This window comes from Notamacropus eugenii, chromosome 1 (assembly GCF_028372415.1).
Source record: "Notamacropus eugenii isolate mMacEug1 chromosome 1, mMacEug1.pri_v2, whole genome shotgun sequence".
Lineage (NCBI taxonomy): Eukaryota > Metazoa > Chordata > Mammalia > Diprotodontia > Macropodidae > Notamacropus > Notamacropus eugenii.
This window is the reverse complement of record NC_092872.1, coordinates 86,017,899-86,162,077: the sequence shown is the minus strand read 5'-3', so window position 1 is coordinate 86,162,077 and position 144,179 is coordinate 86,017,899. Positions and strand designations below refer to the sequence as shown.

The window sequence follows — 144,179 nt, the reverse complement described above, 5'->3', positions numbered from 1 at the left end:
CTCTAGAATTGTTGGATCAGTTTGCAACTCTACCAACAATACATGTGTCCCAATTTTCCCACATTCCCTTCAACATTTGACATTTTCCTTTTCTGTCATATTAACTAAGTTAATAGATGTGAAGTGGTTCTTCAAAATTATATTAATTTACATTTCTCTAATCAATAGTGATTTAGAGCATTTTTTCGTATCACTATAGATGGCTTTGATTTCTTGGTCTGAAAACTGCTTATATCCTTTGACCATTTATCAATTGTATTCTTCTAGATTTAACTCAGTTTTCTATAGAGTTGAGAAATCAGTTTTTTAATCAGAAACATTGGTTGTAAAAAATCCCCACCCCCAGTTTTCTGCTTTCCTTCTAATTTTGGCTGAGTTCCTTTTGTTTATGCAAACCCTTTTTAATTTAATCTAAGTAAAATTATCCATTTTGCATGCTGTAATGCATTTTATCTCTTATGAGGTAATACATTTTCCCCTTGTCTAGACATCTGACAGGTAAACTATTGTGTGCTCCCCTAATTTGCTTCTAGTATCATTTTTTATGTCTATATCATGTAACAATTTTATCTTGTTATGTAGTGTGAGATACTGGTCTATTCCTAGCTTCTGCCAAACTGCTTTCTAGTTTTCCCACCAGTTTTTGTCAAATGGTGAGTTCTTGTCCCCAAAGTCTGGATTTTGGGGATTATCAAACACTAAATTACCATGGTCATTTACTACTGAGTATTGTGTATGTAATCTATTTCATTGACCAATCATACTATTTCTTAGACAGTACCAGATTATTTTGATGATTACCCCTTTATAACACAGTTTAAGATCTGGTATAATGGCTCTGAATTGAAGAGAATGAGAACTTGTATATCAAATTAATGAGTGTTGATCCCTTTGAAGTAGTTCTCTTCAAAGTTTTATTGCTTACTCAAAGATGATGTCCTGGCTCAAATTATTTTTGAGAATTTCTTCACTGGAATTGTCTTCAGAGTCTTCAATGTACTGTGCTGTTTACAGACAGAGATAGCATGCCTCCATCTTTAGAAACTGATTTTGATTTTTGGGATCAGTTCAAAAGTCATTCTGAAACAAGCCTGATGAATAAGATGGGTCACCAACATGTACTGTTTGGAAGGAGGAAGGGGGAATATTTATCATTAACAAGATACTTTCTTGTGTGACATAGAACCTGTCTCTAACAGCAATTCCCAAAGGGCAAGATGCATTTGGATACGTAATTCTGGTTGTTTATTTCAATTAGTCAGTCACTAAACATTTTTTAAGCACCTACTATGTGACAGGCACTGGCCTTAGTGCTAGGAATGCAAAAAGAGCCAAAAGATAATACACTCCCTCCAGGAACTCGTGATTTAATTGAGGGATATAAACAAATATGTGCCAACAAGCTATATAGGGAACAAATAGGAAATAATTAAGAGAGAAAAGGTACTAGAGCTGAGGCTTTGAGGAAGACTTACATCAGAAGACAGAATTTTATTTAGGAATTAAAAGAAACCAAGGAAGGTAGTAAGTTGAAATGAGGAGGGAGAGCAATCCAGGTATGGGAAACAGTAAAGAGAAATGCCCAGAAATAGTGTCTTATTCTCAGAATAATAAGACCATTGTCACTAAAGAGTACATGTCCTAGAATAAGGTGTTGGAAGGAAGACTTGAGAGGCAGCAGTTTATTGTTGTTCAATAAACCAATCATTTTGTATTTGATTCTAGAAGCAATAGGGAACTACTGGAATTTGTTGAGTAGGAGAGGTGACATATTCAGATCTGCACTTTAGGGAATCTGCTCTGGTGGCTGAGGATGAATTGGAGAAAGGAGAAATTTGAGGCAGACATATGTATCTATAGTTTATTGCATAGTTCAAACATGAAGTGATAAGAGCCTATACCAGAGTGGTGAGTAGTGTAAGAGGAAACAAGGGAGAATAATTGAGACATATTACAGAGTTGAAATCAACAAGCCTCGCAATAAATTGGATATGGGCGGAGGAGGGAGAGATGTTGGAGAGTGGGATGAGGATGACACTTAAGCTGTGATCTTGAGGGACTGGAAGGATGGTGTTGCCCCTCACAGTAAAAGGAAAAGTAGGAGGAGCACAGAGGGTTTAGGGAAAACAAAGATAATGAGTTAGGTTTGGGATATAATGGCTTTAAGATATCTACTGAACACCCTGTTCAAAATGTCTGAAAAGCAATTAGAAATGTGAAAATGGATGACATGTGAGAAGTTAGAGAAGGATAGGCAAACTGGAGAATCATCAGCATAGAGATGGTAATTAAATCCATGAGAACTGATAAGATCACCTAGTGAAGTAGTTAGAGAGAGAAAAGAAGAAGACTGATGTCAGTTGTGTGGTCTGAATTAGAATTCAGAAAAGGAGACTGAGGAGTGGTCAGTTAGATAGAGAACAGTGTACAGTGGAGTAGAAGGTGACCAACAGTGGCAAAGACTGCAGAGAAATCAAGGAGAATGATGATTGGGAAAAGGCCCCTGGATTTGACCATTAGATCATTGATAATTTTGGAAGGAGCAGTTCTGGTAGTATGGTAAGACTGGAAGCAACATTGCAATGGATTAAGAAAAGAGGTTAAGGAGAGAAAGTGGAGGCACCCATATTGTAGATATCCTTTTAAAGGAGCTTAGCCACAAAGGACAGAAGAGATATAATATGATAATAGTGATGAAAGGATTCAGTGAGGCTATTTGAGAGGACTGGGGGAGTCCAGCATATGTTTATAGGCAGTAAGGAATGGGTCAGTAGACAGTGATATGGTAGAGATAAAAGGAGAACAATCTGTTGGAGAAAAAGAGATGGAATGAGATCTCTTGATCAGGTAGAGAATTTAGCTTTGTCAAGGAGTATAGTTACTCATCACATGAGACAGGAGTGAAAGAGATAGTGGCAAAAGGCAAATGACATAAGATGAGGAAGAGGAGAGCTCCTACAAAAATCCTCATTTTTTTCCTATAAAACATGAGGCAAGGTTCTCAGTTGAGATGGTGAAGGGAGGGAGAGCCATGGTAGGTTTGAGGAGGGATGGAGATTTGGAAGAGTCGCTGTGGAGAATGGGATAGTAAATTGATAAGGGAAATATGGTAGATTGGTGAGCAGCACTGAGATCCCAACTGAGGTTACGTAACACAACTTTGTAGTAGATTCAAACAGATTCAAAAAGTAGATTTTCTTTGCCTTCATTCAGTAGCACATGCACAGGGGGTAAAAGCATCTGATGACAAGAGTGATCCAAGGTTTAGACTTGGTGGGGCACAATTTGCAAAATGATAAGGGGCTTAGAAACATAAGAGAAAAGGACAGTATAGAGTTGATTTGGTTCATTAAGGAGTTAAGATGGGCAAAAGAAAAGAGAGTGCAGGAAAGAGGTCAGGGAGGTAATTGAGATGTCGAGGGACTGGAGATTATGTACTAGTGAAAAGAAGAATTTGGGAAGGGAAGGCAAAGAAAAATTATGGTGAGATGAGGTGGTTTGGGATTCTTGAATGTGTAAGTGGTATTACATTTGGGAGTGATGGTAAGATCAAGTGTATTAATATCTTTGCATGTGGCTAAGGTAGGCTAAGGTCATGGGAAGGGATTAGGTTGAAGAACTGAGTGATTAGGATGCTTGAGGGAGAATCAGTTTGTATGTTGGAGTCCCATACTTGGGGAGGAGAAAAAATATGTGAGCCATGTATTGGACTCATTGAGAAAGGAGGACAGACCTGGAGGTCTGTAGCCAAGAGCTACCAGTAACTTTATTGATGTTTAGAGATATGAACCTCAAAGGAACAGATTGCTGAGTGATGGAGGTAGGGAGAGAAACTGGGAGTGGCAATGGGGAGCAAGGAATATTCCAATTCCTCTGTCTCGACCAGTTATAGTTTAAGAAAATAACAAAGGAGAGTAGAATGAGATGAATCAGTGTTCCAGATCTCATCTAGAGGCTGTGCACCATAGTGGAAAGATCAGTGGACATGGCATTATTAGGAAGATCTGAGCTTAGATCCTAACCTCAATATTTACTGGCTATGGAACTGTGGGTTCCATATACTGTATTCTTGCCTTATAATGACACCTTGTAGTCAAAAATTTCATGAACATCTGTGGAGCTCTGGTTGATATATCTATGATCTCAGTTATGGTAGTATTCTCTATTATTATCATGATGTTGAATTTCTGTGTTGTTTCTCCTGCTAAAATTTAAGATACTCAAGCACAGGGACTAGCTTTCATTTCCTTAATATCTTCTCTCCCTAATGCTTTGTGGGAAGAGATGTTGAATCTGAAGCTGTAGCAGGCAAATGTTTCTATGCTCATGTATGTAAATTGCCTGACAAACCGTAATCACTGAAGTTTGGCTGAAGGTATTCAATAGCTTACATTAGAGCACTTTTAAGGTTTGCCAAGCAGTTTATGTATATAAGCATCAGCCATGCTTGCATGTTGTAATTTCAGGACTCAACATCTCCTTTAACCTAGAAAAAAGAGGGCTCGATTTGGGAAGAGGCCATGATAGCTGTTTTCAGATAGTTCAAGGGTCATCCTGGAGATGAGGAATTATACATATTTGTTTGGAATCCGAAAGCAGAACTAAGAGCAATGGGAAGAAATTACAAAGAAGCAAATGTAATCTGGGTATCAGGAACATCTTCTTAACTTCCAACAGTAGAAAGGGCTTCTTCAAGAGGTGGTGGCTTCCCCTTCTTTGGCAGCAGAGACTGGACAATTACTTGCCCAGTATGTTATAGTGGGGATTCCTTTCATGCTTGGCTGTCACAGATTGAATTTGAAATTCCTTCTACTTCTAAAACTCTACAATTCTACGATTCTTCTAGGTATCTCTATTATTTTTTTCATTACAAATATAGGTGCCAATAGGGTACTCCTAAGTAATAATTCCCCAATAACCTCCTACCTTTCCATTTTTCCTACCATGTATAGTGAAGGGGATGCTATATACCTAATTAGCTATGAAGTCACTTCCCAGTTTAGGTACCTGATGATGAACAAAAATAAACCAAACAATCCCCCAAAACACAACACAAACACACATGCCAATGAGTTATCTATACTTGGATCTTTTTCATACCTCTTGATAATGGCATGTAACTAAATATTCAGGGACCAAATTTTTTTCAAAGACACTAATGCCATATGCAGAATTAGAATTTGGGATCTAAATCTGAAGATTTGTTATTAAGGCTTCCATGATTTTTATGTCAATATGATAGGGAAGACAGGATTCTTCAAGGTGAGAAAGTATGCAATAGTTCCTGGTGTAGAATGTGGGAGTTTCCCCAGGGATGCTCTTACCAGGCCACATTTATAGAGAATAGTTTAATTAAGTTAGAAGAAAAGAGAAACTTTTTTCATAAAATGTTCAATTTTTAAAAAATCAGTCATGGAATCAGAGATATTAAACTACTCTGCTCCCTGAAATAAAGGTTGAATACTTGTTTCTCAGTAGCCAGGCTCCAGATACTTCTTAAACATGTAGTAGTACACACAGAATAAGGGAACATTGTACCAGCACTTCTGTCAGACGTTGAAGCTAGCCAGGAGACTTATGCCCCTCAAGTTGAATGATTGAAGCTGGTACATTATTGATCAGATCAATCTATTTGTTTTGGTGAGTGTTATATGAGTTTTTCTCCTCCTGGGCCTTCACTGAGGTATGTATTGTAAGTGCCTTCCTTGGAGTATTTAGGGGGTGTTTGTGTATAGGATCCAGGACCATGGCTTATGCTGCTTTAGAACCTAAACATGAAATACATAAGGACAAAGGAGAGTAGAATGAGATGAGTCAGGGTTCCAGATCTCATCTAGAGGCTGTGCACCATAGTGGAAAGATCAGTGGACATGGCATTATTAGGAAGATCTGAGCTTAGATCCTAACCTCAACATTTACTGGTTATGGAACTGGGGGTAAATTTCTTAGCTTCTACTTCTAATTGCTAAATTGGGGATAATTGTAGGACCTACTTCACAGGAATGTGCAAAGGATCAAATGAGATAGTAGCTGTATACAGCACTTCAATTTTTGCAAAGCTGTTTACATATATCTCATTTAATCCTCACAACAATTTTGCAGAGTAGAAGCTGCTATTATTCTCATTTTACAGTGAAGGAAACTCAGGTTGAAAGAGGTGAAGTGACTTGTCCAGGATCACTCAGCTAGTAAGTGTCCGAGGCCAGATTTGAACACAAGTCTTTTTGACTCTAAGTACCGGGCTGTATGCAGCCACCTAGCTGCTTGTATATAAAGTGCTTTTCCAACCTTAAGAATAAGAGTAACAATATTAACTTCTGACATTTAGCTATCTACATAATGTTTTGTTTGACTTGAGACTTCATTTACATAAGCAAAGGACTGCTGGAACTTCCCTGAAGGTTTGCAAAAGAGCTAATTGTTAAATTTTCAGTGTGAACATATACGTCTCAGAAATTAACAAAGCTGTATATTAGGGCTTGATTTATTGTTTTGCTGATTATCTAGACTTAAGAAAGTGATTGAACTATCCATCAACTGGAGAATGACTGAACAAGCTATGTATGGTATATGATTATGATGGAATATTATTGTGCAATGAGAAATGACAAGCATGATGATTTCAGAAAAACCTGGGAAGACTCATGTGAACTGATGCAAACTGAGCAAAACCAGGAGAACACTGTATGTAGCAGCAACAATGTTGTATCATGAAGAACTGTGAATGACTTAGCTCTTCTCAGCAATGCAATGATCCAAGACAATCCCAAAGGACTCATGATGAAACATGCTATCCACTTCCAGAGAAAGAATTGATATTGTCTAAATACAATCTGAAGCATACTATTTTCACTTTCTCTCTTTTGTTGTTGTTAGTCAAGTCTTCTTGTATAAAATGAATAATATGGAAATGTTTTACATGATTGCTCATGTATTACCTGTATCAAGCTGCTTACTGTCTCAGGGAAGGATAGAATTTGAAATTCAAAACTTTTCAAAAAATGTTTTAAATTACTTTAATGTGTAATTAGGGGAAATAAAATATTATTTCAAAAAGAATAGAAAATGATGGAGAAAATTTTAATATCACAGATTAAATTTTAAAGTTTGTTGCACGTGTGCGTGTGTGTGTGTATATGTGTGTGTGTATGTTTGAAGAGTCAGTTGTTAAACATTTACCAGCACACCCCTGGGCATAGGAAACTCCCAGTGAGAATTCTTAGCAACTGTGAAAGTAGCCATGTTCATGGTAAAGTTAAGTGATTTGTTAAAGGACACAAACTTAGTATGTGTCAAGGGTGGGAATTAAACTCAAGATTTCCTGGCTGGCTTTCCATAGACTTGCCATATTTCTTAAGATGATATTTAATCTAGTATTTTAAAATTTGCAAGGCACATTACAGATATTATCACCTATAGACATGAAAGCACTATACAAAGTCTACTATTATTTTTTTTTCCCCAGCTGAGCTTCTCTAGGCATCTAGAACAGCACTTCTTGAACTATGGGTTGAGAGTGGAAAAAAAGTTTAAGAAGGCCTGATCTAGAGGGCACTAGAGAAGAGGTACCCAGGATCAGCTTCTCATCTATGACATCTTATCTGCATTGATATGAAATAAGAAGCCTTTGGTGTAGTATCTAGCTGCTGTTTCAAGTTGTCCTCTGTATCCCAAGAATTATGAGTAAGTTTCATCTTGAAGTTAGCTTCATTCCATAGACACAGAATTGGATACATGGTTAATGAAGCACAAGCAAATTTATAGGAATCCACTTGACCTGCAAGAGATCATCTTGACTATATGATGAAAGGCTTAGTCCTCTCTAGTCTGGCTTTGATTTCATTTTCAGAGCTAAATCTCCAAAGCTGATAAATCCAGACATTTCAGAAACTGGAAGAAGGAAAGGTAAACTCTAGTTTCTCTTATAGCAACAAAAAGATATCTTCCTGCCCCTAACTATATGAGTGACTTTGCCCAAGTCCCTTTTCTTCTCCAGTCGTCAATTTCCTCAACTGTAAAATGAGGAAGGTTCCCTTCCAGCCCTAACATTCTGTAATCTTAATCACTACATATGCTGACCAGTGAGACCCCAAATGCACATCCTCTCCTTTGGTGAATATGGTAGAATTAGAAGATGCATATCTGAGCAGACTGTGATTTTAGCCTTTTTTTTAAGCTAAACCCTTCACACACAAAAAAAAGATTCTCTCTCTCTTTCAGCCATGATTATCATTTGCCTTTCTTTTGCACAATATGTATACACTAATTTGTATTAGAAAGATATAAAACAACTTCATTATCAATTTTATAAATGAATCAATAACCTATTATATATGAGCATATATATATATTTATGTGTTCAAATACATGTGATACAATTGATATGGATCATAATGCATCTGTAACTACCTCTTTTATGGAACTCTTGTCAATGCTGTCCAAAAAATCTGCCACAAGGGGCTATCTTATATACTGGGAGCCTTCCTTAATATGCCCTGACATCTCAAGGGGTTCTTTCATTAGTGAAACAATGGACTGTCCATCCATTATTCCTGTTCTGTTTGATCATGCTTTCTTCTTTTTTTCTTATACAAATGATTCGATAATATCCTTTATTTATCCTTTATAATGCCTTATTTACGGTATGATGCAACCTATACACATATTTGTATACCTCTTCATTACTCTCTGAGTGAAATGCCTTTTCTTTTATATACATGTACATATACAGACATATACATATCCACATATTATAACTATGTATGTAAGGATAGATACTTAAAATGTCATATATGTAAGTATATCTATAGATAGATAAATAGATAGATATACACATATCTACAAGCACGCATGAATATAGTCCAAAATCTCTGGTAATTCTCCTAAATGAAAACACTGGAACTTGCAAATATTTTGATATTTCTATCACATTTTTACTTATGCAAAAACACTTTTTACTAATAACATCAGGAGAATAAGTCATTGCTGTAGATAAAAATAGAAAGGGAATGCTGTCCTTGCTTGTCACTGCAATGATCAGTTTATGTCAATCCTAAAACCTTGTCACACCCATTACATGAGAGAAAGCTTTATGCAGGCTTTTGAGAAATTATTTCCTTCTCCTTCATTTGGGGATCCTGAAGCAGAGTTTCATTGATAGTGAGAATTTCATGAGGGTTCATTTTTTGTTTGCATGGAACATGCCCAGTAGGTACTCAAATGCAACTAAAACGACTCTGAATTTAGATGTTTGACTTGAATCTTACTGAGTCCCAGAGCATGCAGGGCATGCAAGAGGAGTGATTGCTTTTGTGTTTTAAGAGTGCAGTTACCCATCATAAAGTTGGATCATAGCAGTGATCCTATCCAGTTTTGGCAGATTTTGAACAGACCAGATGTCCATATAGCACTGGGTTATTTAATGTATCTGTGAGCAGTTTACAAAATGGAAATGCCTCTATTTTTGCAAACACCAAGTGGACAAATGCCAAGTGCTTTTGCCATTAACATGAAAGTGTACATGGGTACCAAGTGTGCATAAAGGATCTTTTCAATTCTATCAAGTACAAATCATTCCATTCTACACTGCATTTCATATCCACTTAATTGTATTTCCACATTTCAAAAACCAAACTTGTTTGCTATGTTAAATCACTTCCACTGAAGGGCTCTGAGGTAGGCAGTGACTATTGTCTGCTTCCTAGAGACAATAGTTTCAGTGCCTTCCAGGCCTCAACATAGTCTGGCAGAATAATAGACCCCACAGAGCAAGCAGCCAAATTACTTTTCTTATCCATAAAACATAAACACACACACACACACACACACACACACATCTCACATCTAAAATATTCTTGTTCTGGGCAACATAATTTAGGAAAGATATGGATAAACTGGAGAGGGGACAACATGGATGGTGAATGGCTTTGATTTTATACAAAGTAAAGGAGTGGTTGAAAGAAACTGTGATGTCTAGTCTAGGGAAGAGAAGACAAAAGGTGTGGGGGGGGGGTAGAGGAAGAGGCAGTCACTTAATAGCTTGTGTTTATCCTTCTTTCTCAAAGAGGACCATGACATCTGGGAGATGATGACATGACTTTCAGTTGACTTAGATTTGAGTGAGGGAGGACTGTGCAAGGTCACCAGCTTCACTTTCTCCTCCAGAGCCATCTGGGTCCAGTGGTCTGATACTCATCAGGACAACTGGAGATGGCCCAGGATGCAATGGGAGACCTTGACCCTAAAGCTAAGGTCTTTTAAGGTTCTCACTTTGAGTGAAGCAGTGCCCATTAAGTGAATAGGCCTCTTTAAGTACCTCTTTACAGACTGACTACCAAACTGAAGTTCTACAGAGCCTTTGTGCTGACCTCATTGTTATATGCCTGTGAAATATGGACAGTCTGCCAGTGCCATGCCAGGAAACTGAATTGCTTCCATTTGAATTGTCTTAGGAAGATTCTGAAGATCACCTGGTAGGATAAGGTACCAGACACTGAGTTCCTTATTTAAAATAAACTGCCAAGCATTCAAACTATACTTCAGAGAGCACAACTCCAATGGACTGTCCACGTTGTTTGAATGCAAAATGTATGCTTGTCAAAAAGACTATTTTATGGAGAATTTGTAGGCCATCACATGGTGGTCAGAAGAAGTGATACAAGGACACTCTCAATGTCTCTCTCAAAAACCTTGGAATTGATTGTGTGACATAGGAGATACTGGCACAGGACCGCTCAGCATGGCGTGCCCACATCAGAGAAGATACTGTGTTCTATGAGCCAAGCTGAATTGAAATAGTTCAAAGGGAACATAGGATGTGCAAATTTAGAGTATCCACCCCAAATGTTCACATGAACTATCTATGTGCAATCTATGGTAGAGCATTGTGACCTTGTATTGGTCTGATCAACCACAGTTCAACACATTGAGACTTGACTTTATCATAATGATGTCATTTTGGTCCTCTTTGAGAATGAAGGACAACAACTAACCAAGCAGTTACTCATTGAAAAGTAATCTTCATGTCAAGTCAATTGAAGTTTGATGGTAGGAAAACTATCCTAAAAATTAGAACTATTTCAAAATGCAATGGGCTACCATGGGTGGTAGTTGAGTCTCTCTCATTGAAGGTACTTAAGAAAAAGATGGATGACAATTTAGGAAGGTGTTCACTTTCAACTATGAAATTCTGTTATTTGGTGAAATTGAAGGAAAGCATTCATTTTGTTGAGACTTCAAAACTAAATAATTTCATTCAACCCCTCAAAATAGACAATATCCTATTCTAATGTTATACTGTCACTCAGTGCAATTAAATGTCTTTGCAACTCTGGTCTGCTTAGGAAATTGTACTGGATTATATTTTTAAAATAGAATATAGTTACCCATTGGAAAGCTTCCCTTCCATATGTTTCATCATATCAGATTGAACCATAAACTGAATACAAGTTTCATCTTGATACTATTAAATACTATATCAAGATCAATCAAACAGCAACTGTTTGAAAGTTCTCATAAAAAAGACAGATACATAAATAACAATAGTCAAACAGGCCAAGTAAAATGACTTTACTTCAATCACCTGCGAAGAACAAGTACACAATATACTCTAAAGAAGACCAAGACAGAAAGAGGTTCAAAACAGAGGAAATAATTCATACAAACACTCATTTTGGTGGCAAAACATACAAGCAAAATGGGTGCCCATTGATTAGGGAATGTCTGAAGAAAAACATATGCCGTACAATATAACGAAATATTATTATTATGCAGTAAGTAATTATGGATATGAGGGACTCGAAGATTGATATGAATTGACACAGATTGAAATACACAAAGATAACTATAGTCATCATAACTACAACAATCTAAGTGGGGGAAAAAGAGAGAGATATCAGACTCTGAGCAATAGACAAACCTATGAAAGTCCTCAAGATATTTTTTAAATGAATAATTTTCCCCCTCCATGGCAGAAATGGAAGGGACTACTTAGGACAGAATATTGTATATTTTGTGTAATAAAATTTCTCTGTTACTTGTTTTAGCTTAATTGACTTTCTTTGTGACAAGAAAGAGTTTAGTTCAGAGATTAGGACTGACCATGATATGAAGACGATAAAATATCTATAAAAGAAACTGGTATGTTATACATTGGGTTTATCTTTCCACCTATATCCACATTTTCAGGGATTCCAAAGAATGTTGTGGGTTTTGAATGTCCTATGTGAAGTGCCATTAAGAACTTCATCAACCTTTGATTCAAATTCTCCTGGGGTACCAGCTGGATTCCAGGTTTTATTGAGATACATACAAAAAGACAGATCCCAGCACTTACACATCTCCAAATGTTCTTCCCAGTCTATAAAGCAATCCAGAAGCTCAAGATCTAGCACAGGTCATCATTCTCCATTAAATTTTCCTCATGCAGTACATACAAGGTAGAGCTCCTGGAATTCCTTTTGTGAAAGTCCCCAAAAGTTCGTATTAGGCATGGTATAGTTTTGGCATTTTGTTTGCTTGTTTTCCCTCTGGGAACCTTGTAGAGTCTTGGAAAATTCACGTTCTCTGTACGTCTGGTTTGTCCTTGCTTCCTTCTACAGACCCTATCACCAGCTACCTCTGACTCAGGGATGTTGCTTTGATGCCAGTGAGAATTCCAAATACTCTTATCTTCCAAAGTTCACAGAGTCATCCTTTTCCAGCAAAGGCAATGTGAAGAGTAGGATACAAAGACTTTCTCCTATCACTGCACACTCCACCCTTTCAACCAAGAGATTTTTTTCTTAGTCTTTTTCTTCAAAAAAAGAAAAAAATCAACCAGGCTGGACTAGTTCCTCCTTTGTGCTACCAGGCACTTGAATCTTTGAAATGAACTAATTAGATGGTTTTATTCTAGTTGTACAGGGAGTGACCAAGCTTCCTTAAATCATATGAATATACCTTCTGAATAGGGTTTTTTTTTAAATGGACCAGTGTGATTGATTTATTGAATACATAGAGCACCCCCCTCCCCTTACCTCAACTACTCCATTTTTTTTTTATTTCTCTCACCTCTGAACTCCAACAGCAGAGCTGGTACAGTATAATTTACTATATTTATATTCTATACTACTGCTAGCTTTGACTTCATGTGCACCATCTCCTCAAAAAGCTTTGAGGTCCTTAGAGGCAAGACTATGTTTTATACCTCGCTGTATCTTCTGAAGACTGAGAATAGTACTGGGCATATGGTAATTGCTTAGTAAATATTTTTGATTGATTAAGCATATATTACCTGCAGGAGTATATGTTGCTATGGTAAGACTAACTCAGTTGCCGTTCCTTTACCAGAAAAGTGAAGAGAAAATGATTTTTTTGTTTATTTTGAGAAAAGACTCCTTAAAAATATTTTCTATTTAAAGCAACTAAACTAGGACACAGCATCAGATTATAGGGTTAAAGGAAACTCCTACATTAAAAGGGTCCCAACATCATAATTAATTATTGTTAGCTCATTATTTTCTGACTACCTGTATATTCCCCTCAATTTTCAAGAGATCTAGAAAAGGAGGCACTGATTACTCATGTAACTAAAAGTACAAAACAGACTTCTATTAGTGGGGCAGGATCTTCTTAATCTCAGGTTAGCTTTTCCCTCAAGAAAGGGTTGGACCTCAAACTATCACTGAAGACTTTCTGTTGTAGCTTAGAGACTGTACTGTGGATGGTACAATTTTACCTTTAGGTTTTGAGAGAGAGCTGATGATCAGGTTCAGAGATGTGTGAGCAAGGGGAAAGTACATTTTCTTGGATTCTCTTATGTGTTAGATAATTAAATTCTCTCTCTCTCTCTCTCTCTCTGTCTCTCTCTTCCTCTCTCTCTCACTCTCTATCTGTCTGTCTGTCTCTCTCTCTCTAACATCCTACATAACTCTTGGTCTGTTTTTTCCCAGGCCACTGGCCTTTGCTCACATCTCTTTCTTGCTCTCTGTGACCAGTTCCGTGGCTCAATCATGCGACTCAATTTATCTCTTCTTTCTTTCTCATTCTTTTTGCCTTCATGTTTGAGGTTTAGAGCTGGCAGATTACATGACCTTAAGTCATCCCAAACAAGGCTTCTGACAGGTACAGATTTGTAATTGAATTTCATCTTCTTGGCAGAAATGTGTGTCTGTATCTTTAGGGCTATTGTTTGGAGTTATATTTTCAATTTATAAATATAAATGAATTGTGTATGGTTTCTATGTACTTAATACTGCTTTGGGTGGGGAGGGGGAAGTCTCAATCATTTGGGGAATATTCCCTGTGGATTACTTGTCCTAGGAGGACAAGTATTTCAAGTATTAGCTTCCCAGCATGAAAACATCAACTAGCAAACACTCGGATTGGGTAGCTGAGCCTCTAGCACTTCCATTTTAAAAGAGGATGGCAACTATGTGGACAAGGATTGAGACTGTGGTAACCAAGGCAGGGAATGCAAAAAGATGGAGAGACATGGTGATAGAAGACAATGGTACAGATTTTCTCTTTGGTTTCTAAGTCAAAAGTGCTCTCTATATTGCAGCACCAAAAAAGTCAACAGCATTCCCCAGATGTACAATGCTTCAAGAAGTCAATGCTTTTTAGGTTGTGGTACCAGAATTGAGTGGGAAGTGATCAAGCAGAGCAGCCATTAAATGCTGAGAAAGATTGCCGACTAATTAAATTCCATGTATTTACCCTGCTATCCTTTTTAATTAATTCCGTTCTTGTTTAAAATTCATGAGTTATTGGTATAATCTGGCCCAGAGATGAACTGGAATGGGGGCTCAAACTGTGATCTGAATAGATACTGACCTGAAGCAGTACCATGAACCTAAAAATTACCAGGTGGCTGCAGAAATATGGGGACCTGAAGGAAGCCTCATAGGGAGTTCTTTTTGATTGACTCACTTGTTTGTAAAGGGGGGAAAATGCCCACAAAGTTAATACTATTGTTCTTCTTGAGTAAGGTTATGATTCCCATATTGACATTTAGCCTCTCCGTTGGTCAAATGTAGAGGATCTCTGGAACTACATGATGGAAAAAGGAGTCAAAGTGAACCCCAAATCTCTTCTCCCTGTAGTATCTGTAATAGAATAACTCTGACTAGAATGTTTTAGTGAATACTCATCCTGGGAGAAGTTCAATTTCTACTTCTTTGAAAAGATTTTGCAACTTATCCTCTAAGATGCAAATGTGATGTGAGAGCCTAGTTTTAAAAAAAAAAAATGGACCAAGAGAAGAGATACATTAAGACCTTTTGGTTGTGGTTTCCTTCCTCATTCCCCCAGTCCTGGGTTTTGCCTTTAGTGTAAATGACAGTTTCACATGACAAGGTTGTTTTATTTTATTTTAAATACCATACAACGTCAGATTTTCGGCAGCCCACGTCTCTATAAATGTGATGCCCAAGAATGGATTGGGGGAGTATGGGGGGAGAAGGTGGGAAGCAAAGGCTCTTCCTGTGCCTTGCATGGAGGTGTGCAAAGAGGATGATTAGCCTGAGATTTTTAAACTTTCATACGTAGGAGACGGCCTCTACTAATGAGAGTTTTAGGGAATTTCTCAAATCTAAAGTGAAGGATGTCAAGAGTAGAACATGACCTTGGGGCTTCCTGTACATGTTAACTAATATTCCAAAGAGGTTTCAGAAAACCCTCTGAAGTCAACTGCTGCCAGAGGATGGAGGGGAGAACAGGTGAGGCTCCAGGGACTGAAAATGGAGAACTAATGACTATTACTATAAATAGATATGTACTGCGTGTTGGGGTAGAATATTCTGAGCATTCAGCTACGAAGAGGTAACTGGGATCTCACATTCTGAAGTTGGGCCAATGGTCTGTGAGCCAGGATTTTCTTTTTTTTTTATTTTTGAGGCAACAGAGGAACTGGAAAACATCATTCTACAGCCAGAGGTTTTTTTCAGTGTATGGACTTGAAATGTCTACCATTTTGCAGAACAAGTAAAATAAGCAACCTGTCCTGATGTACCTTCCCAGGACAGATTTGTAGTGTGTCAAACCTGGAAGGGAGCTCTGAGATCTAAGCTACTTTTTTTTTTGCATGTGAATTTTACATAAAAACTAAATGTCCCAAAAGTTCAGAAGGGACTGACCTAAGGTTACAGGGCAAAAGAAAGAGGTGAGGAGATGGGAGTATGGAGTAAGTATTTATACAGTCCTACTAAATGCCAGGCTTTACGCTGAGTGCTTATTGCTTTTTTGTTGTTGTTGCTTTAATATTAGCTCATTGGATTCTCACAATCTTGTGAGGTGGATGCTATTATCATCCCCAGTTTACAGTTGAGGAACTGAGGCAGAGGTTAAACAAATTGCTTGTATAGAAGCAGAGATGGGCCTCTAATCCAGCCACCATATGCAGAGTCACATGGAATCAAAGGATCATCAATTTATTATAACTGAAAGGAACCTTGGTTGCCATCTGTTCTCACTGGGTCCCATAGAAGTTAACAGACTTGCCTGAAGTCATATAGCAATGTGGTAACGGGGTTAGGCTTCCAACCCAGAACTCCTGCCTCATAAGTCAATTTCAGTGTTCTTTCTATTTATTATATGAACTTTTTGTCTGATGTGGAATTGGGTTACTCTGGTGCCTATAAACAAAGTATTGTCCCATGGACTTTTCATTTAATATCCAATTCTGAGGACTTATCCTCTTTAAAGACCATGCCCAGCTTACGTATAGAGGGTCTTGCTGCACTGCTGGTTTCTTTGGTATTTGCTTCGCATATGGACTGACTCTTACCATGGTATACAGAAAGGAAATACATATCAAAAGCCCTGCTCTCAAGCCTGACTCTAGAAATATTTATCACATGACTTTGGGTCAGGTAAAAAGCCTCTTTGCAGAGGTTCCTTATCTGCGAAAGGGGAATGATAATGGTTGCTCCATCTACTTACTACCCATGGCCATTATGAGGGTGATATGTGATCATGTAACTGAAAGGGCTTCATAAAGTATAAGCGCTATGTGAATGAAGGCATCATTCTGGTTCTTACTACCATTAAAAAACAAAATAAAGTCCCTTAAATGGTTTTGAAACCTTGAGAGATTTAAGGCAACTCTAATCATCAAAAAACACAGCTGGAAAGAGAAGAGATATACATTCACTCCCATCTCATATTTGAAGTATGTTTTTTAACGGTGTAACATATTAATTTCTATTTTCCTTTTCTCTTTTGGCTTGTTTCTGGATTTTGCTTTGTTTTCAGTTGTGCCTCTTACAAAGACAAAATCGTCTTGAATTAGCAACTACCATTCTAGCAATGGCATAGCCATGGAGAAAGCCAAATGGAAGGAAACAAAGCAGTCCTGACAGAATTTTAGAACACCAGCATCCAGTAAAGTTTACTAGCCTTTGACAGTGATGGGAGAAGAGATTGGAGGACAGTGAAAGAGTCAGTCTGGGAGGGGTTTTCCTCTACTTCAATTTTAGCAACTGATAAGAAATATAGAATTACAAGTTTAGAAATGAAAGGACCCTCACGGTTGTACACTCAAAGGATCATAGGAATAAGATTTAGATTTGAAAAAACCCTTAGAGATTATCTAATTCACTCTTTCTTTTTTATATATAAGGAAACAGAGGCACAGACAAGTGAAATGATTTGTCCAAGATCACAAATGTACTAAGTGTAAGGAGTGGGATTCAATCCCAGATCCTCTCATTCCAAAGCCAACACTCTTTTCCACTGGATCACATTGCCTCCCCAAGGTGACCTAGTTATCAAATACCAGAGCTAAGACTGGAACCCATGTCCTCTGATTCCAAATCCAAAATTCTTTCTAATTGATTGAGACTTCTCAGCTATCTAACCCTCTGTATGACTTTAATCAGGTCATTGGTAATTGGCTGATTTTTTTTTTTATCCCACATTACACCTTCAGAGTCATTTATTTCTGGCAGGAATACCTTATGCAATAAAATCCAGCCATGACTTTCTATGCATCTCCTCCCCATGGTCTTTTCATCCTCTTTCTCCTTGCCAAACAACTCTATGAAAATAACCCAGCCTTCAGCTTCATTAACCACAAGCATAATTTTTTCCCATAATGATAAAATTTCATAACTATAAACTCTGCTATATTTCACTTTCCTGGAGAAGAGGAGGAGCTGTTGAAGCAGCTACATTTTGGTGGTGATGATACAGTAACTTTCAACACTTTCCATCATTCATCTCAAGGTACGATACTGTGATTCAGCCCAGAAGACTGCAATCTGAAGTGTTTGTTTAAGGCACTTCTGCCATAAATGTGGAACTCAGTAATTATTTTATTGGGCTGAAGGAGTGTTGCAGAAATTCAAGACTGTCTCTTGAAAGGGTCATCTGTGCTGTTGCTGCTTATTCAGATGGTGTCTAGCAATATTTCACCATTTCTGTGTATGGTGGAAAGAGCCACATAGAATGAGTATTTCTAAGCGTTAGGAAGGCTTTTGTCATATTTTTTGTTATGTGGAATGGCTGAGAAATTCTGATTAACTGAATGTTTTGAGTAAAAGAGACTTACATTCATTTTCAGCAACATATAAGGAGCACTTCCTATGTGTAGAGCTCTGTATAGTTATATGCACACATATGCAACATATACAGGCATATATACATACATATATATACACATATGCAAATCATTTTAACACACATTCATACATGCGAATTTTTTTGATATAAAACACATTGTTTATGGATATATGCATGCATATATACACACATACATATATGACTGCATATAACATGGCTGATATATGTGTATATAACATGTTTGACAAAAATCAAACTTTTTTTGAGGGGGTAGGCAAAGTAGTCAGGATTAAGTGACTTGCCCAAGGTCACACAGTCAGTAAGTAAGTGTCAAGTGTCTGAGAACAGATTTGGACTAGGGTCCTCCTGACTCCAAGGCCAGTGTTTTGTTCACTGCATCACCTAGCTGCCTCTTAAAGACAATTTTAAAAGAATTAAGTAAAACTTGAACTTCTTAAAAGAGGGATTTTCTCCCATTTTATCACTTTATTCTCCATGAATTAGCACATTGCTCTGTACAAAGTACATACTAGACAAATGCTTATTGAATTGTGAGACTATGAGTACATGTATTTATAGAACCACAAAATCAGAGAGTCAGAAGGGACTTCAATGGCTATCTATTCCAACCTATTCCTGAAAGGACTCTCTACCATAACATACCCAGGAAGTTGTAGATCAGTCTCTTCTTAAAGATCTCCTCTTCAAGGGAACCTAGCATCTCTTGAGGAAGCCCATCCCATTTTTTATTCTAATTGTTAGGAAGTTTTTCCTTATATTAAACCTAAATTTACATCTTTGCCCTTTAACCCACTTCTCCTGGTTCAGCCCTCTGAGACTAAAACAAATATGGCTCATCCCTTCTCAACAAGATAACTTTTCAAATATGTACTAGGAACAAAACTATAATCCCCCACCCCATCCTAAATCTTTATTTCTTCAGGTTAATTTATACCCAGCTTTCCATCTGCTTCAAGGCCTTTCACTATACTGATTGTGTTTCTCTATAGACTCTATACAATATAACTCTATAACTTCTTAATATCTTTCTTGAACCACAGTTCTCAGGATCAAATGTTAATATTCAAGATAAGATCTGATAGCAGAAATTATTTAACATGTCTATTGCACATTAAAGCTCACAAACATTTCCTCCCCTTCCTCCAAAATAAACAAAAACCAATCACATGAAGTAGATAGTAAAGTAATACAAAGATGGGTGATTGAGTATCATGTGACAGAAACAGTAGATAAGTGTTGAGGGAGTGGAGAATTCAGACAGTGGCATAATGTATAATGAGGCTGGAAAGGTAGGTTGGAGCCAGGTTGCGATGGACTTTATAGGCTAAACAGAGAAGTTTATATTTGCTCTCAGATGCAGTAGGGAGTCATTGGAGTTTAATCAGTAGGGGGTGACCCAGTCAGGCCTGCGCTTAAGGAAAATCATTTTGGCATGTCTTCTTTAGAGGACACATTGTCTTTGAAGTTTGAGGAAGGAGATCAGTTTGAAGGACATTGCAACTGAAGTGATGAGGATAACTTTGGATGCTATTTCAATTGAGTAATGAGGTCAGAATTAGATTGCAAAGGTTTGAGTAGGAAAGGAGAAGTGAGGAAGTATAGGCAACAAGTGTAGATAGATTTTTCTAGGGCTTTGACTGAGAGAGGACATTTTTTGTTTGTTTGTTTTTTTAAAGAAATGAGAGATTTGGCCATGATTGAAAACAGTGTTCAAGGAGTTGACTACCTTACTGGGTGCATATGTTTTATACAGAAATATACATGAATGAATAAATACATTAATGAAAAAGCAAATATACTTAGTATATGTCAAACTGCATTAAGTACTGTACATACAAATGTAAAATCAAAAACAATCTCTGTCCTCTTATATCCTAATAGAGTATGCTGATCCTATTGATACTGTACTCATTGGCATGAGTATATAATTGCTATTGGTCCAGAAAGTTACAGGGACAGAAAAGAGGGTCAAGGGGTGTAGATCCTCCTACATCTTGTAGGAACAATGGTCAAGTTGACCATGACTCCAGAACTAAAGGGGGAAAGGTACCATGCAGATGCAAGTAGTTTGGATAAAGTATCAGAAAGAAGGCCAATGAGTAGGGAGTGAAGTGTGTAGTAGGCTAGGGTTTGCCTGAAATAGTAGGCTGTGTTACCTAGACAGTCATCAATCTTGAGATTGGGGCCTAAAGTCAGAAGTTCTAGAGATAAAGGGGTTAAAACCTGCAGGGTATGTTTTTTGGTCCAGGCAATAAGGCAGTTGCCAAGGCTGGCAATAAAATGGGCAGGGAATAGAACATGATCTCAGTAGCATGGGAAAGGGACTGATATGGCTAAAAAGTAGTCTTAGAGAGTATTTCTGGTTGAGGAGCATAGGTAATCAAAGAAGGCTATAGGGAAAGGAAAATATTTGAGTTGGACCTTTTCAGAACTGGTCAGATTTCTACTGGCAGAAAAATGGGTGGATGGCATTCTAGGCATGGAGAATAACAGATTAGCCAGATTCCTTGATTCCATCCAATTAAGCAAATATTTATTGAGTGCCAACTATGTGCAAAGGCACTGAATAAACAGAATAGCTCGTTCCACCAAACATGTTGGGCAATGATGAAAATAATTCCTGGGAATCCAAAATAATTTCTCTTCCAAGTTTATCTTGCCATACTTTTAACAACACTGACAAAATCCTACTCAGTGTTATCTTTGGACAGAAACTGAGTATGTCTTCTTTCTTGGACTAAGAAGCAGATTCCTTTAGCATAGCTTGATTTCTGCACTGACCCTCCAACTGCATGGGAAACTTAGATAAGGACAGTATAGAATACTTCAGATAGCAGCTATGGGGATTTCATGTACACATTATGGGTTATTATGTTATTTGAATTGTAGGGAATGACTCAAGTGAATATTGGTATTTGTACAATCTTATTTCCTTTGTATATAGTGATTCTAGTTAATGGGGGCATTTGTGCAATCTTTCTATTTTCCATGGCTTCCCAAGAGAAGAGCAGTAGTGAATCCAATAAAGCAGGCAATAACCCCATATTAATAATGTATGCAATGCTATATATGTCTATTTATAAGGTGCAGAATTGTACTCCAAATGCATTCCTTCTATCCCTCCTCAGACGAATGTGAATGGCCCAAACCATGTTATACGTGATTTCTCTTCCAAACTGACAACATTTTAGTAATAGCTGACACAGAGCACCTTTAAGAGATGCTTCTTCGTTCCTAGGACATTCAGAGATAAGTTCATGAGTTGCATACACAATTGTCACTTCTAACTGTGGTGATTATTTATCCTGCAAACAAGGAAGTGAAGGAGACTGAGAAATGTGCTACCCTCTACATTACCTTGTGTAAGATGGGAAGGAGTCTTCTCTTGGAAATGTTTTCTATTATTGACATCAATTAGGTCAGGTAGTATGATGAGGTGAAAAGGTCACAGTATCCGGATATGAGGGAACAGGGCTGAAAGGTTCTGCTGATGTCATGGAATCCAAGTCACAGAATTTGAGAACTGAAAGGGACTTCAGCAGTCACCTAGTCCAACCCAGAACTGAAATGAATCCTCATTATATCTAACCATGATTGTTCCACTCTGCTTCTCCAAGGACAGGGAACCCACAACCTTTCAAGAAAACCTATTCCATTTTTAGATAGCTCAAAATGTTATGATGTGTTTCCTGCCACTGAAGCTAAATTTGTCACCTGGTTAATTCACACTTGGCTCCTGGATCTGTGCTCTGGGGCCAACCAGAACAAATCTAATCCCTACAAGCTGCTGTGACCTTGGTCAAATCTCTTGCCAGTCCCATACTCAGTAAACTACAGTGGCTCCCTATCTTCTCCAGGATCAAATACAAAATCCTTTGTTGCTCAAAGCTTTAGATAACCTACCCTCTCACCACCATGTCCCCAGTCTTCTTACACCTTTCTCTTTACCATGTACTCTCTGATTCAATGACCCTGACCTTGCTGTTCCATGAACAAGACAGCTCTCTTAGCTCTAGGCATTTTCTATGGCAGTCCCTCATGCCTTGAGTGCTCTCCCTTCTTAGCTCCACCTACTAGCTTCCTTGACTTCTTTCAAGCCACAACTAAAATCTAACTTTTTTGCAGAGGTTCCCATACTTATTTGGCCAACTGCCCCTAGAAATCTATTTTCTTCAACCCTTCAAGGGCTTTTTTTTACATTTGTGTCATTTCAAAAAAATTTAATTTTTTTAAGTGATGCATCTTACATTTAATAATTTATTATAATTTTGTGAAGTTTTTCCTGAATTGAAATTTTGATGATGCAATATTGTGTCATGTAACCATATAGTATCATATTTTAAGCAAATTATTACACACATATATTCCTGTTGATGTACACTAGACCTCCCAACAATGTGGGACATGCTCACCTGCCAACACTTGCTTGTTAAGACATGTTGGCAGACTTGACCACTGATCAGTTATAACTTGTATTTTGTGTGTTTATTTGGAAAATAATGCAATCACTGACTTTCAATACCCCCCAATTGCACCTGAGGGTACTACCACCCCCCATCATTTGAGCACTCTCACAGGGGGTGGTATTGTCTACTTTGAGAACTTTTGCATTTCCTAATCCCTCTTACTTCTAGTACCTCCTTCTGTTAATTTTTTTCTCTTTATCCTATAAAATACTTATGTATGTATGCATGTATATATATTATATATATACACATGTATCTCCTATAAGATATATATATACATACATACACACACACAAGCACACATCTTCTTATAAGATAGGTAAACACACACATATACCTCATAAGCTCTCTCTCTCTGTCTCTCTCTATCTCTGTCTCTCTGTCTCTCTCTCTCTGTCTCTCTGTCTCTCTCTCTACACACAGACACACACACATACACACACACACACACACACATATTATCTTTATGTTTTGTTTATACTGATTGTCTTTTCCATTAGAATGGGAGTCCCTGAAGAGCAGAGATAGTCTTTTGTATTTCTTTGTATCCCTAGCAATTAGTACTATGCCTGGAATATAGTACATGCTTAATAAAATCTTTTAAACCACAGAGCATAGGGAGGGGGGCAGGAAACATAAACTTCATTTTACTTGTGAAAGTGTTCTCAGCATCATCATCTGCAGAAAATCTTAAGGAGAGTTTCTGCTCTGCAGGACATCACACCAAGCCCTTTCTCTGTAAACAACATGAAATTTTGGTCAATGGCACCTTAGGAAAGTCACTCTATTATCAGCAACCCCTAACAAAAGGGCAATCTTTATATTGTTAAAAGTTTGTATTTTTCCATGTTTTACATGAGAATGATCAAATACTTTATATGTACACACATGCAAAATGCATACACAGAGTCACCGAGATATACCCAAGGTCATTCATGGACCATAAAGAGACCACAGTGTATGGTCTGATTCAGGGGAATTCATTGGAGATCTTTTTTATTTATTTTCCCATTTATATAGAAGGTTTGCTTTATTTCCAGAAGGAGGCATCATCACCACCACCATCGTCACTGTTTCCCAGAACAAATTTCTCCTGGCCCTAGAGCCATCAATAGGACTTTAAGGGTTTCCTTTAGCCCTTTCCTTCTTTGGGGGGCATGCTGTTGTCCTTTGCTCTGGAGGGGTGGAAGGCCCAAGTGGGAAGGAGAGGACTCAACATCCTTCTTTATGGGCTCAGTGACATGGCTGGGCTTGATCACCACGCAGGGAGTGGTCAGATTCTGGACAGTCCCCTGCATGTTCCATATGGTGCCCACTGGCATCTTGATGGTCTCTTCAAACTGATATTGGTGGATGAACAGAAATAGAAGCACATTCAGCTGGTGAGCTGCTGCCTAGAAGATCCACTTCTTGCTGATGACTCCATTCGTCAAGCACTCGTCTTTCCTTGGAGCACCCTTAAGGGCTTGGATGAGAAACCAGTGTCTCTTCCTGGCACTGATCACCTAGCCCAGACCACCCCACCATCTCCAGCCTGGCAAGCTCAGGTCAATATCTTTTGTTTTGCTTGCTTTCTCAGCTTTGAGTTTCTCCTTCTGAAAGTTGGTGATGACGTTGTCCCCAGCAAAGGCCTCCTTCATTATCTGCTTTTGGGTTACCTGTTCTTTACAGTCCACCTTACCTACAATGGTGGGGACTGATAAAGAGGAGTTTGCCTTGTGGGTCTTCAGAGTCATGATGGCATGCAGATTGATCACGATCTGTTCCATCCCAGGAGGACTCCTTTGCTCAGCTTGACTACCCTTCTGCTGTTGCCTTTCCACTCCAGGACAAAGCTCTTTCTGTTCCTGGCTAACTTCTTCCATGCCCAGAGTCTCTAGGTCCTCCAAGGTCTATACTCTCTCTGGCCTCTCATCTAGCAAGGACTGCTCCTCCTTTGAATGTTTGGCTTGCTGCAGGCAGGTGGAGCTGAGTTCACACACTGTTCTCCATCTTGACTTATCTTCCTGGCCTTCTAGTTTATATCCTTAGAGAAAGTCCTCAGTTCAGTGAACAACTCATCTTCCATCCTCCCAGGTGCTTTTATTCTGTGTCCCTGCTTCTGTAACCTTTTCTGAAGGGACCACTTCTCTTCCACTTCCTGCCACAAAGTATCCTCCTTGACCCCAGTCTTTTCTTCCCCCTCAGGCTTAGGTTCTCATCAAAGCCTTCTTAACCCACCTCCTCAGCACCCCTTCTTCCCCAAAGAAGGAAACTCAACTGATTGCTGATACCTAAAATTCCAGTCTTAGACTCATAGTTGGAAGGAATCTGAGAAGTAGTCAATAAGCCTCTTCATTTTACATATAAGGAAACTCAGGGACAGAGAAATTAATGCCTTGTCCAGCCAGAGTCACATAGCTAACAAGAACTGAAGATAAGATTTAAACCCAGACCTTCCACATTACAAGTCTAATGCCCATACCACATTTGAATTGAACCTCTTGGTAAGAACTTTAATTAGATTAAGGCTTTGGTCTCTGTTAACATACAAGTTGTCCTGGGGAGGGTAAACAAAAAATTGTATAGGATAAGGTTAGTATTATAGATCTAGAGGTTAAAGGGAGGTCAGAGTCCATTTTATAGGTGAAGAAACTGAGATCCAAGGAGGTTTGGGGACTTGACCAACGTTACAATAGTTGAACACTCTAACCCAGGCTCTCTGGCACCAAATGATACCCTATTCCTGGTACTACCCCATGATTCTGCCCCAAAATAGTTCTTCCATCTATGAGACTAGTGTTCTCTCCACTCCACCAGGCTGCCTCTCATACACTTGGCACAGACAGCATCCTAATTTGGTCCTACCTTAGGCAGCTTTATTTGAGGTGGCTTAATGTCACAGACACTCTTGTTCTGAGCCATGGTTAGGCTGCCTATTCTGCTCTGAAGTATTATCATCTCTGTATAGGGAGGTTAAACACAGGAGTTATTTTCCTGTCATATCAAAAGGCTTCTTTCACGACCTGTCAGCTCAACTGAACACATCATTTCCCCACCACAGAAGCCAATTTGGCTCATACAGATAAAGCTGGTGCATCTCCACCTGATCCATGCCCTACCTCTGCACAGCTCTGATAGCCTACATGGCCACCTCCCACTTGATTCCTTGCAGCCTGCTTGACTTATGTTAAAAGACAGAGCTTACGGTTTTCCAGGCTATTGTTCAAACTAAGAGTCATATAAAACATGAGGATGCCTTTTTCCTCAAGCTCCCTCTATGTGATAATGCTGCTTTCATATCAGGAGGCTCCTTACAAATTAGGAACACTCTCTTGCTGAGTCGCCAGGCTCTGTATTCTGAATTTGAAGTAGAATGGGACGTTTTACATCATCATGCATTGTCAGTAAGTAAGCCTGGGTCTAGATGAGGGTGAGAAAGATTTTTATTTCTCTCTCTCTCTGTCTCTCTCCCTCTCTTTTTTCTTCCTTCCTTTCTCCCTCTCCCTCTCTCTTTTTTCCTAGAAAAGTGAGCATTTTACACATCTTAAAGAAGAATTTTGTTTCCTTTTATGGGAAATTGTTTTTAGGCACGTTAAGTCCCTTGCATATTACAGGTGTTTATAAATGTTGGCTTGAACTGAATTAATGAGATTAAGGGAAAATACATAAAATGAGCCAATTATAAATGAACATCTCTCCTGTTTTCTTGACCTTGTTCTTCCCTCCCTCTGTTTGTCTTGGAATGTCCTTCCATCTGGAATGCTTGGGCCTTCCCTGATCACTTTGACTATAGTGATCTATATTTTTGTGCAACAGCCCTCTCCCTTGAAGTCCTAAAGTCCATTTGTTTGGACCATTCATTAACCACTCTTTACTGCTCTTCATATAAAGTTAGTCATGTTCTTATTATCCAAGTAGATGTAATCTATTTTAGAATGATAACTGCTACTGGACATGGCACATGTCTGTAATCTTTGTTGCTGAGAAGGCTGAGATTGATGGATAGCTTGAACTTGGGAGTTTTGGGCTATAATAGGGCTAAAGTTAATCGAATATCTACACTATTTCTAGCATCAATATAGTAAACGCTCTAGAGCAGAAGGCTATCTGGTGCTCTATGGAGAAGTGAACTACTTCAGGTTAGAATTGGAGCAGAGGGGATGGAGCCAAGGCAGCAGAGTAACAGCATGGATTTTCTAGAGTGCTGCCCCCAAGCCCAGCCAAATACCTGTAAAAAATGGATCTAAACAAATTCTGGAGCTGCAGAACCCACAGAATGTTGGAGTGAAGCAAATCTTCAGCCCAAGGCAGCTTGGAAGGTCACTGGGAAGTGTCTACCATGCCACACAGGGGTCAGGGTGCAGTCTAGCATGGGCAGCACCTGCATAGACAGGACCTGAGCAGGTCTTAGGGAGACTGAATCACTCACATCTGTGGCAGTTTCCAGACTTCCGGAACCCAAAACACCAAGGACAAATTGGAAGGTCAGTGCAAATATCTATGGGGCCAGTGTGGGAGAGTGGAGTGGTCTGACCCCAGCTCCAGGGCAACAGGATGAAGGGGCTGGTGGAACTCGCAGTTGCCACAGCAGTACTAGGGGCAGAGACAGCTGCTGTTTCTGGAGCTCTAGACCCACAGACTGTAGGGGAATCAAATGGCTGACAGTACACCTCCCACTCCCAGTGAAAGCAGAGATCTACCTTGACAAAGAGCTCAAAAGTCGAGTGAATTGCTGGGGAAATGAACAAAAACTGAAAAAAGAATTAGACTATAGAATGTTACTTTGGTGACAAAGAAGACCAAAACATGCAAATAGAAGACAACAAAGTCATATGCATTGGTCTCAGGCCATGGAAGAGCTTAAAAAGGATTTTAAAAATCATGTAAGAGAAGTAGAGCAAAAACTGGGAAATGAGAGTGATGTAAGAAAATTATGAAAAATGAGACAACTGCTTGCCAAAAGAGACCCCAAAAAATGCTGAAGAAAATAACACTGTAAAAAATAGACTAACCCAAATGACAAAAGAGATCCAAAAAGCCAAGGAAGAGAAGAATACTCTAAAAAGCAGAATTGGACAGATGGAAAAGGAGATCCAAAAGCTCACTGAAGAAAATAATTCTTTAAAGATTAGAATGAAGCAGATGGAAGCTAATGACTTCATGAAAAATCAAGAAATTTATAAAACAAAACCAAGTTTTGAAAAAATAGCAGACAATGTGAAATATCTCACTGGAAAAACAACTGACCTAGAAAATAGATACAGGAGAGACGATTTTAAAATTATGGGACTACCTGAAAGCCATGATCAAAAGAAGAGCCTAGACATCATCTTTCAAGAAATTATCAAGGAAAACTATCCTAATATTCTAGAACTAGAAAGTAAAATAAATACTGAAAGAATCCACTGATTGCCTCCTGAAAGAGATACCAAAAGGAAAACTCCTAGGAGTTCCCAGGTCAAGGAGAAAATATTGCAAGCAGCTAGAAAGAAACAATTCGAGTATTGTGGAAATACAATCAGGATAACACAAGACCTAGCAGCTTCTACATTAAGGGATTGAAGGGAGTGGAATATGATATTCCAGAAGTCAAAAGAACTAGGATTAAAACCAAGAATCACCTACCCAGCAAAACTGAGTATAATACTTCAGGGGATAAAATGGTAATTCAGTGGAATAGAGGACTTTCAAGCATTCTTGATGAAAACACCAGAGCTGAATAGAAAAATTGACTTTCAAACACAAGAATCTAGAGAAGTATGAAAAGGTAAACAGGAAAGAGAAATCATAAGGCACTTACTAAAGTTGTACAGTTTACATTCCTATATGGAAAGATAACAGTTATAACTCTTGAGACTTTTCTCAGTATTTGGGTAGTTGAAGGGATTATATGCATATAGACAGAGGGCACAAGGTGAGTTGAAGAGGAAGGGATGCTATCCTTTCTTATATAATAAAATAAAAATAAAAATTAATAAAAATAAAAATAAAATTAAGAGGTGAGAGAAGAGTATATTGGGAGGAGAAAGGGAAAAATAGAATGGGGCAAATTATCTCTCACATAAAAGAGAAAAGGAAAAACTTTTTCAATGGAAGAGAAGAGAGGGGAGGAGAGAGAAGGAAAAAGTGAAGCTTACTCTTATCACATTTGGCTTAAGGAGGGAATAATATGTATACTCAATTTGCTTTAAAACTCTTACACTACAGGAAAGCAGGGGAGAAGGGGATAAGCAGGGGGTTGGGGTATGATAGAAGGGAAGGCTAATGGGAGGAAGGTATAATTAGAAGCAAATACTTTTGAGGAGGCACAGGGTCCAAAGAGAGAATAGAATAAATGGGGGATAGAATCAGATGGAGAGAAATATAGTTAGTCTTCCATAATATGACTTTTATGGAAGTCTTTTGCATAACTACACATGTATAACATATATCGAATTGCTTGCCTTCTCAGTGGGGATGGGTGGGGAGGGAGGAAAGGAGAAAAGTTGGAACACAAAGTTTTAAAAACAAATGTTTAAAATTGTTTTTACATGCAATTAGGAAAAAAAGAAATACAAGCAATGGAATATAGAAATCTATCCTGTCCCCCAATAAAATAGAGGGGATGGAGATAAGACAAGGGAGGAATGTGATAGAAGGGAGGGCAGGTGGGGGGAAGGGGTAATCAGAATGCATGCTGTCTTGGGGAAGATGGAGGGGAGAGATGGGGAGAAAATTCAGAACTCAAAATCTTGTGGTAATGAATGTTGAAAACTAAAATACATAAATTATAATTTTTTTAAAAGGTGGAACAGATCAAAGCTTCTTTCCATATGACCGGTGGGATCAGGATTGTGAATGTCTCTGTACTTCTCCCAGGGTAAGTTCCCCTACGAGAGAGAGAGAGAAAGAGAGAGAGAGAGAGAGAGAGAGAGAGAGAGAGAGAGAGAGAGAGAAGCAATTCTATCTAGTTTATCTTTGTATTCTATCACCTTCAATTCCAAGGGAGATAGTCAAATTCCTGAAAGGTACTCAAAACAGTGCCTGCACAGAGCAGGGGTGTTTATTAATTATTTTACTGTGTTTACTAATTGATGTCTTTATTCTATAACAAAGGTTCATGCTCTCAGCAAGTCTTTATTAAGTGCCTATTATATTTCAGGTTCTGTGCTATGTAATAGAGAATCAAACACTAAAATAAAGCTGTCCCTGCCTATAAGAAGTGCACATTTACTGGTGGGGAGGGATGGGGTAGAAAGAATATACACACATTCAAAGACATAAATATAGTGCATACAAAGTAGATCTACAATCATTTTCAAAGCATGGAATACTAGCTCTGGGGTGGAACCTTAGAAGCCAAAGAGTTCAAACCTTTCATTCTTAATGGTTATTTTTTGGGCCCTCCTGGCTGGTAGCGAATGTAAATAGTAAATGTTTCTCTTTCGGCCAGCAATCCTGAGGATCTTCCCTTCCCAGTTTAATTTTTTTTATTAAAGGGGCCGTCCTTTGACATTCCACCTCAGAAACTTGCTCCCTGTGTGGTTGCGTCTGTGGTCTGTCCTTCATTCTTGAAGAGGACCATGACATCAGGGTGTTGATGACATGACTTGCAGTTTACTTTGGTTTGAATGAAGGAGGGCTGTGCTCCTCCAGAGCCATCTGGATACAGTGGTCAGATATAGATGAGGATGACTGGGCATGGCCCAGGATTATCAGTGTTAACCTGAAAAAACTTTAACTTAAAAGGGCCAAGGTGGAATTTGAACTCAGATCTTACTGAATGAGTTAGTATAGGATGTGCCACTTAAACTGAGCTTTAAAGGGAATTAGGGATTCCATGAGAGCGTGATGAGAAAGGAGGGATGTCAGGCATGGGTGAAAGCCTGTGCAAAGAAAAGGAGATGGACAGCGAAATACTGCAATACTAGGAACAGGGGAGTGGCCGCTATACCTAGAACTTTATGATCATGAAAGCGAAGGCAATCAATGTGGAAAGGTAAAGCACAGATGATATTTCTCAAGGTTGGAAGGTCCATGAAAAGCATCTAGTACAATGCCCTTATTTTACAGATGAGGAAACTGAGGTAGAGGAAGGAAACAGAAGAATTTGTATTTCATCCTGGAGAAAAGAGGGATCCATGCTTTAACAATATCAATTTGGCTCAAAGAAAGGCCATGCATAGCTTCTAATAATAAATAGTTGGCATTTTGACATATTTAAAGTATTTTATATATACATTACCTCATTTGACACTCATGATAACCCTGTGGAATAAGCATTTCAGGTATTAGTCTTCATTTTAAAAATGAAGCAATTGACATTTAGTGAGATTGAGTGACTTGCCTATAGTCACACAACCATTATGCATCACGGGTAGGATTTGAACCCAATCTTTCTTGATTCCAAATCCACAGCTGATTCCCATTCACCATGCTAGTCCAAAACATAGCCCCACTGCCTTGATTGGAAAAAGAGCTGGATTCCCTTTTCTATATTTCAGGTAAGGCTGTGAATGTCCAGTGCAAAGCAATTTAATTCAACAAACACCTATGGAGAGCCCACTACATTTAAGGTACATTCATTCACTAAACATACCCCTCAGCAGCACTGAGAGCCATTGCCATCTGCCACCAAGGCAGTCATCAGAATGTGGAAGAGAGCAGGTTTGAAAGGACTTTTGACAGCTAACTATACATGCTAATGCATACATGAGTAGAATACATACAAACTGTATCATAGAGTAGCTGCATATTTTAAATATCCGAAGTAATTTAATCCATAACACTACGTCAAAGGTTCTAAGAATACTTGTCAGCCTCTAACGTTGCACTAGAAATGTAACTCTTGAAAAACACACATACACACACACACAATAATCCCCCACTCCCCTCACCCCCCAGTAGAATTAGGTATGGCATTCATTACTTTTAATTGGTTCCTAAGATGAAAACATAAGAAAATAAAACTACAACAGTTCAGTGATGGTACCAACACTTTGAGTTTCCCTCTTTCAAATATTGAAGGCGAGAGGGACACGTATGACTACGATTAGTGCTTTAGGTTTTTCAATGTGCCCTTAGGTAAGCCTCTGGGCCCATGAGCCCAGAGTAGAAAACAGCATTTAAGTACCTAGTGTCTAGTTCTAAAATGGCCCATCCTCCCCCCATTATCAAGCTGATGCCTGACTAAACAGATGGGTCTGGCAAACTACACAATAAGTCACACACACTGAGAGAAAAAGCACTGTGAACTGCCTTTATCACTTAGACACCCAGCAGATTCTCTTCACTGGCACTCAAAAAGACCTATGAATTTGTGACTCAATTTACAATAAAAACAAAATTCTCTTCTCCCTTCCTAGAACTTAACCTGCCCCAGAGCCACCTGGATTATAGCTATAAATGTCTTCCCTTCAGCTCAGCCACTATAAGGCTGAGTGCTTAGTGTCGGTGGGGCTCACAGTGCCTTTAAATCTCTCCAGTCCTACCTTCCTAATCAAAAAGACCAAATGCTCCCCATTCTCTCTGGCTATTAGTTGTGGGCTGTAGGTCTTGGGTAGAACAGAGAGAGAACTGGTAGTGAGACTGAAGGATATCAGAAGACTTTGGGGTGCTCTTCTAGACAATTGTGAAACTGGAGAAGCTGGCCTGTGATACCTATGCTTATTTTCTGTCAGTTCTTTTCACTTCTTGCTCTCACCTTAATGATACCCCATTACCTACAGTCCCTTAATTTTTGGTACTCAGGTATTACACTCACAATGATCTGAAATTAATTTATACTACAGTGTGACAATGCATTGATCCTTATGGTGGAGTGAATATGTATTTTTTAAAAAATGAGCTTGTAGGAATATCGATTCCTTAGGATCTAGTCCAGCTCATCCATTTTATAGATTCTGAATCTGAGGCTTAGAGAGTTTTAGTAACTTATTCATAGTCACAGAGCTAGAAATATCAGGAGCATGATCTGAACCCAAATCTTCTGGATTCTAAGCCTAGAATTCTGTTCACTCTTTTCAAAGGAGTTTAAGCTAAAGGAATTAATCTTTAATGGTGGAATTTCAGGCACTATGGCACCCAGGCAGGGGAGTTATTTCTGATCAAAGGTCCTTTCCTGGTGCTCTTAAATACTTATGTTTATAGTCTACTGCTTGTGAGACCCATCTCATCTGTGCAAAGCAAAAAAAAATGTATATGAACACTCCCTAGAACATACAATAAATGTCCAATACAAATTTCCCTATAAACACCCATATTACTCATCCAAACACACACACACACACACACACACATATGAGACTCTCACTCGGAAACATCCTAAACTTGGAAACCTTAAGAAAGGAAAAAAGCATGACATACTGGACCAATTGCGTATTCAGAAAGTGTGTTGTAGCAGCTGAGTCATCAGCACAGAGTACATTGAATTCTCACAGCATGTTAAGGACCACTGTGACCCCTACAAGTTTGCCAGCTCAGGTCCCTGAGGAGGATACATGGAGCTCAGACAGCCAATCCATCAGAAGCAGTTAGAAATCCAGCCTTCTCAAACTTGAAGGCCTTGTGTGTTTTTTCTCAATATCAAGGTGCCAGCATTGCTACAGCTTAGGGGATAAATAGTTGAATTCTGAGGAGAACCTGAGATCTTATGGGAAAAGAGTCCAGAAGCATGATCAGTCTCCAGGGATTTTTTTTTCCTGATAAGCTCTTAAATGTTGGAGAGTCTTTAGAGGCCTTCAATTTCCCCACCCCCAAAGCAAAGTCAATCAAACTTAGCACTTGCCTCTTAGCCAAGGTCATTCCTCAGCAAAAAAAAGATGAAGTTGGTCTTCAGGATATGGAATCTTCAGTCTCCTCCTTCTCTTCCCCTCCTCTCTGGTGCCTCATTCTGCCACCCCACAGGAATCTAGTGCTCCCCTACCTAGGGCGATAAATAGGATGGGACAACTAGGGCTTTGCCCCAGGGCACCAAATTTCAAGCACACTGACAGTATTTGAAATTCTTTAGCAACTGGAATCTAGTTTAGTGTCTAGTTAGCAAGAAAAATTAGTGAAAATGAGCTACCAGATGGCAGACTGGGGTGATTTCCTATTCCTATATACTAACTTGATCCCTCTTCTGCCACCCTCTCCCCAAACTGAGAGCATGATTGTTGTCACTCATCCCAGGTATTTTTTCTGATAATTGGCATAGGGACAAAAATGGTTAGTTGTAGCTCTGTTTCCACCTCTTTCTCCCCCACCCCACCCCCTCCACTCTGTTAAAACCCATTTTCTGGCAATTATGTCAAGTCACATAGACCTTCCATTTTAAATGTAGTAAGCTCTTGCACTTCCTACAATTTTCTGGAAAAAAATGCTTTCTATACATGGCTTCCTTTGATCCTCTGCCTGCAAGGCAGATTGAGCAAGTGTCATTTGTTCCCATTCTTACAGACAGGGAAAATAAGGCTTAGTGCCATTAGAAGGTCCATCCAAGGTCACACATTTTTAGTAAGTGGCAAAGACAGCATTTGACCCAAATCATCCCTTTCCAAGTTCGATGATCTTTTCACAGCTTTGTCCCCTGTCAAAGGATATGAAATGATTGATATGACCAAGATGACCTCTAAGTTCCCTTCTGGCTATAAAATCCATGATCCTACAGGCCTACAAACTTTAGGCACTTACTAGCATATTTGAATTGGCAGAGCTGTCTGCATATGTGAGGCCAGGAACCCAGAGTCAAACTACCAAAATAAAACCAGCCCAACCCCCTTGAGATCTGCCAGGAGGAGGATTCACCAGGGGTGCTGAATTTTGCATTGTGTTTCTGGAAGCTTATCACTGAAAGGATGCTCAGGGTCACCTCTATTTTGCCGATTTGTCACAAAGCCCAAAATTTAATCACAAGATGCTGGGAGAAAGCAAAGCAATATTCCCTTCTCCAAGAGGGTGTTGTGATTTGCTTTTTGACAGTCCAAACTTCTGCTTGTCTCTGTCTCTCTTTGTGTCTCTCTGTCTCTGTCTCTTTATCTCTGTCTCTCTATCTCTGTCTCTATCTCTGCCTCTCTGTGTGTGTTCATAGTTTCTAGACAAGCCATTGTCCTTCCCAAACCTGCTGCTGTTGCCTTACGTGAGGTAAGGTATCTTTCCAGTAACTAACCAATCCACACCAGTGCCTTGGATGGGCATAGGAGATAGGACAACAGACTCCACACATCTCAGTTGGAAATGGAAATGTGGTTACCCCCTTGGAATAGTTTAATCATACCCTTTCTGGAGTTGTAGGGATTTCTCTCCTGCTTTTGACAACTCCCGCAGTGTGGCCAGACTGTATGCCTATCCCACCTATAGACTTAGCTTCCACCTTAGCTCTAAATAATAATGGAACCTTGAACTACCTAACTTTGCATATTCATTATGTCTCTGTTATCCCACTTGATCCTTGCCACAAATCTGAGAGAGGTAAGTCGGGTTGGGAAAAGTAGAGGTGCAACAATTCGATTCCCCAAGCACTTTTTAATTGCTTGGGCAACATTAATATGTTGGGCACTTTTCTAGTCCTGACTAGGGATACTGAGACAAAAATAAAACATTTTCTGCTCTCAAAGTGCTTGCATTCTCCAGAGGGTTAGTATTGCTATTTTTCTTGTAAAACAGAGAGGCTAAGTGATTTATCCAGGGTCACACAGGGAGTAAATATCAAAGGCAGTGCCTGAATTCATGTTCTGTGACTCTAGTCAGAACCCTTTCTACCGAACCATACCTAGAGACAGGAGAGGATCTTTGTTTTTCTATGTTTACTAAGATCATAATAGTGTATTTAACACACACATGCACGTGCACACACACTCTCCTTTCATGCTGTAAGGTCCCATCATTTCATCTATAGAGGTGTACCTTTCAGCTGTGTAAACTGGAACGACTTCAGGTGATAGCAATCAGCCTTCATCCTGTTCTAAAGCTGGGGATTAAAAAAAAAATTCTCATCTGGTGGTAAGCCTCTCTGAATCATTTAGGCTCCTCCCCAGGTGACAGACTTGCAGCTGGCCACAGGCATCTTGATTCAAAGCCTTTCCAGATTAGTAGGACACATCAGAACTTCAGCTCCTCTGGCATGGCCTTTAAGAAGTCCAGGTTACTTCCATCCCATCTTGAAGTGCTGGAGCAGGATTTTAATGGAGTGACCAAAATGGGAACTTGTTTTGTCTGACTATACATATTTGCTGTAAATATTTTGTTTGATTACACATATTTATTGCAAAATTCTTTCTTTTCCTAGTGGTTGAGGGGAAAGTTGGGTGGTTGTAGATGGGAGATTAAAAACATGCTAGGTGGCACAGTGCTGAGAGTGGTATGCTTGGAGTCAGCAAGAGTTGAGTTCAAATTCTACCTTATGCTGTTACTGGCTGCGTGAGTTTGGGCCAGTTACCTAACTCCTCTTTGCCTCGGCTTTCTCATTTGTAAAATGATGATAACATTGCCTAATTCCCAGGGTTATTATAAGAACAAGAGGAGATAATAACTGTAAAGTACTTTGCAAACTTCAAAGTGCTATAAAATGCTATTATTATTAATTATTTTTTAAAAAATTACTTTTAACAAAATCAATTTAGAGAAGGGATGCATATGCATGTATATACATGTGTAGATATACATTTTACATAATGTGTGCATATGCATACATGTATATATGTATGAAACATGAACATCAAGATGAGGGAGACCAGAATGATAATTCTGAAGTCTCATCAAGTGAAAAATAGCCCAGGCATTTGTGGATATATTGAATTTGCAGAAGACTTCACCCTAATTCAAAAAGCATTGATTAAGTGCCTACTATGTACCAGATACCATGCTAATGTAGGGTTACAAAGACAGAATGGAATGGCCTTTGTCCTCAAGGGGCCTACATTCTACTGGAGGGGAAACAACATTTACCTAGATACCTAGTATGTGTGTGTACACACACACACACACACACACACACACACACACATATATATATACATACATTTACATATACATACATATATACATACACACATATACATATACACACATACATACACATATAAATACACACAAAATAAACCTGAAATAATTTCTGGTGGAACATTAATAACAAGGGAAATCAAATGGCCTCTTGTGGGGAGTTGCCACTTGACTTCTGCCTTTAAGGGACATAGGGCTCCTAAGAGGCAGCAATAAAGAGAGAGATCATTCTAGGAGTGGAAGACAAGCCTATGTAATCCAATGAACACTTACTTAGTGTCTAGTATGTGCCAGACACTATGCCAGATACTAATGAAATGACAGTCCCTACCCTCCAGGAAGTTACAGTCTAAAGAGGGAGACAACACACAGAGAAAGAGTCAGGAAGGTGACAAGGTAGGAGAAGGGGAATAGGAAAGGGGACAGGACTCCAGAGGTACTGGGCATGAGGGCATCTTGTCTGGTGCAGATGAAACCAGGCAGGGCAATAGATACAAAATGAAGTGATCTGAGAGTCTGGTTTCTCCTCTCCACAAAGGAGGGCATTAGGATATAGTAGGTCCTCTGACCTCCAGCCTCTAACGAGAGGGGACAGGAGGTTGAGGAAAGTGTTGTCAATAAAGGCTTGAGTCAACAACATGGCGGTGAGTTTAGAAGTGATGAACTTATCCTGGGAGGGGCATCTTACTCCATGGAGTTGAAACCAGGAGAGCAGAAAGACCTGAAGTTAGGAAGGGTAAGGGAATAAGCATTTATATAGCACATACTATGTGCTAGGCTTTATGCAAAATGCTTTGCATCACTATTTCATTTGATCCTTACAAATGCCCTGGGAGGTGGGTGTTATTATTTTCCTCATTTTAGAGCTGAGAAAACTGAGGAAAATAGGGATTAAGAGACTTGTTTAGGGTCACACAGCTAGTAAGTATTTGAACTTGGATCTTCTTGACTCTGGCCCAGTGCTCTATCTATGGTGCTACCCAGCTAACTGCTAGGTGGGAGATGAACTATTGCATATGAAGCCTACCTCAGGCAGGCCAGGTTTGAGTAGAATGTGGAAATTATCAGGGGGAGTGATGTTTAATCCTCCAGGGAAGATAGGCTGAAATGAGATAGTATAGAATTCTAAATGCCAGAGGAAATGGTGTTTCATTCTAGAGGCAAGTTGGAACCAATGAAGACTCTTGAGGATGGGTCCATTTGAGATAGGATAGGAGAATGGAGAGCGTAAAGGACATAATCCAGAGCAAGGGATATAAATCCTTAGTGATAAATCAACAAAGACTCTGAGAAAGGGAATCCTTCATGGAGGAGGTACTGTTAAGTTTGGTTTTGAAGGAGGAGAAGGATTGAATATGTAGGAAGAAAGCAGATATAAAATCAACTTGGACATGGAAAATAAAGGCCAGAGTGAGTCAGAGAGGACAAGCCCAGAAAGATTCTAAGAAGTAGCATTTTATGTGAGACCAGAAAGCTTGTAACACTATGCTTAGTTCATACCCAGAGACTGAGGCAGTCAGATGATGAGTCTGGTTGGGATACTGCCAGCTTCATGACTAACTCCCAGAAAAATGCAGAGTATTCATATTGAGAGATCCAAGACCTGTTAGACTAGAAAGGGAGGGGGACTCTTTGGAAATAATCACAGACTCTCAGGAATCAAGGGACCTGTGAATGGATGCTCTCCTTACCAGGGTCATCCTAATAGGTTAAGTGGAATAGAATAGTAAATCACACTAATAGTTTATTGTAATGACTATGCAAAGCACTTCCCAGGTTACCTCATTTGATCCTCACTAGAACATTTAAGAGGTAGGAATTGAGGAGTCTTCTTGTACAAAATGACTTACATGGAAATGTTTTACATGATCTGATTGCTTACTGTCTCAGGGAGAAGGGGAAAAGAGAGGGAGGAATTGATTTTGGAACCCAAAATTTTGAAAAAATGTGAACAAATTGTTTTAACATGTAATTGGGTGAAAAATAAAATATTATCTATTAAAAAAAGAGATAGGAATTATTATGTCCATTTCACAAGTGAAGAAACAGAGACCCGGAAAGATTAAGAGACTTGCTTCATAGTCACCGTTTTTCTCTGTCCTTTGTTCTCAAAGAAGACCCATGGTATCCTGACTTCATAGTTCAGACCTATGAGAGATGAGATTTGGACTCAGTTCTCCCCTGCTTTCAAGTTCAGTGTTCTTTCCACTCTACTCTTATTCAGTTGTTTCAGTAATTTTCAACTCTTCATAACCCCATTTAGGATTTTCTTGGCAAATATCCTGCTGTAGTGCTTTGCCGTTTCCTTTTCCAGCTCAATTTACAGATAAGAAAACTGAGGCAAACATGAGTAAGTGACTTGCCCAGGATCACGTAGCTAATAAATGTCTGAGCTAGCATTTTAACTCATGAGGATGAGTATTCTTGACTTCGGGCCGTGGGCTCTATCCACTTTGTCACTTAGCTCTTCTTTCTACTACACTATCCTCCTGTATTTGTGGAAGATTTCATACTGTTATATAATATTTTTCCTTGAGAGTAGTGCCCTGTGCCAATGAAATAGCAAATCTAGACCATAATATGAAATAAATTGAGATTATCAGGTCCTTTACTGAGAGAACTGTTTTGATCAGGGCAGAGACTTGTAGAAGAACAGATAAAGCTGGGTTAGAAAGAAATGGCTATCAAGCTATGGAATGGCATAAGAAGGGGAGATTAAGGGTGCTGTAAATTAATTTGGATGCCAATATCAAATAGTGGGAAGAATAAGGCAGAATTGTAATCAGAGAACTTTTGTTTGAATCAGGCTCTGGCATTTATTACTGTGTGACCTAAGCTCTCTGGTCCTCAACTTCCTCATCTGGAAAATGACAAACTTGGATTCAATGATATCTGGTATCTCTGTCATCCTTTGAATGTGTTTCTTGGGACTTGTTCTAGACCTTATCTCCAAGAACCTCCTCTTCCCTGTCACCATCATCCTAAGAGAAGAAGGACCATAGCCAGGCAGATGTGGAGGCATCTCCAGAACTTGGTGCTTGTTCTTAGGTAGTGATGGAGGGATGGAGTGGGACATGATGCCATGGTAGGAATATGGTATGTGACTGCTAAGGGAAATCAGCTGGTCAATGATGTTCCCATCTCTAATTTATTTCCTATAATCTCATTACTCAGATACCTAAATCTATGCATTCTAACCTTGGGGATAGGTGGGGGAAGGGGAGAAAGGGAGGAGGGTGAATAGTGTCCCATAAGTCACATCTACTTTGAGAAGTGCTATTATTACCTTATATTACCTAATAGACATCTATAAACTTATGAATGGGGGCATTTTAATCACATGTTGAATTAATTATGAGTTAAATAGAAAGTTCGTGTTTGGTATAATGAGTTGGTGATGGATTTGGAGTCAGAAGACGTGGGCTCAAATCTCAGCTCTATTACTTACTACCTACATCACCTTGGGCAAGTCTCTTGACATCTCTGAGTTTCAGATTCTCATCTGTAAAGTAAAGGAGTAGTTAGATTTATTGTCATTCAGTCAGTCATTTTAGTCATGTCAGACTCTTCATGACCCCATTTGGGACTTTCTTGGGAAAGATAGTGGAGTGGTTTGCCATTTTCTTCTCCACAAAGTTAGACTAGGTGATCTCTAACTGCCCTTCTGGTATTAAATCTATGTTTCAGAGTTTGTTATTGAAAACCTTTGTAAAATGCCTGATCCTATTTTTCTTCTCATTGTAAGGAAAGTCCAGTGATTATAATGAACTCTTTCTTTCACAGTTCAGGATCTTATCTGATCATTGTCCTGAACATGACTAGACTATTTGTTAGAGCTCTTCCTAATAGGCTTGGACATAAGTGAGGAGAGGCAGAGGCAGAGGGAGAGATAAGGCTCTTGGATGATAGGTAGTCCTCCTTTTCCCAATATTTTTTTAAGCTCTAAGGAAACTTTGGGCTTAAACTCAGAGGGCATCAGGTTGTGACCCTGAAGGAGCCCTATATGAGCCACCCAAAAGAGGTAAGACAAGAAAATGAAATGTAGAAAGAAGGACCTTGGTGGATGGTGGCTTTTGACAAGACTGGTACTAGAATAGCATCCCAGCCAGGATCCGTATACTGAATGCAGCCATTATCAGTTGATCCAAAGGTTGTCCAGTAACTCCCTAGACCACAGTGGCAAAATCTAAGGAACTACAGCCTGAGTTCTAGAACTGGTCAATGACCATATAATATTCAGGACTCAGGCAACTGGTGGGGAGGCCTTGAAGACTTCCCTCCAAGCTTACTTGGGAGGTTCCATCTATCCTTTGATTCAGCCTGTTTTGGCTTTTGTTTTCTTTCCTTAATGGAGAACTAGAAAAACGGGAAAACAGGTCCAATGTTCCCACCTACCTTCCTTCTTCTGTCTGTCTTCTGACTGTGGCCATTTAAAAATCTTTTTCTATTTCTCTCAATAATATTTTTGTTTAAGTGTTTCTCAGTATGTGTGTGACAATGTATTAAAATTTAGATGAACCCTAGAATCAGTGCCAATTCTACTCACTTGAACACTAGCAGTGAGACTGGGAAAGGAGAGAAGACAAAACTCAGAATAGATTTAAAGTTTTATAGAGATTTTAAGATTCTATAAGTTTTATAAAAGTAAATTGCGTTCTTGGTCTGTACAGCATGTTGGCTTCTATTCCAAAAAACATTTAATTGAAAATATCATGTAATAGAGGAAGAAAGGGAAAAATATTTGGGGCCAGATTCCTTTCAAATTTCTCTTAAAATGAAGACTTACAAGAATCCTCAGGCTATAAGAGGGCAAAATGTAGGTAAGCTTACTTTCACTTTATTTTTTAAAATCATTTTAATATACATTATTATTTTTTTGTTTTTACATTGCCTAAGATTTACCCTCAGATTGGTCCCTTCTTAAGAAAAACCATCCTTTAAAATCAATTTTTTTCAAGAAGATAAATCAACAAAACTGATCAATACATTAAAGAAATTTGCATGTGGGTGTTTGTGTTCTATATCTATGAACCTTCCCCCCCCCCTCCACGTCTATGAATAAGTAGAGGTGGGTATCTTCTCAAACCAATTCTTTGGGATCAAGCTTGTTCTTTGTAGTTTTGTAATATTCATTTTCAATTATTTTGGGGTAGCTGTTCTTTCAATTACATTGTTATAGACATCGTGTACGTTGTTTTCCTGGCTCTGCTTACTTCAGTTTGCCTCACTTCATGTAAATCTTTCCAGGATTCTCTGTATTTATCATTTCTTAATGCACACAAAATATTAGTAATTTATTACATTCGTGTGTCAGAATTTGTTTAGCTATTCCCCAATCAATGAGCACTTACTTTGCTTCCAGGTCTTATCTACCACGAAATGTATAGCTATAAGTATTTTATAATATAAAGAATCTTTCTTTTTATCAGTGACCTGCTTAGGTCATATGTACAAATGGGATGGCAAATTTTTACCAACCAGAAGAAAAAGCAAAAACAACACACTTTTAAATTTAATCTTTATTAAATTTCTCCACCACTTTCTCAAGTCCAGATAATCAATAAAAGGTTAAATCAAGCCTGGATTTGTAGCATTTGTCAATTTCCAGGTAAGTTAGAGCTGACTCCAACATACTTCAGGACTTCACAGGGGTATCTCTGAGTTAAAGGGTATGAATATTTTATTCATTTATTTGCACAATTCCAAATTGCTTTCCAGAATAGTTGTACTAATTCACAGCTCCACCAACAATGCAATAGTGTACTTTCATTTTCAAATCATCTGTCATCATTCTTGTTGTACATAGTTTGAAAAGGAAAATCATTTCTCTAAAGGAGGAGGGTCTGAAAGAAAGCCATCCCCCCACCCCCATTCTGGCCAAGAAGAAAAGGGGAGTCAGTTTTACAATGGGATTCAGTAACTCCAGTGCTTCAGGGAATGACTGATCACCTCCCCTGCCTGGTTCATTAATGATGCCAGATGATTATCCACATTTCTCCATTATCCAGTACAAGAAATGGAGTGGAAAGAGTATAAAAAATTGGGATGAATACTCTAGAAGGTAGTTTTTTGAATAAAATATTTTTCTCTTCTATTTCCTTGTCATCAGCTTTTCCCCTACAGCTGAGCGCAGTCAAACAATCCAGTTAATAGAAAATTCTCATCCATTGAATCAACTGAGTATAATCTGATTTAACTCCTGCTTCTTCTCAGGGAAAGGTTCCTCACACCCTTTTGATGGGGGCAGCAATATCATCACCTATAATTTGGCTTCTCATTCAGCTTATATTTTGGAACCTAATCTCAAGATAGTTGCCACTGGAGGTATGTCTTCTGAAAAAAATGAGATAGAAGGAGGAAATAACTCTAAACTTTGCTTACTCCCATTCTCTGCCTCTCCAGTATTCTGAAGCAGCAGAAACTGTGAATATATTTATTCTCCTGTAGTACTCATGGTCCAATGAGCAGCGATTCTTCTCTTGTCCTTCTCTTCTCTTCTCTCTCTCTCTCTCTTTCTCTTTCTCTCTCTCTTTCTCTGTCTCTCTCTGTCTCTCTCCCTCTCTCTTTCTCATTCTCTCTCTCTCTCTCTTTCTCTTTCTCTCTCTCTTTCTCTGTCTTTCTCTGTCTCTCTCTCTTTCTCTCTCTCCAACTGTCCCTTCCTCCCTCCCTTCCTCCTTCTCTCATAAGCTAGCACGCTTAAGGTTGCATCTAAATATACTAAATTATCATCAAGCAAATGGGTGGCAGTGAACCTAGGCCTGTCAAGTCAACTGGAGCAAATTGGTGTTGTGCTGGAGCAAACTGAAGACCTAACAAGCAATCCCAGGAAGTTTGAGGACAGCTGAAGCAGATCCGTGGTTTATATTTCCAGAGACAGTTAATGTCAGTGTCACTGGGCTCAGCACAGGCAACATATACCCTCCACTTCAACTCTACACTAGTTGACATTTTCCTTCCTTTAAAATTGGCAGCCCGAGCTGGGGAAAACCGAAATTTAACCTCCAGAGAATATGCCACATGACATTTGTGGTCCTTACATGTTCAGCTTAAGACTTTGAAAGCTAATTTAGCCATGTGCCTCTTCCATAAGTGACTCAACTGGCAACACCTGAACTTCTGTCACTTGTTAGCGGCCATGGATTCAGTCTGTCTCTTGGGGCTTCATTCCTTAATAACCGTTATCTTAAGCCCCAGAGGATAGCACTAATGAGTATTTGAAAATGCCAGAAACTTGGCACTAAGCACTGATTTTTTTTAACTAAATAACACCCATCAGTGTAATGGTCACTCACCAAGGGGTACCAGGGATGTATTATGCATGACTTTCTGCCTCGTTTTCATCTCTCTCCTGAATTCCTTGCATTTTAAGAGTAAGCAATTAAGGAGCTTCCATGCCAAATCTTAATTAATTTAAGGTTCTGCTTCCAAAACTTTGGAATAAAATATCATTGGAACAATTCAAGGGAAAAAAATATCACTGCACCATGAAGGTAACAATAGTGTCAGAATTAATGCTGGAGATATGCCTTAAAGTTAGCGAAATATGAATCATCGTTTCCCTTTTTTCCTTTAAACTGTGCCCTCCAGTAAATGGCATAGCATTATCAGCTCCAGAAACTTAGTTGTGAGGAACTTGAATCAACTGTAATGAATCTTAAACTTCACCAATCTCATTTTATTGATTGTTCAGTCAAATTTCCCTTTTCCTGACATTAACATCAGCAGTCAAGTCAGTCAAACTAAGATGGAGAGAGTAATTGATACTCCCGTCTTCCCTTTCACGCATAGTCAAAAATTAAATGAGTTGATATGCGGCTGTCTCACCAATAGTGCCTGAGTCAGTCACTCACAAGGAATAACCAGCTATCTCAGGTCTTTGATTTCATTTTCAAAGTTCATTCAGACTTTGTATTCTTAAATCAGCAAAGTGAAGGCAGAAATGTGTTGGCCTCAAACCATTTTCTTGCAGAGTTGATGACTTGGTGTTCATGTTTCCTACCATCAAATTTCTCCACTTGTCAGAGAATATCCTACTGCTATCAGGGTTGGGGAGGAGGGAGGGTAACTTTTCCATTTCAAACTGGTTTTCTCTCCATTTGTCAAACCTTTCTTGACAGTATTGCAAATCTAAATCCTGCACTTTTAATCCAGAATGCAGTAAGGGTCCTTTTTTTCATTGCTAACCGCAAAGTGAATGGATCTCTAGTGGAAATAATCTTCCTCCTAGTCTCTTTGTTTCTGTTTTGTAATAGATATACTAGTCTAACAAAGATGATGCACTCCCCCCCCAAAAAAGAACTACTTACGATCATCTGCCTCAACAGTCCCTGCTTGACATGTTTTGAGTACAATCAAAATCAGATTATTGTCAACATCCATTGTCCTAGTAGGTCTAATTGTTTATTTATTTTTTCAAATTTTTTTTAAAATTTCAAATGTTTATTAATTTTTAGTTTTCAACATTCATTTCCACAAAATTTTGACTTCCAACTTTTCTCCCCATCTCTCCCCTCCCTCTACCCCATAATATCTTGCATTCTGATTATCCCTTTCCTTCCATATGCTCTCTCTTCTATCACACTCCTCCCTTCCCTTATCCCAACTTATCTCTTTTCTTGTAGGGCAAGATAGATTCCTCTACCCCATTATCTGTATTTCTTATTTCCCAGTTGCATGCAAAAAACATTTCTCAGCATTTTTTCCTAATACTTTGAACTCCAACTTCTCTCCCTTCCTCCCTCCCTACCTATACCCACTGAGAAGGCAAGGAACTCAATATAGGTTATATATGTGTAGTTTTGCAAAAGACATCCATGATAATCATGTTGTATAAGTAACTGTATTTCCCTCCATCCTATCCTGCCCCCCATTTATTCTATTCTCTCTTTTGACCTTGTCCCTCGCCATGAGTGTTTACTTTTAATTACTCCCTTGTCCCATTGGCCCTCCCTTCTATCATCCTCCTCACCCTACTTGTCTCCTTTTCCCCTACTTTCTTGTGGTGTAAGAGATTTTCATACCAAATTGAATGTGTTATTCCCTCCTTAAGCCAAATATGAAGAGAGTAAGATTCACCTTTTCCCTCTCACCTCCTCCCTTTTCTCTTCCATTAAATAAGCTTATTCTTGCCTCTTTTATGAGAGATAATCTGCCCCATTCTATTTCTCCCTTTCTTTGACCAATATATTCCCCTTTTACCCCTTAATTTTTATTTTTTTAGGTATCATCCCTTCTCAATCAACTGACCCTGTGCTATCTGTATGTATGTATGTATATATATATATATATATGTGTGTGTGTGTGTGTGTGCATGTGTGTGTGTGTGTGTAATCCTTCCGACTACCCAAATACTGAGAAAAGTCTCAAGAGTTACAAATATTGTCTTTACATGTAGGAATGTAAACAGTTCACATTTAGAAAGTCCTTTATGACTTCTCTTTCCTGTTTGCCTTTGCATGCTTCTCTTGATTCTTGTGTTTGAAAGTCAAATTTTCTCTTCAGTTCTGGTCTTTTCATCAAGAATGCTTGAAAGTCCTCTATTTCATTGAAAGACCAATTTTTCCTCTGAAGTATTATACTCAGTGTTGGTTTTAATCCTCGTTCCTTTAACTTCTGGAATATCATATTCTGAGTCCTTTGATCACTTAATGTAGAAGCTGCTAGATCTTGTCTTATCCTGATTGTATTTCCACAATACCTGAATTGTTTCTTTCTAGCTGCTTGCAATATTTTCTCCTTGACCTGAGAACTCTGGAATTTGGCTACAATATGCCCAAGAGTTTCTCTTTTTGGATCTCTTTCAGCAAGTGATCAGTGGATTCTTTCAATGTTTATTTTACTTTCTGGTTCTAGAATGTCAGGGCAGTTTTCCTTCATAATCTCATGAAAGATGATGTCTAGGCTCTTTTTTGGATCATGGTTTTCAGTTAGTCCCATAATTTTTAAATTGTCTCTCCTGGATCTATTTTTCTGGTCAGTTGTTTTTCTATTGAGATATTTCACATTATCTTCTACTTTTTCATTCTTTTGGTTTTGTTTTGTAATTTCTTGGTTTCTCATAAAGTCATTAGCTTCCATTTGCTCCATTCTAATTTTCAAAGAACTATTTTCTTCAGTGAGCTTTTGAGCCTCCTTTTCCATTTGGCTAATTCTGCTCTTTAAAGCATTCTTCTCATCATTGGCTTTTTGGGTCTCTTTTGCCATTTGAGTTAGTCTGCTTTTTAAAGTGTTAATTTCTTTAGCATTTTTTGGGTCTCCTTTAGCAAGCTGTTGACTTACTCTTCATGGTTTTCTTGCATCACTCTCATTTCTCTTCCCAACTTTTCCTCCACCTCTCTTACTTGATTTTCAAAATCGTTTTTGAGTTCTTCCATGACCTGAGACCATTCCATATTTATTTTGGAGGATTTGCCTGCAGAAGCCTTGACTTTTAGACCTAAATTGTTCCTCCTCATCTGAAAGGATGGAAGAAAATACCTGCTCACCAAGAAATTAACCTTCTATTGTCTTATTCTTTTCCCCTTTTTGGGGCATTTTCCTAGTCAGTTACTTGACTTTTGAGTTCTTTATTTGGGCCAACCTCAGGGCTAAGGTTCAGATCAGTGGCTCAATTCCCCCAGGGGCTTTAGGTGAAGATCTCCCAGTGCTGCCATTTCAGACTGCACTTCTTCCCTCTCCTGGATGAAGGAGCCCTCCCACTGACCTTTGAAGATGTTTGTGTGTTGAATAATCTGAGAACTAGTGGTACCAGTGTCTCCCTGAAGTCTGTTCAGGGTTCTGTCCCTGCCATATCGGGCTATGCTCCATACATCCTGGTCTGTGCTGCATGCATTCCATGCCTCCTGGGCTGTGCTGTGTTAATTATTTATTTTACAAAAGAAAAATTTAAAACTTTATTTCTTATACTTACCAAAGTCATGGAAAGAGGAGATGATGAAAATAGGGGTTGGTGTCTACTCCAGTTTGACTATAATATAAAATAAATGAAGTCAGTAATAAGAGATAAAAGAAGAAAGCTTGAAGCAGGGTTTGACAAAGTCGTAAATGTTAATATGACTTATCCATATGATATTTTGAGTTTTTCCACCATGTTCTAGGAGCCATATCATTGGGAAACCTTAGCCTCCTGCAAGATCAAATGATCTCATGCCTCATCATTACCCTCTGCTCCTCTGATTAAAGAATAAAGGCAGGAACTCCAAAACTTCCAGTTAAGGAGGAGGCTCAGGACATTTCTTACCTACCTGCACCACTTTGGGACTTTTCTGGCTTCTCCATTTTGTCCCTCATCCATATTAGGTACTGCCCAGAAATCTGCATTTCAGTTTTCCTTTGTGTATTGTCTTTTCTCATTAGATGATGAGCTCCTGGAAGGCAAGGATTATCTTTCTTTTTTGTATTTGTATTCCCAACATTTACCACAATGCTCGACACATAGTAGGTGATTAATAAATGTTTTAGACAATAAACAGTATCTGAAGTTTTCATTTTATCCTTTAGGCAATGGGTTTTTGAGTAGAAGAATGACAGAATAATAGTTGTACATTAAGAATGATAATGGTTAATGATACGATGGATTGATTGGAGAAGGGATAGAGTGAAGGCAATAATACCAGGAAGATTGTTTTCCAGATATTGTCATCATCATCATCATCATTTGTAGACAAAAACAAGATGGACTTGTGAACTATGATGATTGTAGTGCTGTAGTGGAAGCAAGTGACTGTGTGTGAGTGTGTGTGTGTGTGTGTGTGTGTGTGTGTTGTGGAGAGAGAACTGAAAAGATTTCTTAATTGAGTGTATGTGTTTGCATATATGTAGGGGGGTGAAATAAGGGAGAAAGAAGGTGACTCCAAGTTTTCAACCCATAGATAAGGATTGTAAATACACAGAAATAAAGAACATCCCTGAAGAAAAGAAGGAAAAGGTGTCCACTACCTGTATGACCTTGGCCAAGTCATTTAACCTATCTTATCTTTAGTCTGAAACTGGCTAATGCTACAAACAGTGGGTTTGTGCCCTAATAGCCTAGCCTATGGAAACATATCATATCAACATTATATATGGAAATACAAGCCATGTCTATCACTCTTTATCTCTATCTCCTTATTGTTTCTCTTTTTCTATGACTAGCACATTTATAGATCACTTTATGATTTCTTATCCTCCAATATCTGTCATCCAGATATATCAGATGTCATTCTCAAGTCCTCATTCTCTCTCATCTCTCATAACCAAACTGCCTTGAAGTTCTATGAATTTTATCTTAGTAATATTTCTCATATATGCTCCCTTCTTTTGTCTATAGAGACAAAAGTTTGAGTCTGCCACCACCTTGTACAGGCCCATATCACCTCAAACCTAAATTATTGCAATATCCTTCTGATCTATTACTATTCTCAAGTTTCTCCCTACTTTAGAGCATCCTCCATTCATGTGTCAAAGTAATTTTCCTAAAGAACAGTTCTGATCAAGTCATTTGACTGTATTATCCCCCATTCAATAAATTCTAGTGACTCTGTATTACCTCTACGATCAAATAAAAATCCTCTGACTTTTAAAGCCATTTAGACTTTGTCCCATTCCTACATTTCCCATCTTATTATATCTTAATCCATTCCACAATCCAGTGACAATGGCCTCTTTGCTGTTCCTCACGTAGGTTACTCTGTCTCCCAAACTTGTGCATTTTCACCAATTTTGCCCAATGACTATAATTTTCTCCCTACTCATCTCTATCTCCTAGGTTCCCTGGCTTCTTAAATTTTAACCTCTTCAAGAAGGCTTTCCCAATTCACCTTAATGCTAAAGCCTTTCCTTTAAGATTAAATAAAATTATTCCTTCAGTATCTTGTTTGTACATAGTTTTTTATGTGTTATTTCCCCCATCAATCTGTGAACATCATGAGAGAAGGGAGTTTGTTTTCTCTCAAGAATTCATAGAGTTGTTTGTCTCATCAGACAAACATTGACATTGACATTCATAGATGTCTGGACTCATTTAACAAATTTGGAGTCCACATTTCCTCCTGTTATTAATATGTTCCCCATTAATTTATCTACTTATTCTCAAGGCCTTTGACTTTTCTTCCTCCTGAGATCTTTGGTAATTCTGATATTTTTTTCTATACATCCCCTTTGTTCATTTTTTGACTACTTCTGTGATGTGACTACTTTTCTTCTAAGGGTTGAGCTTCAAAGCTATATCAGTCTCCTATCATGCTGGTCAATTCACATTTCACTGGCCTCACTCTGCTTTAAGTGACTTCTGGCACTACAGAACTGGCCCCAGTGCCATGGTGAACCCTTTCCCTTGGGTTTAGTGGAGTGCCAGACTAGTTCCCTCTGTTCCTCAGAAATCTGGCTAAGTACCATTGCAACATAGCACTGCCACATTGCCATTCTAGCCAGGACAAGCTTCTACCTTTCAGTTGTCCTGTCACAGGGAGGATGGGATGGGAGGAAGGAGGGAAGAGATTAGTTTTGTTGGAAACATGTGAGTCAGCAGATGTAGCTCTTCCAGAGCCTAGTGCCTGGTGGTGGAGAGGGTGCTGAGTGGTTTGGGGATTAGTCTTCAGGGGTTAGGGATTAGCCTTCTCAATTTTCAATTCATCAGCTTTTCATGTTGTTAGGTTACTTGGCACCTTAGATGGTGGACACAATTGATATTGTGTGTGTATGTGTTTGTGTGCACGTGTGTGTGTGTGTGTGTGTGTGTGTGTGTGTGTGTGTAATTCCTATTTTGGAGAGGTTTGAGAGGTTGTGAAGATCAGAGACAGTATCTAGTATTTCATTTCTGGGTCACATGACCCAGAATTCTCTGCATTTCAAGTTGGCTTTTACACTAGTTACTTTTGATTTACTCCTTTTTCTTTCTCTTTCTTTTGCATTTTTTGTTTCAATAAATGTTTTCCTTAGTTGAAAGGAGTTGATATGTAAACAAATGATATCAATTTAAAAATAAAATAAAATGATACAAGATAACACCACCATCTCCAAGATCATCATATCCTTTACCAAAAGGAACTCTCCCATCATTTCTCCACAGTTAAAAAGAAAAATCCCTAATTAGAGGAGAAACCAAGTTATATATTCCAAAACCCTTGACTCAGATTCCCATAGTCCTCTAACAATTATAATAACTTTCATTTTTTTTTACAAAGTTTACAAGGTGAATCAAGATGCATATTTCACTGTTCAGGAAGAATTCATATGGTTGAGAGGATGGAAAATCTGCCCAGTTGGGTCTACAGATGACCTGGAAATGCATAACTCGGTGATTACTTTTGTCCCAGTTGGGTTTTTTAGCTCTCCTACTCACTACCTGGGGGTGATCTTAGATAAATTACTTAATCTCATGGAAAGTTTGTAGGAAAAAAAGTAGTTGAGTTGGATTAAATGATCTCTAAAATCTCTTTTCATTCTTTACATGAAAGAGCAAATAATATAACCAGGACCTGAACTCATGTCTTCCAGCTATAAATCCAATGTTCTCTGTGCTACTTCAGAGTTCCTTAATGAATACAGCATAGGCACAAAAGGGTGATGGATGGATTCACTATTGGCACATGCCCCCAAATGGTCAAAGATAGAGAACCAAAATACAGAATGAGAACATATGCATAGCAACATTATTTGTAGTAGCAAATGAAACCAAAACTGGAAAGAAAATGAGTCCTTATTTAGTGGAGAAATGGCTGTTCCTATTGTGGTATATGATATGACTATAATAAATTATTGCTGGTAACATAAGAAATAAGGATTATGAGGAATTCAGGGAAACATGAGAAGGTTTGCATTAAGTGATGCAAAGTGAAGAAAACAGAACAAAGGTGAAAAATGCATATTTACAACAACGATCTAGAGGACAGAAGTAATGATGAAGAGGACGATGATGATGATATACAGTGTGTTAAGATTTATAAAATGCTTTGCAAATATTTCGTTTTGTCTTCACAATAACCTCAGTATGTAGGCATTATCATCTCTCTTTTATAGGAATTGAGGCAGAGAGGTTAAGTGATTTGCCCAAGGTCACAAAGTTGCTAAGTCTCTGAAGCTAGATTTAAATGTAGATCTTCCTGACTCCAGGTCAAGTGCTCGCTCCATCCTCTGCATCACCAAGCTAATAACTGAACTCTCATGAATTATAATGAACAACTTTAGTTCCAGTGAATTGTCAATGAAATACTCCTTCTTCCTCTTAATAGAGTAGAAGACTGTTATGGATGTGGAATACAGTATATGCTGTCAAAAAATTGTCACTGCTTTGGATGGTTTTGGGGAGAATCTTAAAAAGGGTTAAGAATCTAACTAGGGGTTAGTGAATTTTTAAAAGTATTTTAGTAACTGTATTTCTCTGTAATTGTTTGTCTTTGGAATTCTATGTGTCTCATTTTATTCATTAAAAAATTATTCTGTGAAGGGAGCCATAGGTTTCAGTAGACTATACGATATGATACGATATAGTCTCGTAGACTAGACTATATGATACAAAGGGAGAAGAAAATAAGCATTAATATAGTACTTACTATGTGCCAAGCACTGTGCTAAGTGTTTTTTACAATCTTGCAGTCACCCTGTAAGGTAGGTGCTGTTATTACATCCACTATATAGTCGAGGAAACTAAGGCAAAAAGAGGGTGAGTGATCACCCAGGGGCTCACAGTTAGTAAGTATCTGAGGCTAGATTTGAACTAAGATCTTCCTGAAAACAGGCCACCAAAGTATCCACTGTGCCACCAGCTGCTTTCATAAGATAATTTTCATATAATAATTTTTGTATATTTGTTCTTTGAAAGGAATAGCAAATTGTGCATAGCAGATTTACAGTTTCGTGTGCAATCACCTTTTTTATTTTACTGTTATGTTAATACATATTTCATTACATAAATTAAAAATAAAATGTAAAAAACCTTACATTCAGCCTAAAACATGAAGTTTACATTGTTTCAGTGTTCATAGTATACAATTATTATAGAATTAAACTCTTGCATCACAATAATAAAAGAAGTAAAGCCTTGGCTTAGATGTTTTCATATAGCACAAGGGAGGATTTGATGTGGTTGGATGTGGAGTTAAGAAGAAATGACTGGTATTTTTATACCAGTACAGCAGTCTTTACAGTCACAAAAGACCATCTCAGAACCTGCCCACCCCTACTCCAATCTGTTACTTAAAGAGCAAAGGTTTTCCTACCCAGACAACTTCATTAGAGAAAATGGCCACCTTAGTGGAAAATGTCTCAGGTTTCAGAAGAAGCTCTGTGTGTTTCATGCAGTCTTCATAATGAAGGCACTAGACTAGAGATGCCAGAAGCCAGAAGAGAAAAACAATTGAGGCCAAATAGAAATGATGACAAGGTGGGATGGCCTTGATATCAAACTCTCACTCCAAGAAAAGCTACTCCCAGGCTTGCTATAAGAGCTGATAGGGAAGGAAAAACAAATTCAGTCTGATGAGGTTAATGTACAACTGCAGGCAGTTCTGAAGACAGAAGCTTCTGGGAAGTAGCTGATTTAAGAGCCTGGATTTCTTTAATCCACTTTTCATCAATGTGCATTTGTTCTGGATGGATAAGAGGATGTTCAAACCCCCCCAAACTATAATTTAAACAAATAAAAGCCTCTCCAAAGGACTAGCGCTTTTGTGAAAGTTTGGAACTCCAAAATAGGTGTTTTCTCCTCCTCCTCCTTTTTATTCATAAAGACTAAAGGCAAGAACCCCAGTTGGCAATACCTTATTTTAAGCTCAATCCATCAGCAATTCCAGGAATTAATAATGTATTGATATCACGTGATAGTAGTAGCATAAAATTATCTATAAATGTTTAATAAATATTTTGTAATGCTTTGGGAACACATGTTATAAATGATAAATAAATAACAATGCATTCCTTATGAAATATTTATCTGCATTGTGGTTATTGTTATGCAATAACTGTTCAAGAAGCCATTACTAACAAAGTGAATGCAGTTATCCGAGTTATAGATATGTTTAGTAAGTCATTTATAATAAAAAGCGTGACACTTAAAATAAAGGCATGGGAAGCAGTTGTTGACAAATTATAACTGTCGAACACACCATTCACACTAAGCTATAGTCAGATCTAAATGATGGGCAATCATTTAATAAACTTTCCTATTGAAATGTATGGCCTGGTTGGTGCTAACACATTGTAAATTATTGGTAAGCTACTTACGTATTAATCAGCACTATCAGTAACATTGCCAGAACATTAACTCTCCAAAATAGTCAGAGGGAAATCTTGAGAAATGTTTGTGTTGATTTTAATGAGCTAGTTGGCTCATGTGGCCTAATGGTTATCTACAGAGGAATTTTTGCATACAGATGATGTAGGAGGTCTCTTATGCATTGTAATAAGAAGGCCACTATACAAACAAACCCTAGCCCTACACACAGACCCCAGAAAAAATAAAATGTTACCAGTCAGTGTCTGAAATCTCACCCTTAGAGTCATCCCTTTGGATTAGGATGTTGTATCCATAAGGCTGCTATAGAAGTATATATTACTTGGAAAGGGTAAAACTTGAATATGTTGGCAATCTAACTCATTTGCAAGTGTTAGTTGATCTGATTAATTAGTTATTGTCTGGTAAAAACAAAGAAAAATATTCCTTTTATAGACTAGTACCATGAATTACATTAAATAAGGATTATTGTAAGCTTTCAAGAGAGGAGAAACCTAAGTCTTATGGAACATTCTGCCCAAAGTTACCCAGCTAAAAATCTGCCCAATCTGGTCTACATATGACCTGGAAATGCATAGCTGCACTATTTCTTCTCTCCCAGTTGTTTTTTTCCTTTTGTACCTTAGATGAGAAGTGTTGGAGATTGAATGGACTAGGTGGTGAATTTGTGAGTTTCAACAGATCAGAAGAGTTTCTAGATGTCTGGGAACTGGAGTCCATGCCAAAATTTATATCCAGCAATCTAGCTCAGCAATGAATTGATGCCACTGTCAGGATTCTGGGTCCTACAAGCAAGGGAGAAATTCTGTCAGCTACGTTGCATTTGGAAATGAATTTGCAACACATACTTTAAAATTTTGCCTCTTCTCCCTAGGTACTGAAGTGGTAAAGGGAGAAACGCGGCCTTAGTTGGAGGCAGAAATATTGGTACTTCTGTTCTTACCATATCTTCTCAGTAAATATCTTTATTTAAAAGTTAATTGAATAACTGCTTTAATGACACTGGAGTTCTAATCATTAGTGATTGCTATTGGAGAGAATACTCTGAAATGAGGGTCTCCAGCATTAGAGAAGACACCCAAATATCTCCAAGGCACTTATAGGAGCAAGAGGTGAAGACATAGCTAGCTATCCTTGACTCTAAGATAATTACTAGTAGTTTAAGAAGGAGCTGGGACAAGGAACCTCAGAGTGGAAAAAGGCTACTGCAGAGATGATGGAGTAGGGTAAAGAAAATCCAGAGAATCAGGTACTCTCAGAGGAGAGTGGGTCTGAAGTAGATCATAGGGTCATAGATTTGGGTTTGGGAGGGACCTTTGGACTCAATACCACCATCATACAAAAGAGGAAATGGAGAAATTTAGCGATATGTTGAAAGTCACCCAGGTAAAAATTGGCAGTTTGGGGCTTCAAATCCAGTTCGCTTTGATTTCAGATCTAGCACTGCATCATGCTGGGGTGTAGTGGAGGACACTGGACTGCCAGGAAGCAAAATCTAAAGAGATGTGTAGACACAAACTTAATGATCTTTATAAGTGAGCCAGGTCTAGGGAGTCTTCCCTACATGCAGTGATTCAGCTAGGCAGCATAGTCAGGTCAACCAGCATTTATAAAATACTCACTATGCACTAGGTATAGTGCCAGATGCTGAGGTTAGGAAAAAAAGGCAAAAATAGCCCCTACCATCAAGGAGTTTACATTCTAATGGGAGAGTAAATGTCCAAACAATTGTTTGTTCTTCTTTTCAAAGAAGACTGATGATATCTTGGGTGATGTCTTGATTCTTGATATGAATTAGATTTAAGTGAAGTCTTCAGTCTTACTCTTGTTCAGAGGCAAGTCAAAAGTCAGGACAACTAAGATGAACTAGGATTCAGTAGATGACCTTGAAGTCTTTGATGTCTAACCAAACTCTGAGAGTTCCACAATGCCTGCTTCAACCACCTTCATGACCCTTGCAATAAGTTCCTATTTACTTACACTAGTGGAGAAAGTCTTCACATGTTGGGGTAGCCATCCCCCTAACTCACTGAAGGGTTTCAGACCTTTAGGTTACCCTGAACCTGTTTTAGCCTGTCTACCAAGATGGTTTTACCAGGGTGTGGCTACTGCACATACTGTAGCTTCTTGGAGCCATAGATGAGAGTTGGGTGAAGGTGGACACCAAAGGTAGATGAGCAGCCTTGAAAAGGGCTCAGCAAGCTCTCATACCAGAGGTGCTAGTCTTCCTAAACACCTATACACCCTAAATACAAACAATTACGTGCCTATGAGTTATATACAGGCTAATTTTGACGTAATATCAGACAGAAAATAAGTACTAGACCTGAGAGAGACTGCAAAAGGTTTCATATACAAGATGAAATTTTAGCTGAGACTTGAAAGAAAGCAGGAAGGCAAGGAGATAGAGATATGGAAGAAAAATTGACATGGGGATAGTCAGTGAAAATGCAGAGTCAGGAGAGGGAGTATCATGTATGAGGGACAGTAAGAAATTCAGTGGTACTGAAATGTAGGATACATGGAGGAGAAATAGGGTATAAGAAGACATGAAAGATAGGAAGGGATCAAGTTATAAAGGGCTTTAAAAGTCTAATAGAGGATTTATATTTGATCTTGAAGGTATTAGGAAGCCACTAGAGTTTATTGAGTACAGAAGTAACATGGTAAGACTTGTACTTCAAGAAGATCACTTTGATGGTTAAGTGGAGAATGGATTCAAGTACAATGAGACTTGAGACAGAGACCAATCAGCAGGCTATTGCAATAGCAAAGTCATGAGGCCCTGAACCAGAGTGGTAGTAGTATGTATGTGTGGGGTAGGGAAGATGGCAGAAGGGTGAGAAATGTTGTGAAGGTTGAATCTGCAAGACTTGTAAACAGATAGGATGTAGGAGGTGAGAATGAGTAGGCAAGGGTAACACTTAGGTTATGAACCTTAGTAAATAAGGATATAGTTCTGCCCTTAACAGCAATAAGGAAATATGGAAGAGGGAAGATATTTTTTTTGAGGGGGGGAGAAAATAATGAAATCACTTTTAGATATGTTGAGTGTAAGATGTCTTCAGGAATCCAATTTTAGATGCCCAGTAGGCAGTTTGACATACAAGAATAGACATCAGAAGAGATATTAGGGCTGGATAAACAGATCTGAGGATTATCAGAATAGAGATAATAATTGAATCCCTGGAAGCTGATGGGATCATCAAGCAAAAAGTATAGAGGGAGAAAAGAAGAGGGATTGGTGCTATTGCTTCCTATGCTATATAATTAAATCAGTTTCTTTCTCCAGTCAAACAGGTTGGTTACTAGTTCTACCCACTCTCTTTTACACTCCCATTCTTGTTTTCCCCTTATTTTTTAGAATAATATTACTTATTTTGTTTGTTATATCAAATTATAGTCTTTAATCTAGTCTTTCTCTCATGATGTATGGTGATGTGGCTGTAAACCTGCATTCCTAAATCTTATAACAGTAGAATACACACTCTAACCATTCCTATGAATCTGGAAAAGCATCATTTGTGGGTTTTGTGACAGACTACTTCTTTTGGAGTGGATATACCTAGTGGAGGTCAGACAGGTTGGTCATCAGACACTTGTCCACCAAATGGTGATTCTTGAGGGCTACTCATTAAACCACTGAAAAGGCATGGTAAGGTTTTGATACAATAAAATGAACTGAATGGTCTGCACTTAACTCATTGCTAGGCCTATGGTCAGTAACTTACTACTATTATTAAACTGAGATCTACATGGGTTGAAGGATCACCTACACTAGAGGTGTCAAACATGTCAAACATTCCCAAATGCTGCCCAAATCATATTGATATGTCATTGAGAAATATTTAACAAAATAGATAAAAATACAATAAAACATAGATAATATTATATTTTAAAATTGTTACTGTGCAACCATAGGGATCCTTATGTACAGTTCAGTAGCCTCTATGTCTATTTGAGTTTGATGTCACTGACCTATAGTGATGCAATTATTTCTCTGAAGTAGCAAACCATGAAATATCATAAATATATGTTATATAGGTAGGCTCTCTAAGTAATTAGTGAAACCAGAATTGAAGGTCTGAAGAAAAATCATAATAACACTCTTATGAGAACAATTCAGCAAACAGATACTTCTATTTCTTTTTTCACCACATCTTCAAAGATTCTCAAACAGTAATTCATGCTCTCAAACCTCAGTAGGGAGAAAGAATAACATCATGGTAATATATTTAGAAAAATGGGCATACAAGGATTCTTCTTTCTCCTGCAACCCCTCCCCAAATGATCCCTTCTCAAAGATCTGCAGAAAATATAATTGGTACAAAAATATTTTATCTGGAATTTTACTACACAATCTCTCTCTGCCTCCTGATTAAAACATAGTGCCTACATCTACATGAGACTAAATTTTGGGCACACAACCAGCCCTTGTATTTTGAGAGAGATGGCATGAAATAAGGAAATTTTCTAGAATCTCCAATCTCTTCCGAGTCTAATCTATTTTGTACATATGTCATTTTTCAGTATTTTTATCATCTTTCCAATTTTTTTTACCCCCGAACTTTACATGCCTCATGTTGCTTATTGCATCAAGAATAAATTCTTCTGACTAACTTTGAAGATCCTTCATAAGTATAAAACTTTACCGTCACTATTTCCCAATATATTCCAGTTTTAGCATCTCATAAGCATGTCATGCTTATACTCATTTTCTAGTCTTTATTCTTGTGGCTTACCTTATCTGAAAAAATCTTCCGCCATCACATATCCAAATCTTTTCAATCCTTTGAAACCCATTTTGAATCACATTCTTCCATGATCTTAAGCTACATTAACTACGAATTAAAACTTTTGTGCAAACAAAGTTATGGCAGCTATAATGAAAAGAAAATCTGAAAACTAAAGGGAATGGAATAGAAATGGAAATTATTTCAAACAAAGATCTTATTTCCAAGATATACATGGTATTGATTTTATAGAATAACGATATATATTTATATATATAGGCATATACGTATGCAACTATATCTATCTTCCAAGCCATATTGATCTGTTTTCTATGAAATCTTAAAGCATTGATAACCTGTATTATAAAAATTATCATTTAATGAGATGTTATTTTACATTGTCCTCAGATTATTTCATATCAGGCTCATCTACCCATCTTGTCTGTAAGTTACTGGAAGTCAAGAACTACCTTATATTCTCTATGTCCCCTGAAGATCCTGGCAAAATTCTGGAAATGTCATGCTTTAATAATATAAAGACATACTGAAGAAAGTGATATTTTGAGCCCAGAGAAAAGTAAAGTCAGAAAAATAGATTTTGTTATTGTTGTTTCTAGAACTGGAAGGTACCTCAGAGACCATCTGGTACAACTCATCCATTTTGCAGATGACAAAACTGAACTCAAGATGTCATGGATTGTTTAGAGGTTATAACTTGCTTAAAGTCACATAAATATAACTTGCACCAAATTAAAAATTAATATTTTACTAGGAAGAGTATATCAACCCTATTCCCCAAGAACAATATTATAAAAGTTCTTTTCTCTATCTATACCTTAAAAAATGCAGCACTCCATTAGCTGCATAATGTAAAATGACCTAAGTTTGTTAATGCTGGTCATCTCCTGGCTAACACTGATGTTGGCTTCAAGTGGAAAAAGACGTATTTGTTCCAAATGCTAAACCAAATTAGTAAGTTATCCAGGAAGTCATTTAGAACTTAGAATTTCTTTGTAATCCTTTATGCCATAAAACTGCATAGCCCACTATTATTCTGTGAATCAGAAAGTTAAATGAGTGATGAAAGGGAAGAGTAAAGTGGTAAGGGATGAGGGGTATAAATATAGGGTAGAAGGATTTGTTGCAGATATTATTTGATATAATTATAAAATTTTTCACTGTCATAAAAAAAGAAATTAAGAGAATAAGGAGGCAAAAGAAGGCAAAATTATCTCTATTGGTAGATGACATGATGGTCTATTTTTACAATCCCAAAGATTGAATGAAAATATTAGTTGAAAGAATTAATAACTTCAGTAAAGTAGGAGAATATGAAATAAACCTACAAAATTTTAAGCCTTCATGTGTATCACTAACAACGCTCACTAGGAAGAAATTGAAAAAAGAAATTGAAATACAATTGAAATACAAAATGACAAAAAATGTATAAAATTTTGGGAGTTATCCTTCTTAGATATACTCATTACTCACCTGAATATAGATATAGAACACTTCTTATACAGGAAGATAAATAATTGGAAAGACCACTGGTGCTCATGACTTGACCAAACTAATATATAAAATTTTTAAATATTACTTAAATTTGCTTACAGATTTAGTGCAATAGTAACCAATCTATTGTTGTTGTTGTGTTTGTCCTTCAATCTCAAAGAGGACCATGACATCAAGATGATGATATGACTTGCAGCTGACTTTGATTTGAGTGAGAGAGGGCTGTGCAAGGTCACTAGCCTCACTTTCCCTCCTTAGCCATCTGGGTCCAGTGGCTTGATATTCATCAGGACTGCTGGAGATGGCCCAGGATGCAATGTAAGACCCTACTTTGAGTGAGATACACCCATTCAATGAATAGGCTTCTTTATGTAGCTACTCAAGGGATGGCTCCTTTAATCAAAAGGACAAGAAAATCAAACTGGGAGGGGAAGATGCTCAGGGTTCCTGGGTAAAAGAAAAACAATTACTATTTAGTAATTAATTGCTAAACCAATCTATTATGGAGTTTCTTTATAGAATGACAAAAATAATAACAACGTTCATTTTGGAGATCAAAAGGTCAAGAATTCCTTGGGAAATAACAAAACACAAGTAGAAATGAAAGGAGTCAAAAAGGACCAGACCTCAAATGATATTATGAAACGTTAGTCATTAACAGTGTCTCTGACACTGTTTAATTATTTTAAGTTGATTTATGAAAGATTATGTAAACAAAACTCAGAAGCAATCAAACACAAGACACTAGGTTTTATCAAGACAGAATCCAAACTACTGGGTAATGCCCACCTAGTCAGCAAAAACTACTGAGACAACTGAAAAAGAGATTTGGCAGAAGTTATGTTTATGCCAGAATATCTTATACCATATTAAATATTGAGATACCAATGTAGGTATAACCTAAATAAATATAAATGTTCACAACATTGTAAACAAACAATAGAGGGGAATGCAAAGAGGTACCTTCCACAACTATGATTAGGAGAGAAATTCTTAGTCAAACAAGGGATAAGGGTTATTACAACAATAAAATAAAAAGCTACGTAAACTATGATTAAAAAGCTTTTGTGCAAACAAAGTTATTGCAGCTATAATGAAAAGAAAAGCTAAAAATTAAAGGGAATGGAATAGAGACAGAAATTATTTCCAACAAAGATCTTATTTCCAAGATATGCATGGTATTGATTTTATAGAAAAAAGACATATATATACACATATGCATATATGTGTGCAACCATCTCTCTCTCTCTCTCTCTCTCTCTCTCTCTCTCTCTCTCTGTCTGTCTATCTGTCTATCTATCTATCTCACCAAGATCCATTCTCCAATAGGTAAGTCAAAGAAGGTGAACAGGAAGCTTTCAAAAAAAAAAAAGAAAGAAAGAAAACATTCAATAGCCAAATGAAACATGCTCCAAATCACTAATGACACTAGACATACAAATGTCAAAATTCTAGGGTTTTACCTCATTATACACATCATAATGGCAAAAAAAAAAAATGCCAAAAGGCATAAATAGCAATTGTTGGAAGGGCTGTGAAAAGACAAACACCCTAATGTACTGTTGGTAGAACTGTGAACTGGTCCAATAACTCTGGAAAGCAATTTAGAACTATACTTGAAGAGCCACTAAACACTACATTTCATTTAACCCAGCAATAATATTATTAGACCTATTCCCTAGGAGGTCAAAGGCAGAAGGAAAGGCTTATGTAGGAAAATAGTAATGATAGCACTTACAGCAAAGAATTGAAAGCATAGAGGGTGTTCATTGGTTGAGGAATAACTGAATAAATTGTAGTGTATGAATTCAATGAAATACAATTTAACAACAAGAAGAAACAAATATTAAGGATTCAGAGAAAATTAGAAAGGCTTGTATAAGCTAATATTAATAGTAGGTATAGAATATAGTATACAGAAACAACACAATAATTGACACAATAACTGCAATAAGGTGAAGAAAAATAATAGTGAAAGCCATCAGAAACCTGATCAAAGCAGTGTCCAATTTTAAGGTCAGAGGAGGGACTTTGAAATACTCTTCCCTCCTCTTAGCAAAACAAATGGGCTTTTCGTACACAATGAGGCATACGCCATAGGATATGACTAATATATTGACTTTCTTTGCTTATCTAGACTTCTGTGTTGGATAGGAAGGTTCTATTTGGGATGGGAAGGATATTAGGAAGTTATAACTATTCTTTTTAAGGCATCAATAAAATAAATTTTTAAAAGACAAAAGTATGATAGAAAGCAAAACAGGAGATTGCAGGACTGCAGAGAAATTGAAAACTATAGGAAGCAGTAATTAAGCAATCTATAAAGCTCTACAAAGCTTAGATGGATAACTGCAGTTGTACCTGCTGGTTTCAGGATATTTTCTACCTTCCTTGAATGCAGACATCATTCACATGCCATTACTTCCCAACAAGTCAGACCCAACTACTTGCCCGTAACACAAAGTGTTAGGGTGAAGTCCAAAAAGATATGCCTCATAGTATGCCTTTCTGGGGATATGCTGAACCTGCTGGAGGAATATTAAATCCAACTTAGAGTCCAAACGCCCAGGGCATGGAACAAGATAGGCAATGGAAGATCACATTCATAATAGCTTTAGCTTCCATGGGGATGGTGAATGATAAATCTTTGAAGCCAAGTTTATTACTTGGCTTAAAATAGTACTGTTGATACTCTTAACTTCCCAATCACATCCTTATTTTCACTGTCTTAATCCTTGTTTCTAAACTCATGATTTAGCAAGGCATGGCTTATGTATATGAATTGCATAGTTGGTTCCATATTGTCCTTACTGTAACTTGGGCTACCCCCAGAGGAGGCTCAGTAAATAATCTCTATGTCTTTAGGCTGATTTTTACTCTCCAGGGCCAGGTTAACCATGTCCTGAGATTTGCAAGTGGTTACACATCTTTTGTCTTATGTGCCATGTGAGAACTAGCAAATACCAGTTTCAGAAAGACTATCTCAAGGACTTCTATCAAAGTTACAATGTGAAAAGGTGGACATTCCCTAGATGTCAGATGGGATCCCATTACATTAATGTGGATGGTCCCACAAAACTTTGGATGACTGCTCAACCTACACCAAAAAGTCAAGATGCTACCATCATCTGGCATTTGTGTGGCAAGAAGATTCGGGAAAGTTTCCTTTACTTATTCTTTCATGAGTTCGTTCAGTGCAAAAAATCAAATGAGGTAAATGCCATCATGCATGTTGGATTGCTGCCACGGTTCTTATTCAAGCTGGCAAAAATCATTTGGAATGACTAGAAAGCCTGGGCCCCCATTCTACTGTTAATTAAAAAAAATAAAGCCTTACATTCCCTGTGTCTCCTATTTTATATTGTAAAGTGATGAAGAATTAGAAAATTGTTAGATAGCAGGTGACAAATTGCAATCTGATGGGCCAACATGAACCTATAAAAATGTTATCAAGATGATATTAAAGAGTGTATTCCTTAGTTATCATCAGGCAGGAAATTGGAACTATTCTTGCTGGGATATCTCATACTTGGATGTTTTTCATTTAGATAATGCTATTTAAAGCATAACTAGATTACTAATACTTTCTTTTTCATTAAAGGACTTTTCTTCTTTTTTTTTTTTTGTCTTTGTATCGCCATGCCTAAGACTATGCCTGGCACACAACAGGTACTTAATAAATGCTTGTCGAATGAATTGTTCATCTGTGCCTATCTTTCAGAATTTCATTTTCTCAGTTTTGGGGAAAGGATTCCAATATTCTACCGTATTTACCTTGGGAGAGGAGTAATTTTTGTTGTTTTCTCATCTTATTGCTAAGTTGTTCCTCCTATATTTCTGATATTTGTCACAAACAGTAGGTGGCAAGTGATGTGAGGAAGGAAACAGAATTTGTCTGCAACACCCCATTCCCACAGCCCACTTTCTGTATCCTTCCCTGTCCAGTGGAAACCGTCCACTCCCAGATATCTATTATCTTCATTCTTGCTCTAGACTCTCCCATGAAAACTTGCTTTCCTTTCAGTCACACTGGAGAAGAACTAATTAAAGTTTTGTATATCTTAATATGAGTGCATTTAAAGGTTTAAAGTTTTACTTCTCCCAGAGACCTTTCCACGTCAATCTAGACTAATGATATAAATTTGTGAGGTATTGTGTGTGCATGTGTGTGTGTGTGTGTGTGTGTGAACAAAAGAGGAAGATAAAAGGGTAAAAGAGATAGAGATACTGACATTGTTCTATCTATCTAGCCATCTATCTATCCCACAGCTGGCACACCTTGGAGACAACATTATCATCAATCTTTTCCTCTGAGAAAATTAGAAGATTTTTCTCAAACCACCAGTTACACTAACCAGATTAGGGAAATGTTTACCACACTGTGTGCCAGCATACCTGGACACACTCAGCCAATACTCTATGGATGTTTATGATCTGTTTGTTTATTTCTCTGTTTATGTGTCTGTCTATCAGTTTGCAGTAAAATTATAAATAGGCTGTCCATGTGGTGCCAAGAAGCTACCATGATGGCAAAGATAGGCTACAGGGGATCAACAAATATAAAAATGCCTTTGTGGTATTAAAAAGATATGACCCATGTAGTTTGGTAAAGTGGGGGCTCTCACTTATGAACTCAAGTACTCTGTCTCTTTCTGTGTGTGTGTGTGTGTGTGTGTGTGTGTGTGTAAGTGTGTCTTTCTCTCTGGCAGTTCTTAGTTGAAGAATTCGCATACAGCCATCTGGGATTATAGCTTTTCTCTAGAGATATAGTCAGATGTAGATATGTTAGGATTAAAAGCTAGGCATTATTATCAACCAGCAATCACTGGTAGAATTATTTCAGTAAACTGCTGAGGAGCCGAGTCTGTGTTATTCTTCTAGAGGTAAGACAATACTTTAGTCCTTCTGAACATTGTTGGTTTTTTGTTTGCTTTTACAATTCAACCTGACCTTGTACATTACCTCCATTGAGGTAATGAATCAATCAAATATCATGTTGTATTCCCGATTAGATCTGAGAGCAGAAACTAACTGCTACCTTTCTTTGGGTATTCAGTGTTTAGCACAATGCTTGGCACATAGTAGGTGCTTAACAAAATGCCTGTTGACAACTCCTGGCAGACAATATGACCTCTCAAGGGAGGTTGGAGGCCAGGGAAATGACTGAAAAGAATTCATCTTCTGACCAACAGGAAATTTGTTACAGGAACTTTTCACCTACAGAATACACATAATAAACAAACACTACACTGTAGACACAGTTAGTCTGCTTAGTACACATTTCTTCTATGAAGTCTTCCTTGAACACATAGTCAGAAATAACTACTTTTTAAATATCTAGACTACTTTGTTTATGCAAATTCACATTTTTTCTCACTTTTTTTTTTTTGGTTTATAAGCCTTCTTTTCCCAACGGTAGCTGCCATTCATCCTTCATTCTCAAAGATGACCAATGACATCCTCACTTACTCGTGAATTGGATTTGAGTGACAGAGCTATGCAGCGTCATATACTTTAGCAAACAAATAGTATCTAACAGAGCAACTTTCTATTCCACACCACTCATCTCCATACACAGTGCCTAGCACAAAGCTTTCCACATGATTGTGGCTGTTTGAATGTTAAAGGTGCTCAATAAATGCTTTACGAATGAATGAAAAAAGATAGACTTCAGAGGAAAATAAAAGAAATGAATAGTTCAAATAATTGTATGTGTAATTTTTACATTAAATGGAACAATCTGCTTTCAAATCTTTTAGTACCTTAGAAATTTATGTGCAGACTGATGTACTGATTACAAATGATGTTCATCTGTCCCTTAAAGCAGATAACCACTCTAAAGATTTTATCTGAGTCAAGTTTTATTCATTTGAATTAGTACATTTACTTGAAAGTAATAAAATGGCATTTTGATTAAGGTATTCAATAATTTTAATTTTTCACTATTTTGACTGGCCTACCCTCACCAAGCCAAAGTAGTTTATGTGTAAATTTATAAAAAAATGTGGATTGAGAAGTTGGAGACATAGGAACACATGTTCCTTGGGGCTGAATCTAAAGTGAGAAATTGACCAAGTTCAGTTCATTAACAAAAAAGCAAGATCTCACCTTTCTACTCTTTCCTCAGACAAAAGTTCTCAAATCTACAGGTTACTCAACAGAATGGTTTGATAATAACATAATACACTCAAAAGTAATATCACAGCATTTTTGGAGGGTAAGGAAAAAGAGAAAGTTCCCTTTAGAAAGGAGTATTTCTGGGCAATTTAACCTCTTAATTTGAATGCTAATATTTGCATTGTTATATTAACATCTGTGTCCCAGCCTCTTTCCTTAAGAGGAAAGATGAAGGAAGGCATATGCTATACAAGTATTTATAAGTACATATTATATCTTTGTCATAAATATGCATATATAAAACATATTTCCTTGAGGAAATTTGAACTATAATAGCAAAGGAAAGCATCACTCCTAAAGTAATTAGAAATGGAATGATGTGAGATCATATTTATGGCTCAGATTATGTTGAATAATCTGAACTTATTTAATTAGCCAATCAGTTAATCAATAAACATTTTTAAGCACCTTATATGTGCTAGTCACTGTGCTGAGCATGGTAAACACAAAGGATCCTACTCTCAAGGAACTCACAGGCTAATGGAGAGCTAACATGAAAACAAAACTCTCTATAAATAAGATAGATGCAGGATAAACTGGACCAGCAAAGGAAAGGGACAAGCATTAAGAGGGATAAAGAAAGTCTTGATGTAGATCAGCACATATATCTGGAATAGGTGCTACTTTTGGATAAGTATCTGATTGGAGAACACTTTTAACAATTCCAAGCTGCTTGCTGCTGCAAGAGTCTATCTGATTGACAGGAATACTCTCCTAGTCATGATATATGGCTCACAATCTGAGAAGCATCTAAATCGTGGGTAACCTTCAATGCAATGGAAAGACATATGTTGGGAGTAAGTAAGCTAAAGCATGTTGCTAATCGTGAATTTTGTGAAAGAAATATTGTTAAAGAGAATGCTGAGGAAATGCATGATTGGAAAAATAGGTTGGGCATTCATATACCAACAGACAAGGAAATGTGGGATAGTGGAAATAGATCATTCTTGGAATTTCAGACCAGATCGTGACTGTGCTACTTACTGATGTGTGACCTTAAGCAAGTCACAAAACTTCTTTGGACATCAGTTGTTTCAATCACAAAATGAGATGGTTGGAACAGGGAACCTATAAAGTCTCTTCTAACTCTAGAACTATGAGCCTTGGGCAAAGGTAATAAGAGTGAGGCATAGGTATTCAAATACAGATAGTTTTTACTTTATACAAATTCACATTACAAAAATTCAACTTTATATAAAGAATTCTGAAAGAAATCCAAATGGAGATTATGAATGAGGATCTTATTGAGCTGCTAGTTGTGAAGGTTGTAGAAGAAAGGGAAGCTTTGGAACCTGAGGTCAGACCAAAAAGGTTTGTAATGAAAAAGTTCACAAAAGCATTTTATCATTTAACTGATTTTTTTTCTTATATTGAAAATATGGATCCAAATATGTCAAGATTTTTAAAAGTTCAAAGACCAATTGAGGATAATATGGCTTGCTATTGTCAGACACACAAGGGAGAAAAAAACATTATTTAAACATTTCTTGAAAACTTCATAAAAATAGCTTCATTGCCAGCCACCAGGGATAAAGATTAGGTCTAGTGGGTGGGAACAGGGTGACATAATGCACACCTATGCTAATTTTACTGTACATTACTGCACATACTTTGTCATTAACTTTCCCTTTCATTTCACAATTCTGATTATTATCATGGTCCAGTATCTAATATGCCTGCATTTTAGTACATTTTATGACATGTAAAGGTATTATTTTGTGTATGCCTTTATTACATAGGCTAAGTGAAGTGGAAAGGTAGGGGTAAATTCACATTATGTAAAAATCACTTTGTGTAGAAGTCTGCAAAAATGGTCCACTTACAGTGAGAACTGTTTGTACATGAAAAGAATCAGAAAACCTTCAGTACTTTGGACAGTTCCACCAAGAAAGAAAGGATACAGACTATAATGTAACAGCTCTCAAACAGATTGACTTTAGGACTCCTTTATAACCTTAAAAATGATTGAAGACACTACAGAGATTTTGTACATATGGATTATATCTATCATTACTTAACATATTATAAGTTAAAACTGATACATTGTAATGATATTTATTAATTTAATTAAAAATAATAATATCCATTATAACTTAGCATAAAATAATTTTATTTTTAAAACCCTACATTTTCCAAAACAAAAAAACTAATGAGAAAAGTAACATTATCTTGTATATTTTTGCAATTCACTTTATTGTCTGACTCAATAGAGTCTGAATTCAATTTGTTGTGATGTTTTAAAGTATACAAAGAAAATATGTCTCGAACATATATGTAGTTGGAAAATGGGGGAGCATTTTAATGGACTCCTTGATATTCTTAAGAAAATAGTTTTGACCTCATGGACCTTTGGAATAGATCTAGGGACTATAGGGCTCCACAGAACATACTTTGAGAACTGCTGATATAATAGAAAGGTCATTGAATTTGGAGTCTGAGGACCTGAACTCAAATTTCACCTCTTTAACTGACTGCCTGTGTTCTTTTGGGCAAGTCACTTAATCTCTCTCAGCCCCAATTTCCTCATCTGTAAAATGCTAGCTAGCTATGAGGGACAGAGAGTTTCTAAAATGTCCTTTAGTTTTACATCTAGTTGATAGAAATACTGGGATAAGAATCATATGATAAAATGCCATGGATGGACTTTAATCTTTCCTAGTGGATAGAATACCCATACCAAAAAAAACCAACCAAACAAAAAAATATAGGTCCATTAATGTATTGATTGACTCATTTTTCTCTTGCTTTGAGTTCGATACCAAACATTTCTTAAGCACCCACTATGTTAGGTGAAAGCTAAAGGAGAGAAAAACAAAGTTTAAAACCTTAAACATCAGAAACTTCATTGACAGGATGGTTATTAATCTGTTACATTCATTCAATGCTTCATGTTTCACAAATTGATTTTATCTCCATTTATACCAACCAGTCCTTACCCTCAACTCTGCTACATACAACATTTGACAAAGTAGGAAACTGGGACTCACATGCTAAATGGCTCATCAAAGGTCACATATATTTGTACAACTTGTCATAGAACTGGAGAACTTGTCTTCTCCAGTCATCCTGATGAATATCTGGTCACTGGATTCATATGGCTCTGGAGGAGAAGTGAGGCTGGTGACCAGCACAGCCCTCCCTCCCTCAAAACAAAGTCAAGTGCAAGTTATGTCATCATTTCTCTGATGGCAAGGTCTTCTTTGGCAGTGAAGGACAAACACACACACAGAACTGGAAGCAGGAGCTAGGATTTCACACTACCTAGTCAATGTCCCCTCGATTATATTATACTGCCACTAAAGTTTCAATATTGTTGAAACCTTAGTAGGGCCTCATTTGAAAAGTGGTTTCTCTCCTCCCATAACTTTCCTCCATCCATACCATTGTTATCTGGAATTACGCCATGAGACAAGTGTCTTTCCCTAACTGAATCCATTCTTGAAAACCATTCCTAATTGCTGAGACTGTGTTTTCAGTGATCGCAAAGTGTCACGACATTTTCAAGATACAAGTTTCTAAGGAAGAAAGGAAGGAAAACATTAGCATTGAGGAAAAGAGAGAGAGAAATCAACTCATTTTTAGTTTTCAAATTTCATTTGCCCTGTTAACTGATAGACAAAACCTGAGAGCACTGTTTAGTGAGCTCTGTTAGACAAGCAAAGATTATCCCTACAAGCACAGTGCACTCTTTGTCTTTTCAAGGTGAATTGGAGACACACTCTCTCACTCATTTTCTGTCTCCTTCTCTGTCTCTCTCACCACCTATACACACACACACACACACACACACACACACAGATACACATTCAGAATTTGTATTGTAAGAGGGACTACAGGGAGAACATATAACATTCCTGATTGTCTTGGTTCATACTTATTTGCACTCTGTTCATATATTAGATCCCATACGTGCTTCCAGGAATAGTGTTGACTTTATATATAGGGAAATAAATAGCTATGTCTATGGTATGATTTTAGGGCTACAAGGATTGTGCCCCTGCTTCCAGAGTTTTCCTCTCCCCTACCTGAAATTCTTCATTTCAGACTTTGTCACAAAACCTACAATTCCACCAATTAAGGATTAGGAGGCTAGCAAATTTGAAGGGCTGTCATGTGGAAGAGGGATTAGTCTTGTTCTGCATGGTTACAGATGGCAGAACTTGGAGCAATGAATGGAAGTTACAGGGCGCCAGATCTTATCTCAATATGAGGCAGGACTTTCTGACAATTAGAGCTGTCCAAAAATGGAATGGACAGCTTTCTATACGTGTGCTGTACACAATGACTAGAACAATATAAATGAAAGAATCACCAACTCTGAGTAAGTGAAAAATACACCATTGGTCCCAGAGAATAAATGATGAAGCACACCAGCCTCCCCAAAGTAGAGAGGCAGGGATCTAGCAGGTCAGAATGTTGTAAACCCTGTCAGATCATTTCATCTCTGCAGGATAGGGTTTTTCCTATTTTTTTTTCTTAGTTGTAATGCAGGCTTCAATCTGGCAAAGTATATATAGAGGTGTTTTATTCCCTCAAAATGCTTACGATATAAAGACAAAAACCATCCACTTAAAAAAATGCATTTTTAATGGAATGAGATACTTTTGCCAAAGAAAGAGTTCCTTGTTACCAGTAGAGCTGAAGCAGAGGCTGAAAGTCTACTTGCCTAGAATGGTCAATAAATCAGGTAAGCAACAAGCATTTATTAAGCACCTGTTCTATGTCAGTCATTGTGCTAGGTACTGGGGATCCAAATGAAATCAGTATAATAATCCCTACTCACAAGAAGCTTATATTGTAAGGGGAATTATGTGAGAGACATTCTTACATGGGATGTCAAGTTGAATGAGATGAATCAAAGACCTAGAACTGCAAGGGATTCTAGAAGTAATCTAGACCAGTTTCTTCACTTTATAGATGAGGCAATAGGCCCAGTGAGATTGCATGTTAGCTATGGCAAGTTGTAGAGGAATGATATGAACCTAGCTACTGACTCCAAATTCAGTATGTTCCCCACCATAGCACATTGCCTCCTAAGGTCCCTTCCAGGTCCAAGTTTCTACAGCTTCTTTAAAATTTGGAAAGGATTTTTTTAAATCAATCATATGACCTTGGTTTGTCTGCTAATCATTCATAATATTTTAAATCTATTTAATCAGATTGTTTACCCCCTAATTACTAGAACACTTAGGGTAGGACAGGTGTGAGGAGTGAGAAAAGGAAGAAGTAAGTTTTAAGCAAAGACTAGGCTTTGGCATAGTCAATGAAGAGTCTAGGCTGCCTGTGGATATTATGAAATTAGTGGCATCTGAGGGATGGGATGGAAGTGCCCTGGATAGGAAAGGGAACCTTTCTACTTCAACATTTTGCTAAGGTAGCTCTGAACAGAATTAATGTGGTGCAAAATTCACAATTAGAAGATCTCCTAAATCTCTTACCAAAGTGGCCAGTACCAGCCTGACCTTGTATGAAAAGTCATTGTTAAAATGAGAAATGGGATCCCTTAGTTAAAGCTGTGATGCTGGGAACTCCTGTAGATCTGCCATGATCATGTCACTCAGAGATTACTTTTATCCACGGTCTGAAAGGAGGTTAAAAATGTTATTTAACCCAACCATCTCTCTCCCTTTTTGTCTTGATATGTGGCTATATGGACAGGCTGTTTTCCTGAGGCCACACCTGTATGTGTTCATATTCACTTTAGAGCTCACATGCTAGTTTAGGGAATGAGAAATTGTGAGAGTTTCCTATTGTCCTTTCCAGAGGAAAAGAAGAGAAGACTCTGAAAGGTCATTTCAGAGTAGTTCTTGTACAATACTAAGATATTCCAGCAGTAACTTTAAAGTTAGCTTTAAAGATCTAATCCTCTGCCTTCACATTGAAGTGCTAACTTGTGTGCAGTCCCCCTGGCACTCTCTTTGGGGGTCACTCGAGAATATAGTGCACAGATCAGTCATCTCAGCTATTGGCTCTGGGAAATGAAGGGTTTTTTAATCAGTGATGATCTCTGCTGGGTACCAGAGCTCATAAAGGGTAAGTTGTCTGTACAGTTATGAAGAAAGAAATTCTTTGACATAGTACTCATCAGAAAAAAGAACAAATAAAGTTGACAGAAGGAATAGTGACAAGAGGTGCCCATTAACTTCCCAAGTCAAAAAGTTTGGGATTCAGGTACCAGTGCAGCTGGGGCAATTTCCTTTACCTCTTAAGTTTTGGTCTCTGTATCTGTAAAATGGGGATAATAATACATGTGCCACTTACAGAATTGTTTTGAAGAAAACATTTTATAAACTAAAGATCACTACAAATTTAAGCTATTAGAATAAGTTCACCTTGTTTGAGTCAGTAGGTGCTATTTATAGATCATGAAATCAGAGAAATTTAGAGTTAGAAAAGACACCAAAGAACAATAAATCCAATCCCTACATGTAAAAAATATTTGGAAATAATATTTGTTTGGAATTTTTAAAATGTCAATTAAGTTCTGTGTTTCATAAACATTTATTGAGCACTAAATATGTTCCTGGCACTATGCTAAGCGCTCTGGATACAAAGAAAGGCAAAAAAAGACCAATGGCCTGAAAGAGCTTCCATTCTAATGAAGGAATTCTATGGTAAATTCTACTTGTAAAAACAAAGAAGCATCTCTCAAAGACTCTGTCCTTTATAAACTTAGTTTTCCATATATTGAATTTTCTTATGACTGTAATGTATATTCTTTAGGATGACTTATTTACTGAAGCCTTCCTTTTCAGAGGTTGGGGACAGATATGGTCAACATGAGTTATAACAAGGAACAGAGAATGAGCTCAAGAGCAAATCTGTAATCAATGAACAGGAAGGAGACTGGGGATCAGAGGAGTCTCCATCATCAGTTTACTCTATGATCATTTATTTTCATATAATTTTCATAGTAGAAGGGGCCTTAGAAATTGCAGGCCAACCACTCTCATTTTACAGATGAGTAATCTGAGGGAAGGGGATTCCCAAAGATCAGACAATAGTGGCAAATCTGAGATTAGATTCTAGGTCCCTTGATTTCCATGAAACATTGAAAGGGCATGATAAGTAGTGGGGAGAGTGCTAGATTTATAATCCAGAAGACATAGCTTTGAGTCCTACTTCATATAGTTAAGAAGCTAGATGGAAGAGGGGATAATGTTAGACATGGTCCGACTTCAAATCCTGACTTAGATATTTACTAGCTGTGTGTCCATGGGTAACTTTACCTCAGTTTTTCTCAGTTGCCTCCTATGTAATAACACCTATCTTCCAGGTTGTTGTGAGGATAAAATGAGATATTTGTAAAACATTTGGCAAATCTTAAAGCACTTACATAAATGAGTCTAGCATTCTCTACAGTATGTCCTACATCTGATTTCTGAGGTCCTTAGATTACAGGGACAGCACAAACTAACACTTCTGAAGCTGTTTGTTAGCAGGAATAGGAAGAAAAGCAGGAAGCAATATTAAGCACCTCCTAGATGCAGGCACTATGCTATGCACTTAACAAAGATTATGCCATTTGATCTTCACAACAACCCTATGAAGTTAAGTTTTTGTATTTATTCCCATTTTAACAGCTGAGGGAACTGAGGCAGACAGAAGTTAAATGACTTGCCCAGGATCACATGGCTAGTAAGTCTCTGAGGTCACATTTGAACTCAGTTCCTCTGACTCTAAATCCAATGCTCTCTCCACTGCCTCACTTCATTGGCTCATAGATTGTGGATTTAGAGTTAGAAGGAACCCTCAGACTCCATAGAGTCCTCTCATTTTAGATGAGGAAACCGAGGCCCAGGAAAATCAGGTATTTTTCCTAATATCACACAGGTTATGTCAGAGTAGGATGTGAACCTAGGTCACCTGATTGCATGTCTACTGTGTCACTGCTGCCTTCTGACTCCACTTCCTGATCACTACCATTCTCAAAAAAAGTGGCCAACTTTTCAAAGCTAGAGCAGGGGCTTGTGTTATTGGCCTAGAGATACAATAGGCTCTATTTACACTCCCTAACCCCATTGCCCAAACGCTGCTGTTTTCAGCTAGGTCTATTTCTTTAATGGAGAAACCCTATTGTTTTATACCCATCTGATCTTTGGCATGGAATCCTGAAATGTCAGGCCATTGCCTGGAGAGGGAATACACTGAATAGCTTCTCTTTGTGCCTCCTCATTTATCTGTGGGTGCCCAGGAAGTTCCTCCCCCTTGGTGATTACTCCTAAGCTATGCAATTATTGAAATAGGATGTGCCCCAAGTAGTAGAAGAAGCCTGGTAGAGCCTTAATGGGTCTGGGCCATTACCAGGTAGGTTTTTCATTTGGATTCCCTGTGATTGGAATAGCAGGTAAGTATAACACACACATAACCATCCTCGATAAATCTTTTCATGTCTTTGGGCTAAGAGTAAGCTAACTGTATCCTCTCAGAAAGGCAGATAACAGTGTGCCTCTGGAAAATAACCTAATATCAAGGTACCAGCCGTGACTAAAGATTTGGGGAGAAGAAGGGGGAGGGATGCTATGTTTACAGGGATGAACTTCAAATGTATTTATGTGGAGAGTAAATTGAGGAGGAAGATGCAAAAGGGGCTGCATTGGGGCTGAGGTAAGAAAGGTTCTTTACCTATGTATAAGCAGTGTCTCCTGGGTAGAAGTATTGATGGGTACACAAAGCAACATTAATAATTGCTAAGTGATATTAAATTATATAACAATCAGATTAATAAAGCTTACAATACTGAGGGCATTTAGTTTACGGAAAGTATCCCCAGCATCTGCTTCTATTAAAAATGACAGATGATTAGCAAATCCAAAATTTGGTAGGAATCCGTTAGCTAACAAGGTGGAATTAAAATTTACATCTTGTTCCAACATAATGAAGATAATTAAAAAGAGGGATAAAAGCCTTTGATTAACCCTCATCTCATGTTGCATAGTGTTTTATTATGCAAATTAAACCTCCAACATTGTAAACTTAATACTAGCTAAGATACTGATATAAATATATTCTAATTTAAAAATTACCCCCAAAATAAAATAAAAACCCAAACCACATTTGATTGAAATCTGCTCTGGTGCCCCTTTTTTACTGTGGAAAATAAAACAAAACTCAGGGCATGTGTCATGCTGAGATAAGTTATGCCTTGAATTGCTGAAGGCTTGAGGTTTGGCCCTGCATGTCTTCCACATTATCTTCTGAATGGCTTGCGTTTTATTGCTTTAATTACCCTCCCCACCATAATCAAGCAATGTTATGTCAGAAGAAATGATCAAACCCCACAAAACAAATGGCTGAATCATTCCATTTTGGATTCCTTTTTCATTCCCAATCCTGATTGTTTCTTGCACAGTTGAAGGTGTTGTCCCAATTTGCATTTTAAGTTGAGCCTGCCTCTGGCAGCCTCCTTGCAAAGCAGCAGGGGACAAAGGCAGAACCAAGTATGTAGGAAGGCCTCTGGGCAGGCTGCAGGGGATGTGTGGGATCCTGGGTGGTATCCCTCTCTCTCTCTCTCTCCTCTTCTCTCTCTTTCTCTCTCCTTCTCTCTCTCTCCTTCTCTCTCTCTCTCTGTTTCTCTTTCTCTTTCTCTCTGTCTCTCTCCTTATCTCTCTCTCTCTCTGTTACTCTGTCTCTGTCTTTCTGTCTCTCTGTCTTTCTGTCTCTCTGTCTCGGTCTCTCTCCGTCTCTCTCTCTGTCTGTCTATCTGTCTCTCTCTCTCCTTGCCTCTTTCTCTCGCTCTATATGTCTTTTCTACTTTATTCCTCTCTCCTCTTTGTGTCTCTCCTACTGGTGACTATTCACTTAGATCCAGTGGAGTCACTGAGACAGATAAAACAAGTAGCAGGATAAACATGGCTAGATTGTTTCACAGGCTGATTTCAGTGAATTTTTTCTACTTGTGATAATGTGGAAAGATTTAGGGTTTTCTTGGCAGAGATACTTGGATGGTTTACCATTTTCTTCTCCAGCTCATTTCACACTTGAGAAAATGGAAGCAAAAAGGGTTAAGTGACTTGCTCAGGGTCACAAAGCTAGGAAGTGTCTTAGGCAGCATTTGAACTCAAGAAGAGTCTTCCTGACTCCAGGCTCAGTACTCAATACAACCTACTATCTAGCTGTCCTGACTTTGAATATTAGCTCTCCTCTGCTTCCTGTGGCACCTTAGGCAAATTACTCAACATTTCTGGGTCTCAGTTTCCTCATATAAAAAATAAGGGGGTTAATCTAGACAACCCTTGAAATTCCTTCTAACTCTAAATTAACAAGCCTATAAAGTCAGGTGTTTTATGTTTTGTGTTATTTGAAGGACTACCAAGCCAGAATCAGCATGCTCTCAGCACACAGGCTAGTTCTTCTCCATTCTCCAAACTGCTACCCTAAAATAATGGATGTTGGAGTCCAAGGACATGCATTTAAATACCCAGGCTCTACTATTTGCTACTTCACATTTGTAAGATTCAGTTTTCTCATCTGTAAAATAAGGAGCTGGACTACCCTGGAAAAGTCACAACCTCCTTTTTCAGTTTTATAATAATGGGATAGTAGATAGAGTGCTGAAGGTGGAGTCAGGAAGATCTGAGTTTTAATTTGGCCTAAGATCCTTACGAGCTGTGTGACCTCAAATATATCACTTAATCTCTGTCTTCCTCAGTTTCTTCATCTATAAAATAGGGATAAAATAGAGATCTCTTCAAGAAAAGTAGAGATCACAAAGTAATGTTTCATCTAAAAATGGGCATAATAAAAGACAAAAAATGGTAGGGATTTAATAGAAGTAATAGAGATTGCAGTGGCAAGAATATGCAGAACTATACAAGAAAGATCTTAACATCACCCATAATCATGAAGGTGTTATTATTGATCTAGGACCATAATTTTTAGAGAATGAAGTCAAGTGGACCTTAGAAAGCATTGTTAATGATAAGACCAGTGAACGTGATGGAATTCCTGCCAAGTTATTTAAAATCCTAAAAGATGATGCTGTCAAATTGCTGCACTTAACATGACAACAAATTTGGAAAATTCAACAGTGGCCACTGGATTGGAAAAGATTAGTTTAGATCTCAATCCTAAAGAAGTGCAATGCCAAAGAATGTTCAGATTACTATATAACTGTGCTCATTTCACATGCTAGCAAGGCTATGTTTAAGATTCTGCAAGCTAGGCTTCAGCAACATGTGAACCAAGAATTGCCACAAGAGCAGGCTGTTTTTTGAAGAGGCAGAGGAATTAGAGACCAAATTGCCAACATTTGCTGGATTATGGAAAAATACAAGAGTTACCTCTGTTTCATTGACTATGCTAAAGCTTTTGACTGTATGGATAACAACAAAATGTGGCAAGTCTTCAAAGAAATGGGAGTACCAGATCATCTTATTTGTCTCTTGAGGAACCTGTATACAGGCCAAGAAGCAACAGTTAGAATCTAACATGGAAAGATTGATTGGTTTAGATTGGAAAAGGAGTATGACAAGGCTACATAGTCACCTTATTTATTTAACTTATATGCAGAATACATATGAAATGCCAGGCTGGATGAATCAAAAGTTGAAATTAAGGTTGCCAGGAGACATATCAACAATCTCAGATACACAGACAATACCACTCTGATAGTAAAAAGTAAGGAAGAATTAAGAAGTTTCTTGATGAGGCTGAAATAGGAGAGTCTAAAAGCTGGTATGAAGCTTAACATAAAAAAAAATCCAAAGATCTTGGCAACTGATCCCATCACTTCTTGGCAAATAGAGGGAGAAAAAATGGAAAGAGTGTCACATTTTATATTCTTGGGCTCAAAGATCATTGCAGACTGCTATTGCAGACATAAAATGAAAAGATACTTCATCCTTGGAAAGAAAGTTATGGCAGATCTGGACAGCATACTAAAAAGCAAAGGCATTATCTTGCCAGCAAAGGTTTGTGTAGTCAGAGCTATGTTTTTTCCAGTAACAATGTATGACTATAAGAGTCAGACTATAAGGAAAGCTGAGTGTTGCAGAATCAACAACTCTCAAATTGTGGTGCTGGAGACTTTTAAGAGTCACTTGGACAACAATGAGATCAAATCAGTCAATACTTAAAGGAATTAATTCAGATAATTCGCTGGAAGGTCAGATGCTGAAGGTGAAGCTTAAATACTTTGGTCACATATTGAGAAGATAGAACTTGTTGGAAAAGACTGATGTTGGGAAAGATTGAAGGCAAAAGGAAAAGGGGACAAGAGAGGATGAGGTGGATAGTGTCATGGAAAGTATGAGCATGAACTTGGAAAGACTTTGAGAAGTAATAGAGGATAGAAGGGCTTGGCATGCTAGGTCCATGGGGTCATAAAGAGTTGCACATGAATGAATGAATGACCTAATAAGCACAAAGTAGGGATAATGAAATAATAGTACTTACTTCCCAGGGTTGTTGAGAGGATCAAAAGAGATATTTGTAAAGTGCTTTTTAAACCTTAAAGAGCTTTGTAAATATTATTATGGTGCATTTCAGCTCTAGATTTACAACTCTAATCTTTTTGAGTTCAACAGTCCCATATCCAAGAGCCTTCTTACTAAGTTACCAACATTCCTCATGTGAATGAGTTTAAATGCTGTGGGATCAGGTTGAGATCCATTGCGCACTTCATATGGGAAGAGAGAAGTGAAAGGGTAAAAAGGAGAAAAAATTAGACAATAGAGAATTCACAAGGCAAACTTTAGAGAAAGAAGGCTTCTGTCAAAAGCTGGCTTTGTCTAAAATGTGGAAAAGCTACCAGGCCCCTTTCTAGTAAAGAAATGCCTGTGGTCTCTTTCTGCATGTTTGTGCATGTGTGTATTTGCAGAGAAATAGATGGTGTTAGATAACAGTTGAAGACTCTTACAAATCCCAGTGGCTTGTCAGAAATATTGGATACAGGTTTCCCTGGCAAATCTACAATAACTCATTGACCAAACTACTTGTCTGCTTTCCCCTTGCTCAAACTGTCTCTCAAGCTCATTCCCTTCCATTCCTCTCTCCTCTCCCCCCCAAAAAATTATAGAACTTAACTTAATGCAAAATGATTATTTTTTTTCCTTTTTGTAGCTTAGGAGGGTCTGAACATAAAGCTCTTATCACAGAGCCACAGCTGCAGGAGGAATCCTTTAATCATGGCCTTCCTCCTTGAAGAAGAATATAGATTTATGACCAGACTTGGGTTACTAAGCAAAGAAAGAAATATTGCCAGCAGCGACCATACTCCTTCCTATTGGCTGTAAACAGCTTTAATCTGCTTTAGCTGTCATTTTGAAGTCCAGAGATATTAGAGTACAACCTAATTAGGTGGTTGCGGGCAGAAGTACAGTTTATTTTCTTAAAACTAAAGTAGCCGAAGTAATTTTTCAGGAGGGCTCCTGAGCAAAGCAGGACTGGCTAGCATCTTGTCTTCCTCTGCCTTGTTCCTGACTTTTCCAGTAACCATTCTCTTGGGGACCACTTCTACTAAAGTAACTTTGCTGGGAGCAGAGGACATCTCAGGATGGCTTCACAAATCCCCATTCACTGAAAAAATGGACACAAAGTAATTCTTCTGAACTAGACTGGACAATGGAAAGTGCTATATTTCAGTTTGGGGTTGGGATGTTTACTAATTGTTTGTCCTTGAGCAAGCCACTTTAGTCCTCAGTTTTCTTATCTGAAGAAATGGGTTGGACTAGATGACTTATACTACCTCTTCAAGTTTTAGTTTTATAATCCTGTATGACAGACACATAGGGATATAAAGGCAAAAATAGGATATAATATGTACCCAAGATGATACTACACATACAGATTTTAAACAAAGTAATTTAAAGAGGGAAAAAGCACTAACAACTAGGGTGAATCAGGAAAGGAGGTAGCATCTGAACTGCAGTTTGTTATATGGGATAAGAATCTAGGTGCTAAGGGAAAGAAGAGAAAGTTACATTACAGTTATCTCTTCCAAATTGCAACTTTCCAAATTCTGGTTTCAGTATATCATGGTTTGGCATAAGAAATTAAATGAGAGTTTGGGGAGGAGCTTTGTGGAAGCCACAAACCAGGAACAAAGGCCAGCAGAAAAGACAGAGCCTAAGATCATATTTAACCCAAATTTTATAATATGGCACATAAACACCCCATAAAAGAAAAAGAAGAAAAAATCAGACTTCTTATCTGGTTTGAAGGGAGGGTCAAATAATTTTATGTGGATTTTCCAGATTGTGGGGGTCCCTACCCCTAACCTCCACAATGTGGAAGGATGACTGTACTGTTTTTGCATAGGGTACTCTCTAAGAGTGGCCACTAGTTGGCACAGTTGATAGAGTACCAGCTCTGGAGTCAGGAGGACTTGAGTTCAAATTCAGCATCAGACACTTACTAGCTACATGTCTCTGAGCAAGTCACTTAACCTTCTTTGACTCAGTTTCCTCATTTGTAAAATGAGCAGGAGAAGGAAATGGCAAACCACTCTAATAGCTTTGCCAAGAAAACTCTAAATATGGTTGTGAAGAGTAGGACACAACTAATTGATTAAACAACAGAGAAGAAAACAAGAGGGGAGTCAAGTAGGGTCAAGCCTTAAGGAAAATTCTGAAATAGACAAACTATATCTTTCTTTAGTTTCCTTTCTGTTCCCTTCTCTGTGCCTCTTTCTCACTGTCAGCATTATTCCCAGGGAGCCCCTTGTCCTCATCACACCATATGGCCATCCCAATGGTGTTCCACATTGACTTGCTTTTATAGGCATAACTCATGTCCTCTCTCCCACTCTAACAAAATTTATTCTTCCTATGTTCTATTCTTCCTGTTCTCTGGTTAAAGCTAATCTGATATACTAAGTCATTTCATTGCTAGTGCTTCCCTCTGAAATTGCCTTTCATTCAACACTGAATATATCATATACGTATATAATTCATATACATATGCTTGGCATTATATACACACATGTATGCATCCGTATGAATTATAAATATACACACACATACACATACACACACTTTCATATTGTATCCCCTTTAGAATGCAAGTTCCCTGAGAGAGGGGACCATGTTTTTAATCTTTCTTTGTATCCCTAACACTTGGCACAGTGCCTGACACATTGTAAAAATTTAATAAAATTTTTTTACACATTGTAAATATTTAATAAATGTTTTTTTCACGGACTGCTAATATGTTAATGACATAAAATGGCTTAGTGTGTTCTAGCTCTCTACTTCTCCCAATCATTATTTTTTTAAAATAAGTTTTTATTGATACCTTCTGTTTCTTACATCATCATAGTTATAGCAAGTATTCCTCCTCTCCTCTTCCCAGCTATCATCCCATATAACAAACAGAAATTTTAGAGAGGAAAAAAATCAGTACAACTGATAGATACATAGAAAAAAAAAGACTAAAAACATGTTAATTGTGTATGGACATTTAACATGGACCTCCCATTTCCATGAAGGGGTAGTTTTGGGCGTGTCTTCTCCTATCTTTTCAATTAAACCCTGCTTGATCATTATAATTTTGTTACATTTATTTTCCATTTTTTTGGTGTGTAGTTGGTCTTTCCATTAACAATGTTCTAGTTATTGTGAATATTGTTTCTTTAGTTCTGGTTTCTTCATTCTGCATCAGTTGATATAGATCTTTCCATGCTTCTCTATATTCATAATTCTTAAATTACACTAATATTCCATGACATTTATATACCACAATATTTATCCATTCCACATTTCATGGACATCTACTTTGTTTTCAGTTCTTAGCTATCATAAAAAGTGCTCTTATGAATATTCTTATTGATGAGTTCTTTGGGGTATAAGTCTAACAATGAAGTCTCTGGTTCAAAGGATTTGGATGTTTGGTTACATTGTATAATTCCAAATTGATTTCCCAAAAGAATGAACCATTTCACAACTCTACCAGCAATGTATTAGTGTGCATATCATTCTAAAACCCATAAAAACTGACTATTGACATTTTTGTCAGTTTTTTTTTTGTCAATTTGCAGGCTATGGTGTGAAACCTAAGGATTCTATTATTAATTTGCATTTCTCTTATTAGTAATAATTTAGAGTATTTTTTCATGTGGTTGTAAATACTTTCCATTTCTTTTCTGATCTACTTATCCATTGGGTAATGGGATATGAGTCATATTTATTAACTGTTTAAATTTCTTAGATGTCAAACTCAAGTTTTTTTTCTCAATCAGCTATTTCCCTTCTTGGGCATTAATTTTGTCTATACAGAATCTTTTCAGTTTCAAGTAATCAGAGTTATCTATTTTATTCTTTTTTGTAAATGGTTCCTATCTCTTTAGGCAGCTAGATGGTGCCCAAGTGAAAACTGAAAATAAAGATCACAGCACCTATCTCACAGGATTATTGTGAGAATCAATTAAAATATTATTTGTAAAGCACTTAATACAGTGTCTGGAATATTACTGTTGTTCAGTTGTGATGACCCCATGGACCATTGCACAGCAATGCTGTCCATGGAATTTCCTTCTCAAAGATATTACAGTGGCTCACCATTTTATTCTCCAGCTTATTTTACAGATGAGGAAATTGAAGCAAATAAGGTTAAGTGACTTGCCCAGCATTACACAGCTAGTAAGTGTCGGAAGCCAGATTTGAACTCAGGAAGATTAGTCTTTTTTATTCCATACCTGTTAATTTATCCATTGTGCCACTTAGCTGTCCTTCAATTTTTTAATGGTATGATCTTTAATTAAAATGTATTGTGGAATGGGGTGTAAAGGTTAGCAAGCTTCATTTCTGACAGACTGCTTTTTATTTTTCACAACCGTTTTGATCAAATACGGAGTTTTTTCTTAGGCAATTTATGTTTTCCTCTTTATCAAATGGACTTGTTGGGTTCTGTTGTTTCTTATTCTCCCTCACCTAGTCTATTCCATTGATCTATCACTCTCTTTTTTAAACACTACCAGATGGTTTTATTACCACTACTTTGTAATACATTCCTAAGTCTGAAAGTGCTATTCCTCCTTCATCTCTACTTTCCTTGATATTCTAGATCTTTTGTTTTTCCAAATTAATTTTGTTGTTACAAGGTCTATAAAGTATAACCTTGGTAATTTGATTGGTATAGCATTAAAAGCATGAATCAATTTAGGTAGCATTGCCATTTGCATGGCCTAGACATAAGCACTGAATGGTCCTCCAGCTATGTAAGTTCTTTATTTTTTTAAGGAGTACCTTGTAATTGAATCTAGAAAAGTCTTTCGTATGCTTTGATACATTGATTCTCAGATATTTAATGTGTTTTGTATATATTAGGAATAAGATACCTTTTCTCTTATTGCTTTTAGTGTTTTGTTACAATTTTATACAGAGGCTTTTGATTGTTGAGGATTTATTTTGTAGCTTGCTACTTTCCTGAATCTATTAATTGTCTCAATCAATATCTTTACTGATTCCCTAGGATTTCCCAACTAAATCATTATATCATTATCAAATAGGGATGTTTTTACCCCTCTTTACCTATCCTTGTGCCTTTAATTTCTTATTTTTGCCTCATGGCTGTTAGGATTTTCCAAACTACAGCAAATGACAGTGGGGCAAGTGGACATCCTTGCTGCACTGAAATATCTATTAGAAAATAGCCTAGTTTTTCCCACTGCAAATGAGATTTGCTTTTGGTTTTATGTAGGTTTTTTTTTTTTATATTGATAAAAGGTCCTTCTGTGCTTATGCTTTACAGGGTTTTGAGTCTCTCCTGCTTTACTCCCAGGGACTCATCATATTGTCATTGAACTTAATGTAGACACCCAGTTGGCTTTAGTTGAAAGCTCCTGAGTTCAAGCAATCCATCAGTCTTGTCCTCCCCAGCAGCAGAAACTACAGTTCAATTCCTGTCTATTTCACCTTATTTAGTCAAATGCATTCAGTTAAGCTATTGAGACATTATTGAATCCAAATCTTTCCATATGCTGTACGTTTTCTTTTTCCAGTGTGCCTTCCTCCCAGAGCAATACCAATTATTACAGCCATCAAAGAGGGCACTGCCCCATGGTAGGAACTCTATCCCACTACTCCCCTGATTATTCAGCCCATTATTGATTAATATCCTTCCTTGGTTGCCTTTTTCCCCCATTTGACTCAAAAATCTCCTCCTACATTCATGCCCTCCCACTCCCCTGGGTGCTAATTGCCCTCAGTAATTCCAACTCTCTTCCTCCTTAGGTAGGACAAGTGGACCTTTTAAGAACCAAATCTATCAGATTATACTCAGTGCAAGCTCTCCATTTCCCTTTGTAGAATCTCTCTCTTTACCCATAGTAGCAGTCATCAATGGAACACCCTCCTACCACCAAAGCAAGGCATCCTTCCTATCCCCCATTTTTGATCCTTTTCTCTCTTTCTCCTCCACTCCTCTCTTAAGTTCTTCTCTTTCTGCAACCAGAGGGAATCACCTTTCCATAACTGCTAACCTTGGTTTGATCTGTGTACAACAGACATTCCTCTCTGTTCCCTTGGTCCTCTCCCCCTTTCATATACCCTCTCATGTTGTAAATATCATCCTAGAAAACAAACAAACCCTGATTTACCTGTTGGTTGGATATTATTAAGCTCTGTTCATAACCTCCCAGGCCTGCCACATCACTGTTACCAGACTTCTGCCTTTATCTCTGTCTCCCTGGATACTTTTAAAAAAAGTTTTTTTTTTTTAATGGATTATTCATTTTGTTGTCATTTTGCTGCTGTCCTTGGCTTCTGTATTTATTATTACATTTATTATTACTCCTCCTGCCTTTATATTGTTTGGTGTGTTTGAAAAATATATCTCTTGGTTCTGACCATCTTTAAAAATATATTTCAAATATCTCTTTATTCTTTAATGTCCATCAGAAGCATAGAGGAAGTCACACTGGACTATGATGGAGCTTCATAGCTCTGCTGAACGCATTATTCTACTCTTTCTTATGTTTTCTGGTGGGTGAAGAATAGTCTTGTGTTATTAGAATTTCCTCATTTCTTCTTCTTTTTATCTGAAGACCTCTTAATTGCTTATAGAATTTTCTAGATTTAATTATTATATTTAACAACTCTGGATCTTGAGGTTTTTAGCCTTTGACTTTTTTTGTGGAGGTCATCTGTGAATTTCTTTTAACTGGTATTTCATTTTCTCCATTTAAAAGTTCTGGATTGTTTTCTTTATTATTTCCTGTATCATAGTGTTAAGGCTTTATGTCTTGTAATGCACTTATGGGAAGCCCATTATGATCCTTAGGTTTTCTCTATACATCCTATTTTCAAGATGAATATGCTTTCCTTGCAGAGAGCACATTTTCTTTTAATGATATTGTTTTTTGTCCTTCATTTGTCTATATCTGCATTCCTGATCTATTGCTCCCTCTTTTGTTTCTTTGGTGAGACTTATCATTACAGATTCCAGTTTTTCTATTTATTGCATTTCCATGTTCTCTTTTTCCAAAGAGTCTCCTGTCTAACCAAATGCTGGATCATTTTTATTTGTTGTGCAATATTTATTCATAGATGTCTGAATTTGTTTAGTAGATCTAGAGGCCATATTTCTTCCTGTTGTTAACATTTTCTCTGTTGACTTAGCTGTTTGCGTTCAGTCTTTGAATATTCTTCTCTCTGAGTTCTTTGATAATTTCAGTCTCTCCTCCACTTTATTTTCCCTTATTGCTCACTTTCTGACTCTCCCTCCTCATGTAGTAGTTTCTTTTGGGGCTGGATCTCAAAGTGTATCATCCTTCCACACTGAGAAATTTATGGTTCACCAGCTAAGGTCTCTGCCCCAGATAACTTCTGGATGGTCAGAACTGACCCCAGCTAGATGCTGTTATTCTCCCTCAGGCTTTTTTGGAGTGTTACATACACTCCCACCCCTACACACACAGTGCAGTGTTCTATTTCCTCTAGTCTTAATTCTCTTACTTCAAGCAGACATTGCCCCTAAAAGGCTGCCACCTGTTGTGCTGCCTGTCTGTTGCAGCCCTGGCAGACTTCCATAGGTTGAAGCCAGAATCTCCAAAGCACTGGAAAGAAAGAAGAGTGGGGTGTGCTGGTGGGTTTTGTTGTAAGCCTGAATTGGGTCCTCACGCCTTCTAGTACTGCCTCAGTACAGATAGCACTGGAGTTGGGAGAGGGAGGCTGAGTAAGATCAAAATTAATTAGCATAAGTTTCTTGGGTTTTGTGGGCTTTTTAAACCTTCTTTTGGATCTTGGGTATCCTAGACCATGACAGAGTGGAATTTGCTTTATTTTGGGTGTATAATTTCTGTTTTGGAGGAGTTTGAAAGGTTGAAAGGATCAGAGAAAAATGTCTAGTTCTCAATATTATTGCTTTTCTGACATGGAAATCCCCCCACCACTTTTTTTCTTTTTTACAGAAAGTTTTTGGAGCATACTGAGCAGGGGATTGACATAGCCAGATCAGTACTTTATTTTATTTTTAGGGAGGCAATCAGGGTTAAGTGACTTGCCCAGGGTCATACCCCTAGTACGTGTCTGAAGCTGGATTTGAACTCAGGTCCTCCTTATGCCAGGGCCTGTTCTCTGTCCACCATACCTTCTGGATGCCACTCCTCACTCACTTTAAAAAAAAATTCTGATCCCAACCTATTTGTCCTACTAGTTTGTTAGGTTTTTGTTTTAAGTTTTATTGTTGCTTTTTTTGTTTTTATACCATTATTATCCATTCAAATTAAGCCCTTCCTTCTAATGAAGAAAAGATATTTAACTCTAAACACACTTATCAAGGAAGATCACTTCCTTGATCTAAAGAGAGAGTGATGTGGTCATTTGGAAGACTAAATGAATGAATGAATGAAAGACTTAATAAATTAGTGAAAAAATGTTTAAATCCTTGTTGTATGTCAAACAGTGTGATAAGTACTATGTACATAAGTAGAAAAATCTGATAATTTCTCTAATTTAAGAGATTCCTATTCTAATTGAGGAAAACAGTACATATATGAAGATTCAGCTGCAGAGCTAATTGAGATGCCTTGGATTTCTGAGTGTCCAGTCACAGGGCAAATGGCAAGGTCTGATTGTACTCTAACTTACCAGAAGGATTGTAATTTGTGATTTCTTGACCATTCAAGCGATGTGAGTTGAGTGGCCATGTCCTCCCTGTAAAGTAGAGGAGACTAGGTATCAGATTTCTAGAGCAGTAACTCTGAATTACATCAAGCAGGGAGGGGACATAAAAAAGGGAACACTGACAAGAAGGTAATGCTGGCTCTTGTGGGCCTTCAAGTGCCAGATGGATCTGAGCCCCAAAAGCAGTAGCAGCAGAGATGTTTTTTAGAGTGTATTCATAGTGTCCACATGTGCTCTCTCACATTGTCACATGTAGATATCTATCCATATGACCTGCATCTAAGTTCAATGATGCTTTAAGAAAACCAAGTAACACAAAATTTGAGAGTTACAAAATAAATTGTTTAGGAGATGGATCTTCATATTGCAAAAAGAATATTTATTCTATGAAAAGATTCCCTGCAGAGCTCTGCTGAGATACTTAGTACTATTTCAGCTTTTGTTTACAGACCTTTAATAACTTGACAGAGAAACTGGAAAAGAGAGAAACTTAAAGCTTACAATTGAAGAGTATTCATAAACAATAAGAAAATTTATCCAAAATGGTAACATTGTCAGCATGAAAACAGGAATTGACTTATCAGTCAGTTTTTAAAAACATGTTACATAGTAGGGTATTCCTCACTGATATAACTCATACACAAGCTTTAAAAGGCAGATGCAAGCACTGAATCAGGGTTGGGGAAGGATCTTTAAGTATTTTGGCTAAGAATCTCTAACCCTAATGAGCCAAAAGTCATACATCCACACAGTGCATCATGCGAGCATAGGAAGATATAACCAAGATGTTCCAGGTTCTTCCTCAAGTCCTTACAGAGAAGTTTACTCCTTAATAATTCAAGAGGGGTGGGAGATCAAAGAACTCAGCTGATATCTATCTGGGGACATCTAGTCCTGATGAATCATATACCTAGGGAAGATGTAAATAGAGGAGAGAGTGCTGAAATGGAAATTGGGTGGGATTCTGTTGCCAGTCCTGCCACTAGCTTATGTGACCTCAGATTCATTTATTTCACCTTACTAAATTTTAGTTCATCTATCAAATGGGGCCAGTACCCCACAAGACAGTCATGAAAATCAAATGAAACAATGCATGTGAAAGCACTTTGAAAAGCCCAGCTCTGAACTGATCATTACTAGGGTCATCAACCTTTATCAGTCAGGTAAAATACAGGCATCTCAGTTTGACATTCAGAATCATAGAATCATAGGAATTAGAGCTGAAAGAGACTTTAGAGATCACTGAGTACCAATCTGCTCCTTTAATTATTGAGAAAACTAAAATTCAGAAACTGAAGTGACTTCTCAAAGGTCATACAACCTGTTAGAGGTAGAACCATGACTAGAATTCAGGTTTCTCGACTCTGGAATCCTGGGCTATTTATACTATACTATATTACTTCTGAGGGTCAACGTTGCTACAAAATTTTGCCATGATATTATTTTGACATTCACAGTATTAGGAATAGGATAAGGACCTGCAATTTCAATGATCTAGGGAGTTCCCAAAGAGGAAACTTCCTTTACCAGTAAAGGTTGTCACTGTCTTAAAAAGTTGCCTAGAACACTAAGGTGTTGAATGACTTGCCCAGAGTTACATAATTAGCATGTGTTAGAGATAGGATTTGAACCCAGTTGGCCTTGGCTCTGAAAATAGTTCTCTGTCTACTCCCCAACATTATTGTGCCAGCAATCATATGACGTAATAAATTTCATGAAGGTATAGATCTTGCCTTTTTTTAAATCTTTTGTATCTCTCCTTGGGCCTAGTACATAGAATCATAGATTCAGAAGTCATCTGAATCAGACTTTAGAAGCCATCTATTCAAGCACCCTCATTTCATAAATGAGAAAACTGAGAACTAGAGATGTCAAGTGATTCCTTCAAGGTCATACAGGGTGAAAGTGGAAGAGAGTTGGACCTGTGCTTTTTAACTCAAAAGTAACCTCTTCACTGCACCACAGTGCCTCTGAGCATACCAATAATTATAATGTAAGCATCTTTTTTTATAATTTGAATACATTCTGAGATACTCCATTCATAGGAAGTCATCAGAGCCTTAGTCATTTTATAGATTTTTTTTTTATTTCTGTTGATTCTATCACACTTTCTTCCTAGTATCTCAGACTCATAACCTTGGAATCATCATTGGCTCTTCACTCTTCTTTATTTCACATATTCAGTACATTATCAAACCCTACCAGATCTGTTTCTATAATTCCTTTCTCATCCATCTCCTCCTTCCCACTACCACTGCTACTATCATAGTTCAAATAAGCACTCATCTTCCTTTCTCACCAAAGCTCCTTAGTCTTCCTGCTTCTAGCTTAGCATGTCCCCAATCCATCCTTCCCACTCTATCCTCTCCACCACTTCCTGAGTCATTTTCCTTGGACATCATTGTGGTCCTATGGAAATAGTTCTGCATTTGGCATCAAACAACCTGAGAGAGAATCCAAATGCTGATTATTGCTAAATATGTTTCAATAGGCAAGCCAGTTAGCATCTCAACATCAATATCCTCATCTATAAAATGGGAATGATGATGTTTTGTACTACCTGTCTCATAGGGCTAAGAAAAAAGTGCTTTGTAAATCTCAAAGCAATGTATAAATGTGATGTATTATTGCTAAAAGAAATAATATATGCGGAAATACTCATTAGAACTATCAAATGCTACGTAATTATTATTTTCTAGTCATTTTTCAGTCATGTCTGAGTCTTCATGAGCCTATTTTGGGGGTTTTTCTTGGCAAAGATACTAGAGTGATTTGTCATTTCCTTCTCCAACTCATTTTACAGATGAGGAAACTGTGGCAAATGGGATTAAATAACTTGCCCAGGGTCACAGAGCTAGTAAATGTCTGAGGGAAAACTTGAACTCAGAAATATGAGTCTTCCTGACTCCAGGTCTGGTACTTTAGAACAGTATGAACTGTGTGTAGATCAGCACACATCCCTTTGGATATGTGATTCTGAATTGCATTGACCTTGACTCCGTAAGGACAGTGACAGACAGTGTAGTAGAGTAAAAATAGCTGTCGCTTTGGAATTAGAATTTCAATCCTGTCTCTGCTACTTATGACCTTGGACAAATCAGTTAATATCTTTGGCTTCCATTTCTTTTTCTCGAAAGTGAAGGTATTGTACTTGTTCATCTTTAAGGTCCTTTCTATGATAAAACTATGTGGTCCTCAAGAGCATGAACTCTTTTTTAGCATTATATGTGTGTGTGTGTGTGTGTGTGTGTGTGTGTGTGTGTGTACTATATACATTCAAGTGTGTCTATGTATATATGTAGACACAAATATATACACAAATGTGTAATATACACATAAGTGTGTGTATACACACATACATGTATTTGGTGATTTGTTTGGATGGAATGAAAAGGCCATAGTTGAGAATTATGCAAAAACACTGGAGGAGTTTGGAGCATGGTAACTCTGGGTGACCTTGAACAAGGTCATTCATCTTCTTGTGCTTGAGTTTTCTGATTTCCAAAGAGAGGATGCTGCTGCCTCCTCTATCTCCTTCATCATTTTGAAGGGAAATACTGAGATGATTTTAATGAAAATAAACATGTCATATGAATGTTGACTGCAATTCAGAACTACTGTTGCATTTGCCATTCATCTCTGTGTGGTAAAAGAAGAAACTCCCATTTCCAGAAGCTTCTGCGAAACTTTGGAATGACCACTTTAGCCCCATCCTTTGTAGTCACTCTGCAAGGGGACTGCCCTTTCTAACTGCAACAGGTCATGCAGTTTAAAGCCCAACACAAAACTCTTTTTTGGCTGGATGTCTTAGCTGGGTACTCTCCAATTTGCCAGAGGGTTATTCCCAGAGCTGTGCCTTTGAATAAGAAAAGTTATGATTCAAGCCTTTTTTTAAAGATAGGGTAGGGTCCAGTCCTGTGATTTCTTCAGTTTGGGAACCTCTTGGTGCAGAACTCCTATAAACTCAGATCTGGTGCTCAATCATAATTGACAGTCTTAGAGAGCTGCCAAGAGAATGGAGAGATTGAGTGAATTATCTGAGTGGTTTGCTGATGATCACACTGTGGTGTGTTGGAGCCAGTTTGTATCAACTCATGAAAGCTGGTTGTTAAATTTTCATTGCACTTTAGAGCTTGCAAGAGACCTGAGAGAAATTGAATACTACGTACAATAGCTATAATGACTCAGTTTGGCATCAGAGATAAAGGGAAAAAAAACACATCCCCTTCCATTCTTTATAGAAGTGGGGGACTAAGTGGAATGTTGTATAAGGGTCAGTTCTTCAATTACAAAAAAGGGGAGGAAATGTATTCAGAAATAAAGGTTATGTAAAAACAAGAGTTCTTAATAAAAATGTATTTTTTAAAGATACCATTGAGAGCCTAGCCAATTCATTTGAAAGAAAAGGAAACAAGGGCCCAGAGAAGTTAATTGAGTTTCTCAGGGTTGCATAGGTAGCAGGCAAAAGAACCAGGATTCAAAACGATGCCTTCTGATGCCAAGTCCAGTCAGAAATCTTTCCACTATTACATCGTAGATCACCATCCACCCATCCTATCCCCATTCATACCTGACTACTTCTTCCAGAATAGTCTATTGGGCAATGGTCTTAAGGGAATATTCTTATCGGGGACAGGAAAATAAATAGTTCTTATCCTGTACTATATTATCTCAGGAGAGTAAGAAACTCTTACAAGCAACCATAATCTGTATGTACCTGTGTTGGATTAAAGAGATTTGGACACAAGCCCTGAGAAGGTCAAATTATTTCAAGTCAGCAGCCACTAACTGAGTGTTGACCTTGGAGATGTAATAGATTCATGGATGAGAGGGTGTTTCTTAGGCCCACCTGTGTCCAATGACAGAGGAAGCAATGTTAAAGGACATAGTACCTTCACAAATGCAAAATGCTGTAATGATTACTATTAAATGGGCTCCTCCTCAATGTGATTTGTTCTAGGAGAGTTGAATAAATTCACTCAAATAAGCCTCTGGCCACTCTTATGATGACTCCCACCAGTTGAGGCAGTGCCTAGGACAAGCCAGTCAGAAATAATGAGGAAAGAAATAGAAAGTATGTCTGAAAATGAGCATGAATGAAGGTCAGTAATTAAACTGTGTAGAGATGCAGGGAGAAGGAGAGCAGGATAAGCAAAAGACATAACAGTGAATAGTTAAAAGAAACAAAGTTTGTGGTTCAATTAGATGAAAATAGACAGTAGGTTAATAGTCTACTAATTAAAGCGATTTAAAGAGCAAAGATTTACCTTTATTGCCAAAGGAGCTCACATTTCAGAGCAGAGTTGCTATAAGCTCTCTGGAAGGGAGCAATCTTTTCCATTCACTTCTCCACTGATGGCCCCCACTCATGACCTGTGGTCAGCCATCTTTGCATATGTATGTGGCCACTGGCCACTTGTAACAATGGACCAAAAACCAGGCATGGGTAGAAGCTAAAGTGAAAAGGAGCCAGGACTGAATATCCAAGGTCTTGTAAGTTGTAGGCCAGACACTAGATGTCAGATGTCTAAATTTAACATCCTTTCCTAAAGATGTTCATCTGAATCTCTCTTTGATCCCAGAATATCTCCCCCTTCGTGTTTTTCTTAACTCTGCCTTGGTTCTGGGGTGTGATATAAGTCTGGGAATACACTCTAGCTCAAGACTTGCCAGTTTTACCTCTGAGTATTCATCTGCAATAGTAAGGAGATTTTTTTTTTAATTTCTGCAGTTCAGAAGGAATATGCTTTATAAATATATATATATGTATGTGTGTGTGTATACATATATATACATATACATATATATATATATATATATATATATATATATATATATATATATATATATATATATATATATATATACACAAGCTACCACTTCTAGGAAACTGGGAAAACAAGGCTGTATAAACAATAACAGTAATTAACAATCCCATAGCAATTTATTTATAAGGCACTTTCCTTAAGGGAGGTATGCAAATATTATACTGTTCATTTTATTGAAGAAAAAATCAACCAACAACTATTTATTAAACACTATATGTCGGTTCCTGTCCTAGGTAATGGGGATACAAGGGAAAAACATAAAGCAGCCCCTGCCCGCAAGAAGCTTAAATTCTCTCCAAGGAAACTATAGGATACATATAGATATATACAGTCCTTACACAAAGTCAATACAAAATAGAGAGGTGGAAGAATCAGAAAAGCCTTCATAGAGAAGATCAAACTTGAGTTGAGCTTGAAAGAAGTTAGGGGAGTAGATACAGTGCATTCTAAGTAGAGGGGACAGCCAGTAAAAAGGGAGAGAGAGAGAGAGAGAGAGAGAGAGAGAGAGAGAGAGAGAGAGAGAGAGAGAGAGAGAGAGAGAGAGAGAAATATATTGTGAGAGCTGCAGCAAGAAGGCCAATCTGGCTGGTCTACAGATTTTGTGAAAGGAAGTAGTCATGGGTAACAGATTTGTAAAGGTACATTGGAGACAGATTGTGAAGGGCTTTAAATGCCAAAAAGGAGAGTTGGTTTGTATCTGATCCTCAGAGCAAAAGTTAACCACTGGAGTTTATTGAGAAGAAGAGTAATACAATCAGACTTCTACTCTAGGAATATCACTTTGCTAGTCATGTACTGGACATTGGACACAGAAGAGACTGCAGATAGACAAATTAGGTGACTAATGCGATAGTCCAGGTAAAAAATGATAAAGGGGGTAAACGGACATGGTATCCATGGGAGTGGAGAGAAAAAAATAGATTTTTAAAATGTTCAAATGAAAAAGCTAAGGGCTGGTAATGATGAAGGAATTAATCAGTTCACAAACATTTCTTAGGGTACTTCGCTAAGTACTGGTAACATAAAGAAAAGGTCAAATACTGCCTATTTTTTAAAAATCATTCATTAGAATGGGAAAGACACAACATAGAAATAATTAGGTATTTACAAGGTGTATTGATATCTACATATCTATATCTATATATCTATAGTAAATGAAAGGTAATTTCAGTAGAGAGATGTAGAAAATTGGGGTAGAGTGGGAAAGGCTAGACGAAGCCAGGGAAGGAAGAAGTAAGGGGGCAGATCACTGCAAGCATGGAGGCTAGGCTGTGCAAAAGCATGGAAATGGGAGATGCAATGTTGCACTCAAGAAATTGTAGGTAGGTTAGGGTACCTAGATCACAGAGTGTATATTAAATTATAAGAGGAATAGAAAAGTAGAAAGGAACTGGTTTATGGAGAGTTTTAGATAACAAAAGAATTTATATTTGCTCCTACAGGTAATGGGAGCCATCAGAACTCATTTAGGAGTGAGAATGACATGGTCAGATTTATGCCTTAGGAAAACCTTTCTGTCAGCTGAATGGAGGGTAGATCTGAGTAAGAACGACTTGAGTATGAAAGACCAATTAGGAGGTTATTGGGAAAATGGTGGTACCCTCACCCATATTTGGGAAGTTAGAAAAAGTAAAGGGTTTCTTTTTTGGAGGGGGAAAACAATGAATTGTGATTTAAATATATTGAGTTTGAGATGCCTTCAGGATGTCTAGTTTAAGATGTCTAAGAGGGTGTATAGTTCACTATAGTTCAGGAGAGAACATAGGAATGGATATATAGATTGGAAATCATTTGCATAGAGATTGTAAATAAACACATGGGGTCTGATAGCATCACCAAGTCAAATAGTATGGAGAGAAAAAAGACAAGGACCCATGAAAAGATTTTGAGGATGCCTCTGGTTAATGGACATGACATAGATTGTTCGTGTGTGTGTGTGTGTGTGTGTGTGTGTGTGTGTGTGTGTGTGGTTTGTCCTTTGTTCTTAAAGAGGACCATGATATCAGGAAGATGAGATAAAGAACCTTAAAAGAAGACTGAGAAAAAGCAATTTATCCTACAGGAGAACTAGGAAAGAGTAGTGCCATGGAAGCCAAGGGAAGGGGGAGGATCCCAGAGGAGGTGATCAACAGTCATATGCTGCAGTAAAGTCAAGGACTGAGACAAGACCATCAGATTTGGCAACGATAAGATCTTTGGGAATGTTGGAGATAACAATTTCACTTGGAAGCCAGACTTCTGAGAATTTATAAGAGAATGAGAGGAGCAATGGAAGCATTGATTGACTGGGTAGGAAATTAGAGGTCATGGGTCCATGAAGCTCCCATCATTTCTGCACCATGATTCTCTATTTGGTCTCTACTCCAACTGCAAGTCCTGTAGCTCAAGCAAATCTCATATTTTCTCACCTAGACTACTCACTGTCTAACCTCTGATCCATCTCCTCCACAATCCTTCCATGGCACCCCTGCCAGAGTGACCTTCCTAAGTCAACATTGTGGCCACACAGCAAGAGCTCTGCATATAGTGTCAGACCACTGCAGAATCCTAGAGGACCCATGCTTCCCAGGTGTCTAAGCAGGTCATTTAACTTCTTTTACCTGTGTTCTCTCTTCTATAAAATAAGGGTAATAATACTATTTTAGATTACCTACGTATTAGGTAGGTGAAAATGGTGAAAATGATTTTAGGAAGGATGAGGAATGTGCTTTATTCACAATAACAATTTGATAGGAGAAGGCAGAGAAAAGGAGGAGGAAGGGAAAAGGGAGATTAAGGAAAAGAAGATGAAAAAGTTTTAAGGAAAGTGGAAGTGAAAGATAAAGATCAAAGAAGGGAAAACAAGATAAAGGAAGAGAAGAAAGGAGGGAGAAGAAGAAGAAAAAGAGAGAAGAAAAGGAAAAAGAGGACAGAGGAAGAGGGAGAAACATATCCGCTCCCAAACATGTGCGTACATACACACAAACACACACACATGCACACACACACACCAGCAAACCATTATCTCCAGTGAAGGTAGCTGTAGACCATCAGGGTACTCTAAGCAGAGAACATTGCCTGAAGTCAAGAGCTATCAACCTATCCTCCATTGGCCTAAGGGGAATTCCTGCCTGGGAATCCATCCAGTCTGGGAGCTGTGCCCAGATACCCCTCCAGGAAGGCAGTCTCAATGTTGGTGCCAAACTAACTCCATTCCTCCCCTTCCCATCCCTCTCCACATGAACAAGAGTCAAGGGTTTTCCTTCTTATGCTTCTGAATCACCTCACAGAGTTCAATAGCGATTTAAATTAGGTACCAAGAAATACCTGACGATTACATGCACCTTGAATCACTCTTTGGACCAATTAAAATAGCTTTCTTGAGTCATTGAGCTTGGAGAAGATGGAAAGGACATTTCCCAGAAGTCTAATCTATCTGGAAGCCAAAGTGATGAGTCAGGTCCTTACCTTTAGCAAATAAGTAAAGAGCCTTTTGTCTCCCTAAAGCCCCAAACTTAGACCCATTTTGTAGCACTTGGATTCTGGACAGAAGCAAATAATGGGAACCGTAACAAGGATTAGAGTTGATAGGTCTGACAACCCATAAAAGAAAAACTGAGAAGCTTGGCTAGAGGACTCCAACTCTGCCCTTGAGCATAACCTTCTCTGACCTATTGAATTTATCAACTTTGTTTTTCCACCAAAGTGGTTCATTAAAACAAACCAGCATTCCTCAGCCTATTGACAGGATTAAAGAGAAGCCAAGTCTTATCATACAGGAAAAATGAGGGCCCAGGAAAAGAGCTCACCTTGGGACCCCCAAATCTGACACCCTCACATACCAGAAATAAACTGATTCCCAAACTTCTCTTTGGCAAAAGGTGCCCCCATAACACTTCTCTGACTGAGCAATCCTGGAGTCTTCTTCCATGCCCTGGGAAGGGAGGCAGGTTTTATGCAGACAAAGGCTGAATGAGGAAGCAACAGTTACTAGCATTTGCTCCAAATGAATTAGCTAGAGAAATGCTTTTTGTGAGGTTTTTATAACTATCCAAATTAAGTCTGTATTTCTTTCAGGAATTCATTGAACCTTCAAGTCATTCCTACTGTCCCATATCTTTTTGTGTTTCCTTCTATTTATCTTTAAATTACATATGTAAATGACCACATACAGCTAGGTTGTAGGATGTTCTGGACTTGGAATAAGAAAGATCAAAGTTAAAATCCAGTCTCAGACACTTACTTGCTCTGTGATCTTTGGAAAGTCTCTTACCATCTCTATGCCTCATTTCCCACATCTGTAAAATGGAAATAATAGAATAAGATGAGATATTTGTAAAGTGTTTTTCAAACCTTCAAGCACTATATAGATGCTTGTTCTTATTGTCATAATTATTTTAAAATCATCGTTATCATCAACCAACAAGCATATAACTATTTCCTACTTTTTGCCACTCTGGAAGTTACAAAAACAAAAACGAAATAGTCCCTATCACGAAGAAACTTACAACCTAGCCAAACAGTTCAGTATATAAATACAGATTAAAATAGAAACAAGATACTTTGAGGAGGAAAGTACAGGGAACTAGGAGAATTATCAAGAAAGCCTTCATGAGAAGGTAGTGCTTGAAATGAGCCTTGAAGGAAACTGGGGTTCTGTGAAGTGGATGTAAAGGAGTACATTTCTGCCAAGAAGACCTATACATGCAAAAGCATAGAGATGGGAGATCAAGGGAACATGGAGAAGGCCAATTTGAATGGATAATAGTAGACTTGAAGTGGAATAAAGTGTGACAAGGTTGAAAGGTAAGGTGAAGCCAGATTATAAAGTTCTAGTTGCCAAAAGAGGGATTGATATTTTATCCTAGAGGTTATGGGGATCTACTAGATTTTATGGAGGAGGAGAGTAACGTGGTTAGAATTTCACTTTAAGAAGATCAATGAGTCAATTATGTGGAACATAGATTGAAAAATTGAAAAAAAAAAGGGAATATAGATTGGAATGGGAAGAGAACCATTTCTCACAAAATAGAAAGTAAAATTATATGAGGAACATAGTGTCTAGTCAAATTAAGAGGCCATCTAATCCAAAATTGTCTCTAATTGATAGGGTCTCTAAAATGATCAGTTTGGTAGAAGAACATGGAAATTTACAAATATGAAAATGATTGTGAGGATATTCCCAGAACATCAATAGGAATTCACTTAACACTTAGAAATTTATTTAAGAGCACAAGATTTTTGAATAGCAAGGGTCTTTAGAAGACATCTAGACCAACTCCCTCATTTTATAGATGAGAAAATAGAGGTCCAGAAAAATTTAAGTGACTTGACTAGAGATACGTACATCTCAACTGGCAGAATCTTGAGTTCTGGATTCCTGGTCTCTGGAACTAAACCCATCATTCTTTTCATGACAACATGTTCTTCACCTTTTAAGTTCAATGAGATCATGTGATGCTTCCAATTCATTTTTAATATTCCGATTCTGATGGAAGAGGGCTAAGTATGAGATTTAAATCCATAACAACTGTCTTTCACCATATTACCAGCATTATGACTTGTTTAACCCAAGACTTGTAATCCTCAAACAGGGGATGTAGCACAAATGCAAGGTCTCTTCTTTCTCTCTTTCTCTCTCTGTTTGTATGCGTGTGTGTGTATAGCAATAGTGTCAAACACAAACAGATCCATACAGGACACATATTGACTTAGAGAACCATCAATTAACATTATCTATATGGTATTATATTTTTATATATTTGGTTTAACATAATTACATTTTAACCTAGTTCTTGCCATGGGAGTTTATCAGCCTCATGCAGCCTGTGGACCCTAACTTGATACCTCTCATCTATAGTACCTACCTCACATATTTATTGTGAGGACAGAATGAGATAATCTATGTAAAAAAATTAATAAATCATTATGATAAGTATCATATAACAATTTAATTTAATTAATAATTTAAGTAGCAAAGTCTGGACCTTCCACTAACTAACTGTGACCTTAAGTGAGTCATTTTGTGCTTTGGACCCTCAGTTTTCAAATCTGTAAAATGAACAGATTTCAGCAGACAGGACCATAGTGTTGCTTCCATTTCTAATATGATTAAATAGAAATAAGTAGATGCATACACATACATACTCACATCATATCTGATACACTCACCCCTCAATTATATATGATAATGGAGGAATAAAATGGACAGGATACTACACAACCATGAACATTTATATCAGTCTTTTTGGTTTCATCATTAGTTATATTTCAGTGATATCTTCTGAATAAGATTCTAAGATAAATAGCAGCAATTCTTAACTTGACGACATATGTCTAGTTATATTCTGCAAGCAACTGGAGTGGTGCAGTGGATAGTGATTATGTTGCTAGGCTGGAGTTGGGAAGACTTGAGTTCACATCAAACCTAAGATAATCACTAGATGTGTGATCCTGGGCCAATCATTTTTCCCCTACCTGCCTCAGTTTCTTCAACTGTAAAATGAAGATAATAATAGCACTTACCTCATAGAGTTGTGAGTATCAAATGAGAATGGTTTTAAAGTGCTTAATAGAATGCCCTGGCATGGATTTGACACTATATAAGTGTTTACTCCCTTCCTTTTACTTCCTTCAAAAATTTCTATGGTCAAAAATATCATCACTCAGTGGGTCAGCTGCCTACTGGTGATGGGAAGAAGCAAGTATTAAGTGCCTACTATGTGCTGGTAGTTTGATATCACATCGATATCACAATCTCATTTGATTGATATCACACTTTATGAGGTGCTATTAGCCCCATTTTTGAGTGAAGGAAACTGAGGCAAACTGGCTTTAAGTGACTTGCTGAGTCACATAACTTGTAAGTATCTGAAGCCAGATTTTAGTTCAAGCCTTCCTGACTCTGGGCTCAGCACTCTATCCACCGTGCCACTTAATCGTCTCGTGACAAATAATTACTAAGTTGTGCAGGGGGCATGATCTGTGTCAATGGAAGGAAATCACCAAATCCTTGTAGCATACATACATACACACAAAATATCATATATAAACATATGTAAATATGTATACATACACACAAATATGTATGTGTATACATACATACAAAAATATATATGTGTATGTATTTCAATATATATATATGTATCTATAGACACACATGCACAGAAATCAGATGATACTGGGAGGGAAAATATTACTAAGAAACATGTTTAATGGCAGGGTAAAGCCAAGGATTGACAATATGAATGCATATGAGAATCAGAGTACCAGCTTTGAACGTAGGAAGAATTCCATTCAAACCCTACTTGTGATACATACTAGTAATGTGACCATGTGCAATCAAATAACCTCTCAGGATCCATAAGTAACAATTTAACATGAGAAATTACAGGTGGGTTGCCGATTTGAATCTGTGGAATGAATTTTAATATTCTTCAGTCTGATAAAATCCCAAGTTAAAATTAAAAAAAAAAAAGATGAGTTTTGTTTGGGATGGTGCATTTATTTGAAAACTTTCTTTTTATCTTAGAATATTCAGTAATGCATTTAATTCTATAGACTGGAAGCTGGGTACCTTTTACTATCTTCTTTCCCCATCTCTCCCCAAAACAGTTCATTCCTTCCCCCTCCTTTTCTAGCCCATCATCTCAACTCCCACTATAATAATGTTCAACACAAAAGTTTATGTCTTTCATCACTGACACCATCACATTTCCTAATGATACAAATTTGAGTCTTTTTGTCCCATTCTCTCAATTCATATCTCCTCTTTTCTCTTTCCTCTCTCTTTTTCTCTTTCTTTTTCCTCATTCATTCTTTTGGACTCCCTTCTCTTCCTTTCTCTGTTCCTGCCTTTAGCTCATTCTCTATTTTCATCTCATTTATGCAGTTTCCCTTTTCCCTCTTGAACTTGCTCTTTCCCTTTCAGTATTTGCTTTATCTTATTCTCTTTCTCATTTGCTCATTCACTGATTTTCTCCTTTCTTGTCCTCTATTCTCTCCTTCCTTCCCTCTATCTTTCTTCTTTTTGTCCTCTGTCTTTCTCTCTCCCCCTTCCTTCTCTCTCTCCTTGGTGTCTGACACCAAACTCAATGATCGGTTGATCAGCCTAGCCCATCTGTCTGGCTGTTGACACACTGAGCCTCCAAGCTTCTGTTTTGCCATTCTGTTTCTGTATCATTCAGCAAGTTGTGTTTTCCTCTGAGGTCACCCTTAAAGGTCTATGTGTCGTGTTTTTCATTTCTGCCTTGTCGGGGAAATCTTGCCAGTGCATCTATCAAAGTAATCATCAAGCCCTGATGTAAGAGTATGGTTCCCCTCACATTTTTCATTACTAGATAATTTATTAATATCCTTCCAAGCAACACTAGATTTATCTTGATAAAACTACTATCAGTGGTGACACAGGATATGGCACTGGAGAGGTTCTGGGAGGAACCATCCGTTCACCTCTCTCAACCCTTAATACCCTGGACAGCTCCAAACAGAGCTGGCCCAAGGGGTTTCCCAAGACTCAAAACATTTTATCATTTTGATAAAGTTGACCGAGGGCCACCTCTTAGGGATTGCTGCCACAGTGCCCATCTGCTTCTCTCCTCTCTGCTCTGTTGAAAAAAACAGAGCATGTGTGTATCTGAGAGGAAAGGTAGCAGGGGATGGATAAATTACCTAAGAAGACTGGGCTATTTATCTCATCTCCATTCATGTATCTGCGATGGACAACTTCACTTTTAGCTCAACTGAGCTGCCTGGGAGGCCCCAAATAAGACAGCTATAGCAGTCCATTTGATTTTTCTCTGACTGCTCTTCCCCTACACTTACCTTTGCAAGAATACTCAGATCTCATACAAACACTGGTACCCCCAAGACACCATGCTGTGCCAGCTGCTGTCTCTACTACCCTCCTTTACATTATCTCCCCAGAAGGAAATCCAAGGCTGGGTCCACCTAACTCCCTGGTCTATTATTCACCAAAATGAAAACACAGGAGACCTCTCAGAAAAGGCGGCTGGCTAACGAGCCTCTTGGCGGACATTAGCTGGAGGATGTATTTGTGATATGAGTGGCAGCTGTGCAGCTGCCATTCCATGCAATTCAGGACAGCTATTTCATTAATTATGTTTCATGCTTCATTTCCTTGGATAAGAAAGAAAGAAAGAAAGAAAGAAAGAAAGAAAGAAAGAAAGAAAGAAAGAAAGAAAGAAAGAAAGAAAGAAAGAAAGAAAGAAAGGAAGGAAGGAAGGAAGGAAGGAAGGAAGGAAGGAAGGAAGGAAGGAAGGAAGGAAGGAAGGAAGGAAGGAAGGAAGGAAGGAAAGAAGAGAAGATGGAAGGAAGGAAGGAAGGAAAGAGAAAGGAAGGAAAAAAGAGAGAAAGGAAGGAAGGAGGAAGGGAAGGAAGGAAGACAAAGAAAAGAGAGAAAGAAGAAATGTAAAACAAAAAAATGCACACACTAATCCTTTTCTAATTTTTTTTCCCAACACAAAATGACTGCAGATCTCAGTTCTCTGAATCTCTAGCCTGCGCCATCTTGTTCCTTAGGCAGCTATCAGAAAATACACTGAAAATCCAAGCAATCTTTCCTCTGGATAACAGCACTGGATCAGGGATTTTCTACCAAAAATAGAGCTTAAGGGGGAATTTCATTTATTGGAAGGTCGAGGTTGAAGAGGAGTTCCAAACCTTTCTCATAATGAACAGATGAAGTCTGAGTATACTGACTGATGATGAGGTAAGTGGGTGAGCCTCTTTGGGGAGTATTCTAATGATTTCAAAGCCAGCTCCGCACACAAAAGGGTCTGTTGCCTGTGACCCTAAACATATTTGTCTTTCTGAGTAGACACACATCTTGAAAAGGAAAAACAAATCCAAAAAATGAGTAAAAGAATCACTTCTAGCTGATGACTTCAAGTATTTTAGAGATGACAACTGCTGGACTTGGGTACTCCTGGGGAAGGCTTTTTCCCTGTGGGCTCAGAGCAAGTATGACTGACATTAGAGTTCACATGACAACATAATCTCTCTGTAAATCATAAGATGTACAGTTTGTTGATGGATTCAGTTGAACATCCTGAGGTAAGGGCTTTCTTTTTCCCTGTCCTCAGCTACAAAGCAGGACTTATTGACCTAGTCTCTAGCCTGTGTACCCTGAGGAAATGTCCCTCCTCTAATATTACAATTCATCCAGAGCCTTCTTGGCAAGTTCCAAAAGCTTCCTGAAAAGAAGCCTTTTTTGCTGCTTGCTCTAAGTGCTTCTCTGTACTTACTGTTATTTATTCTTACAACTAGGCTTTCTGTGGCCTAGACAGATGTCCAATCGCACTTTGGTGTACATAGGACACATATGTCAATGCCGACTGGATATTTCAGTTGTGACCAGAGCCAAGACAGCCATCCAAATCCAGAAACATCATTTACTTTGGTGGATTCTATAAAACCAGAGTGGGGTGGGAACTCAGGTTGTCTAGATTTAGCAATGCTATGAAAAGCCAGGACCCGCCTGACTTTTGGACTTTTTTAATGTCCATGACTCTTAGATCCTATTAAGATGGTTTGAAATACATAGGAAATTGCCTTGCTTGGGCCAGCCAATAATTGGGCCCATTGTCATTAGAATTTCAAAATAGATCACCTCTTCCTTTTTGCTAATCATAAACTAAATAGATATCCAGAAGGAAAGTAATCTGTGTCCTGCCATCACTACAACAAATGAGGGATTACTTGGGAAAAATTAATAAATATAGTGTTTTTCCCTCAATTTTACACTGCAATTTGTGACACATCCTTTTGCTTGATAAAGTTCTACCTTCCACTCTGACCTTCCTTCACCCTCCCTCCTAGCCCCCCAAATGCACACATATGACTGGAACTCCAGAAAAGGAATAAAATCGAGAGTCCAGGCTATAAAGCCCAAGTGGGATATAACCATCCAAATCAACTTTCCACTTTGCCCAGAAGAAAATGTTTCTCATTTTCCAAAGAAATTTGACATTTATCATCATCATCCCAGTTCACATTTTCTTTCAATCTTGTAAATGTCTATAATGCTGAGCTCTAATTCCAGTACTGGACAGGTGAGCCACAAAACCATAAATTTGGTGGGATTTCCTTAAGGCCAGGATGACTAGAGCTGAAAAGCTAAGGAAGCTCACACTAGATTCATTAGATGATCAGACTTGGTGGTTTGCAATAAAGGGAAGGTGAATTTCTGTCCCTGAGGCTGAGAATCTAACTTCAAGGAACATATTTCTTTCTACACTATAGGATAAAATGAGGCAATGGAAAGTATAATAAGCATAAAAGTCCACCTAAGATACCAGGATCCATTCTGCTAGTAGATTTTGGCACAATGAGAGAAGCAGCATCTACACTGGCTAGCATCCATGAGGCCTATTTATAGGTTCACTCAGATGGGCAGTGAGAGCACTCCATGAACTAATAATTGAATTGCAGAAACTTCAAAATTCACCCCCACACCCCCACAAAGTTCCACAAAGGAACTGAGGACACTAACTAGATGGTGCAGTGGTAGAATGCTGGTGGGCTTGGAGTTAGGAAGATCTTAACTCAAATCTTGCCTTGGACATTAATTTGCTGTGTGACCCTGGTCAAGTTATTTAACCCGTTTGACTCAGTTTCCTCATATGTAAAATGAGCTGGAGAAGGAGATAGCAAACCACTCCAGTATCTTTTGCCAAGAAAACCCCAAATGGAGTAACAAAGAGTTAGACAGGACTGAAATGACTAAAGAAGAAAAAAGAACTAAAAGGCTCCTTTGCAGAAAAGATTAATCCTAAGAAAACAGTGGTTGTGTGGTTTGTCCTTCATTCTCAAAGAGGACCATGACATCAGGAAGATGATGCCATGACTTGCAAAGTCACCAGCCTCACTTTCTCCTCCAGAGTCATCTGGACCCAGAGGTCAGATATAGATCAGGAGAGACGGAGATGGCCCAGGATGCAGTGGGGGACCTCGGCATTTCTAAGCTGAGGTCTTTCAGAGTTCTCACTTTAACTGAGGCAATGCCCATTCAGTGATTAGGGTTACTTAAGGAGTGAGCCAAGGGATAACCCCTTTAATTAAAAGATTTCTGACCAAAGAGAAACTATTGCTATTTACATTCACTCTGAGCCATCACAGCCCAAACGGTAACCATTAAGTTGTGCTTAAGCAAAAGAAGGTCTACAAAAATGAGCTGGTGGTCTGGCTTCTTCCAAATAGTGCTCTCCAAGATCCAAGGTCAGAGACAATTGACTATTATTCCACCACATTATTGTACCTCAATCATGCCAAGTCAACAAGGATTTATTGAAAAATTTACTACCTGCCAGTAGTTCAGTAGACAGTGTGGAAGACTTAAACAAAAAAAAAAAAAAAAAAAAAAAAAAAGGGCTACCTCTAGATCACACTCTGGACTTCCCAGGTCTTTCTCTACAATGTTACCAGAGACCTCTTCACCATGGAACCTCACTCCAGCATGAACTTCACACTTTGAAATTGCCCTCCACTCACAAAGCCTCTCCTTCTGATTGTTTGGTTCCTCTAAGAGCCTCCATTTTAAGGGAGGCCTCCAGGTCAGCCATGCATTCATTCCCCTCCAAACTGTACCCCAGACCTTCCAGGACAATGCTCCCTCATTTATAGATACCTTCCCTTTTTTTTCCTTCTCTTTCCACCTCACCTTACTCCTTTCAGATTCTCTCTTTATAAAAGTTCCTGGAGGGCACATATTGTCTTTTGGCTAATATCTGTATATCTTGGTGCTTAGTACAAAGAATACTATCTGGTAGTCATTTAATAAATGCTTATTGACTGGACTTGATTTGATTCAGGCTCATCTCATTCTTTGAAAGCTGGAATATTTTCCCCGATCTATTCTATTTCCCATTTGCATTACTGGGGAAAAAAAAGTGTACTCATCCCCAAGGAATCCATGAAATGATGAGTAGATTCATGATTCATCTCTTTCTCTCTCTCTCTCTCTCTCTCTCTCTCTCTCTCTCTCTCTTTCTTTCTCTCTCTCTCTCTCTCTGTCTCCATCTCCCTCTCCTCCCACTCCCTCTTCTTCCCTTCCCTTCCCCCTCTACCTCTCTTTTCCTTCCCCCATCCTATATAGCATAAAGATTAAGAAGGAAGAAAGCACAAGCACTGCTGAGGAATAGAAGGATGGCAGCCTATGAAGATTGGGATCCTAGATCTTTCACTCTCCTCTAGTGCTGTGGTGGAGGTATGGATTCTGTAATTCCATACTGTAACAGCTTGGGTGTTGGATCTGGAGTCAGGAAGACCTGAGTTCAATCCAGCCCCCAACACTGTCACTTCATCTCTTTTAACTTGTGTCAGATGGTCATAATAATAGTGCCTACCTCTCAGGGACATTGTGAGAATCAAGTGACATGATAGATGCAAAGTATTTTCCTAACTTCAAAATTATAAGTAAATGTTAGCTATTATTATTACCATTTTTACAGAGAAGTTCCCTAATGTGGCCTGAAGAGCCTGGTGAACTGGATGGTCATGGTGAAAAAAGCTGTGAAAAACAGATAAAAGGATGTAAAAAGAAACAGAGAGAGGAGGGAGGGAGGGGAGAAGAAAAAACTGAGTCAAAAAAAGATATGTCACTCCCTTGTTCTCTTCAAGAGGAAGCCAATACCAGGGGACTGGGGGCTTTGGGTGGACTATCTTTCCTAGTACAGCCCTAATGCTAGGGTCTAGAAATCATTCTTGGGATTTACATAGATATTTGGGGCTTTTTTCTCATTGAAGGATTTGTTTTATTTTCCTTATTTTAATCAAAATCTGTTCTATAATATCATTAAATGTGTGTTTGCCAGTGAAGAATCAGTACTGCTATGCCAGGGATTACCATATATTCATTGCATCAGGTTTAGTGGAGAGTTGGGTGGAAATAGACCAAGAAAAAGTCCCCCAAAGTATAAATAGTCATTGACACAAAGCTTATGCCTGCATAACTTTGCCCAAAACTGTGTCTCTTATATATAGAAATAATACACATATAAATATATATGTACATATATACATATATATACATAAATTATCACAATTTATAACCAATTTTGGTTATAATCTTGATGTGTGGCACAGATTCCAAGAACCAAATTCCTTCCACCTTATGACTAGATGAGAATGAAAAGGAAAAGGTCCCAGAGCTTTAAACAGTAAGAAAATTCAGAAAGTATGTTTTGGTAAAGCTGAAAGACACCAACAAATCCCTACTTACATATTCATACAGTGACTACCCATTTACCCTTGCTAGTGTAGATGTCCTACTTCCGCCTTTGTTAGTAAGAGAGATTGAGTAGGTGAATGTTGCTTGGGGGTTACCTCTTCCTAGGGGGCAGTGATGAATGGCATGTTTAAAGTGCAAAATTGAAGAGATGTAGGATAAAGAATAATACAGCTACAAAAAGTACTCTGGTTTCTACCCAACACATAATCTGGAACCAATTAGATACAAAGCAAGGGATGTATGAAGTGGCTTCTCCTAGCTCTTATTTTTTTTTAATCAGATGAGAAATCCCAAGTGTCTGGGATGAGTAGAAGAAAGGATTGATAGCAAGGATGGCATAGAAGAGGGAGGTTGGCATTTCCATTTCAAAAATAATGAATATTCTTCATTGTGGAACTTCAGTTGAATCCAATTGAATTCACTTAATATTACTGAGAATTTATTGAGTGTCCATCCAACCTCACACTAGGTATTTTAAGACAAGTTGTTCTTTGGCTGTTTTTCACTACTCTTTGTGATCCCAGTTGGGTTTTCTTGGAAAAGATACTGGAGTAATTTGCCATTTCCTTTTCCAGCTCATTTTGCAGATGAGGAAACGGAGGCAAACAGGATTATGTGATTTGCCCAGGCTTACACAATCAATATCTGGGGCCAGATCTGAATTCCAGAAGATGAGTCTTCCTGACTCCAGGGCCGGCACTCTATCTACTATGCCCCCTTGCTGCTGAATTTTAAGACATACTGGGTATAAAATAGAATTCTTGACCTCAAGAAACTGACAGCCGAAGGAACAAAGGACATGCAAGACAGCTAATACCAATGTTGAGTGTCTAACAAATGTTTTTGCCTGAGTTACATGAAACAATGAGGATTCAGAGAAGGGAGAATCAGTAGTTTCCCAGAGGTGAGAACCTTGTAAATGTTTTAGTATCATTAAGTGAGAAAAGAGTAAATATATGGGTATGAGAGAAAGAAAGGGAAGATTTTAGGAAGATAGTCATAGAATTAGAACTAGAAGGAATCTTAAAGGTACTTTAATCCAGCCCCATCATTTTATAGGTGAGGGAACTGAGACCCAGAGATGGTAAATGACTTGTACAAAGTGACAAAGAGAGTGGGAAAAAGTGACAGAAAAGTGAGAGACAGAGACAGAGATACAGAAGCAGAGAAAACAGAGTGAGAGAAAAACCTGAGAGATTTGACCTCAGCAGCTCCAATACATAAACACATTTTTTTTAAAGTGGGAAATGAAGAATGTTTTTGTATGTGAATGAACCAGCTGTTCTAAAGCACCACAATCAAATCAGTCCTCCTCAAAGTTAGCAGGTACTAGTTTGTCAGGAGGAGCAGCATTACGGGAAGTTGATAACCGACCCTTGTTCACAAGGTTATTCAACAGAAGGAAAAGTTGTCATAAAACTGAAACGGTCCCCACTGGAACTTTCTGACAAGGCTATTTCTTACATTTAGACTAGTGCTCCAGAGGGGCCAATAAAACAGACTAATAAAAATAATAGAAGAGACACAACAACATTAACCAACTATTAAACCCCATGTGGGGGTATGTACCATCCTCAGTAATATGTGTCTCTCCCATTAACAGCAATGGGACGTAGATGTCTATCGTGGGAGAAGGAGCCATTCCAGATAACCTGTGCAAAGCACTCAAGAAAACTCACAGATCAGCAATTATATTTTTAACTAAGCAAGATTCTTCTCAGCAAGCATGAGAATATGTTGCATCTGAACACTGTACAATCCATAGGATACAGATAGTCTCTTATAGTACTCCATTTAGGAGGACATAATTAACAAAATTAAAACTGAATAGACAAAATGTGACTTCTGTCTGTCCTTCTTGGGGCAATGATCCTGTATCTTTCTCTCCTTCAGTATCATTTTCCTGTTCCTTATTTTCCCAGAGTTGCTCATTACTAATGGTGAGAAACTAAGTTTATTCATGCTAACGTGCTAATAACTAATTCAATAAACATTTATTAAGTACAAACTATTGTAAAAGCTACTATGCTAGTTCTAGAGGATACAGAGATAATGATGGTGAACATGTCCTAAGAGCTGAAATTTATAGGGTTTTTATAGCTATTTACTTTTCTTGCTCCCAAGAAGTCAGTAGAAGAAGTATTATCATAATACTGATGAAAATTGAGGCTAATCTTGGTTAATTAACTTATCCAAGGTCATACAGTAAATAAATGGCAAAATTAGGACTCTAATCCAAATTACCTAAACCCTAGCCTGTTGCCTTTCCTATCATATCAAGGTGAATATGAAATGATCCTCAAAGAGTTTGTATTTCAATCCAGAGAGATGAGGTATAAAAATAATTAGAATAAAAATTAGAACACAATACAAGAAAAAAAGATGTTATAAGAACTCTGAAGAGAGAGTTAACTTCAGTAGATACAATTCAGTTCAATAAGCAGGCATTGGTAGAGTATACCTCCCAGCAGTATCTGAATGTCAATAGCGGAAAGTACCCAAAGGAATCAATTTCTTTCTAATGGGTAAATTTCATTCATCAGCGCTAGACTTGAAGACAAAATATTGTGGAGGAAGGTGGTCCTTCCTCAAGAATCTCAAATTAAACCACATATAGTATCTTCGTTCTTCCTCCACTGACCTCAAATCCAACTCTCTTTCAAATATTTCTGTTTCTGGTCTTAGCACCACTATCTTGTAGTTACCCAGATTTCCACTGTCAACTTTCATGGGATAAATACTGATCAGATTCCTTGATCAGAATCAGTGGTATGTATATACATACAAATATACTATACATGTGTGTGTATATAGATAGATACGTTGAATATAGATATAGATCTATAGGTAGCATACACAGATATAGATACACACATTTAATATATACATATATATACTATGTATATGTGTATATATGTATTCATGTGGGTATATGCATATGTGTGCATATGCCTCCAGTTTGTGTCTCATCAAACTGCAGCTAAAATCATTGGATGCTACCCCCAAATCTACTTGTCTTCCTGATTTTCCTATTTTAGTTAATGATGCAGTTTTTTGCAGTCAACTAATCTCAAAACCTTGGAGTCTTCTTTATTTTCTCCTTCTCTCTCCTTCATCCACTTGATAAATTTCCTCAACTCTAACCTTCTTATCTTCCCAATTTATCTCCTCTTTTGCATTGGCAAAGTCATCATCCTAGTTTAGGCCTTTTCTACCCAAATGAGGTCACAGAGAGTCGAAGACAACAGAAGCAATGTAGCATCAACTTCTTTCTTGGTCAGCTAGGTGGTGCAGCAGATGAAGTGCCAGGCCTGGAGTCAGGAAGACCCGAGTTTAAGTCTTGCCTCAGATATTTACTAGCTGTGTGGCCCTGGGAAAGTCACTTAACCCTGTTTACCTCAGTTTCCTCCTCTGTAAAATAAGTTGGAGAAGGAAATGGCAAACCACTACAATATCTTTGCCAAAAAATCTTCAAAAGAGGACAAAACTATAAATGATTAAAAAACATAACAACAAAACTTGGTTGGACTATTACAATAGCTATCTAATTGGATACCTTGCTTCTAGGCTTTCCTCTCAAATTACAGAAACTTAGAGTAGCAAAAATGACCTCAAAGGTCATCTAGTCAAACCCACATATAAACAAGAACATCTTTTACTACATTTCCAACATGAAAAAACCTGGTATCTCAGTACCTGATTATCTTCAGTGTCTATGACCTACATATCTTTACTCTATGCCTGGTTATCCACCAAAATGATCATATCTTAGATCTCATCATTACTCTTAACAATTCAAGTTATACGGTTATAAATCCTAAAATTTCCAGCTTTGATCTTGATTTCCTATACTTACATATCTGTCTCACCACACCAAAACCTATTTTCATCCTTAAAATGGTTTACTAGATCCTGCCAGCACTTCCAGCTATTGTCATGTTTTTCTCTCTATTTTCTTTCCCTTGCCTTACACCTTATAATGCAAAATCCCTAGAAAAAAATCATCAGAATAATTTTCCTTGTTGACTATGTCCATATTTGTCATGAAGATTCTGTTTTCCTTTTTTCTATGTCTCTAATGAAGTAAGGGAAAGAGAAAATGGATTTTTGTTAATTTAGGAAAAGTGAGATTTAATTTAAAAAAAAAGAATCAGCAATGGTTGCTTTCACTCCCTCTCCACCCACTCGCTCCTAATGGCTGAGATTTGTATGCTGAATCATCTTGACTCTTCCCTCTCCTTCCCTCTTATATCCAATCATTTGTCAAGTCTCAATTATCCCTCCGTATCTCTTGCATCCTTGCATTTCTCTCCATCCATAGAGCCTCCAGTATCATTTAATCCTTCATAACTCTTATCCATACTTCAATAATAGCTTACTAATTGGTCTTCATGCTTTTAATTTCTCCCTTCTTTACTCCATCTTCATACTGTTTCCCAAGTCATCTTCTAAGGAAGAGAAGGCAGCCAGGTTTTTGGCATTCCTTTTTGAAAGCCTTTAATTTTTTCCTATTCCCAATAGGTTCCCTATTGCCCCTAATATAAAAAGTACAACTAATCACCTGTAAATTAAGGCCATTCAGAATCTTGTACTTATTTACTTTTTTAGCCTTATGCCATTCCACCTCTTTAGACAAAGTCTACATTATAGACATTATAGTTCAAACTGGAATATTGGCTGTTTCCTCCACATTGTTTACACCATTTCTGGGCAATGTGTAGTTCTCTCCTGGTTCTGCGGTTGATGGGTCATTTATGTCAATTTCCATCTCCCACCTATATCATCATCATCACCGTCATCATGACTAGCACTGCAAAGCACTTTACATATGCTATCTCATCTGATCTTCATATCCACTCTGGGAGGTCAGTGCTATTATTATCCATACTTCACAGATGAGGAACTCAACCTGAGAGAGATTAGGTGACTGTTCCAGAACTGCACAATTTTGTAAGTGTCTGAGGTAGGATTCGGTCCCAGGTGCTTTTTTTAAATATAAGTCCACGATTCTATCAAGTACGTCTCTTCAAGACATTTAAAAGGAAATTATAAAGTTCCATAACCTACCCTATTCTGCACATCCAGGAAGGATAAGGATAAATGGATGGATTTCTATAGAGATAGATAGAAATATAGATAGATAGATAGATAGATAGATAGATAGATAGATAGATAGATAGATAGATAGACAGACAGAACAGGAAACATTTATTAAGGGTTTAGTCTATGCCAGATACTATGCTAATACAAGAATATACAAGCAAACATGGACTTGTCCTTTAGGTTACACTTTAGTGGGGGAAGTTAATACATAAAGGGGAGTTATAAAAGACTGAGGTGGGTAGGGATTGAAGCAGATAATTAATTCTGGACAAAATAGTGCAAATCCAAAGTAATTGCTAGAGCACACTCTAAGTTTCCAGTGGGATGAGGAGTGAGGGGTGATGGTAGAATAGAGCTGGAGTGGAATTGCCATGGTTTGGTGTCCAAGTTGTTTCCCTCATCATCTCTACCTCTCAGAATCCTCCCATTTCTTGAGGGCCTAGGTCAGGTTTCATCTCTTTTTCTGTGTTCCCTGCTCCCCTTATTTGTTAGTACTTTCTTCTTCCTGAGTTTGCTTTTATTGTCCTTATTTCCATATATATGGTATCCCAGTTTCCCTCCCTCCTCCAAGAATATAAACTCTTTGCAGACAGGAGCTACTTAATTTTTAATCTTTATATCTGCAGCACCCAGAGCAATACCTTGTACTTTGTCCGTGCTTAATAAATGCATGTTGAATTTACTCAGTCAACCAAAGTCTCCTGAAGACCTGTAGAGATAGCCAAGCCCCCACCTCCTGAGGACAATGCCTTTCACAGTTTGATAGGACTAATTCCTAGGCAGTTTCTCCTTTACGTGAGAAATATTCTTTGTTTGAATTTCCCCAGTCCACAATGCATTTGTATTTCACACTAAATATTTCCATTTTGGTTTTGGTTTTTGGTTTATAAATAAGCATCATAAAACACAGAGAGAAAACAACAGTGTTTGAGGCCAAATCATCAAGCACACTTGGAAAATAAATGCCTTGGGTAGCCTTGAACTAAGATTCTGAATTGCTGTTTCCTGATATAATAATATGAATGTTTGTCACTATATCTAGCTTTGGAGAGGCACTGGAGATGGAGGAAAAGAACTTTAAAGAGTTTTTTCTTAAGTGCTCAAAGAAAGTACATAAAACAGAGAAAGAGACAAGACAAAGATAGCATTGGAAAATTTGTCAAAATCTAAACTTTAAATGGGAAAATAAGTTTACAGAAACCATTCCATATCTATGAGTTGTCCCCATCAGTGCTAAGTACTGGCTAGAACACTGGCTATATAACATAGAATGCTCAGAGCTGGAAGGTACTGCAAAATGTTATCTAACCCATTCCTTTCCCTCTTGGGGTAACCTACCCTTATTTGTCATAGGCTGATGACAATTCATTCAAGAAATAATAATACCTAACATTTATATAGTGTTTGAGGTCCGCAAGGCAATGAGATTATAACGAGATCAAATTATGTTCTCATCCTCATAACCGTACTGGGAGGAAGATGTTATTATTATCTTCATCTTAGAGATGAAGAAACAGACAAATTAAATGACTTTCCCAGGGTCAAGTATCTGTGGCTGGATGCGAATTATGGTCTTCCTCACTCTAGAACCAGTGCTCTATCCACTCTGTCACTTAGCTTCCTTGGTTAATATTTATTGGGCACTTATTATATATTCAGTATTTGCTTGGAGCTGTGGGAAAATACAAAGAATGAGGCTAGATGCCTGTCCTCATGGAATTTAGTTTTTATCCTATTTTGAAAGACCTGCAGAGAAAAGGAACATTATACCTTATGGAAGAATAGTTTTCCAGGAAGCCTACTTGCTATAGAACTCTTCAACTTGGAAGATTATATCATGAATACCAGATATACTCTCCCACTAATAACTTAATTTAAAAGGCAGTGATGGGATGTGAACTTTGATCTTTAGACTTCCCAAGTGAATACTTTACAGTATTATTCTAAAGAATAATTGCTAACAGACCATGGATTGTTAAGAGGGTAACCGTGGGAGAAGTAGGAGGGATTTCATGGAATAAAACTTTAACTTTCCATGTTCAGCACTCAATATGTTGAGCTACTCAGTGTTTGTATTAGACCAAAGCATACCACCATGATACAGAAGACTGATGAAATCAGTATTTTTGGAATGAAACCCAAAACTATAAGAGATTGGCTTATGGCTGTTATGAAGAGTGACCCAGATCCTGATGAGTGATAGAGCTTTTTCTTTAGAGCTAAGTGACAAAAGTATGCAAAAATTGTGATCAGAAAGGTAAATGCATCTCTGTGTCACTTATCTCTACCTTATTTGCTTGCCTTGATCTGGTCTGTTATTGACCTCAATGTTCACTTTATTCTGTGAAATAAGATGGTTGTCTGATATCACTCCAAATTGGCATATCCATGTACAGACATGAATGTTGTTATGAAACCACTTTCTTGTCACAATTTGGATTGTGTTCAGCGATGGGAGACAAAGTTTAAGGATATTTATAAGCCAGAAAGGCTGCGTAATGGACTTTGGTCTACACTGAGAGAGGATTACTTGAAGAAACTGAGAATGTTTGATCCAGAAAGAAGATTCAGGTGTAATGTCAATCATAGTAGTCCTCAAATTATTCAAAGGCTATCACAAATTTAGGACTGATTGAAGGAAAACTTCTGTAAACATTAGTGTTGTCCATAAATGGAAAGGGCTACTTGGGAGGAGATGGATTGACCTTCACTGAAGGTCTTCAAGCTAAGGCTGGATAACCTCTAATTAGGCATGGCCAAAAAATGGTGAGAGCTATAAGGAATACTAGAGGCAACATGGTATAGTGGAACATAGCCAGAATTTGGAGGAAATGGTCCTGTATTCTTATCCTGCCTCTGTAACTTATTATCTGTATAACTATGGGCAAGTGACAACATCTCTGGGTCTGTTTTTTCAGTTGTAAAAATGAAAGGATTACACTAGATAAAATCTATAAGTCTCCTTATAACTCTGATTGTATGAAAAAGTTTTGTTTCCTTTTAAAGCTATCTTGAACGCAATGATTGATCACAGAAGGGATAGGAGTGATGCATAGCCTCAGGGGGATAATAACAGATAACAGCATAACCACTCAGTTTTTATTTGCTTCTGAAGATGAAGAAGGATCTTCATTCCTAGATGGATAGCACAAAGTTGGTTAAGAGAAATAAAATGAAGGTCACAGAGGAGATAATTAGCGGTCATTTCACTTGAAGTCACTTAACCCTGACAAAATATAAATCAAAGACAGTGAAAGAACTTTCCATTATGATTATTGGTAGAAAAATGGTGGAGAGTAAGAAGCTATGGACCTGGAGATGGACAAATGTCCCCATTTTTAAATGGAAAAATGTATATTCTTTAAACTATAGGCTACTGAACTTGACTTTGATTCCTAGAAAAATACTAGAATGAGCTATTAGTCTGTGAATGTTTAGAAAAAGAAAACAATGCTGTACAAGCCAGCATGTGTTCTGCAGTTATGCTGCTACTCTGACCATCCCCTGTGCCTGGAATATATTTCCTTCTGCCCTCCAGCTTAGAGAACACCTCGATTCCTTCAAGAAGCAATACATCTACCACCTTGAAGTCTTTTTTAATCCATTCAACTGCTGTGTCCTCTCTTCTTAACAACCTTGTATTTTGCATTTATTTTGCATATGTGTATTCTAGATAAAATTACATATGTGAAGCACTTTGCAAACTTAGTGCTATGTAAATGAAATAATAATAGTTATTATCACCATATATAGATATAGATGTAGATATATATAGTTTCTCCTATACAAGTAAGCTCCTTGAAAGGAGGAGTTGTTTCATTTTTTTGTACGTTTGCATACCCAGAACCTAGCATAGTGTCTACTATGTAGTGGATAACTATTAAAGACTGAATGAAGTACAACTCATGCTATTCTAATTTCATTGCCTTATTGGACAGGGCTACTAACTGTCTGACTCTGGAAAATTCTATTTGCTCCCATGTGGATCAGGCAAATTCTAGAATTTCTCTGTTAAGCCAGAGATGTTTCAAAGCTTACTTTGGTGAAAGAACTGATATCCGAAATTCCTCAAGGCATCTGAACAAAGTTTCTCACAATATCATTTTTGTACATATTGGAGAGATATGGTGATACAATTAGGTGCATTCAAAAACTGAATTCAGAAGTGAAATTTTAAAATTGAAAAACCGGACTCCAAAAGTAGTGATTAATGGATCATTGTTAACCCAGAGCAGGGAGTACTGTCTTTGATTCCGTCTGGGTCACTATTTTGATCATTTAGCTCTTTGAAGGCAATGATGCTATTTTTGTCAGTTTGTGGATGATGAAGATGTGAGAAAATGTCTCTGGGAAGGTTACCTAACGTGGGATCTGAAAACCGCTTATCAGGGTACAATGATAGGATGTCTCCAGTAAAATAAAATTTAGTAGCTTTAAATGTTTCTATAGTTGGGTAGAAAAATAGTAGTTGTAACAGTACAGGATAGGGGAAAACTTCGCTAGACAGCCACTGATGTGAAAAATAGTTGGGGGTTTTAGTCACCTGTAAACTCAATATGGTGAAGATGGAAGATGTGAACCCCTCCAGTGTCTTTAATGCCTGTGAGGCCACAAAGAGTAGAACATGAATGAACAATAATAACAAAAACTCAATATAATTAAAGAGCATTACATAGCGGCCAAAAGAAACCATGAAACCATAATGACCAGAGAGAAGAGTTAGGCTTGATCATTTCGCTTTGCTGTCCTGTACTCCACTCTGGTAAGCCCATATAACTGGTATTATGCTCAGCTATGGTGTCATGTTTTAGGAAGGACACTGGCAAATGTCAATAATCAAAGGAAGGACAAACTAAAATGAGTAAATAATTCAAAGCTGTAGGTGAAAGATTTAGGTGAAAGAGTTGGGAATGGTTTACATCCGGAAGACTGAAGGAGTATTTAATTGTCTTCTGATATTTACATGGCATTGTGGAGGAATGATGGAACTTATTTCACTTGGCCTCAGAATTCAAAACTAGAACCAATGGGTGAGAGTTGTAGGCAAATATTGACTGGATAGGAAGAAAAACTCCATAGAACTGTCCAAGCATGGAAAGGACTACCTTAGGAGAAAACAATTCCCTTTCACCAGAAGTCTTCAAGTGAAAGCTACTTGTAAGGGACATTTTAGGAGGATTCCTGCTCCAGTTTGGGTTGGATTCAGGTGACTTAAGAGACAGACCATTGAGAAGGAACAGAAAGAGTAATGCATCTGAGGTCAGAGGACTTGGGTTCAGGTCTTGTCTCTGTTACTTTCCATCTGTGAGAAGAAATATAGTATTATTATAGCTCAAAATGATTAGATTAGATTAGATTAGATTTAAAAAGTGCCTTGTATTCCTCATATTATCTCACTTAGGTAGGGACTATTATTATCATGCCCATTTTACAGATAAGGAATCCGACATTTAGAATTTAAGTGAGATGCTCAGGGTTAAATAGCTGGTAAGTACCTGAGGTAGGATTTGAAATTCAACCTTCCTGACTCCAAGTCATACTGTACAATGCTACATCAGTTTCCTTACTGTGAAATCAGAATCGTGAATAAGATGACTTCTAGGGTTCCTTTTAATTTTATGTGTAAGAGCTCTAAAATCCTTTCTGAATTTAAGATTTTATATTGCTTCATTACATTTCAGTACCACTCACCTGAAGAAAGAAAAGAGAGAATATATTTGTGATAGCATTTTCTACCATTCTACAGTGATTGCCTGTTGAAAAATCATCTCTGAACAAGGATAAAGGAAAAGGGTCCATTTGTATAAAAAAATATTTGTGGTAGCTCTTTTTGTGGTGGCAAAAAACGGAAACAAAGGATGCTTATCAACTGGGGAATGTCTGAACAAGTTATGGTACGTAAATGGGATGGAATATTATTTTGGTATAAGAAATGATGAAAAGGATGATTTCAGAGAAAACCTGGAAAGACTTGTATGGCCTGATACTTGGTGAAGTAAGTAGAATCAAGAGGAACCATGTACACAGGAGTAGGAATACTGAAGATAATCAATGTGAAAAACTTCGTAACTGATCAATACAATGATCCATCACAACTCCAAAGGACTCATGATAAGAAACACTATCTATCTCTAGACTTGGAGGACAGACTGAAGCATATTTTTTACTTTTCTTGCTTTTTTTTCTTTTTCCCCAAATATGGTTAACTGGGAACTATGTTTTACATGACTTCATATGTACAAATAATATCTTTCTCAATAGAGGTGGGGGGAGGGATTGGAGGGAAGAAGAGAATTTGGAAGTGAGAATAAAAATATTTTTAAAAGGGAAGAAAACCTCTCGAACCTCCAATTGCCTTTCCCTAATGATTACTGCTGTTTTGATGGGATTTTTTTGTGCTCACTTACACAGACTACACAGCGCTTGAAGAGGCCATTACTGATGAACTGCTATATAAGAACAAATTGTCATTATTAGAATAAGGACCTTATAATGGTGCCACTCGAATGATATTTACTAAACCAAAAGCAGCATTCAAAAGCAAAGGAGACTTTGTGCTTTTGAAGAGAGTTTCTAGAAATTAAAATCATAAAAAAACAAACCTCATAAAGAACTGGGTTAAAAAAACTGCAAACTTTAAAATATTATGTAATGTTTATTATTTCACTATCATATTTCAAAAGTTATTGATAGTAGCTCATTCTTCTCATCTAATTCAATGGTATTCAGATAGAAATGGTCCCAAGATAAGATCTTATCATACTGTTATTATTATTTAAATTTCCACAGGATTTCCCTGTAGTAGGTGAAATTACTATTTGGCAGACTAAATTAGAAGTCAAAATGGAAGAGAACTATAAGGAAAGATCTATGTAAGATAAAGGATATAAGATCACTATAGCAGACAAAGAGCTAGACTCAGAGTAAAAAAGAACTAGGCTGAGGTTATACTTTGCTCACCTTCAGGCTGTGTGATCCTGAACTTCTCAGGAATCTAAGAAGTTCTCTAATACTATTAAATGAATGGATAGATTGCTATTCATCTGTCATTCTCAAAGAGAACATCTCCCAGGTCTGGTGATGTCCTGACTTTTGCATGAATTGGACTGAAGTGAGGCTGAGTTGCATAAAGTCTGCTTGCTAGGTGCCAGACCTGTGCTTAACTGCGGGCATACAAATACAAGGAAGAAAGACAGCACCTACTTTCAGGGAACTTGTATTCTAATGAAAGAAAAGAACACATAAAAGGGAACTTGAATGAGAATTACATACATGAGGCCATGTCAAGGAACTCACTGGGAAGACACTTGGGCCCCCCAAAGGCAAAAGCTGACCTATTAGAGCTGAGAAATTTAGGGATATTATCCAAGTTACCAGGAGGAAGGAGTTAAAGGTCTGAGAAGATGCCAATTTGCATTGGTAATCACCTGCGAGTTGCCTACACCAATGTAATTATAGGTCCAGTCCCTATCCTTATTCTAATATTATCTCACTTTCCTCATCTTTTCTTTTCAATGGAATTCAGATGGAAAGAAATCTTTTTTAAAAATATTTACTGTTCTGCAGACTATTGCACAGGTCCACAAAATAAATACTTTTGGTTGTTGAATAAAAATGTTAGGATTAAAGTTCATAAAAAAGTATAAGAACAAACTAAAAATCCTCAAATCAACACTAAATTGGAAATTCTAAAAATTAAAGGTGAGATTAATAAAATTGAATGTAAAAACCTTTTGAATTAATGAATAAAACTAGGAGTTTGTTTTGTGAAGAAAAATCAATAAAATAAACTGTTAGTCAATTTAATTTTAAAAAAGAGAGGAAAATCAAATTATTAGTATTAAAAATGAAAAGGGAAACAAAGGTGAAATTAAAGTAATTATAAAGAGCTATTTTGCCCAATTACGTGCCAAAAAATTGACAATTTGAGTAAAATGGAAGAATATTTACAAAAACATAAATTGATTAATAGAAAAGAAAACAGAATATCTAAACAGGCCATAAATTAGATTCCTAAGAAAAAGGCACCAGAACCAGAAGTGGTCCTTATTATCTCATTGTCATAGTTAAAAAACTATTGATAGCAGCTCATTCTTCTCATCTAATTCAATAGTATTCAGAGACAAATGGTCCCAAGATAAGATCTTATCATACTGTTATTATTATTTAAATTTCCACAGGATTTCCCTGTAGTAGGTGAAATTTCTAATGCAAGAAAAAAACACATAAAAGGAAACTTGAATGAGAGTTACATACATGAGGCCATATGTCATGGAACTCACTGGGAAGAGACTTGGACCCCAAACAGGCAAAGCTGACCTATTAGAGCTAAGAAATTCAGGGATATAATCCAAGTTACCAGGAGGGAGGTGTTAAAGGTCTGAGAAGGTGCCAATTTGCATTGGTAATCACCTGCGAGTGGCCTACACCGATGTAATTACAGATCTGGTCCCTACAAGTTAATTCTATCAAACATTTAAAGATCAACTAATTCCAATAATAAATTATTTGCAATAATAGAAAGGGATTATATCAAACTCCTTTTATGAAACCAATATGATATTGATACCTAAACTAGGAAGAGTACAGAAAAAGAAAAGTATAGACCAGTTACATTAATTAGTACAGATGCAAAATCCTAAATAAAATGCTAGCCAGAAAATTATAACAATATATTATACAGATCACACATTATGGTCAAATGGGATTTATACCAGGAATGCAAAGATGGTTTAACATAATACAAACTATTAACATAATTGATTATATCAATAATAAAAAATTTTAAAATATGATTATATCCACAGATGCAGAAAAACTTTTGATAACATACAATAGTCATTTCTAATAAAAACACTTGAAATTATAGGCATAAATGGATTTTTCCTTAAATTGACAGAAAGCATTTATCTAAAACTGTCAGCAGTGGTACTATTATTTGTAATAGTGATAAGCTAGAAGCCTTCCCAGTAAGAATGAGTGTGAAACAAGGATATAGACCATCAGCAATGTTATTCAGTATTGTATTGGAAATCCTAGCAATAACAACAAGAGAAGAAATAGGAAAAATCAGAATAGGGAATGAGGTAATGAAGCTATCTCTTTTTGCAGACAATATGATGATATACTTGTAAAATCCCGAAGACTCAACTGAAAAGTTAGTTGAAGTAAATCCACAAAAATCATTAGCATTTCTATATATCACAAACAAAACCCTTCAAGAAGAGATAGTAAGAGATACCCCATTTAAAACAACTACAAAGAGTACAAAATGCCTGGGAGTACACCTACCAAAACAATGCAGGGACTATATAAATAAAATTTATGTGTGTGTGTATGTATATATATATATATATATATATGTATGTATGTATAAATTTGAAAAATTTAAGAACTCTGATCAACTCAAGTACTGGACTTAAAATGGTTTCATAGGACCAATAAGAAAGCAAGCTACCTACATAGCTAGGTGACATAGTTGACAGAGTGCCAGATATGGAGTTAGGAAGATTCAACACACATATATAAACATATATATACACATATAATATATGTGTATTTACATGTATGTATATGTATATATAATATATACAACATATAAATAAGATCAGATTTAAATAATGGCAGAAATACTAATTGTTCATGGGCAACAGGGCCAATATAAAAAAAAAATGACAATTTTACCTAAACTAATTTATACATTCAGTGCCATCCCAATTAAATTATTTAAAAATTAGTTTACTGGCTTAGAAAAAATAGTAACAAAATTCATTTGGAAGAACAAAAGTCAAGAATATCAAAAGGGATAATGAAAAAAATTACAGAGGAAGGAGATTTAGCAGTGCTAGATCTTAAACTATATATAAGACAGTAATTATCAAAACAATCTGGTATTGATTAAGAAATGGAAAGGTGCATCAATGGAATAGAGTAGACATACAATCTACACCAGCAAACAAACATAATAACCTTGTGTTTGACAAGTGTAAAGACTTGAGATTTTGGGATAAGAATTCATTATTTGGCAAAAAAAAAGTTGGGAAAACTAGAAATCAGTATGGCAGAAATTGGGCACACGGCAATATCTTACAACATTTACCAAGATAAGGTCAAAATGGAGACATGAGCTAGATATTAAGAAAGATATTACAAGAGAATTTGAAGAATATTGAACATATTACTACTAGACTCATGAATAGATGAAGAATTTATGAATAAGCAAAAGATAAAGAGAAGAATGTGGCATAAAATGGACAATTTGGATTACATTAAGTTAAAGGAAATTTTGTTTTGTTTTGCTTTTACAAATAAAACAAAATGCATCTAAGATCAGAAGGAAAGCAGAAAATGGGGGAGGGGGGAATTTATAGACAGTTTCCTAGATAAAGTTCTTATAACTCAAATATATAGAGAACTTTGTAAAATCTATAAGCATATGAGTCATTCCTTGATTGATAAATAGTCAAAGGATATGAACAGGAAGTTTTCGGATAAACTCAAAGTAATTTCGAGTCGTATGGAAATTCTCTAAATCATTATTGGCTAGAAAACATACAAATTAAAGCAACCTTGAGATATCATTTTATACCTATGAAATTTGCTGAAATGATTGAATGAGAAAGTGACATATGTTGGAGGGGATGGGGAAAAATTAGGACACTACTTCATTGTCAGTAGCGTTGTGAACTGATTCAACCATTTTGGAGAGCAATCTGGAATTATTCCCAGAGTTATTAAACTGCATATACTGTTTGACTCCACCAAACTACTAGTAGGTCTTTTTTTTGAAGATGGTTAGAGAAAAAGAATTTATGCATTCTAAAACATTTACAGCTGTTTTCTTTGTGTTGGCAAAGAACTGAAAATTGCAGGAATGTTCATCAGTTGGGGAATGGCTGAGTGTGATAAAATACCATTGTGCTTTAAGAAATGATGAGCTCAATGATCTTAGAAAAACATGGATATACTTCCATGAAATAATGAAGAGTGAAATGAGCAGAAGCAAGAGAACATTATATACAGTAACAGCAATGTTTTTTAACGAACATCTTTGAGCAACGGACAAACACACACATTTTGATCTATAAATAACCAATTTAACAGCAAAGAACATATGGAGAAAGATACTTATCTACATCTTGAGAAAGAAATGATAAATAGATGTATAGAATAATTTTACATATATGTGTATATGTGTATGTGTGTTGTATATGTACCCATATATGTATGTATGTATGTATGCATTCTATATATACATACGTGTGTTATTTGTCTCTAACTGGAGCTGTCTCTAAGGCAAGGGGGAGGGAAAAAAGAAACTTACATGATCACTTTATTGTCTATTCCAAAGGAATAGCAGGTTGTACATAAAAGATTTGCAGTTTCATGATCTGTCATCTTTCACATACTGTTATGGCAATGCATGATTTATTTCATAAATTAAAAACAAAATAAATAGATGTTAAAAGGTTAAAGTTCCTCTTCTGTAGATTTACCAAAAATATTTTGGTATAACTCTGGTTGCAGAAAGGATGATAGAGATGTTGTATGCCTCATCCTGTTCTCAAATTATTTTGATTTCTTTTGGCAGGTTTGTATATTTTGAAAGCTTTTGATCTCATGTACCTTAGAGATTGTATGTATTTGGTATGGAAGAATCTATTTTTAAAAGTTCTTAAATCTTTATGGGTTGAGGTTAGGTACAAGCTGTTTGGTTTCTGTAGTTAATTTGTTGAATTCTCAAGGATATTTTGAGCTCTATGTTTCCAGAGCAGGAATTTGTTATCTATTATTTCAAAAGAAGGTAAGTTTCTAGGGTATATTCCTAGCCAGCAAGTCCTAAGTTATTATGTAGTTGGTAGATATCATCGCTTTTTGCAAATTGTAGCGTTGCACTGCATAATTTCTGTTATTTTCTTGTATAATGAATATTGATCAATACTTTTGGACTCCTTCATTAAGTATTACTCTTCCATTATTTTTGGTGATGATGACCTAGTGCTGAATTGGCATTAAAACACCTGCATTTCCACAAATAAATCCACAGGACTCAATTATTTGTTTGACATTTCCTTCTTGGTATATCATTGGTTGAGATTTAAAATTTTTAATTCAGCTTTTTTTCAATGAACAAAATCTCTATTATCACTTCTATTTTCTCCATTGAAAAGAGAAAAAAAGGAATGAAAAACTAAATCATTGTAACAAATATACATAGTCAAGAAACACAAATTGCACCTTGGCCATGTGAACAGAATATGCCTGATTCTATACCCTCAGTCCATCACCTATCTTCCAGGAAGTGGATGTTTTGGTTATCCAGTCATTTTTCAGTCATGTCCAACTCCTCATGACCTTATTCAAGGTTTTTTTTGGCAGAGATACTGGAATGGTTTGCCATTTCATTTTCCAGCTCATTTATAATCAGGCTGAAGCAGAGTTAAGTGTCTTGCCCAGGGTCACACAGCTAGTAAATGTCTGTGGCCAGATTTGAACACAGAAAGATGAGTATTCCTAACTCCAGGTCTGGCACTCTCTCAACTATGCCACCTAGCTAGGTAGGTAGCATGCTTTCTCATTGGTTCTATGAAACCATTGTAAGTTCAGTAATTGAGTTGATCAGAGTTCTTAAATCTTTCAAATTTGTACAACTTTACAATGCTGTTAGCATATACATTGTTCTACTTATGCTCACTTTACATCCATTCATATAAAGTCTTCCCAGGTTTCTCTGAAATCATCTCTTTCATCATTTCTTTTAGGACAATAGTATTCTATTACATTTGTATACAATAATTTGTTCAATCATTCTCCTATTGTTGGTCGTGTCCTTAGTTTCCAGTTTTTGCCACAACAAAATGTTATAATAAATATAATTATTATATAATAATATAGCATAAATATTAACTATTAAATATTAATATAAATATATAGTATAAATATTAATTTTGCTTATGAGTACTTTTTCTCTTTATTTGCTATTTAAATTTAGGGCATAGGCTGAGCAGTGCTATAGCTGACTATACGCACAGTTCAGTAATATTTTGGTAATGTATTTCAAAATTGTTTTCCAGAATGGCTATATCAATTCACAACTCCATCAAAAATGTAACAGTGAGTTTATTTTCCTATTGGTTGAGTTCAAATGGATGTCAACTATGAAGAGGATTTGGTTGCATTCTAAAAATTTAGCTGTATTGTAGCTTCTATATTATAATGATGAGGATGAGGCTAAGGATGATAATGAAATTCATCATTTTATTCTCCCTATCTAGTTTGATGTTCATATAGAAATGGATAATTGACAAATTTCTATCTATTCTTTCATATTTAGTGTTCTACAGATTATGTCACATATGGATAAAAATCCTTATTTCTCAGTTAAGTATAAATGTCAAGATCTATGTTGCTCTTCTATAAGTTTATGAAAGCAACAATCAAGGGGCAAATAAAAAAAAACATGACTACACACACACACACACACACACATACGGGATATATGTGTCGTATAAGGATGTGTATATTTGTAATATGTAGATATGTGTCATATGGGGATGGACTATATATCTGTACATGTGTGTGTATATATGTGTGTGTGTACATATATCGATAGATAGATAGATAGATAGATAGATAGATAGATAGATAGATAGATGTATACACACATATATTCCATCCCCATATGATATTCCTTTCTTCTAGGTCTCCATATCTGAAAGATTTTTTCACCCCTTCTAGCTTGACAGTTATGAGCAATTTGGTATACTGCCATTTTGATTATTTATTTTTAATTATTATAATTGATATATGTGAACTCTGAGAATGGGTGGTGGTATTTTTGTAATAGGAAAATTAAATTGAAGTTAAGATTAAATACTCAAGATCATCTTCTAAGGCTTCAGTTCCTTAAATAAAGCCAAAGAGGTTAAGCTGAGGACTATATGGTTGTATGAGCATAGGTATGCTGCAAATTCGATTTGGGGCATCAGGCATGAAAAAGTTGAACGGAGTGATCACACCAGTCCTTTACAATTATAAAACCTAAAGACCACGAAATTCGAACTGGTGATTTCATCCGACCTCATTTTCAGATGAGGGCATTGAAGGGTCATGGAGTCATAGAACTAAAAGTCACCTTCAAAAGCTACCATTCAATCCAATCTTTCATTTTATACACAAAGACCTTCAGTTAGTAAGTAGCAGAGCTGCCACTTGAGCCCAAGTTTTCTGACTCCAAATCCAGTGCTCCTTTCACTGTGCATTCCATAGCACTAAATGGAAATGCCCTTGTTGTGTGTCTATATTTGTTCCTGAGAATAGAAGAAGGATACTAGGGCAGGAACTTAATTGAGATTTTATATCTAGAAGCCCTCAAACATCATCTAGTCCAATTACTTCATTTTCGGTAAAGAAACAGATTCATGGTGTTTTAGTTTGTTCAATGCTTCATGTGCGACCCGTAGCAAATGTCAGAGGTAAAATTGGAATCTGTATCCTTGAACTGGCTCTAGAGAGTCAGGATATTTCACTGTTCTGTGACTTTTCCTAGTTATTTGGCCCCAGTAGATGATTCAAGACCAAAATCTTAGTGTAGGAGTCACACAGAACCCCATATTTCCTTCCCAGATTGCTCCTCTTGTTGTCACACCTTCGTTAACATAAAGTGGGGAGTACTGAGCTCATTATTTTATACTCTATCCTACTATCACTAGATTCACATTTGTAGCTTAGCATCTCAGTCCTGCAATTTAAATGTCCATGCTTTCCCCCGCCCCAGCAACTGGTTTAATTTTGCCCTCTGCAAATTGTATAATTATCTTGGAAGTTCTTAATGAAATCAAACTGATTCAGGAAGGAAACCTGTGTCTCAAATTAGTAATTACCAAACAATAAAAGCTAGTTCTCATGTGTTTAACATGCACATTATGGTTACAGAATCATTTCAGACCCACCAGAACTGACAGTCTCTACCTATTACAACATTATCTACTCTTTCCCTACAGCTCACCCTCTGCCAGGAGAAGCAGGTAGCAGAGAAACATGGACCTAGCAGTCAATCAATAAAATTTATTAAATGTCTACTCTGTGTGAGGCAATGTGCAGAAGGTCTTCTTATACACAAGCCATTAGATCTGAGGTCCTCTCCCCTTGAAATAGGGGCTATCCCATGTTATAATCCCCCCTCTGCCCCAGTCCAAAGTAGCTGGCTGCAAACAATCCCTGTCCCACCCAGGAGTTTTTAATAATAACACTTGTGAGTGTTAAAATTCATCTGCTACCCACTACTACTCTGAAGTGTAGCAAACTTCTATCACTTACTTACCAGCTACCTAAGAGTAACTACCAGAGCCACAACTACCCACACCTCTAGTTCTTGCATCACTATACTTACCACCAACCTTACCCAGGTTATGTCTCATTCCAAATCTGTTACTGTGCTCTCTGGAATTCCTATTCCATAATGAATAGACTTGCCTTTATTTTGTACCATATTTTCTCGTATTCTATCCATCAACTAATATTCACTGAGACCTAGATTCCCCCAAACACATTGTATTTTTGGCTATGCTCTCCAGGACTGGTTGTACCACCTTTTACCTTATCTCCTCCCTATTCCCTCTCCCCTGTCAGAATGTACTGGTCTAGAGGGAAAGTTGTGATTTTCTCTATTGCCATTGTCTTTTCCAGACTATTCCTTTGCTTTCATCATACACATTATTCAACAGTCTCTCTTCCTTTGAAATTCACCCCAAAAGATTATTTACCCCAAGGTCTACCAGTCCCTATGTCTTTTTCCCTGCTTTCTCAAGAGTTTCAATAAGTGATTCACTGTTTTTTTTTCCTCTTCCTTAATTTCTTCCTTTATACTAAGAGACTTCAATATTCATGCTGATGCTCTTTCAAATATCCTACCCTCCCAATTCCTCAATCTTCTCAAGTCTCATCATTTATTCCTCCCCTTAACCTCAGCCTCATTGAGAGATGGTTATAGCCTGCATTTCTCCGTTACTCACATCTACTCTACTCCCTTGAAAAATTCTGACGTTCATGTATCTGCAAATAGACAACCACCGTTCCATTCCTCCTTATGCTACACCCCATCCTAAACCTATTCCTTTCTTTCACTGTTATGGCCCTCACCCATCTGAATTCTCAGGTCATTACTCCTTTTCTGATGTCACTTTCTCCCTTCCCAATTTCCACACTAATCTAAGCATCTTCACAGCATCCTATACTGTTAACTCTTTGCTCTCTCTTTTCCTGTTACCACACATCCATTGCCACACTTCAACCCTAAATTACTTCTACCATTTTCTTCCACGATTCCTATTCACATATTACTGAAAAGAGTTAGAGGAAGTCACACAATCATGCTGATTAGACACACTACAAATTTCTGTTATCCAACCTTAACTGAGCCCTAACTGAAGCAAGGAAATTATTTTATTCATCCCTAATTTTTTGTATTTCAAGCATACAGAAGTTATTCCAAATCTTCTCTTTTATGCTCACATCTTGCACACTATTTCTCTCCACACAATGTCAGCTAAGGATCTCACTTCTTCCGTTCCTGAAGACATTGAGGGTAATTTTTGTATGTTTCCTCTTCTTCATCTCAAATCCCCTTGATGTCATTCCTCATATTCCCCTCCCTTTCACTAGTCACTAATAATAGAGTGGATTTGCTTCTCATCAAGACCAGCCCCTCTTTCTACATGTCTCCTTGATACCATTCCTTTCAGTAAATTTTTATACCAATCATGTTTCCTCTTTCTGCAATCTCCTTAACTACTGCTTCTTTCCTTACTTCTTTCAAACACATTCATTTGTCCTTCATCCTAAAAACAAAATAAGACAAAAACCTCAACATATTTACTAGGCTTTCTCATTCCCTCAAGTTTCCCCCTATATTTCCCATCCTTTCTCACATCCAAACTTATAGGGAAAAAATTGTCTTCTCTCATAGCTTCCATTTTTTCTTGTCTCGCTCCTTCGTCATCTCTGAGAAGTCTGTCTTTTGATCTCATCTCTCAACTGAAACAGCCCTCTCCAAAGTTCACAAAGATTATCAAAGCTCCCCTTTATCTTCATCTTTCTTAAATTCTCTACAATGTTTGCTATTGTTCATCCCCTTCTCTCTCTGTCTCTCTCTTGATATATATGTGTGTGTATGTGTGTATACATATATAATACGTGTGTGTGTGTGTGTGCGTGCATGTATTCTCTTAGTTTTTAAGATACAATTCACTCCTAACAGTCTGCTTTATTTTTTCATCATCCATAATATGTCCTGGTCCCATAGCTCTGTTTAGGGATTTTTTTCTTGTCTTTACACTCTCTCTTGGTAACATCATCAGTTTCTAAGAGCTTAATTATCACATTTATTCACATGATTTACAGGAAGAGATAGATAGTAAAGATATATAGGTATATAATCTATCTCTATCAATATATGCATATACATATATATAAGGGGAGAGAGAGAGATTAAGAGAGTTGCTGTTGTGTCATTTAAGTTGTGTCTGACTCTTCATGACCCCATGTGGGGTTTATAAATATATATGTGCGTATGTGTGTGTACTCATGTACATGTGTGTATGTATGTGCACATATTATATATATGTATAATATATGTATTCATGTGTGTATGTATGGTATGTGTAGGTAGATATAGACCCATTCAACCCCTGACTCTCCTTAACTTGTCAGATATAATAAAATGTCCTTTAGACATTTCAAACTAGATGATCCATAAACATCCAAATGCATCCTTTTCAAATAAGTATTCATTATCTTCTTCCCTCCCTCCCAATAGTTTCTTTTGGCAGCACTGCCATTTTTCCAGTCTCCCAGGTTTGTAACCTCTAACTCTAAATCTAAGAATTCCAGTTGCTCCACTGTTGAAGAGTTTATCCCTCTGTCTCTCAGAATCCTCAGCTCCTTACAGAATCTGTTCATTTGGTATTCTCCTATGAGACAACTTTCCAAATCCCCATATTTATTAAAGCTTTTTTCTTTTTTCCTTAAATTATTATGTATATGCTTATCTGTTATTATAATAGAATGCCTTTGTATTTTCAGCACCTTGCAGAGAGTAGGGGCTTAATAAAGACTTGTTGGATTACATGGTCACCATAACATTCTTTCCACTTTAAGGATGAATTCACATTTTCAGTGAAGAAAACTCATAGGCATGAGAAAATACATCCAATGGAATGTTAAAGGACTCATTCAAACTTCCTAGACACTGGCAAAAGCAAGAAGGAAGGAAAAGAAGTGCCCTGGGTGTACTAGTGAGGGCTGAAGATCATCACCTCTGAGACACACTTCCACTCCTCTCAGACATTTCAGCTAGAGTTTAGGAAGCATGGTTTCAGATCATTTTGATCTTTTGATAACTGTAAAATCTCTTAGAAGCAAGATGGAAGCCAGTAGAAGACATTTTTTCAAACATTATTGGGACATTATTAATACTTGACTACACACTTCGTGTTGGCTAATGCCCTATGACCTTTCAACATATTATTAATTAAGAGTTGACAGGTTGTATTGATCAATATGTCATGTCTTGTCTGGATGACATTATAACTTATTCCTAAGGTGAGCAGGAGTATATCTCACAGGTTCAAGAGGTCTTTGCTTAGTTGTCTCAATAGAATTTTTACTTTAAGCATGAGAAAAATACCTTTTATTGGGCCAGAGAATTTATTTCAGTACAAGTATTCCTTGAGTATCTATTTTGTGCTGGGCATTGTGCTGTGCTAGCATCTAACACAGATAAAAGTGAAAATAGTTCCTCTGTCCCATCCCAAGAAGCCTACATTATGTCAAGGGTACAGATGGGAAAGGAACAACAGGTACACACGTAAAAACACAAAATATATATGAAGTAAAGCTGGGGTATGGGTTGAGAAGCAGGAAAAAAGAGGAAGCAAGTCTTTATTAAGAACCAGCTTTGTGCCAGATTGTGCTAAGAGGTTTACAAATACTATCCTCATAATGAGCCTAAGAAGTAAATACTTTATTGCCTTCCTTTTATAATTGAAGAAACAGATGCAGAAAGAAATTAGTTGACTTGTTCAGGGTCACATAGATAGTGTTTGAGTCCAGATTTAAATTCAGGTCATCATGTCTCCAGACTCAGCACATGTATCCACTACACCATCTACACAACTTTTAAAGAGATCAAGGAAGAAGGTGGGATATAGCACATAACAAGTAGGTCAGATTGAGTAGGACATAATAGGAATGGTGGGAGAGCATGGAATAATGTGAAATAAATCTGAAAATATAGCTTATTGCTAGATGTAAAGGACTTTAAGGGCCAAAGGGGGTTTGTATTTTATCCAAGAGACAATCAGGAACTACTGAAGCTTTCTGAGCAGGAGAGTGAAATGATCAAAATGATGCTTTAGTAAGAGCAATTTGGTGGCTCTATGAAGGATGATTGGAGAGGGTAGAGTCTGGATACATTGTGTTCATCCTTCATTGTCGAAGACCATGCCATCAGAGAAATGATGATATGACTTGCAGTTGACTTTGTTTTGAGTGAGGCTGTGCAGGTCTGTATACATAGAGATCAACAGGAAGACCAATTTGAAGATAATTTCAGGTAACAATGAGAACTCATACTAGAGTGATGGTTGTGTGAGTGGAGATATGAGGCCAGATGCAAGGGGTCCTGTGAAAAGTAACTCTTTCAAGATTGTGTTGCAGTCCAGAAAGTTTATGTATAGTTCCAATATTTGTATAGGTCATCTAGGACTAGTTCCACTGTTAGGAACTGAGTCTCTATACATGTTTCTTGGTGGGGGGAGGGAGTCAACATTTAACAAAATTTCTTTCCTGTTTAATCAGTGTTCAAGGAAACACATTCTACTGTTGAAGAAAGTGATATTGTATAAGTGAACCCTTAACAGGATGGTATCCACCTGACATTTAAGAGAATCTTCATGATGGTTCTAGCCATACCTTTTCCTTGTGGAAATACACGACTTGGGGTTATAGGGAGAGCTAGCAACAGGGCAGGAAGTCTGTCTCTCCTCTCTTTCTTCCTCTTCCATTCTCTTATCTTCTTTCTCTCTCCCTTTTCCTCTCTGTTTCTGTATATCTCTCCCTTTCTCCCTATTTCTATCCCCTCTCTTTCTTTTCTTCCACCTCTCCTCTCAAGTAGAGCAGCTTATTCACTCCATGTATTGTCTGATATTTATTCTAATCTATATTACTTCTCTGTTTTCTTTTTCCCACTGGCTTGAGTAAATGGATTTATTTACTATTTTATATTTGTGATGGTCTTTATGTAACTAGTCTTTGAGGGGAAGAGAGTAAGGCTTTCAGATAAAGCTTGGAGTACTTCTTCCCTGTTATTGTTGTTGTGTTGCTGAGTTACCCAGCTAGCTGGGTCCCCATTCAGGTAGTTGGGTTTACTCACAGGTTGTTGTGTCCATCCTTTGATGCCAGAGAAGACCATGCCATCAAAGAAATGATGACATGACTTGCACTTGACTTTGCTTTGAGTGAGGGGGGGGGTATGCAAGGTCACCAGCCTCACTTCTCCTCCAGAGCCATCTGAATCCAGTGACCAGATATTCCTCAGAATGACTGGAGATGGCCCAGGATGCAATGGGAGACTTTGGCCTCTTTAGGCCAAGGTCTATTCTGGTACTCACTTAGGGTGAGGTAAGGCGCATTCAGTAAATAGGTCTATTTAAGAAGTAGGGTCCTTTAATGAGGCAAAAGAAAAATAACCACGTCAGGCTGGGAGGGAAACAGCAACAGTTACTATTGATAGTCATTCTTAAGCCAGGCGGGTCCACAAAACAGCCCTTAAGTGGAGCTTGGGCAGGAGTCTAGGGTGGTACAATCTATGGGCTTCAGAATGCAGTAGGTTTAAGGTTTTGGGAAAAGAAAAGAACTGAAGGGAAGGGGAGTGGAGAGGAGGTGAGGAGAGGGGAGGGGAGGGAAGGGAAGATCTAGCCAGTAAACCCAAAGTTAATTGGGCATCCTCTGGCCATTCAAATTTACCTTCCTTTGGATAGGAGAAGGAAGGGGAAGGGGAGACAGACAGGAGAGGAGGAGCTGCGAAGGGTGAATGGGGACCCTTCCCTGGTAAAAGACAGAAACAAGGAAGAGCAGTTTAAACCTAAAAATTATTTCAACTAAAATATTTAGGAAGGCAAATAGATATAATTCTAGTCTAATGTCCCCTTTTTAAGGAGGGCAGAGCAGTCAGATGCATGGTCTCAATTTTCTGGTCCCCTCCTGACAGCAATCAAAGTAGCCCTTTGAGATTAGCTGTGAGGGGAGTTGGGGGAAGGGGGGATGGGGCAAAATTCCAAAAAAATATCTATTCATTCTTCCGTGTGAACCACATCTTTACAAACCATATGGATATAAATATAATTTATATGAGCAATGCACACCCTACATATGTGGCCAAGTTTCTTTTGCCTCAAATATGGATAACCAAAAGATGTTGCTGAAAGACTGTCTCTTTAATATAATAACACATGATAGAACTTTCTACATTAACAAAGGAAGCACATAGGAACTTCTGGCATGATCAATTGGATAACTACCTTTCTCAAGTGTTCTCTACGAGATGCACTGATTCATTCAACAAATGTTTCTTACAGGCTTACTGTGGACATAGTACCATTGCTGATACTGGAAGTGAGAACAAGTTCCAGCAAGGCATCTCAGGGGATACAAACATGGCATATAAACCCTACTTCCAAGGAACTTGCTGTTGGGGGGTAAACTCAGTTTTCACGTGAACGGTTTCAGGCAGGTAAAAGTGAGGGCTTCTAAACCTCAAGGCGCCCACAAGGCCCCCCAGGGAACAGCTGGGAATTGAGGAGTAAAACACGAGCTATCTTGTATTTCCACCTCTTCTCAGTGGAAACTTGCTGGGGAGAGCATCCCACCCTTGAGATTGGTCCGTGGTCTGAGCACACCTGTTGTTAATTAGCTAGGGGCTGAGAGCACGCACAGTATTCACGTGAAACTGAGCTTACCCCCTAACAACTTACATTCTAATTAAACAGACAAAGTTAATCATGGAAAGTTAAAATATAATACAAGAGCTTAATAACAACATAAAGAACAGACTATAAGAGACAGAATACTAGTATGGAAGTCAGAGGAATTACTTAACTTTTACCTGCATAAATATCACTAGACCCTGGAACCAATTTATCTCAGTGGCAAAAGGGATGCTAGAAATCACAGGTCCATAACATAGTTGTACAGCATTGCCTCTTTTGATCATAGTTTCAGTCTCCAGTTCTAGTATAAAAGCTTTCAGAATAAAATAATCACAAGGTCAAGGAACTTGAAGGACTTTTGGAGGTCACCTACCTGTACCTTAACAAGAATCCCTTTTACAGCATTCCCAAGGAATGTTCATCCAGCCCTAGTCAAAGACCACCAAATTTGGGAGAACCCACTACCTCTAAAATGCAGACTATTCCACTTCAGAAAAGTTCTGATTGTTATGGAGTTTTTCCATGCATTAAGCTTAAAGCAAACTCTTTGGAATGCTTTCAGTTCTGCCCATTTGTATCAAGCAAAATTATGCTAATTTTTTTCCTTGTGTTCATTATAACTAAGATCTACTTAGAATTCTAGTTCCTAAAAACTGGATCCTTTTTTCTTATTGCTCAAACTTGAGCCATTTCCATCATCCTACATGATCCAGATCTGATGTCCTGCGTTATCCTCAATCTAGGTTTTGTCAGAGACTAGAAGGCTGCCCCTGAATACCAATCCTCATGGCTGAGTCCTCTCTATCCTTTACCAGACCATACATTCCCCAAAAAACTGATACCTGAAAGCCTCATTATTAAGGAGACATTGGGGTTACTGTCTCACTGTTGTCAAACTATGTGCTTTTCCATGTCTGTGTTTGTGTCTCTCAGAATCTGTGTGTCTCAACTGTATGCACAAATCTGTGAAGGCCAGAAAATCTGTGTTTTGTTAATTAACATTTTCCTGGGGCAAAGGTGAGCTATTCTGTAATCTCTCTAAATTTTCAGAAAGATTCTTTCTTTCTCTTTTTATTTCTGTGCTATGTCCAGGTTTGGGGAGTGTAGGGTAAAGAAAAGATAAAAAGTAAGGGAATCTTTTCCCTCAGACCATACAATGCTTTTAAATCATAAACTAATTGGAAAATGAGTTTGAGACTAAAATATAAATTCCCTCTGTTAATCCTTAAATTGGGGTTTGAATTTTTTTTTTAATAAATGATGAAATATCCTAGCACGTTTTGGGTTAACATCCTTTAGAATTTGTTTTATGGGAATTAAAAGCCCTCCCTCCCTACCCCACTTCCCCAAATGACAGGTTTATTTCTTTACAGCTAGAGAAGATGGTCATCTCACTGATTACAAAGGGAGTGGTGGTGTCAGTGAAGTTTCAGAGAAAAAAGAAATGAAACTGGCACTTAGAAACTGCCGGCCTATGATTATCTCTTTCCTGATTTACAAAAAAGAGGAAAGGCTTACACACATCAGGAAACAACCCAAAAGTAATTGAGTTTCATTGGAACATTTACTCAGATATATAGGGAGCTTTACAAACTAAAGTTAAGTGTTGCTCAATTAAAAAAAAAAAACTTTTTAAATTACTGTGTCTTGAAATTAGAAATTGTGCTGCAAATAGGACTCTTACCCATTTTTGTAAGAGTATATTCAGTCTGAATTTTAAGAGCTGTCCTGTATCATCCCTACAAGAAGAGAAACTTACTTAAGAAGAGCAAACCTGAGCCCTTTTGAGAACTCCCAGATAGACAAGCTGTAATAGCTTGGGGAAAATCCTGCCAGTTGGTCCATAACTGAGTGATAAGGCTCAGTAGAGACTGGGAAAAACCATAGAAAATCATGAAAATTGGTCATTTTATTTTGGGGAAAGGTATAAGGAAATGACTTTGTAGAATTCTCTTATTTGTAAACTTACAAGGTTTGTTGAAATCATCAGTTTAGGAAAGTCATTCATCTTATCATGCCTGGGAAATTCCTGAATTTATGTTTATTCATAATATAAAAGTGATTTCTAATGATTCATTTTTACCCCAGGATAAATTTAAAATAAAAGGGAAGAAATAGAAGAAGTGAAATCTTTTGTGCAAGTCCTGGTAAATTTTTGTTGCTTATAGCAACACTATGAGAGTGATGATAATTGTATCTATCCCTAAGCTGTGATTAGTGAAACTTGTTATTTGAAATTAAATCTCTTGGCACTGTAATTGATAATGTGTTGAGTTTTGAACTCAGAGATAGTTGTTTGATAGATCCTTAAGTTAGTAATCCACCATTTGAGAGAAATGCTTAATAAGGTGGAATGTGATTCTGAACTGCAGGTGTGGATATCTGTTATCTGCAGGAAAAAATTGAGGGGACAGCATTGCATGGCTGAAAGTAAGTCCCTCTTCACTCAGTTTCCCATTTGTATGACTTCCTTTTGAACAAGAATAGTTCCCACCTGGTTAAGCCTGAGACTGGATGAGGTGGAAACGATACTACACGATTGTCTGTCAACTGTAACTCTTACATGAAATCAAACCGAGCTAAGGCTGCCTTATCCTTGTATACACATGTTGAGTCATTCTGTGCCTATGGGCTTAGACCTGGAGGACCAGTTTTGATGCTTTTATAATCATGTTCCTTCTTTTGCCTTTAATACTAAATTGTTATCATCAAGGCAGGTGGTCAGTAGAAAATATTAGCACAATGTAATTATGTAAGATCTTACTGTTTTCAATCTGAATATGTAGTTGTTGAGCTTGTCATCTGCATCCTAATATTTATATTAAGATTAAGTATCAGAAGTAACTCGTTCTCTCAGAGTGCTCAGAGGGAATAATTAAACACAGATCTTTTTTAAAAAACCTTGTGCAACAAAGATATGAATTTTTTTTGAGCTTAAAGTCAGAAACCTCTTCTATTTTTTTTAACAGAATTTCATTGCAATCACTCATTTCAGTGAAGTGATGTTTATGTAACATCTATTCCATTTGATTATGGTTAACACCTTAACATATTTTCCTATAGGCAACTCATTTGATATACACTGTTCTCTGTATACAATTAGGAATTAATTAGTTAGTGTATCTACACATCCCATCCCAGATCTTTTGTTACAACTGGAGTAAATTCAGCCACTTGTAAGTAAATTTATCTGTGGGTGGAAAATCTCTACCTACCAAGAGTGTTATTGTCTATATATCAACATATAGGATTAGATCCTTATGGCATTTGATCTTTCCAAATTAATTAGAATTAATTGGAGTTGAAAATTTTGAGAAAGAAATAAGATCAGAAATCATATATGTCAAATGCAAATGATTCTAATGAGGCATGGGACAATCCTGTGAGAGATTCCCTGATTCCCCTAAAAAGTGTGGTGGGAGCACAATGCAATTATTACTGAGAATGTATGGATCCAAAACAAAAACAGAGCAGTGAAGGGGGTTTTTGCTCTGAATCTACAATAGTCCTACTAATTAGGCATCTTTGGAAATAATAAAAGGCATTCACCATTGACTTGTCTACACAACTATGCCTTGGAACACCAGGAAGAATCTCAGTTCCAAAATCACTTCAAAATATTTCACCAGCAGGGGCGTGCCAAGATGGTGGAGTAGAAGGATTGAACTGTAAAAGCTCTCCCCCCACAGCCCATAAAATACCTGTAAAAATGACTCTAAACAAATTCTAGAGCAACAGAAGCCACAAAATGACAGAGTGAAAGAGATTCCCAGCCCAAGGCAGCCTGGAAGGCTGACAGGAAAGATCTATCATGGAGCAGAGTACGGCCCACGGAGCCCAGCCCAAACTTGGCTGCAGGGCACTAGCAGGGACAGGACCAGAGCAGGCCTCAGGGGGTGGAATCACCGGCAGCAGCTGTGGCTCCCAGATTGGTCAACCCACAAACGCCAAAGACAGCTTCAAAGGTCAGTGAGAAAGCTCTTTTATCCAGGTGAGAAGGGAGCGTGGTCTAGCCCCGGGTCCCAGGCAGCAGTAGCATCCATTTTTTATAGCCCTCAGACAAAAGCCCCCGGGGGGAATCAAGTGGCTGATCTAGATCTCAGCCCTGAGTGGCAACCTTAGGTTGAGGAGGATCATTGGCTGGCATGGTGGAGGTGGTGGAGGCTCTGGAGAGGGAATTCTACTTGCAAATTCTGGGCAGAAAAGCTTATGGTTGCTCCCAGATAAAAGTGCAGGCCAGGAGAGTAATAAACTCCTCTGTCTTGATTGTGCCACCTTGGAGGAATTGAGAACTTACAGGCCCCTAGAGTATACCCTCCTCTTGAAAAAGGACTCAAAATTCAAGTAACTGGCTGAGAAAATGCCCCCCCAAAAAAGGGAAAAAAATAAGACTATAGAAGATTACTTTCTTAGTGAACAGATATTTTCTTCCATCCTTTTGGATGAGGAAGAACAATGCATACCATCAGAGGAATAACTAAAAGTCAAGGTTTCTGCATCCAAAATCTCCAAAATAAATATACAGTGGTCTCAGGCCATGGAAGAACTCAAAAAGGATTTTGAAAATCAAGTAAGAGAGGTGGAGGAAAAATTGGGAAGAGAAATGAGAGTGATGCAAGAAAATCAGGAAAAGCAAGTCTGTTTTTTTTTAAATCACAAAATGTTAGAATGAACAATTTCATTTCCCACAAAGTGAATATTAGAGGAAAAACAAGAGAGGTGTGTTATTATTTAGACCTTACTGGGGAAATAGAATTATTTATCACTTCCTTCCTTCTCTTTCATCCTCTTAACATCCCAAATTAGCTTATATTTTACTACAGACTCTAATGAAAAGGTGTATCTTCCTTTCACCATCTAAAGGAGCCAGCTCCTTTAAATGTACTTTCTGTCCTATCCTCTTCTGCCTCTCCAGTAAGTATATAAGCATTCCCACTAGACCATAGCCTTTGTCTCTCTAATCTTCACCCTCTCATTATGTACTATTCCTTTCTTACTGTCTGCAATGCCTATCTCCATTGCTAAAAAACAAAAACCTCACTAGATCCTACCATCCCCATTAGCTATCATCCTATACCTCCCCTCCCTTCCTCGGTCAAATTTGTCAAAAAAACTGTCTACACTTAGTTCCTCCACTTCCTCTCTTCTAATTCTCCTATAAATTCTCAACAATCTGGATTCTGACCTCAACACTCTACTGAAACTGTTCTCTCCAAAGTTATCAATCTACTGTCTTCTGTTATGTCTTCAACCTCATTAACTTCTCTGCAGAATTTGCTATTACTGATTGTTTGTTCTCTCCTCTCAGGAATTTCATGATCTAATTTTCTCCTAATTCTGCTGGATTGCCATTTTAAACTGTGGGAGTACCTCAAGAATCTGTCCTGAGATCTTCTCTGGATCTTTCTTCTTGCTCTTTCTTCTCTGCATACTATCTCACTTGGTCATCTAATTAGCTTCCGTGGATTCAATTATTATCTCTGTGTAGATGATACATCCAGCTCTACTACTCTTACACTCTGATTCTATATCAATGGTCTACCGGAAAATTTGAAGTGGATGTTCCAAAGGTCTACCAAATTCAACATGTCCAAAGGAGAATTCATTTTTCCCTCAAACCCAAACTTCTGAATTTTACTTTTACTATCAAATTTAACAGCATCTTTCCAATCTATATTTCACATATCCAATTGGTTTCCAAATTTCATTTTTCTTTCCATAATATCTCTCACATACACATTCTTTTTCTTTGCTCACATAGCTATCACCTTAGTTCAGGTCCTCATCCATCTCTCACCTGGACTACTGGGACATCTGTCTAGTTGATATTTATCTAACACCTACCCCACTCAAATCCACTCTCTACATATTTGTCAAAGTGGTTTTCCTAAAGCACAGGTCTGATCATGTCAATCTTTACTCAATATATGCCACTGACTCCGTATTACCTCTAGGGTTAAATTTATGACTCCTCTGTCTAGTATTTAAAGGCATAATCTGGCTCTTTTCTCCCTTTTCAGTCTTCATATATGACATCCCTTCACATACTCTAAGGTCAGGCCAGCTATACTGAGCTATCACTCATTCCTACACAATGCTCCATCTTTCTTCTCTATGACTTTGTACTGGTGTCTTCCATGACTAGTACAAGCTCCCACCTTCTACATCTCGGGTTCACTTTGTACAAGAGGTCTTTCCCACCCTACATATAGCCAGCTGCCAGCTCCCATCAGCCTGAAATTCCCTATGTATTTTGAACATATTCTCTATACACTTATGCAATATTAGCTTCAATAACTTTTTTCTCTCCAGAACAAAAATTAAACTCACTTCTTCCAAATATCTGTTCATACCTTTTCTCTTTCTTCATGACAGTAAACTTGTCCAGTCTCTCAAGAGAATTCTCTTAGTCTTCTCTCCCAGTGGCTCATAGTCTCAGCTTTGATGGTCAATGCTCTTCTGGTGACAGTTAACATTCTCTCACAGACTCTATCCCAATTAAGGATATAGTAATAGTATTCCATTGTCTTTGAGGGAGAGTTATTGAAACTGATACAACATTTACATATGCACATATTGTTCTCCTCATTAGAAATGGAAACTATTTGAGGGAAAAGACTATTTTGCTTCTGTCTTTGTATTCCCAATGTTAAACAAAGTGCTAGGCACATAGAAGGCACTGAATTTTGTTATTGATAGAATGATTGTTTTAAGATTTTTGGAACTGGAATATAGAAGTTTAAATCCAATCTCATATACTTATCAGATATATAACCCTAGACAAATCACTTACCTTCTCTCAGCCTTAGTTTCTTCATTTTTAAAATGAGGGGATTGGACACAATAGCTTCTGAGGGTCTATCCACATCTAAATCTACAATGGGGATTTGCAGGGTACTAAGAGATTTAAGTGACTTGCTCATGGTCACATTACAATGAGTCACAACTGGGACTAGAATTCAGATCTTTCATATTCCAAGACCCATTATCTAACACTACAATATACGTTCTCTCAGTTGTTGTTGCTTTTAAACCTTTTTCCAAGATACATTCTTTTTTTCAATACATAACAATGTAATTTTGTTTTATTATTTTTACCCAGACTTGCGACTTCATTGGTGTAAGGAACTCTCAGTGGTCAAATTTCCTCTATCAATGAAAATTTGCAACTATTTGGCAACTTAAAATCTTAAGAATTGCCTGGGGAACTGTGAAACTTAGGCTATTCACAGGAATTCACCCTGACAGTACATGTCAGAGAAGGGACTTGAACTCAACTTCTCTTGATTGTGAGTCTCTCTTGGGTTGTTTGTTTGTTTGTTTTTTACTTTTTTTTTCAAAATTATGTTCCTTTTGCAATACATATTAACATAAATATAAGAAGCCAGTGCATAGAAAGGATTCACACAACTGAGAAGTCTTGCCTACGGAAATTCATGTAATGAATAATCAAAACAGTCAACCTAATAAACCAAGAGTAGAGGGAACTAGGTTCACAGAGAGATGATCTAAGTTATAGAGAGGCATTTTCTTACCACTCCCTTCTTGCCTAAGAGACATAAGAAAGACAAAGATGACATAAATAACAAATGTTGAGGAATGACTAATTCCCGGAAAAATAAACATTCAGACACAATTAAATAAGAAAAGATAATTTCACTGAATTTTCATTGTTGCCCATCTGGACTTCTGAATATAACACAAGCCAAAAGATTTGGAACAGCATCCTCACACATGGATACTGACAATACCATCAATACTAGATTCTAGTAACTTCTCTTAGAATACCTTGTTTCCCTGGTGGAGCCATCCATGCCTATTTCTGGCATGTGCCAAGTCATGCAGGTGACAGAAGGACAATCAAAGGATCTGTTCCAGTCTCCACTGTTGCTATATAACTTATAAAGCTCATATTCAATTTAGTTATCTATCCCTCAATTCTGACAGAAAATTTAACTTTCTGTCTTTCACACACTTAGGATCAAAGCATCATATATTTTTTAAGCTGAAAAAGACTTCATAGGTCAGTATGACAGAATCTCATTTTATAGATGAAGAAACCAGTGTCCATAAAGGGGAAGTAACAACCTATCATCTATTAAGAATTAAGGAAAATATTTTAAAAACTTAAAGCACGATAGTCATGTTATTTAATTTTTCTGCATTTTGAGTTAATAAAATAGCTAGTATTTATAGTATATATGTGTATGCTCACACATATATGCATGTGTGCGTATATATGTGATCAAATTATAAGGCCAAGCCTTCTTTTCTCTTTGTCCAATACTCTATCCACAAGAATATACTATACTTCTGAGAATTACACAATCTCAGGTTTAAATCTCAGAAGCTATTTTATCCAATCCATAGTCCAGACCAGAATAAGAATCTTCCTGGAGTATTCCCCCACATATGGTCATCCATCCTTTGCTTGAAATCTCCAGTAATGTGGAACTTGCTATTTCCTGAGTCACCCAATTCCATTTTTTTGATAAGGCTAATTGTTAAGGGTAATCTATTTCACATCAAACCTATTTCTTCTAAAACATCAATCTATTTCTCCTCTTTAACCCTTGGAGGTCTAGCTGAACAAGTCTAATCTCTCATTCAAACGACAATACTTCAGATACTTGAAGAGCTACTATGTCTTACTCATTTTGTCTTTGATTTCCTGTCTAAATATGCAATTTCCTAATTTGTAGCATGAGGCACAGAACTGAGCACAAAATTCCAGATGTGAGATTTGATGCTTATTATTGTTTTCACATTCCTCTCACGATTATATTTTTGGTATCTTAATCTCCTTATCTTATTTGATGGAGTACTTCAGATATGAATGTTTCTAAAACAAGTTGCTATCCTATTATTATAATCTTATGTTTTCTTTAAAATGTTTGTAGTTTCTGTAGTGAGATGTACTTCCTAAAAGTATGTAAACATATAATTTGCATTTATGTGTAAGGGTCATTGTCATTCTTTTGGTGATAAATGAAGACATCTTCTACTAAGAAAGGAGCAGTCATGCATATGAGAGGAAGGTGGTAAAGAGCATTGCCAGCAATTGATGTGAAGTATTTGAGCTAGAAATTATGAATCTTTTCTGGTCCCATGACTTTCCAGTCCTGAAGTGAACATCACCTTTACCTTCCTCAATGTAATTGTTCCATTATTCATTAAAAGTATACAAACTTTTTTATATTTAATTTATATTTAATCCAACTTGCCTTTCCATTTTGTTGTGTTTCTCAGAACAATATGAACTAGGAATTTTCTCCAGCTTCATTCTTCAGGAATTCCCTACCTTCCTCTGATTTCTCTGCTTCCCAAGTTTTTATATTAAGTTGTCTTTCTTTTCTTTTCTTTTTTTGGTTTAT

General features: G+C 37.4%; 1 pseudogene; it reads right to left on the bottom strand.

The window, feature by feature from the left end:
* Positions 1-24,094: 24,094 nt before the first annotated feature.
* On the bottom strand, positions 24,095-25,931 carry LOC140504378 (U3 small nucleolar RNA-associated protein 14 homolog C-like; annotated as a pseudogene).
* Between the last annotated feature and the right edge of the window lie 118,248 nt (positions 25,932-144,179).